Source organism: Channa argus, chromosome 17, assembly GCF_033026475.1.
Source record: "Channa argus isolate prfri chromosome 17, Channa argus male v1.0, whole genome shotgun sequence".
Taxonomy (NCBI): Eukaryota; Metazoa; Chordata; class Actinopteri; order Anabantiformes; family Channidae; genus Channa; species Channa argus.
Genome location: NC_090213.1, coordinates 2,849,710 through 2,987,110, shown reverse-complemented (window position 1 = coordinate 2,987,110; position 137,401 = coordinate 2,849,710). Strand labels below are relative to the sequence as shown.

The window sequence follows — 137,401 nt, the reverse complement described above, 5'->3', positions numbered from 1 at the left end:
AGTAGCATGTTCCTTAATTTGTTTCTCAGCATGTTTCTAATCTGTGTTGTCAAAAAGTTTTTTCATTTGCTTGTTTTGTCTATTTGCCTGTGTTTTCTCAAATTGCAGTGTTGTGAGCTTCCAGCATCAACAGAAAATACTGGTTACGGCAGAAAGTGATAAGTGAAAAAGTTTCTTTCATCTGTATCATATATTGTTATAATCTTGCTGACTTTCAGTTTTACTAATTTATCCAAAATATGTGTTTATGTAAATAAAAGTTATGTACTAATATTAAAACCTGTGCTGCAGATGTTTCAAATAATGTTACAAATGTTCATTTAGATCTAGAATCCTGTCATATGTGGCTTCTAAAACACCTGTGATTAGATGATATTTAAGAGCAGTGAGTGATTCCTGTGGTGAGTTGATGTTGAAGTAGTTGATCAGTGGAGTCTGACAGAAGCAGAAGAGTCTCCAACATTTTCACACTTCATCTTCATCATTACCAACCTGTGAAAAACAACACAACACACTTGAGATTCTGAGTTCAAACTGAGCTCAGTTTGTGGTTTTGTTGTGTTGAACTGTCTCATGTTGTCAGGATTTCCTTATAAAGTACTCGAATCAACTATCGTCTCAAAACCATTTGTGGGCTTGGTCTCATTGTCTTGCTAGAAATCAGATCTTCTGCTTTTCAGTTCTCTTGCACAGTGCATCAGGTTTGTCCTCAGGATTTGCTGCATTTCATGCTGCCACTGCCTTTTGCAGAGAAGCATCCCCACATCATGATGCTGCCAGCACCATGCCTCATGGTGAGCGTGTTGGGTTTGTGATGATACGCAGTTTTTATGGTTTCATCAAACACCACCTTCTTCTAGGTAACTTCAGTCTCCCACATGCCTTCTGGCAAACTGTATGTGATAGTTATTATGCCACTTTCCCATAAAGCTGTGACTGCTGAAGAACCTGGATTGTACAGTCTCAGCCATCACAGCAATGGAAGCTTCTAACTCCTCCGGAGGAGTCATCGGTGGCCTCTCTTACTAGCTTCTTGTTTGCCTGCCAGGTCTAAGCAGATTTATGCATTTGCCACATTCCTGTCATTTCATAATGAGTTATTTAATAACTAGGAAATGTTTATGTATCCATCCCGACTTGTTTTTCACAATCTTTATAGATTACAATTATAAAAGACCTCGTTTAGCAAATGCTTTCATCCAGAGCGACTTGATCCTCGACCAACTGAGCTACAGCAAGTTGTTCATTTGTCTTTATAGTGCAGATTTTGGCCAAGGTATTCATTCCCCAGCTTTATTTTCACTAAGCAAACACTGGTTTTTTAATGGTGCATTAAAATCCTCGGAACTCAGTCGTGTTTCAGAGCCACTGTTTTAACCTGTTCCAGTCCCTAAATGTACAGTGGCCCTAATTTCAGCCACAGCTGTGGAGAGATAGGCAGCTGAGCTGGGCCATTGTTCTGGCCTTGCCTTACAAAAGGGAGCCATCACTGGCCCAGTAACAGTTTGGTGGGTGATTGGTTATAACTGTATTTGATCATCCTGTGTTCAAACTCACAGTGTTTTCTTTCATCTGCGTTTTCTTCCCTAAAATGACAAAAGAGTCAAAATCACTTTCAGAAGAAAAATTCCAGGTTCATGAAAACGTCTTTATCAAAGTTTCATATGTGGATGTTCTCACCTTTAGTTCTTGTCCACATGTTGACTGAAACAACAGATATTATTAGTGCTGCTAAACCCACAGGCACAATGATGGATCTCAACAAATCTGAAAAGAGACAAAACATTGTGGTTTCAACTTTTGGTCTTTTCAAAATGCTGCAGCTTTTCCATGAGTTATTTCTATAGCAGCATGTTGCTGCTGTAATACATCTGCAAATACCAGGCCTGCATTGCAGGGAAATCTGGAACAGAACTTTCTCTCCATTTACTGAAACAGCAGTTTCTTCCTCTAAACTGGATCATTTCCAAACCGACCTCTGGAACATGTAAATCTAAGCTCAGCTTTGTAGTGTAGCACTTTACTAATCAATGTGGACAGAGTCCCAGTCAATACCTTGTTGTTCTATTGGATCTGTTGTCAGTGTGGTTCCTGCTGACAAGGGCGATTTGATTGTGGTTGATTTTGCTGTCATTGCATCATCACCTGATGAAATAGACGCACAAAACACAAACAAGTGTGTGGTGAGACTCCGTGTTTGTTTCTAAGACAGACGTTTGTTTTAGTGGCGACATCTATCACAAGTCTCATCACTTGAGTGACAAATGTTGTACATGTGAGTGGTTAAACAGGTGTTGTCCATATCTTTGTTTATGAACTTATTCTTTACTAATCTAAAGTTAATGATATATAAAGTGTATGCTACCAGGAAATACTTTAAATTCACATAAACCCTTTAACTGATACATTGTTTTGGCCAAAACTAAACTATTATCATGTTCATTCACTTTCAGAAGAAAATTATTCAACCTATTTTAGTCCCTTAAACAATATTTAATACAAAACAACATTAATGAACATATAACAGCAGGTTATGTATTATTTCATCTCATGTAGATTTATGTTGATAAAGAAACATTATACCAATACAATCCTATTAAAATTAAAATAAATTCACCTTTTGTTTTATTACAACAGTTGGTTTTAGAAAAAACACACATTTGGTCTCATCAGACTCATCAAACTCTCGTGCCCCCTGTTGACATGTCAGACTCTTTGAAATGCCTACAGGGGCTTAATATTAAAAATGTAATCTATTCCTAGGAGTTTTATATTTTTAAATAATCAAATTATTATGTAGCGATATGTTGTTTTGTGAAGCCTTGTCAAAAAGCCAAATCACATCATCAATGATTCATTTTAAGAACAAATAAAATCTAATAAATTCTTGGTTTGAGGGTGGGATTGAATTCACAACAAACACAAAACGTTTCCACGTCATTTTAAAATGATTTCAGCAGCTCATCGTGTTCTCACCTGAAAACTGAGGGCTGAACGTAGATGTTCTTCCTCTACCATCTGTCACTGCGCACTTCAGTAGGTCATCATACCTCTCAGTGAGGTGAGATGTTGTCACAATGGCAGAACAGGAAGATTGTGATGTCTTCACGTCTGTGAAATAGTCATTACGCTGATGCTGCCATTTTACTGTGTGTCTACACTGTCTGTATGTCGACACAGAGCAGCTCAGTGTCACCTTATTGTCTGCCTCATCTTGAGTCACTGGCAAAGATATTATGAGAGGGAGAAATCAAGCATAACATTTACTTTATCACTAGAATTCTCTGTAAATTAGCCTCAGCAGAGGCAGAGCTCTGAGCTTGATCAGTGTCTGTATGACATTCATTGCATTGCTTTAAGGTTGAACATCAAGTTCCCACAGACTCACTTTTGTCTTATGGTCGAACAGTAACCACACTTGAATGACATCTTAGAATAACTTGTCACAGCAAAGCTGCTCGCTGCAACCGTTTATATGTGCATTCACTATCTGAACAATGTCTGAGCGGCTTGTATTTTCCATTTTTATAGACAAATATCACACACTGTATTTTTGTCAAGGACTATGTTGTTAAGTTTAGACAGTCATTTTAAACTTATGATATCATGTATTAAATATACTCACTGGTAACAACAGACAGATCCACCAGAGAGTCTCCACCTTGTTGTCTGCAGGTGTAACGTCCAACATCTTCAACTGTGACCTTCTTTATAACCAGAGAACAGTTCTCTGTAACACTCAGTCTGTCTGATTTAGAGTTGGATTCTGTTGTAATCTTCCCAAACTCAAACAGTGAAACTTGTGCTCGGTTTTCTGAATCAACAAAGATCCAATCAGTTTTGCCACATTTCTCTTGATCATCTCCCACATTTACACAAGGTAAAGTGACGTCATCTCCACGTCTGACAGTAAAGGAGTAAAACTGTCCAGTTACCACTGTCGTGAAAATGAGAGAAGTGTGTGAAAAAAATGATAATATGAAATTCATGTTGACAGTAGAAGATTAATTAAGTTCCAAATGCTAATACAGTTTAATGAAGACTCTTTTTCCTTACCTGAACACTGAAGCATCAGTATAAGAAATAAGAAGGACATTTTAATCCATCTGAATTCAGATATCTATCTTCTTTGTTCATTTCTCATACTCAAATGACTAAAGTTGTTTCTATTTGAAGATGATTACTTAGCCTTTATTTCCTGTGATCACTGATGAGTCACTTCCTCTTTATAACTTCTTTCTTTTCTTACTTGTTAAATTCTTGTCGGATAAAAGCCTTTAATTACTTTAAATCTACTGTAGCTATGAAAAGAAGTTGTGGGAAAGAGTAGTGGAAGCTCGGCTAAGGGCAGAGGTGAACATTTGAAGGTCAGAGGGAGTTGCATTGTGTCTTCGTAGATTTAGAGAAACTGTATGACAGGGTGCAGAGAGAGGAACTGTGGTATTGTATGAGGAAGTCTGCAGTGGAAGAGAAGTATGTTAGAGTGATGCAGGACATGTATGAGAGCTGTAAGACCGTGGTGAGGTGCTGTAGGTGTGACAGAGGAGTTCAAGGTGGAGGTGGGTCTGCATCAAGGATCAGCTCTGAGCCCCTTCTTGTTTGCTCTGGTGATGGACAGGCTGACAGATGAGGTTAGACAGGAGTCTCCATGGACTACGATGTTTGCAGATGACATTGTGATTTATAGTAAGAGCAGAGAGCAGGTGGAGGAAAATCTAGAGAGGTGGAGGTCTGCTCTGGAAAACAGAGGAATGAAGCTTAGCTGCAGTAAGACAGAATACATGTGTGTCAATGAGAGGGACCCAGGTGGAACAGTGAGGTTACAGGGAGCAGATGTGAAGAAGGTGCAGGACTTTAAGTACTTAGGGTCAACGGGTCAGAGCAATGGAGAGTGTGGAAAAGAGGTGAACAGACGAGTGCAGGCAGGTTGGAACAGGTGGAGAAAAGTGTCAGGTGTGTTGTGTGATAAAAGAGTATCAGTGAGAATGAGGCAGGAGGTTTAGAGGAAAACCAAAGAGGAGATTTATGGATCTAGTGAGAGAGGACATGAAGTTAGTTCGTGTGAGAGAAGAGGATGCAGAGGACAGGGTTAGATGGAGGCACATGATTCGCTGTGGAGACACCTGAAAGGGAAACAGCCCAAAGGAAAAGAAGAAGCTATGAAATAGTGTTTTCGACAGTTTAACTCTTGCATTTTACTGATTGTCTAAGTGTGTGACATAGACTGAGGGCAACAGTGGAAATCTTCTTAATCCGCAACAGAAAAGAGGAAGCTAAATGTGTGAAGATTGTTAAGATAAACATTTACATGCAAAGAGCTCTTCTTTTCTTTGCATAACATTCTCCTGATGCACCAGGATTTTAGTTGATGTTTGTGACTGTTTTTCCATCCATCCATCAGCGATATCACATCGTCTAAGTGTGGAGCCTGGAGCCAGTCACACTAGGCTCACCACCATTCTACCGCCAGGCTTCTGCTTGTGCTGTTGTTAAATAGTTTGTTGCATCGGCCTAAAACACAAGTGCAATATTATGTACGTTTGTTTGAACCACTTCTGCATGATACACACTCCTCAGACAATCACATTTTGAATTAAGTCTGAGACCAACTGTGACACTACAGCTGCAGAATAAGGTCGTGTGCATTCATTATTTCAACACAGCAGAAAGAACGGGAAGTTGTGAGCTAAGCAAAGGGAAGCTTGTAGTTTAGTTTAGTGTAATAGTTGAGGCCATTTTAGTTTGTGTGTGTGTTTAACAGGGACACAGAGAATTCCAAACCACTTTGAATGTTGGTTAATTGCATCACTGCCCATAGTTACAATCCATAGTAATCACATGTTTAAACTCACTGAGAATTTGCTGCAAAGGGACATTTCTTAATGTTAACACTCTAATAAACATAGGAGTGGACCATGGTACTGACTTGATGAAGCTAATAAACCCACATTTGAGAGATGCTCTGTCCTCTCTCTGATGTGATTCACTGGTGAGCAGGTACAGCCGGTAGAGGGAGGGGCTTCCCCGTCACAGTTTACCGATGGTTGCAATCCCCAAACCCACCACTCAATTTTACACCCTGCATCTTTGCAGCTACAGTAACTTTATAGAAATGTGTTTTCCAAACCTTAAATGCCAAGATGTTGAACCAACTGAACATGTACTTGGAAAAATTTTACATTTATATTTTTAATGTTTTATCAAAGTAACAGTTTTAATAATATAAAGTGATTCTTCTTTCATTTCTTTCCTTTCTCCAATCACTTGTCTGGTCTTTTGCTTCTTCATTTGCTATGAAAACAAACATTTGCTCAAAAATGAAGATGTCCAAGCTCAGGATCCATGCATTAGTAATATAGCAACATAGTGCTGACTTCATCAGAAAACAGTTCAAATTATCCGTCCACCCCTGAGGAATTGTTTGGGTGTCTGCATAGTCAGAGCGACAGCCCTGCTTGTTGTTCAGCTGTCCCTGCACCACCCACTGATCACTGACTGATCACACCTGACCCAGGTAATCAGCAGTGGGTGGTGCAGGGATAGTTTAGTGTAGTTTAGACCTGGTTTCAGCACCACATATTGTGGTTGATGTCTAGCGCCACTCTGTGGTGAGACGTATAAAAGCTTAGAGATTAAGATGTCGACCATGAACCACAAATGTATGTCTCCAGTTAACATCACAGCTGTGTGTCCTCATTTCCTGTTGTTTACAAGAAACAATATAAAGCCTAAATGGTGTAAAACATTCACAAAAACAAAACAAAACATGGATTATTAGCATCTGCATAACTGTTAGCATAACTGCTTTTATTTTATTATGTTTGAATAAATTAAACCTGTCAGCATCTAATGAACTAATGTCCTTCTCCTCCCACTGAGGCTTTATGTGTTGGTTGTGATGGTTTGAAAGCAACATGCAGAAAGCATACATTTATTAATACACATGAGAGTGAAATATGTCAACTTATTCTACACTGTGTAAGTTAATTGTTTCGGTGATAGCATCAGGACATGTGTGTCAGTGGTTAGTGTGGTGTTTTTATTTGCAGTTTTACTCTGAATGAGTCGTGTCAGTGAGGTTTGAATGTGAACAAAGTTGCAGCGCTTTGTTCTTCGCATGGTTAAAACAGCAACATCTGGAAAACATACAGAGCTGAACAACCACAAGCAAAGATAAATTCAATTTATTGAAAATGTTTATGAACAAAAGAATTTCCAACTAGATGTTTCTTGAAAACAAACTTGAAAAAGTGTGAGCTGAGTTTGTTGAAGCATGACATTGTGAAACTGAAGATGAAGACGATGATTAAGAATAAACAAAACTTTGATTTCACACATGGAGATGGCGTTAAAAGAACAATATAAACTCTCCAAGCGCAATATTAGATACAGCTGAAAAACTGAATTCAACAGTTCTGCCCACATCACACCCAGACGAGTGGGCAGCACGGTGGTGGAGTGGGTAGAGCTGCAAATGGACGTCAGACTAATATCAGATCGACTCCATGTACATTCAAACACACACTGTTTTCTTCCATCTTTGTTTGTTTCCCTAAAATGACAAAAAAGTCAAATTCAGTTTCAGCAGTGAAATTCCAGGTTCATCAAATGTGGATGTTCTCACCTTTAGTTCTTGTCCACATGTTGACGGAAACAACAGACATTATTAGTGCTGCTAAACCCACAGGCACCATGATGCTTCTCAGCAAATCTGGAAAATCTGAAAGTATTGAAAACATTAAGTATTAAGTACACAAAGGCAGGATTGGGCCAGATGCCCAAAACTGGTATCGGCATTGGGACATCCCCAGTTTATGCTGATAAATATAATAAAAATATGGATATAACATATGTTCATTACTATGAGCTGCTTTCCATGTCGTCCATAGCACACAGTACACTGGACACAGAACCTTTAGTGCAATGGCTGCCACTGCCAAAGCTCCACCCACTACATCCCAAAACAGTAAAGAATTAATCCAAAATGACTCTTAGTGCCCTGAATACAAAGCCCAGCGCTTCAATATTTCAGTATTTTGATATTTGTTTGCATGTTGTCCCTTCAGGTTACTCCTATATTCTAAAGTCATGTATGTTAGATTCATTGGTTGGAATTTCCCAAAGCTGTGATTTGGACTGGTTGTCAGTCTGTGAATGTCTCTCTTTGTAGGCACTGAGATGCATTGGAGACTTGTCCAGGGTGGACCCTGCCTCTCGCCCATAGACAGCTGGGAAAGGTTCCAGCCCCCACACTGATAGTGTCAGTGTGCTACTCTTCTCTGACATCTGCAAAAGTACATTTTTGTTCTCAAGATTGCAGCTTTCAGGCTCTTTCACTGTCCCCCAAACTAAAATGTGGATTGAGGGAAGGATCTAGAATTTAAATTTATTTTTGAGGGGGTGGGGGTGGACGGAGTGGCCAAACCGGGGCACACACTCAAAATAAGCTGGGTGTTGAACTGAATTTTAGCACAAAGAGAACTGACCAATTTTCAGCTTCAGATATGTTCAGTTGTCTTTGTGCTGAAAGTTCTGAGGGAGGGACAGAGCCCAATTCCGAACTGGCAGAGCGTCTGTAACATCTTCATTAGTCATTTCTGGTGTTTTAAATAGATTTTAGTTTAGCCTCATTTAGGCAATAATATATGTAGTAGTGGCATCACTGCAAGAACGGGGGCAACAAGAGGTGGCCCCTAGATAAATAGGTTTTAATTTGACTGAGCACAATGTCTGAACTTCACTTGCATGGACTGACGCTGCTGTGTGAGCACAGATAATTGTGAATGTGTTTAAAACACGTTCTGTGTTTAATGATGTTTCATTTAGATACTTAAAGGTCGAGGGCTCCGAATCTACACCCAAACATTGTGAAAGATCTAATGCAGCCAACTGAAAAAACACAACTAAACATACATAAGAACAGAAAACACCTGAGACAAAGCGATTCAGTCAATACCTTGTTGTTTTATTACATCTCTGCTGTTCGTCCTTCCTGATGTGCTCACATTTACAGCTGTTGTCAGTTTACTTGTCACTGACAGTGGGGATTTTATTGTGGTTGATTTTGTTGTTGTTGCTGTTATTATTGTTGTTGTTGTTGTTGTTGTGGTTGAGGTGAGTGTGGCTGCTGCTGTTGTTGTTGTGGATGTTGCTCTTGTTATATCCTCACCTAAATATAGAAAAAATAATAAAATGGACTGTGACAAACTACTTCGTTTACCATCTGCAACGTGATGAATGAGCAGTGTAACATTGAAACTTCAAATGAACAACTTTGTGTGATCATGTTCTCACCTGAAGGCTGAGGTCTGAAGGTAAACTGCTGGGCTTTACGGTTGGCATCTGTCACTTCACACTTCAGTGACTCATAATGTTTTTGGTGAGATTCTATAAATGTTACACTGGCAGAACAGGAACTGTCTGTGAAATCATTATTTCTACCCTCATTCAGCCACTTCACTGTGTGTCCACAGTGTCCACGTGTCCACACAGAGCAGGTTAATGTCACTTTATCATCAACCTTATGTTCAGTCACTGAAGATGGAGACATGGAGAGAGAAAGAGAACAAGAGTAAAAATAACTTCACTGTAAACAGGATTATTGTAATGTTTCAGTTTATTGATCTAAAAATAATATGATGTAAATACTCACAGTTAACAACATACAGATAAACGAGAGCATCTTCACCTTCTTGTCTTGAACCAAAATTCTTGCAGTTGTACTGACCAACATCTTCACCTGTGACCTTCTTTATAACTAGAGAACAGTTCTCTGTGACACTCAGTCTGTGTGATTTAGAGTTGGATTCTGTTTTTATCTTCCCAAGTTCAAACAGTGCTACTGCTGTGTTTTCTGAACAACTTAAGATCCAGGTGATTTTGTTACATCTATCCTGATGATTTATCACATGTTTACAAGGTAAAGTGACTTCATCTCCATGTCTGACAGTGAAGGAGGAAAATAGTGCTGTTGGTGCTGCTGAGAAAATGAAAGAAATATATTAAAGTATTAGTTTTGACAGTTTCAAATAAATCCATGTTATGGTCCCATCCTGCCATTGGATTCAAGCTAGGGACCTTTAAGCTGTGAGGCAGCAGTGCTAAACGCTTTACCACCGTGTTTCCAAGACTATTAAACCAGATAATATTAAAAAACAATACACAAAATAAGGTGCATCATTATTCATTTCTGGTGTTTTAAATAGATTTTAGTTTAGCCTCATATAGGCAATAATATATGTCGTAGTGGCATCACTGCAAGAATGGGGGCAACAAGAGGTGGCCCCTAGATAAATAGGTTTTAATTTGACAGAGCGCAATGTCTGAACTTCACTTGCATGGACTGACCCTGCTGTGTGAGCACAGAGACGTCACAGTGAAACCAGACGATGTCATTGACATTTCAACAAGAAAAACAGGCAACTGGACTGTCAATAAAACGCATGCATCATAAACATGATCATGGTCTATGTACTGAATAAGAACATATTTCATTAATGTAATTTCAATTTAAATGTTCTAACGAAACGGTTTGATCTGAAAAATGATGTAAATACTCACTGGTAACAACAGACACAACAACCACAGAGTCTGAAACTTGTTGTTGTCCTGATTTGTCAAACTGTCTGCAGGTGTAAAGACCAACATCTTCATATGTGACCTTCTTTATAACCAGAGAACATTTCTCTGTAACACTCAGTCTGTGTGATTTAGAGTTGGATTCTGGTTTAATCTTCCCAACATTAACCAGCTCCACTGCTGCTGTGTTTCCTGAACCACTGAATAACCAGGTAGTTCTATCACATTTCTCCGGATCATCTCTCACATTTCCACAAGGTAAAGTGACGTCATCTCCATCTCTGACAGTGAAGGAGGAAAACTGTCCAGTTACTGTTGATGAGAAACAGAGACATCATTTTTAAAATCCTTTGAATGACTAATAAATCTTAGTTTGGTGTCTACATCAGTTGATCTGCTAACAACTCTCCATAAATACTAGATACCATTTGTAATTCAATTATATGTCCTTACCTGTGAACTGATGCATCCGTATCAGAAATAATAAAATGTAAATCCATCGTAAATCTACCATCATGCGTCTTTGTCTCTCTTCTCTGATGATAGCTTGCTCTCAACTGAAAACAATTTGCTTCTTCTTAAATGCACATACACCCTTTGCTTCCTGTTACCAATGAGGTGTCACTTCCTTTAATAACATCACACTGTGTTTTCTCTGTGTTTTTTCTCTTTATTTAGGATATAAGTGTTTAATCCCTTTAAATGTTTTTTAAAAAGAGCGAACCAAGTTTTAAACATTACAACTTTGCATTTCACTGACTCACTTATGATAGAAATAGGTAGGTGGATGCTACAGGTGTGAAGATTCATGCATTAATGCAACATATTCTTTAGTGTTTATTAGAAAACAGGATGTAGAAAACAGGATATTCAGGATGATGTTTCAGTAGACACATGAACAAAGTGTCAAACTCCTCGTCCAAAAGAATTTGACTATCCACGTTCATGGTGCAACATGCAGTTGCACAGATCATAACGTGACAACTCTGATGAGGTCTATCATGGTGTCTCTAAATATTTTTTTTTTCTCAGAACTGAGGAGGAGGTGTTTGGCTGAAGATGTAGCAACAGCAGCTGAGCTCTGAAGGTGTTAACCACAAACAATGACCAAACTCTGGCCTAAACACGACAAATACAAGTAGTGAACACACAGATCAGTATCATCAACACCTGCAACTGCAGGTCTGTTCATGTTGTTTTAAAATGGTGTGTTAGCTTTGCACTCATGTATATTTTTGTCTATGCAATGCACTAAAAAAGCAGCATGTGTGATGTGACCACATCGCATGACAGCTATGGAAAAATGCAAAGTATTGTCTTCTGAATGATGCCTGAGATGCTGAAATTTCCTTTAAAACAATTTAAAACAGTAAACAGCTGGATGTTATCAGCAACAACAGCATCAGAGATTGAGAACACAAATAGGTTTCATCCAAATAAAAATCATCCATCGTGCTTCTCTGTTTCCCTTCTCCATCGATCTGTAGGTCTCAACTGACAAAGTCTGACAAATATACCCTTTACTTCCTGTGACCAGGGAGGTGTCACTTCCTTGTCATGACTTCATACTGTATTTTCTTTCCTTTACGTATTTGTTACATTTATTTTAGATGATTAGATAAAGTTAAGTCTTCTTTTCTATTTTCTTTAAATGTGTTTTAATTGGAAAAATATTGGAAGCAGCTGTAGTTCAGTTGGTAAAGCAGCTGTGGGTAGATATGAAGTAACATTGTAAAAGGCAACTCATTCATCAGACGTGATTCATGGTAATGTTTGTCAGAACAAACGTGAAGAGTCAAACTCAAAGTCCAGAATTTTAAATCTTAACGTTCATGGTGCAACACACAGACACTGAAGGTAAAGAACTCAGAGAGCTGGTTTACAGATATGAGATCAGTTTGTTCTGTTCTCTGATGTTCTCTTTTTTATTCTGAGAACAGCAGCACAGCTCTGCAGGTTGTAATGACAAACAATGTGCAAATAGACATGTGGTTGTCACACATTGATCAGTGATGGACTGAGCTGCCCCTCATTTCCTGGAGGTTCAACTTCCCAGAGCTTCATTTTAGAAGACATGTAGCAGCAGGTCTGTTGATGTTGTTTTGACGAAGGTTTTCAAATTACACTTTTTGGTTTTTGGCCAAAATTAAAACTTTAGGGTTTTTCATATTGTGTCCACTGGAGAAATTAATATTTTGATGATGTCTGTATTAGAGAATGACAGACTCTGTCTCCTTGTCTTCTTTTGTTAAATGTATCAGTTTACTGAAAGAAATTAAGTAAAACCGTATTTTATTCTTATATATTTTATTGTAATATACAGATGTAATGTCAAAACAGGTCTGAGCAACTAGGTTTTAAGATCTGATATGATCTAGATGCTTGTGTCAGTGGTTAGTGGGGGGTTTATTTTCGCAGCTTCACTCTCTGTTGAATGAGTCATAGCTAGATGTAAATGTGTTGTTCTCACACTTAAAACAGCAACATCCAAAAATGTACAGAGCGACAACACTGAACAATCTAATTCAAGATCATATATGTGAGCATGAGAATTCGAACAGAACATAATTTGTTCTGAAATGAAATCTGATGAGTTGAAGCTACTAAAACCATTTCATCTATGCCAAGCAGGTCGTGTCTGCAGTCACATGAGCTTGTGCTTTGATTTGCTTGTGTGTTGATCAAAGGGGACTGAAATACAGGCCAATGCTAAAACATTAACATACAAAAAAGCATTTCAATGAAAGCTGCTTCACTAAAAAAGGTACTATTTCATAATAGATTTCAGAAATGCTGGATATAACCAGAAAGCATCATTTAGTTAAATGGTGGATTGAGAGGTTAGTAAAAAATATTACATTTAAATGTAAAGAAAGCTAGAAATTAATAACATCATCATGCCTATAATAACTTGTCCAATTTAATCTCTCTGATCCTAAAAAAAAAAACATCTAGCAACTGTTGTACAATGTGGTAAATTCAATAAGAAACACCTTCTGTATTTGGGAAGTTGATGGTAGCGTAGGGGTTTGAGAGATCAGTCAAGTCTGATGAAGAGGAAACATTCAGTATTCTGTAGGGTCCAGATCCATTCACAGTTTCTTCCTGACCCTGAAAGAAAAAAGTACAACACGTCATGTACTTGCATTTACACTCGAGTTCCAACTGTTCTGATTGTGCTGAAAAAGACCACGTAAAATGTTTCCCCCAGCTCACTGAAGGTGGTGCAGCTGTGCTGGAAAAGCAACAATCTCACAGAAATAAAGACCATAGTTACCATAAAAACCAAAGCAAATATCAGTGATTGACAGGCTGACAAAATAATTTAGCAAATGAGTTGGAATTGATGATTTTCTTTTCTCGATTCATCACCATGACTTGTGTAACCTAGCAGTCATCTTACCGAGGCTTTACGCTTGCTTTTGATGGCGTAGCTGATGTGGTCATAGCAAACAGCATCTTCAGGCCCAGACTACAAACATAAGATCGTGACTGCTCAGAAAATGTGGATTTATACAACAATAATTTGTATTTGAAGAAAAAAAACTGCAGGAACATCTGAGAGAAAAGTACAAACATAACCATTAGAGTAACTGTAATGTAGTAGTGCAGGGTGTAAGCTCACCATCCTCTGACTGGTCTCTGACTGAGTCACTGCAGGGTTTAATTTCAGCACCTGGCAAAACCAGTTTTATGACATTTAGTCAGCTGGACCCAACACAAGCTACATATTTGCTGCAAAACACTGTTTGTAAGTAAATATAATGTGATGGATGTGTAGAGAAACAACTTGTTAAGCTAATTGTGCTAAGCTAATGTTAAGCTAACTGTGAAGGCTGATGTTTGTGGCGTTATTACATTTATGTCCTTATGTCCATTTATGTAAACGCAAAGATTGATAAAGTCAGAACTCACCGCATTCTCATAAATTAATAGTTTGGGGTCTGAAAAGAAAAAAGAGTCCAGTTTACTTCCAAATGAACACAAATTTTCATCAAAACTGTTTGTTTAATTCCTTCTCACCTTTAGTTTTCTTCCATCTGATGAGGACACCAACTATTATTAATATTATTAATAAGAGTGCTGCTAAAACTATGATCCACACAGGCCAAGCTGGAAAGAATTTAAACACGAAACACAACTTTATAAAATCTGGTTTGAAACAAACAAAAGTAAAACAGTTTTACCAAAAAACACAAAATACAAGCATATGTCCAAACAACCCAGTCTCCTAAAAATTCCATTTCCATACAACTAAACTGTTAACGTGATTATGATTTACATAACAAGTGAAGCGGTATGTTACCATACAACATATTTTATGAATAAAGCAAAGTCTTCTTCTTTTCCTTTGGGCTGTTTCCTTTCAGGTGTCTCCACAGCAAATCATGTGCCTCCATCTAACCCTGTCCTCTGCATCCTCTTCTCTCACACCAACTAACTTCATGTCCTCTCTCACTACATCCATCAATCTCCTCTTTGCTCTTCCTCTAGACCTCCTGCCTGGCAGCTCCAACCTCAGCATCCTTCTACTGATATATTCACAGTTTCTCTTCTGAACATGTCCAAACCACCTCAATCTGATTTTATCTCCAACACATCTAACAAGAGCTGTCCCTCTGATGTCCTCATTCCTGATCCTGTCCATCCTCGTCACTCCCAAAGAGAACCTCAACATCTTAAGCTCTGCTACCTCCAGCTCTGCCTCCAGTCTTTTCTTCAGTGCTACTGTCTCTAAGCCGAACAAAATCTCTGGTCTCACCACCGTCTTGAACACCTTTCCTTTAATTAATCACACAACACACCTGACACTTTTTTCCACCCGTTCCAACCTGCCTGCACTCGCCTCTTCACCTCTTTTCCACACTCTCCGTTGCTCTGAACCGTTGACCCTAAGTACTTAAAGTACTGCACCTTCTTCACCTCTGCTCCCTGTAACAGGTTTGTCATCAGGACCAACTGCCTTTCCACTCTTCATCCTCTTCAACGCCCTCCTCACTTCACTCTTACTAATCTTTGCTACTTCCTGCTCCACACCAGTCACCTCTTCTACTCTTCGTTCCCTTTCATTTTCCTCGTTCATTAACTCTTCAAAGTTCTCCTTCCATCTTCCCATCACACTCCTGGCACCTGTCAATACATTTCCATCCTTATCTTTAATCACACTAACCTGCTGCACATCCTTCCCATCTCTATCTGTTTGTCTCACCAACCTGTACAAATCTACCTCTCCCTCTTTAGTGTCCAACCTAACATACAAGTCCTCATATGCTCTTTGTTTGGCCTTTGCCACCTCTACCTTCACCTTACGCTGTATCTCCCTGTACTCCTGTCTACTCTCTTCAGTCCTCAGTGTCCCACTTCTTCTTAGCTAACCTCTTTCCCTGTATACACTCCTGAACTTCCTCGTTCCACCACCAAGTCTCCTTGTCCACTTTCCTCTTTCCAGATGACACACCGAGTACCCTCCTACCTGTCTCCCTGATCACATTAGCTGTATTGGTCCAGTCACCTGAAAGCATCTCCTGACCACCCAGAGTCTGTCTCAGGTCCTCCCTGAAAACTACACAACAATCTTCCTTTTTCAACTTCCACCACTTCGTCCTCTGCTCTGCCTTAGTCCTCTTCATCTTCCTCACCACCAACATAATTTTACAGACCACCATCCTGTGTTGTCTGGCTTACACTCTCCCCTACCAATGCTTTACAGTCACTGATCTCTTTCAGATTACAGCGTCTACACAAGATGTTGTCCACGTGAGTGCTTCTACCTCCACTCTTGTACGTCACCCTATGTTCCTGCCTCTTCTGGAAGAAATTGTTCACTACAGCCATTTCCATCCTCTTTGCAAAGTCTACCACCATCTGTCCTTCTGTGTTCCTGTCCTGAAGAAAAAACCTGCCCATCACATTTTCATCACCTCTGTTCCCTTCACCTACATGTCCATTGAAATCTGCACCAATCACCACTCTCTCACCTGTGGGGATGCTCTGCATCACTTCATCTAACTCACATCCTACCTGTGGGGCATAACCACTCACAACATTGAACATCACACCTTCAATTTCCAGCTTCAGACTCATTAACCTGTCTGATACTCACTTCTAGAACATTCCTCACCAACTCCTCTTTCAGGATAACTTCTACTCCATTTCTCCTATCTGACCCATGGTAGAACAACTTGAACCCTGCTCCTAAGCTTCTAGCCTTGCTACCTTTCCACCTGGTCTCCTGGACACACAGTATATCCACCTTCCTTCTCTGCATCATGTCAATCAACTCTCTATCCTTCCCTGTGATAGCCCCAACATTCAAAGTCCTTACTGTCAGTCCTACATTCTTAGCTTTCCTCTTCTCTCTCTGCCTATGAACACACCTTCCTCCTCTCCTTCTTCCACCTTCTTCGACCATTAAAGATAACTGTAGTTTTATCAAGAAAAGTGAGATGCGAAGAGATGGTTGAGGAGGGTGTGGGTCAAGCGAAAGACCTGAGATCGATTCCAGAGTCCTGTGTCTGGTTTGGTTCAGGCAAGAAAACTACTAATGTTAGAGTTAGAGAAAGATTGTGAAAGATGTGTATAATGATGAAACACATTCTGTGTTTAATGATGTTTCATTTAGATACTTAAAGCTCGAGGGCTCCGAATCTACACCCAAACATTGTGAAAGATCTAATGCAGCCAACTGAAAAAACACAACTAAACATACATAAGAACAGAAAACACCTGAGACAAAGCGATTCAGTCAATACCTTGTTGTTTTATTACATCTCTGCTGTTCGTCCTTCCTGATGTGCTCAAATTTACAGCTGTTGTCGGTTTACTTGTCACTGACAGTGGGGATTTTATTGTGGTTGATTTTGTTGTTGTTGCTGTTATTATTGTTGTTGTTGTTGTTGTTGTTGTTGTGGTTGAGGTGAGTGTGGCTGCTGCTGTTGTTGTTGTGGATGTTGCTCTTGTTATATCCTCACCTAAATATAGAAAAAATAATAAAATGGACTGTGACAAACTACTTCGTTTACCATCTGCAACGTGATGAATGAGCAGTGTAACATTGAAACTTCAAATGAACAACTTTGTGTGATCATGTTCTCACCTGAAGGCTGAGGTCTGAAGGTAAACTGCTGGGCTTTACGGTTGGCATCTGTCACTTCACACTTCAGTGACTCATAATGTTTTTGGTGAGATTCTATAAATGTTACACTGGCAGAACAGGAACTGTCTGTGAAATCATTATTTCTACCCTCATTCAGCCACTTCACTGTGTGTCCACAGTGTCCACGTGTCCACACAGAGCAGGTTAATGTCACTTTATCATCAACCTTATGTTCAGTCACTGATGATGGAGACATGGAGAGAGAAAGAGAACAAGAGTAAAAATAACTTCACTGTAAACAGGATTATTGTAATGTTTCAGTTTATTGATCTAAAAATAATATGATGTAAATACTCACAGTTAACAACATACAGATAAACGAGAGCATCTTCACCTTCTTGTCTTGAACCAAAATTCTTGCAGTTGTACTGACCAACATCTTCACCTGTGACCTTCTTTATAACTAGAGAACAGTTCTCTGTGACACTCAGTCTGTGTGATTTAGAGTTGGATTCTGTTTTTATCTTCCCAAGTTCAAACAGTGCTACTGCTGTGTTTTCTGAACCACTTAAGATCCAGGTGATTTTGTTACATCTATCCTGATGATTTATCACATGTTTACAAGGTAAAGTGACTTCATCTCCATGTCTGACAGTGAAGGAGGAAAATAGTGCTGTTGGTGCTGCTGAGAAAATGAAAGAAATATATTAAAGTATTAGTTTTGACAGTTTCAAATAAATCCATGTTATGGTCCCATCTGGCCATTGGATTCAAGCTAGGGACCTTTAAGCTGTGAGGCAGCAGTGCTAAACGCTTTACCACCGTGTTGCCAAGACTATTAAATAGATTTTAAATAGATTTTAGTTTAGCCTCATTTAGGCAATAATATATGTCGTAGTGGCATCACTGCAAGAACGGGGGCAACAAAAGGTGGCCACTAGATAAATAGGTTTTAATTTGACAGAGCGCAATGTCTGAACTTCACTTGCATGGACTGACCCTGCTGTGTGAGCACAGAAGTCACAGTGAAACCAGACGATGTCATTGACATTTCAACAAGAAAAACAGGCAACTGGACTGTCAATAAAACGCATGCATCATAAACATGATCATGGTCTATGTACTGAATAAGAACATATTTCATTAATGTAATTTCAATTTAAATGTTCTAACGAAACGGTTTGATCTGAAAAATGATGTAAATACTCACTGGTAACAACAGACACAACAACCACAGAGTCTGAAACTTGTTGTTGTCCTGATTTGTCAAACTGTCTGCAGGTGTAAAGACCAACATCTTCATATGTGACCTTCTTTATAACCAGAGAACATTTCTCTGTAACACTCAGTCTGTGTGATTTAGAGTTGGATTCTGGTTTAATCTTCCCAAGATTAACCAGCTCCACTGCTGCTGTGTTTCCTGAACCACTGAATAACCAGGTAGTTCTATCACATTTCTCCGGATCATCTCTCACATTTCCACAAGGTAAAGTGACGTCATCTCCATCTCTGACAGTGAAGGAGGAAAACTGTCCAGTTACTGTTGATGAGAAACAGAGACATCATTTTTAAAATCCTTTGAATGACTAATAAATCTTAGTTTGGTGTCTACATCAGTTGATCTGCTAACAACTCTCCATAAATACTAGATACCATTTGTAATTCAATTATATGTCCTTACCTGTGAACTGATGCATCCGTATCAGAAATAATAAAATGTAAATCCATCGTAAATCTACCATCATGCGTCTTTGTCTCTCTTCTCTGATGATAGCTTGCTCTCAACTGAAAACAATTTGCTTCTTCTTAAATGCACATACACCCTTTGCTTCCTGTTACCAATGAGGTGTCACTTCCTTTAATAACATCACACTGTGTTTTCTCTGTGTTTTTTCTCTTTATTTAGGATATAAGTGTTTAATCCCTTTAAATGTTTTTTAAAAAGAGCGAACCAAGTTTTAAACATTACAACTTTGCATTTCACTGACTCACTTATGATAGAAATAGGTAGGTGGATGCTACAGGTGTGAAGATTCATGCATTAATGCAACATATTCTTTAGTGTTTATTAGAAAACAGGATGTAGAAAACAGGATATTCAGGATGATGTTTCAGTAGACACATGAACAAAGTGTCAAACTCCTCGTCCAAAAGAATTTGACTATCCACGTTCATGGTGCAACATGCAGTTGCACGAACAGATCATAACGTGACAACTCTGATGAGGTCTATCATGGTGTCTCTAAATATTTTTTTTTTCTCAGAACTGAGGAGGAGGTGTTTGGCTGAAGATGTAGCAACAGCAGCTGAGCTCTGAAGGTGTTAACCACAAACAATGACCAAACTCTGGCCTAAACACGACAAATACAAGTAGTGAACACACAGATCAGTATCATCAACACCTGCAACTGCAGGTCTGTTCATGTTGTTTTAAAATGGTGTGTTAGCTTTGCACTCATGTATATTTTTGTCTATGCAATGCACTAAAAAAGCAGCATGTGTGATGTGACCACATCGCATGACAGCTATGGAAAAATGCAAAGTATTGTCTTCTGAATGATGCCTGAGATGCTGAAATTTCCTTTAAAACAATTTAAAACAGTAAACAGCTGGATGTTATCAGCAACAACAGCATCAGAGATTGAGAACACAAATAGGTTTCATCCAAATAAAAATCATCGGTGTCGTAATAAATCATAATTCACCACATGGAAGCAAAGCAGTTCAGATCATTCATCTTCCTGTGAGACCTGTGACCAGTTTTCTCTGCTTTAACCCAGGATCATCTAAGCTGTGGTTGTCTACACCAGCTCTATCAGGCCAACCAGCAGTCTCTGGAGTCCCTGCATGTACTGGAGGGGTACATTGTCCCCACTTCCATTTAAGAGCCCCAGCTAGCTGGATGCTGCATCAAGTCATTGAGCCACTGTTTCCTAGTGGCCACTCATGGTATTACAATGTAAATGTCCCCTAAAGCCCAAAATGCATCGTCCCCAAAGACAATAGCAAAATAGATTCTGTGAAATGTTTGACAGAGCACCTCAACCAACCAGATCAATTATGACTGTTTGCTTTTGTTTCCCCCAAATATAGAAAAGTATATGTTTGCATCATGTCTGCTGGTCACTGTCAGAGGTGTATTTTCAAATGCTTCATCCTCTTTAAAACTGTCCAGTTACTGTTGTTAAAAGACAGAAATTTGTAGGCAACGTAAAATGACGGGGTCAGCGGATGCTGAGGCGCATAGTGCGCAGAGGTCGCCAACTTTCTGCAGAGTCAATCGCTACAGACCTCCAAAGTTCATGTGGCCTTCAGATTAGCTCAAGAACAGTGCGTAGCTTCATGGAATGGGTTTCCATGCATCCAAGCCATACATCACCAAGTGCAATGCAAGCACACCGCCACTGGACTCTAGAGCAGTGGAGACGCGTTCTCTGGAGTGATGAATCACACTTCACCATCTGGCAATCTGATGGACGACTCTGGGTTTGGCGGTTGCCAGGAGAACAGCACATGTCTGACTCCATTGTGCCAACTGTGAAGTTTGGTGGAGGGGGGATTATGGTGTGGGGTTGTTTTTCAGAAGCTGGGCGTGGCCCCTTAGTTCCAGTGAGAGGAACTCTGAATGCTTCAGTATACCAAGAGATTTTGGACAATTCCATGCTGCCAACTTTGTGGGAACAGTTGGCCCATTCCTGTTCCAACATGACTGCACACTAGTGCACAAAGCAAAGTCCATAAAGACATGGATGAGTAAGTTTCATGTGGAAGAACTTGACTGGCCTCCACAGAGTCCTGACCCAATAAACCCAATAAAACACCTTTGGGATGAATTAGAGCGAAGACTGCGAGCACTGTGCATTATGTATTTCATAAACTCACTCCTGAACCTCGTGGAAAACCTTCCCAGAAGAGTTGAAGCTGTTGTGGCTGCAAAGGGTGGACCGACGTCATAATAACCCCTATGGATTAAGAATGGGATGTCACTAAAGTTCATATGGGTCTAAAGGCACGTGAGCAAATACTTTTGGCATTATAGTGTATCAATGAATACATTTTTCAGTAAAAAGTGAACTGAACTTATCATTTTACAGCTAAAGACCATGAATGTGAGCGTCGTTCACACTCAGCGTAACCGTAAGCAGCAAAGGCTTGTTCACTTTCTGTGTCCTTACACTCCTTCCTCATTCACAGCAATCAACATGCATGTTACGCATTCAGGGATCGAACAAAGTATAGGACAGTTGCTTTCTGACAGAACCAATAAGCTATTTGAAACACAGAAGCCCCCACACCACCACCCACCTCATCCTGCCACCAATCCAGGAACAGTTTTCTAAGGTCTGAACTCACAATGCAGCTCATAGTGTGATGTTAGTTTAGTTACAACCCAAATTGTGTTTGTCCAACTTTGATTCCTGTGTCAACTACATTCTCACACTTACAAACAAACCACTGCTGTGTCATTTAAAGAAAAGCACATTTCCCAATATAATGTGTGTTATATATGTGTCCTTACCTGTAAACTGAAGCATTATCACAAATAAAGACATTTGAATCCATCTGAAAACACTCATCGTGGTTCTGTGTCTCTCTTTTCTTTGTCATACTCCTGTTCTCACGCTCTCAACTGACAAAATGTGTTGAGTGGTTTCTTTTTAAAGGTGACTACAGCCAGTACTTCCTGTGACCACTGAGGCATCGCCTTCTAATGATGTCACTTTCTGCTTTCTTTACTATGTAAATTGTTACATTTGAAAAAAATGAGATTCAACAAAAGTGAAACACTTTTTACACGTTTTAATATTTATGTTTGATGCATTTTGCTGACTTTTTCTCAGGTATTTAAAGTGAAGGAGACACTGTTTTCAAAACAAAATAGAGGAAGTTGAGTGTGTGAAGATTGTTAGTTAAGATAAATGCATAGCTGCTCGGAGCTTGTGCAGCCACAGGGGAAATTACATCATGAGAATAAAAATTAGTCAGAATGAAGAGCAGAAATACAAGTGGTTAACATGAAGTGAGTGTTTCACTGAACTGTCTCTAGTTTCCTGGAGGTGAAGTTAAACATGTGCAGCAGCAGGTCTGTTCATGTTTTTTACAGTACATCTGCAAAACTTTATTTGTGCCAAACAGGTAAGAATGAAGTGTGTGTGTGTGTGTGTGTGTGTGTGTGTGTGTGTGTGTGTGTGTGTGTGTGTGTGTGTGTGTGTGTGTGTGTGTGTCAGAGAGAGATGTAATCCCTTTGGGATTTTTCGTATTGTACACCCCTCAGATGTAAGCAGGTTTACTGCTTTACTCGAGGTAAGAGAGCAGGAAGCGGAGAGTTGAACAGAGGTGGGTTTGTGGCGTGGTCTCCAGGGCCACACCCTGAATTTGTTCAAACACTCAGCCACTTTCACCTTAAGTGTACTTTGTTTGCTACAATTAGTTTTCATACTATTAGAAGGCGACTCATTTGATGTATTTCTCGTCATGTAAAGCCAATGAACCATTCACATGAATAAAGTTTGCATAGTGAATGTTTGTATCGACGTTGTATAGATATTATTTCTTGTTGTCTTGGTTGGCTATTTTTAATTTTTATTTTTTGCTTGGGGGTGGGGGTGTCTGTGTGTGTTGGCCCTGAGAGACTGGCAGCCTGTCCAGAGTATACCTCTCCTCTTGAACAATGACTGGAAGATCTCCTGGAAGGCAAGGCGACTCAGTGTCTTTGCAGGACAGACGGGAGATTGCCTCATTAGAAGTGGCTCCCTCATCCACAGAAGAAGCTTCTATACTTCTGTCACCATCACCACACGTAAACGCTTTCTTTTTACCGACATTCTCTTGCTCCTTCTTTCCCAGCACTTCTTATTCTTTCACTGCTGCAACGGTTGTGATGTTGCACTGCCAACACGATCCTGTGTGGTGCTGTTCAGCCTCTCAATGACTCCACAAACCTGGTTCCTGTTGCAGTCAAGTCTCCAGCACATACAGGCCATCCACTTAATCTCTGACACATTGTCTCGTCAGTACACAATTTTCAGTGTCCTTTTTCTGGCAGTCATCAGTTTTTCGCTTTGTTTGCTACAGACTATTGGTTTTTGCTTATAGCTCATGTCTGGTCATTTTGTCATTTTTATCCAATCTCAGCGTCTCTAGTTTCCCCTTCTTATTCACCTGTTTGAATTCTATCCTGTGTTGATAGATTATATTATGTGTTGTGTACAAGAACGGACCCAAGAATAAACAGTGAGAGTGATGTAGTATGTAAGTGAACTATATTCTGGAATAACAAATTCACTCAACTAAACGTAGACTAGGCTGACAGGCAGTAGATTCAGAACACAAACAAGACATGAACCCAGGAACTAAACAAAACTAGGACTGAGGACCTAGTTTCAGTGATCAGTGATAAAAGAATCCAAGCACAACATATGAAACAGAGGCAGGATACGGGTGTGGGCACAAACACAAAAACTAGAAAATGCTGTGGGCAAGGCTGGAAAGCCACATAAGGGACTATGAGCTATAAGCAGCCTATTAAGGAGCTCAGATATCAAGAAAGGCAAACTAAAAGTCACTCAAACGAGGAGGACAAACGCTGGCTGATGTGAAACAAATCAGGGAAGAAATTAACACATCACAGGTTCAGAATGCCTGAGGAAGCTAAACTTGAATCAGGGCTGGAACAACTAAGGAACAGACATAGGTAAAAGGGAAGTAGAGCACAAACAAAACAACAGGTGTGAAAGTGGTTAAAACGAAAATTAAAAGTGGAAACTAGGAACTGAAATGTGCACACAAACCGAACAGGTCAGAAATCGATATGAAAAATAAACCAGGTGACATCCAGGAGAGCTCAAGAACGGCTGACAATAACAAATAAAATGCGCACAACAGGACTAAACCTTGGACCAAAAGCAACAGCGTTCAAACAACAAGATTCAGACAAGTCAGGAAGCGACGTGTTCCATCCGAAAAAAAAGACAAAGATCTGGCAAGGAACTGTCTAAATAGGCAGAGGAACAGGTGTAAACAATTATGACCGGTGATGAGCGTGGAATGAACTGGGAACAGGAAGTGGGGAAAGGGGCTACACAATAAAAGTCCAGAACAGAAAGTGAAGCTTAAGGGCCAGATTGTGACAGTTTCAGCTCTGTAGCTCAGGTTTAGCCACTTTAGCAAACTCTTTGTTATGGTCATGTTTAGACGCTCTACTCTTGAGTTTGCTTCCGTAGGTTCTGACCTCATTTCTTTGTTGTTTGGTGTCTGAGTTATCAATTAAACCCTTTGATGCATTACACCTCGTATCCCTGTCCCTTGTCTTGTCCCTTGTCGCTCTTGGGTCCACCATTGAAACGAAACTGATTTGATCATCATGGACCCAGCAAACACAGCAAGAGAGGCTGACCTGATAAGACACATGTTGAAATGTGGAATAGTTCCCCAAACCCAGAAAAATAAAAATGGCCCTTGGGCAAGTATGTAGAAAACTGCTTTCTTGGTCCCGAGTAATGAATAGTCCTGGTACGTCAGAGTTGAAAGCAGACACAGACACCTAAACACTATTTAGTCCAAACCAGTTCCACACTTTAATGACAAAGCTGTTTAAAAGGCTTCACAGGCCTGACACGTACTAGAGCCAAGACTTCTAAGGTTAAAAATCAACATAATATCAGAAGGTGGATAGTATCCTGACGGTCCAATATTTTTTCTGTTCTTTTTATAATTAGATTAACATTTTGTGATCGATGCAACTGAAAATGTGTCTGTCCCTGAACTCCTCACTAGAGCTGGGGAGGGGAGCTTGCTAACACTAGGTGGTGTTGCTTTCCTAAAGTTTACCCTCAACATCACAAATTCCTGAAGGGACCAATTATTTTCCGAGTTGCATTTAATCAGTGGTCGTCGATGGCAGTGCAGAGGTTGTTGGGATTGTGGAGGCTTCAGTAGAAGAGGAAAGTTTCACAGTGCAGTAGGTCACTGTATCACTGTCATCCTTATCTTCATTATTCTGAACCTACAAACAGTGCACACAACTTATTTGGACTGTCCAGATATTGCTGCCATTTGACTTTTTAAATGAAAATATACAGATTCTATTTTCTTTTGTGAAACTCTTGTGAAACAACGTTAGTATTCCAAGACATGCAGCTTACCTTGGCTTTATCGTTGGGTTTCTGGATGATGTTGATGGAGGCGTATGGAACAACATCATCAGGCTCAACCTACACAACGAAGGCAACCAAATGACTTTAAGGTGTATTTGTCTATTTCTATTATCACTTTACAAGGTTACACAGACATTTGATTCTTCAGTTCGAAAAACTCACCATGTTTTCAATGATCTGTTTTTGGTTCCCTGAAAAGAAAGGTGAGTTTCAGGGTGAAGACGTAGTTCATTACAACTTTGGGTTTAAAATGTTTCATCTGTGAATGATCTCACCTTTTCTTTTCTTCCAAACGATGAATGCAACAAGTAAAACAATTACTAAGACTGCTGCTGATACTATACCACCGATCAGCCAACCTGGAAAGTGAATTTAAGCATGTTCAACAATCACTGGGGCTGCAATGATGAACTGGATGTTTTAAGTGACAAGGTTTAAGACCAAGACTAAGACTGAATAATACTGGATTTAATGACGAAAAAGAGCAAGAGAGGCCGCATCACTTTCTGTTGCTACACTGATTCTTGTTTGTGCTGTTGTTGAAGCAGTTAAGGAAGGTGTTGTTTCCCACTGTGTTGAATTTGCAGCTGAACAAATAATAGGGAAGAGCTGAAAATGCAGTAGTTGATGTTTACCACCAGAAGAATAAAGATAGAGAAGGATGTCACATTTACGCCGTCAGCTACAAAATGAAGAAAAGAAATGATCTAAATTTCAAATGATTAAAAGTAAAAGTGATTGAAGTAAAAAGTGTCTGTATTGGACTTTACTAATAACTGGTGAACAGACTCACTCAGTAACATGCAGTGGCCCCGCAAGCTCACAGCAAAGCCAATAGACAAAACACGAACAAATTTAAAAAAACTATTTCATCAACTGGACAACACAGGTGCAGCATTAAGAAACAAAAAGTCACAAAAAGTCACTGTGCTGTGAGCTTTCAAGGCCACCGTACATTAATACTGATTCTAAAATATAACACCTCCGAGTCTTTTATCTACTAACTCATCACTGAGTCAAGGCTGAGTTATTCAGAATCCACCCCTGAACTATCACTTCACTTCACTTCACTTCACTTCATGTTACCATTATTAGCAGCCATCGATTTTGGGGTGTTGTCCAGGTCTCTCTCGGTTTCCTGACTATTAGCTGTAAAACACCAACATCATCATCATCATCACTGTTACAGTCTTTCTTGAATTACTACAAATCTAAATAGTACCGATACATTTTTCTGGATTAGTAATTAAAGTACCATTAGTGATATTTTGGATGTTTTTTTTCTTCTTCTCCTCATGTAAAGTGTTGCATGTGTCTTTACCTGTAAATTGAAGAATCAGAAATAAAAACCATTTAATCCATCTGAATTTAGACATAAATTTTCTTTGTCTCTCCTCTGATTTGATCGTCTCTTCTTCTCACGGTCTCAACTGGCCGAGTAAATGTTTTGTAGAGGTGAATTTAGAATGTTCTTCCTGTGATCAATGTTTGACTTCCTCAAAAAAAACAAATGAGTCTTCAATCTGTGCTTTCTGTGTTCTGTCTGTCACCTGATGAGTTTTAGGATGTTGGCATTTACCATCTATCATTTGTAAAAATCAAAGCATTAGAAAACTTTCAGTAACTTTTTTAAAAATTGCAATTTTAATTTTAAAATCTATTGTTGTATGAAAAGCCACATAACCTTTTTTTTCTCACTGTGTGACATTAAATGAATGTGGTACCTTATGTCTCTCTCATTATTCAGATATTTAGCAATTAGATATAATGTTGGTTATAGTAACTGACCTAAAACAGGACAAGTTTAGTCTGATTTAATGTGAGACGGGGAGAAAAAAAACATTATGTGTCTTTTTATATAGTGTAAACTTCTGGTTTTAACTGCATATTTCTTGCATTTAGCTGATTATCTGAATCTGATCATTATTGATCATGATTGTGAGAAACTCCTCATCCTCCAGAATTTGAGTCATGTTACAACATGATGATACTGTAGCAGCTGGTAAAGAGCTGATACATATTAGTGGTCTACCCCCATTTGTTCCTCATTGTATCTGTACAATTAGTTCTGAAAACCGAGGAGGAAGTTTCTATTCACGTTGAGCTGACCACACACTACAACCATTGAAACTTCAAACAAGTTCCCACAATCGCACTGATTAACATATTGAGCGGCAGGTGTGTACATGTTGTTTTCACACTGTATTTTTTTTTGTTTTTTTTTCAAAATGAATCTTTTATTGGTCTGATGCAGCCACAGTGAGGACAGGCTGCTTTTCTGGTTATTTCAGATGCATCTGTATGTTATTTAGTGTGATGACCCTCTGTCACAGTCCCTGGTTTTGGTCTAGTTTTGTTTAAATTGATTCCTGTTTTGTGCTTTTATTTTGTTGATCCTCCTGTGTCCCTTCCTTTGCCCAGTTTATTTATACCCAGCTTTCCCCACTGCTTACTGCCAGCTCCTTATGAATTACCGCTTTGGACTTTGGCTTCACCTGCACACCTGCACACCTGCACACCTGCGGATTACCCCCTTTGGACTTTGCCCTCTTGTGCCCGCCTGTTCCTTGAGTTTTGGTCTGAGGTTTGGTTTTCCGTTTATTCCTGCGTAGTTTTGTTGTTTAGGTTTTCTGTGTTATTCTCTCTAGTTTCTTAGTTCCCTTGTCTTCCCAGTGTGGTTATAATTTAGTTAATCCTCTCTCCCCAGCCGTTTAAGTTCTTGGTCTGTTTTACTTAGTTTATGTTGTGAGTATTAGCGTGAGTTTTCCCGTCCTCCTCACGCAGTGATTTTCTGTTTCCTTTTGTTTAAATAAACTTTAATTATAACCCCTTCCCTTGCCGTCTCCTCCTTTTCGGGTCCTGCAAAAATTATAACACACAATAGAAAGTGTGACACTCTCTGCCTCATCAAATTATTTTGTGTTCTATTTACAGGTAGCTGGAGGTGGAGCTAATTAGGGTGGTTGAGTGTCTTAGACCTACTTAGACCTACAAATCCCCAGCCATCCCCAGACATTGGACATCTTTTATATTTTACTCATCATTGATTTTTTTTACCTTCTGTCATGTTATGTTTTTGTAGTGGAGACTTTAGTGACACCCTGTGGCCACATTTTGTTACTTCATGCTGATTATGTAGTGAGACACTGAGGGCAGAAGCTTGCAAGCATGATGCCGAAGTACACGTTACGTTCAGCCATTTAACCTGTGTGAAGTGTATTCGGGTGTAGCTCTCTCATTCTTCCTACCTGTGTGGTGCCTTCGAGAGGTTATGCTTGTAAGTAATCTTGTTGGTTGTATTAAGTAACCTTTGTTTGTTATGTTTCAATGTAGGCAGCCGACAAGTGCTACTTAGCCGATAAGCTAACCTTACTTTGTTGTACTTAAGTCTATGTTGTACTTAATGCTCATATATAGCATAACTATGTTCAGAAGGTTATGCATTATGTATGTCATGTTTTCCTTTTATTCTTGTTTCAGTTTCACACGATAAACAGTACTGGATGGTGACAACTCAAAACCACAGTAAAGCAGAGTGACTTTATCTGAGACCGACTGAGTATCGTTATTCTAGTACTGGGTGTTTAGCTATCTGTTGAGACGTGCACTAAGGAACGTGCGTCAGAGAACAGAATACCTTCACTCTGCATCCTACTGTCTTTTGTCATGGCTGTGGAGCCTGGAAGGGACATTAGGTAAATGTTATAGGAGTTTAAGCCAACAGAGGGAAGGTTTACTACTACAGGTGAGGGAATAGGAAGTGGAGAGCTGAGCACAAGCTGGCTTGTATTGGACACCAGCACTGATACAGAAGCTCGTCTGCCTGATGCATTTGTCTAAACTCATGACTGTGAGCAATTCTCTGTGGTTTTTGACCATGTCATTCAACATTTAATCTGAGCTACCAACTGATGCTACCGGATCGTTCAGGGCTCTACATGTCCACCAGAATTGCCCTGGGTCCACCTTCCTGCAAAATCCCTGTGAGCTTTGGTTTTTAAGGGAAAACAAAAAGCCAAAGCCTCTTTTTGGCCCTCCTCATGATCATGTTCCTTCACTGGCTCATTTTTTATCTAGAATCTATAACTACCTGACCTCCTGACCTTCAACCTCCTCTTGTGCAAGGAATATTCATCATCAAGCAAAACAAAAATGAATGCAATACCTATTATGCCTGCATCCTGCTTTGATGCAGGTCGAGCAATAGGTCCATCCATCTCATCATACTGTGTTCATTCACACTGTCACAAATGATGTCAGATGAGTTTTATTTTTATTTTTTTTATTTGCATGTGTTATCTCGATGTGCAGTGCTGTGAGGTCTCAGGGCCACTGTGGTTTTCTATTCTGAAATTTGTGATGCACTATTTACAATGAGGCATAGAAAACTGTGGATATTATTAAAATCAAAGCAACATTCAGTAAAATGGCAAATGATGAGAGTGAGACCCATCAAACAAACACATAATCAATAAAATCACAATCAAATCACAATAAAATGCTTGAAAATACGCACAATACTTTCCAACTCTTTCCCACCTCGAGTCGTTACTCTCTCGGTGGCTTCGTGGGGAAAAAGCCTTTTTTTTTTTCTTGCCATGAATTTGTCTCCTTCAGACCTTTATCCATAAAGACAGACGTTTATTGTTGGTCAGTTCCTCTGTGTTCTTATATGTTTTAACCGCATTCGTATTTTAAGCCTGAATAATTAAGGTTATAGAAAAGACCAACATGATGCAACATGCTTTTTATAAACTCTACGATCTAAATCATTGCGATATCGTTGCCTTTAATCAGTAGCATTGTGTTGTTTTGGTTTGTTAACGGTGAATTAGAGGATGTTGGGATCAGTGGAGGCTCCAGCAGGAGAGGAGGAGGTAAAAATAACAGTGGTGTAGGTCACTTTGTCGTCTTCACCATCATCTTCATCTTTACTCTGAACCTGGAAACAGCACAACACATAATTTACACATAGAATTCCGATATTGATGTTATTCAACTAAAATGTTCACTTTGCTGCAGCTTCTAATGCACATTACATGCAGTTTACTGAAACTGTTGACTCTTTTAACAACCCCGGGGAACCAAGCAGACATCTTACCAGGACTTTATCGTTGGTCTTCTTATTGAAGCTGATGGAGGTATAAGGAAGCCCCTCATCAGAATCAGTCTACACAGGGACGACAACATAACAGCTGCTCAGTAATATGTGGATTAATTCTTACTCATCATTATAACATAATTATATGCCACTATTTTACCAATTTGTCTCAATTCTTGTTGCATCACAGCTTCTTTGTCCTTCTTTGAATGTAACTTTGTTCAGGGTGTAGAGTGTGATCTCACTTTATCAATTGTAATTCAAGTCTGTAACAATTCTGTAATTTTGAGGACTGATGTTCTTTGCATTGATCTTTTTATTTTTTCTGTTGATGTTTTCCAAAGTGAACTAATCTATTTGCTCTGTGATCGTCAGTGAATAATCTTAATAATTCTTAATATTTCCTGTACATAGAGATGTCATAATTCACTTTTAAAAACTCACCGTGTTTCTTTTAATCTCTCTTTTGTTCCCTGAAAAGACAAAAGAGGGTCCAGTTTAGCTTCTACAGTAAAAAAATCATCTTTACCAAAACTAAGTAAAGTTTTATTTGAGAGCATTCTCACCTTTAGTGTTTTTCCAGATGATGAAGATTACAGCTGCTAAGTATGCTGTTAAGCCCAAACAAAAGAGGAAGGCCAGAACTGGAAAGAGAATAAAAACTGTTAAATACAGTAACAGGTGTAGTGACAATAAGCTGGCTCCAAAAAAAAGGCTGACTAGAAAAGAAGAATATTTGCAATCAGCTGAGTGGCACCATTATATGATACTATGTTAGACGTAGGGTTTGGTCCTTTTGATTTTGTGATTGACAGCCCAGATTATATACATTCGATAGAAACTTTTTTTTAAATCTTTGTTCCATTTTAGAAAGTAATAGCAAAAACAAAGACACCGACTGAGGCTGAATGAGAGAGTCTCAATCAGACCTTTAAGGAGGAAGAGGAGAGGCCACAGGTCAGTCCAGGTTTCTCTAACTTTACTGGAATCTGTGGTTTTCCTCATTGCTGGCAGTGATATGGTGGTTGGGGTTGTGATTGTTGAAGCTTCTGCTTCATCACCTGAACAAAAAACAAAAAAAAGTTGAAAAGAGAAATCGTACTTAAAAAGTGATACAAATGATGTATGTGTGACACCTAAACTCCCTGGGGATAAACCACAACATCTGGGTTCCACTTGGTGGGTGGGGGATCATGTGATGCATGTCACATGTCTCTTTCTATTTCCCGTCTCTCTCTTCGCTGTTGGCTGCGAAATGCCAAGAATAAAAGCAGAGATAAAACTTCAAAACCCTGGGATCTTCTTGCTTTTGGTTTCCTTGTCCATTTGTTCGAGGTCAAAAATCTTCTTAAGATACGGTGCACAATGACAAGTTTAGCTGCTTCATCTGCCACATTTCTACAGACATTGCGATCTATTCTAAATAAAACCTAACATTTTGTCTAGTTCTTGCCGTTGACACTATGATTAATATGAAAAGTAACGGATATAAGAAAATGACTTCATGTGAGGTCAGTTTTACACGTCTTATCACTGGTTACCAACAGTTCACGAAACTTTGCAAAAACAGTGGCTAAGTCAACAGAATACAACAAATAAAGCTGATTTCTTTACGTTAAGTGTCTGGTTTGTAACCTTACCTGTAACCTGGAGCATCAGTATCACAACTAAAGACAGTTTAATCCATATGAACTCAACCATCGCGCTTCTTTGTCTCTCTTCTATTTTGATTGTCTCCTCTTATCACTCTGTCGACCGACAGAGAGTTTTGTAGAGGTGAAAATAGAATCTTCTTCCTGTGAGCAATGACGCATGACTTACAAACCAAATTAGTCTCCAGTCTGTGGTTTCTCTGTTCTCTCAGACCCTTTGTGAACGTTAGGATGTCAGCTTTTGATCTCTATGAATTGAAGAAATCAACAACAGTCGAAACGTTTAAGATTTTAACATCATCATTTATATTTATTGCATACTTATGTTTGTTGCTGATTCTCGATGTTCGTGACGCAACACGATGACACTGTAGCGGGTGGTAAAGGACTGTAGGTGATATACATCAGTGGTCTGAAACCTGTTGGTTCCTTATCTCATGTCTAAAGTCATTATTTGTGAAACTGGGGAGGGACTTTTTGTATCAGCAGAGCCGACCACAAACCTCAAGGTGTGTTCGTGTTGGCTTAAAAGGGTTTGTTCCTGTGAGAGTGGAAAGAAAGAGAATGATGACGTCTCCAGGACACAGTCAGTGGAGATGTAATCAGTGCCATCTGTTTCCTCATTAAGGTGTGGGGTAATTCCCCTGCTCTACTCTCTAGGTTAGCTGCTTCTACCCTCTGTCTCACTGCCAGATCAGTGTTGCTGCTATGCAGAACTCTCCACATGATTCTTGATATTGTCACTACTATTTCCTGCTACGGGTTTTGTCTCCCTCTCAGCAGTTTAGACACCAAATGTGTGACCAACGCTGTCCTACCACCACAAGGCCACGGGCATCTTGACTCACTCAACTTACCACTTGGTGACACGTACTGGTTGTAATGTGTGATACAACGGTTACTGCTGTTGAAAGAGTCACATCATAGTGGTTAGTGGGTCATGTTAAGAGGTGTTTCTAAAGTTTTGGCAACTCTTTGGCAAATATTTGAACCATCTCTTAACATAAATTAGAACGTTAGAAGTAAAAATTATACAGCTGCTGTATTGGATCGTACTAGATACACGTGTACCTAATAAAGTGGCTGAGCAGTGTAAATAATGAAACCTTCTTTTTAAAAGATATTTCTAACAATTATTTATTCACAACACAGAATTAGTTAGAGCTCAGCGCCCAGACATACAGTTGTTTAACCCAACACAGAGGTTTACTACCGGAGCTAAGCACAAGCAGACTTTCATTCAACACTAACAATGATATGAAAACTGTTCTTCTGTCATCACTGCCTGACTGCATTTGCCTCCCCAACTTAATTGCTCCCGGTGAGCGGTGGCCAGCTGCATAGCAGCCCCCCCATCGGTGCATGAGTGCGAATGGGTGAATAAGAAGCAGTGTAAAGTGCCAATAGGTTGAAAAGTGCTATATAAGTGCAGAGCATTTACCATTTCACTCTCGCCACTTGTCGAACTACCTGACACTATGATTCCACTGCCCACAAGCCCAGAAAACCTCCAGCAGGAAGCAAGTAGATCCCAACACAACACCTTGGACACTGCCGACCTGCCCAGGGCCTTCAAATGTTTTTTATCTGGTGGGGGGAGATCTGTAATCAGATCTGTGCAAATGTCTGGATGTCTCAGATCCTAATAGTCGTATCACATCGGTTCATTTTCTTTTTTCCATTGGTGAAATGATAATCAAGTTGCAGCATGACTGACACACAGCTGAAAACAATGAATGAATATGTTCATTTGTCTGTTTTCTACATACCACTAAGAAGAATAAATCATCAATTATGTTCCCCCAAATCTCCATGTTCTGCATCCTATTACATAACATGCTCCCTGTCCAGTTCTGTAGGACATCTGTCTCTTGTGTTGATCGATGGTTTGGTAAATAGTTCGCTTAGATAGCGCTTTGTTCTCATTGACCCACCCACTCACACAGTCACACAATGATGGCGGTTGCTGCCATGCAAGATGCTCATCCGATCCACCCAGAGCAACTTGGGATTCCAGGTTTTGCCCAAAGACACTTCAAGCAGCAGGGACCAGCAGCCAGCAGGGACTGGGAGTTGAACCACTGACCCTGTGGCAACTGAGCAACAGTCATGCTCACTAAACTTAAGCGCAATTTAGAGTCAACATGCAGAAAGGCCTTGGTCAGTCAGGAGAGACCTGGTAACTGTTCGGCAGAAGGGCCAACCACTTCATCACTCTGCTGCCATGGCCCTTAACTCTCTTTGGCTTCAAGTTTTATGGAATTAATAACACAGTTTTCCACTCTTCTGACCTCATGTCCATTATGACAGACCAGTGATATGTGACAGTTATGTGGTGTTGTGATGTTTAACTTTGCCACATTTACACCAAACAAAGAGGAACAAGGCTACCAACTAAAAATATATGCTATGCAAATATATGTAAACTCTGTAATCCAAAAATCTAAATATGTGGCGTTTGATCAGTGTTTTTATGGTATGGTTGCGTAGAGGTTGCTTTGATCAGTGGAGGCTTCAGCAGCAGAGGAGGAAATACCAACATTGCTGTAGATCCCTGTAGAAGCATTATCACCTTCACTTTGAATCTGAAACTGGAGGGAAACAATAACTCACATTAATTAAACACATGTACATTTGAAATAATCTAACCTTCCTGAGTTGTGACTGTTGTTAAATTAATAGTATTTAACAATAGAATAATCAGCTTACCTGGACTTTAGGGTTCTTGTTGAAGCGGATGGAGGCATAAGAAACTTTTTCTTCAAGATCAGTCTACGCAGTGAAAACAAAATATCAGCTCAGTAAATGTTGAATCATTTGTATTTAGTTCCTAATAATTCTAGGTGCATCAAAGTTCCTGATTTGTCTCGTATAATAGCGAGTTTGAACCGGCCGCAGTGTGTCCTGACTGGTTTCAGGACCACAGTGACTCTGCAGGGTTTAAATTAAGTTCCAGTTACTTCTGAAAGCACCTCACAGCCGCAGACTTATGTAAAGATGAGTTTATAATTTTGTGGTGGTTTGGCCTCAATATTTAAATAGTTCAACTGATAAAAACAATCTCTATACAGTAGCTTATCAGCTACCACAAACTTAATTTCTCAAATCACTGTTACATAAGTATTTGTTTTGAAACTCACCGTGTTGTTAGTATTCTGAGTTTCGTTTCCTAAAAAAAGTCAAGTTTAGCTTCATCAGTGAGAAATTCTGGTCTATGAAAACTTCTCTTTACAAGGATTCATCTTTGAATGTTGTCTCACCTTTAGTTTTCTTCCAGTTAATGAACACTACAGCTAGCATTACCAATGCTCCTACACCCAAACCGGCGAAGATGGCGAGACTAACTGGAAAGACAATTTGAAATGATTAAACACATATTTTAACTTGTCAAACTGTGATGTTTCTGCATTGAAACAAACCATATTGAAATGTATGAATTAACCGCTTTCCTAATTTTAAAATGACAGAGACTGACTTAGTGAAAATCTCCATCCAAACTGCCATTGGCTGCAGGGAGGCTTCAAAAGGAGAGCGAGGCTCCATCTTGGTTACACAACTTCACTGCAGCCTACCGTTTCTTAGTTGTAGCTTTGGGTTCGGTGCTGTGGAATTCGGTGCTGTGGAATTCGGTGCTGTGGAATTCGGTGCTGTAGGGTTCGGTGCTGTGGAATTCGGTGCTGTGGAATTCGGTGCTGTGGAATTCGGTGCTGGTCTTGGGTTTTGAGTTGAGTTTGTTGCTTCTCCTAAATTTCCCCCTGGGGACAAATAAAGAGTTTTTAAAGTTGAGTTTGTTGTTTAAAAAAAAAGTTGAGAAAATACAATAAGTTGTGTTTACAACCTGCAAATTACAGATAACAAACCACAAACTGATGTGTCAGTCTGTAAGGGAACTTCTATGGTGTCAGCTTAGATTAAACGGTCCATAAGCGGAGAGGAGCAAAGGGGCAGAAAACAATGTAGTACACACATTTTGTAAACCTTGAACGACAATGTGTTAACAGAAAGTGGTTGAATTCAATCACCATGACCTCACTGCTCACGCCAAATGTATTAAAGCCATAACAGTGGAAATGAGTGATGACATTTTATTATTTCGCAAATGGACAAATATAGCAGGGTAGCAGAGATCATTTCCGCTGCAAACTTCCCATCCGCAGAAAAACAAACCTTTTCTAACGAGCGGGGGTGGAGGGGTGGGGTGGGGGGGTTTAAGGTCAAGCTCTGGTGATCACACGAAGTATAACGGCACTATCACAGTTTCACTGGATTCTCCGTGTTGTGACCCAGACTTCCTGGTGTTGTGGGTCTAAAACTCACATCATCACACCAGGGAGCTATTTTTCTCAAGTGCAAAAGTAACCAGCAGGTTAAAAAGGCTCATGGAACTGACCACCTCCCACACAGGCGTCTTTTTAAATTTCAAAGATTAGGTAGAATCTTAACTTTCGTCATTGAGCACATATACATATTGCATCAACATTCTGAGCTTTGGCTGACTTTGACCAGAGAACAGTCCTCGGTAAGACTCTAAAATTGTTGCTGTTTCTCAAACCACTGAAGGCCCAGGAAGTAATGACACATCCTGACCATTTGCTGATGCTAAGAATGTGACGCATATGAAGAAAAATACTTTGTGTGAGATTAAAACTAAAATGTACAAATGTATCCGCGTTTCCAATTGACTAATAAACTCACTCACAAATATACAGTAGCTTCTTTAACAGAATATTACAAATAAAGTACCATCAGTAATTTTAATACAGCGTTGTACTGATACATTTTTAATCTTTGAGTAACATTACCTGGAAACCGAAGCATCATTACCACCAATAAAGGCAAAGTAATCCATGTGAGCTGAGCCATTGTGCTTCTCTCTTCTACTGTTCTACTGTTCTACTGTTCACTCTTAACCAACTCTCATCTCAGAGATTAATATAGACTCTTCTTCCTGTGATTGACGTGTCACTTTGTCTAAGCAACTTCAGTGTGTGGTTTTTCTGTGTCATTTTAAGTTCCCTCTAGGTCCAAGACCCTCGCCTCACCGCCAGGGAGCTTCAAGTGTTAGTGGCCCACTGCTCTAACCCTCCATTTATGGCTGATTGTCTCCTTCACAGCGAGAATAGGGTGCGACGGTGTATTTTACAACAGTAGAAAAGAGGAATTTAAACATGCTGTTTAATGCAACTTATTTTTATGATTCACGATGACGTTTGACAAAACACAGGGGACAGAGATGGAGTGATAACAGTGTTGCTTATCAGTGAGAAAATGTTTCTAAGAAGTGTGGCGGATGTGTATCATTAACCACAAACAATGAGCAAAACTAAGAAACACACACACACTTTTAAACAATGAGTCTAAAATGTCTTCAATTTCCTGCAGAGACTACACTCAGCCCGGACAGTCTCACTAAGACAAATGAAAATGGAGCAAGTGCTTATTGTTTTGAAATGGTTTGTACATGAGGCTTATAAACATTTGTAGATTTTGTATTCTGCAATAAAAATTTCTTCCTTTATGCACTTTGGTCCTTCAGGGATGTCTGACAATAAGAGGTCACTGTGCTTTTCTGGTCATTTGACATGTATCTGTGCACCATTTAGATCAATGTCAGCGCATGGAGAGCGGTTTCAGCCACCACACATAGGGTTTAGTACTAGAGTGGAGAGGAAAGGAAGTGGGGAGGTGAGCACAAGCAGGTTTCCAGTGTGGTCTGAGGTACAGTGTCATGGTGTGTGTGTCTGTGTGCGTGCTAGAGTGCAAGCTACACTCACATGACTGACAAATATATGAATGAAACCACAGTGTAGTTCAGTGTAGCAACACCACAATCTGCAGCTTAATACCACACAGTCTACAGGCCTTTGTTAATGCAGGATAATACTTCATGCACAGCGCTTTAAGTGACCGTCTCAAAGAGAAGACGGTCACAGATTATTATTAAAACCTAATTTGCAGCTGGAATCTCATTTAGAGAAGTTAAATAATATATAAAGGATTAAAACTGAGTGCAGATTAGATCAGATTTAACCTGTGACTCATTTCTGCAGAAGTGGTGGTTCAGTGGAATTTGACAGACATGCATCACTGTACCTTCATCAACACACGAGCTTCAGAGCAAATGCAGTCAGTGACTCTCTAGTGGTCTGGCTTTGAAATGCAGAGCTGAAGTAGTTTCCGTTCCATAAAATGATTTGACACAGTCTGGTGGAAAAGGGCACATGTCACATTGGTTTTTCCCCAACCATTAAAATAAAAAAGGTCAGATCAGAATTTTGTGAAGATAATGTCTCGAAGTATGAAAACCACTGAGGGCTTGAAGATATTTGGCTTAAACTCTTTACAGTATGTGCGCTGAACAATTCTGTTGCTGTGCATGTCCCCTTATGCAGAAAGAAAGCAGGCAACAACATGATGCAATACAAGAGAGTTTAACCGAAATCTAACAAATACAAAAAGCAAACTTAATTTTGAAAAACTAATAAAAAATAAATAAATAAAAAAAAGTACATATACACACATGCACAATAAGTTTGAATTTAAACTGGAAGGACGACAGGTTTCAGCTCCCATAATTCTGGTTCACTAGGTGACCTTCTACCTGCTGCTACTTTCAGGTTTACCACAGGCTCAGTAGATTTTTATCGTGCACAAAATCTTATTAGCTTTAGGCACGAAAGCCATCAGGGATGGGATTCATACACATCACCTCTTCGTCACATGTCTGGAAGGTAGGCGGTTACCTACGGAACCATAATTATGGGCTGATAAGTTCTTAATGAAACCTCACTTAATGCTGTACCAACTGTCAAATCAGCTGATTTAAATACATCAGTACATCTTCAACACATCTAAATCCTTTTCCCACCTCTCTGGATATTCTTTCCTCTCTGCCCATGATTACAGTAACTGTTAGTTATAATGTGTTATCTAACATTTAACTCAACATCTAAGCCAACTCAAGCTAACAAGGCTAACCAACGCGGTCATGATTATTATACTGCTGCATATTTAAAGTATTACATGTAATCACTGTCTTTTGGGTTTGTTGACAGTAGCGTAGAGGTTGTTGGGATCAGTGGAGGCTTCAGGAGCAGAGGGAGAAAATTTCACAGTGCTGTAGGTCATTTCAGCAACTTCACCATCAACTTCATCTGTAGTCTGAACCTGGAGGGAAACCGTACCACACATCATCATCATCACACACCTTTAAAAAAAATAAAAAATAACCTGACATGAGTTCTGAATCAGAGCCTGATATTGCTGCCATTTAACGACTGAAATCTTCACTTTAGCTGCAGCTTTTATTGCAGATTTAAAGAGAAGAGCTTGTGTGCGTTTACATCAGAAATCGTCACGATGCTGTTTGTTGGTTGCTAAAACACTAGTGGCAGACGGTTTACTGTACCTTAGCTGTACTGCCGGTCTTCTTTGTGAAGCAGACAGTGGCGTAGTAAGCAGCGTCGTCGGGTTCAGTCTGCACAGTGAGAACATCATAACAGGTGACTCACTCTAATGCAGATTCAATTCATTTAAATCCTAGTTGCATCCCACTTTTTGCTTCCTCTGCTGTGTGTGAGGGTTAACTTTGAACTGGGTGTAGTGTGGTATCTCACCTTGTCCCGACAGGCTTCCGGACCGGACTGAGGCTGTGCAGGGTTTGAAGCCAGTGGCTGCAGGAATAAGATGCGGTAACATTTAGTTCACGTTGTTCCCGAAAACATCTCACAGTGAACACAACACGAGCGGCAGGTCTCAAATATAATGAAACATATGCAGCTATACAGGTCATTTTAAAGATAATGGGTCAGACACGTGTTATCCTGTGACTTATATCCTCCAAATACAAACCCACTTAACTTCTCTACTGCAAACATTCATTTCTGTAAAATAAAGTTAGAGCAGTTACTCTTATTTCTAGAGATTTTCTAAACCAAAGACTCACCATGTTTTCATTAATCCGAGTTTCGTTTCCTAGAAGCAAACAAGAGAAAAAGAAATTTTAACTTACACACTGAAAATTACAGTTTATCTAAACTTCTTGGCTTTGATGGAAATGATCTCACCTTTGTTTCTCATCCACATGGTGACAGTAACCACAAATATGAGCAGCGCTGCTAAACTCCCAAACACAATGAGCCACCTCAACAAATCTGGAAGTCCTGGAAACATGTTCGGAATATTGCAAAGAGTAGGTCATTACAGATTTTTCTAACTTGTGGACACATCAATTTTTTGATTTACAGTCCCTATAAAAAGATTTCCAACCAAACGGGAAAAAGAAATTAACACTGTTAAGCACAGAATCCGGTGCAATGACGATGAACTTGGGCTGACTGAAGAGTAAACTACTCACCAAACTCATCACCTGGTGTTTTCGTCGAGAGAATTGATGAATTTGACTCACTCTGGGATGAGGCTGTAAAAAGTTCAGCGCTGTGAGTACGATATGATGCATCTATTGCTATCATATTTTGGCTTCAGATTTTTGTTCTCTTTAAAATCCTGCAGATAAATGTGAAGAAACGTACATCTGCACAAGTGGTGAACATGAGTTGAGCTAATAACTGACGTTTGTGCATGTTCCCACAGAAACTGTCACATTATAAAAAGCCTGCAAATCTGCAAAATATATTTCAAAAGGATCTTCTGAAATACTCAAATCTTATATTTTCAACAAATCATTTTCCATTTTGAATCTAAAGGAGCAAACAAACGTACTGACTGGTAAAATATCCCACCCCCACCTCCCACACACAGACAGACAAAGAGCTCCGGCTTGGTTTGTCTCCTTTCAGCGACGCCTACCGTTTGTTGTTGGGGATGTTAAGCTTGTTCTTGATGGTGTTGTTGACTTTGCTGCTCCATTACCTGAACAAATAAATAGGAAAAAAATAAATAAATAAATAACTGTATATAATGTTTACTACCTACACATATCAAAGACATGAACATCTGATCCGAGTTTTAACCACAACATCCTGGTTCAGTTGATAAGTTGGGTACATGCGTTACTTGACACACCCCTCTCTACTTCCTGTGCCTCTTAACTGTCAGCTGCAGAAGGCAAAGCAAATAATCCATCTATGCATTAATCCATCATCCTAACCACTTTTCATGTTCAGGGTCAAGGTGTGGGAGGGGGGGGCAAGTGTCTATCCCAGCTGTCATAGGGCGAGAGGCGGGGGGACACCCTGGACAGGTCTCCAGTCCATCTCAAGACATACACAGAAAGTCAGCCATTCACACTTAAGGGCATCTTAGTGTCACCAATTAACCTAACATGTCTTTGGACTATGGTAGTAAACTGGAGGAAACCCACGCAGGCACAGGAAGAACATGCAAACGCCACACAGAAAGGCCGCAGCCGAGCATGGACTCAAACCCACAACCTTCTAGCTGTGAGGCGGCAGCGCTAACCACTCCGCTACGGCACTGCCAAGAAAACAATCTTAAAGCTTCAAATTCCTAAGATAAAAAGTAAGCAACATCGTCAGCTTTGAGCGTCTTTGGGCTCAGTGGTTTGGCTACAGTTCTCTGTAACACTTGAATCACTGAATAAAGTACAGTTTGGATTTCCAAGAGGCCAATAACCAATTATCGTACCAGTTATCGTACTCAACAGAACATTTCAAATAAAGCACCGTTGGAATATTAAAGTTTCTCTGTATTTACCCGTTCGCTGAAGCATCAGCACCAGAAATAAAGACCATTTAATCCATGTGAGCAGAGCCATTGTGCTTCACCCTTCTGCTTTGTACACTCTCAACTCTGAGTCTGTGGCTGATGTCTTTTCACAGATTAATTTAAACGCTTCTTCCTGTGATAGGTGGCGTATCACTTCCTCTAAACAGCGTCAGCTGGCGTTTTCTCTGCAATCTTAAAGATCCACTTTATATCAAAGAGAGACTTTGACATGTTTAATGCAGTGATTTGCAGCTGGAGACTGATAATAGTCTGTTTTTAAGAAAACACACTGCATTTATTATAATTATTGACAGAACACAAAAGGACAGATCTCATCATCCACCAGAATTTGACTCTTCATAGTCACAGAGCTACGTGTTAATACTGCAGCAGCTGGTTAACAGCTCATTGCACTTCATGGCCTTGTCACTTAAGTCATCGTCTTTCTGAGAACCGAGTTCTCAGAGCGTTTTTTTTGTTTAGCAGAGCACAGGAGGTTTCACCCACAAGCAGTGACCAAATAAGCATCAGTAGTACAAGTGGTTACCACACTGATTAATTCATGCCAAAACTTCAGTGACCTGCATCGAGTCTCCAAATGTGGCAGCAGGTCTGTTCATGTTGATTTTGCTACTAGTTTGCAAAATATCCAAACTTGACCCTCTAATAACGTCTGAGGATAATCTGGAATCACATCACAGCTACAGTACGATGGTTAAAGCTCAGTGCTTAGAGAGCAGTTTTATCCAGCACAGAAAGGGTTTGCTACTAGAGGTGAGAACAGGAAGTACAAAACTAAGCACAAGCAGGCTCACAGTGTAGTCTGTGTTTGGGGGGGGGGGGGGTGAATAAGAGAAATATGAAACCCAAGGAGAAAGTATATGAACTACACTGTTTTAGTTCAATTTAACACCACTGCAGTTTAATTCAATCACAGGCCTGTTCTCATTTCTGCCCAGTGATCACAGATACTCTAAATTAGCACTTTATATTAGATCACTTCCTCTGGACACTGACTGCGTTTACATGCACTCAGAGAAATCAGCCGTCACTGGTAACAGAGACATCAACCACAGAGTCTGAAACTTGTTGTCGTCCTGGATTTGTGAAAATGTCTGCAGGTGCAATGAGCAACATGACCTTTATAACCAGAGAACAGTTCTCTGTAACACTTAGTCAGATCATGATAAGCTAAAACGGGTCCTTCAATCTTAATCCTAAAAAATGTTTGAGTCTTCTCTCTGGCACCATTTCATCATAATATATCAAGCTAACCAACCAGTGCACAGTTTTGCACGTGGCAAGTTAGACCACATGAGAAAACACGTTGTTTGTGTGGAGACTAGTCCTTAGTACAAAGCAAAGAATGCACGATGATGCATGACAACACACGTAACAGGCCAAGAGTCAAACTCCTCATCCACCACAATTTAAATCTAACTCTTTTTAATTTTAAGCTATAAATTAAGATCTAAAGCCGAACACACAAAACATGCAAAGCAGGATGTTGATGTAGTAAGTCATCCAACTCACTAGGTGGTGCTGTACTCCAGTCTACGGGAGGACACACAGATGAGTACCTTAGTAATGACTTTTAGGCTATGGAGTCTAAGCATGAAACAAGACTTACTAGTGTGAGTGGGGAGACGAGCGGGGTCCGGAGGAGAGGTAGGGTTTTATGGGGGAAGAGTAGAGTATGGTTCTGGCAGTTTAGGTGGAGCGGGAAATGGGAGGAGTGTCCACTGGTGAAGATGTAGTCGTCTGGATCCGTAACACAGAGGCAGGCCTGGCGGTGAGTGCGTGGAACGTAGCCGTGGTGCATCTCCAATCCCTGACGTGAAAAGAACTCCAAATTCCTGTCAGTGACACAAGATCAAAACTCCACACACCACAAGGTGCACTAGGCCAAGAACGGTCCCTTAGCTCTGGGCTCCATAATTTCCTTTCACGACTTTCTAACTCTCCCATGCATGAGAATCCTTTGGTGATTATTTACTTGGCATTACTGGGGAAGTCCTTGATACAGGTAACCATAGAATACTTGAACACGTGGTGGACACTAGTCTGAGCTCCGTATAAAGTAGTAGGCAGATAATCACATGGTTTGGTAAGAACATGTTCATGGCATCATCAAAGCAGAGACACTTCTCCTTATAATGATGTGGTTACGAGAGTTCATGATAATCTTGACTCCTCATGGACAGATACCAGTACTCATAATCCTTAGTCATTCATGGGGTCAGCAACAGAGAGTCAATAGGAAGTGGTTACGACAAAACCAGAGCAGGCAGAGTCAGGTCGATAAACGCAGCGTGGGCTGAACCGTAGACGGAAACGATAAAGTCCCAGTGAGACAATCTGGCAGCTTGGTGACGGAGCTGAGGAGGTAAATATACAGAGTGGTAAGAGCAGGTGAAACTGATTACCAGTGATTAGTAAAGCGACTGAATGTGAAAGGACCAGAAAGTGTCTCCAAAATAAAAGCTTGAAGGAGGAAGTGAAATTAGCGATCCTGAAAGGTGCTCTGGACTTCTGAGAGACAATAGTCGAGTATGTCTTATTATTAGGGCCTAAGTAAAAGATACAAAAAAATATAGTAAGTTTAGCTTAAAGGCTTTATTACAACAACTAAGGTAACAAAAAAAAAAACACTGTATAGATCATCAGAGACGATGGGCAGCCCTGCCACCTCACAACTGGAAGGTCTCCAGTTTGAATCCCTGACTTGACTGTGTTGAGTTTGTGCTCATGTGGGTTTCACTGGGTACTCCGGTGTCCTCCCACAAGTCCAAAGGCTTGCGTGTTAGGGTATTTGGTGACTCTAAACTGACCCTAGGTGTGAATGTGAGTGTTAATGTTTGTCTGTGAATGTCCCTCTGTGTCTCCCCTGAGACAGACTGGAGACCTGTCTATGGTGGACCCCACCTCTCACTGATGGAGTCTTTGACAGGACAAGAAAACACTGATGAGCTGCTGAAGCTGAAGATCCAGAGGCAGTGTTCATGGTAAGATTTGTTACATTAGCGCCCTCTGCTGTGCACAATTAACTTTACATATGCTTTCCCATTTATTATGATGGACTATGGACTATTTCCCATAGGACCTACACTTTCCTAACTTTTTAAATATCCAAACACAATTTAGCTTCTGGCTGCTGTTGACTGTGACTCTCAAATGCTTGTAAGACTTACAATAAATGCTGCTTTAAATGAGGTTTAATATATATCACTTTCTATATTCATTGAATGAGAAAATTGAAGCAAGTGCTTACACAAATATAACCAAACAGCTAAAATACAAAATTTTAAGACTAGAAGCAAATTCAAAACCTTTTCTAAAGTCAGAACCAAAAGGGAAAATGAGAGTCAGTCAGAAAGAGGCTGGGTGGTTTTAAGCATTGACCAATTACGCTTCACTTTTTGACCCCTCAGCAATGACATAGTGACATATTACCTGAAAACGTTTCACAGAGAGGTGGACTTTCTCACACTAGACCTGGGTTCGACTCTAGTGGAAGACGTTGTGCGCTTTATAGATGATCATTACACAACATTAAGCATGTGGTTACTACAATAAGGTGTTTTGCTTGTCTTCTAACTTAAATCACGGTAAAGTTGTTTTCCCTAAAACGGTCGCACTGGAGCGTCCAATAGTGACACGAAAGTCTACCTGTGGGGTCACTATCATACGCCAGAGAATGTGAAAAAACTCACAACTTGACACCTTGAGAGTCATTATCTGATGCTATGATACGAGAACATGATGTGGGTCTAGTGTCTTGCCCAAGAGGACAGGAGGAGTCCACATGTCCATGGGCCTGCAGAGGCAAAGTGTAACTGTCCAATTACCAACAATACTTTTGTGTTTCTTCTGAGAGAGTCTTTCATATGTAACATCTTCTTTGTTAGCTGATGGTAGCGTACAGGCTGCTGGGATCAGTGGAGGCTGCAGCAGCAGCAGAGGAGGAAGCTTTCACGGTGCTGTAAGTCACTGCTTCACCCTCATCATCATCATCCCCCTGTCGTTGAAAGGATACAGAATTACATATAATTACACACAAATAAATGTAGTTTTGACTTCGCTGCAAACTCTTCGCCTTTTTTTTTTCCTAAATAATAAACATGTCACTGATAACAGTGACAGCTTACCTGGACTTTCCTGTCCGTCTTCTTGGTGAAGTTAATGGTGATGTAACAAACTCCTTCTTCAGGATCGGTCTGCACAGTGAAGACAATCAAGTTGTGTTATGATGCAAATTTAAGGTGGTTTCATATGTTTTGTCACAATAGAATTTGCAGAAGCTGCGTCCAGATGTTTCCTGCAAAGAAAACTGTTGTTTTACTTCTCCCCAACTGTTTATTATTTTTGGTTTATGACAGTTTGAAGATGAAATTAGTGGATGAGTTACGCATCTCACATTTCTGACACTGAGCAACACTATTAGCCTATTAATACACAGTTTATTATTTCCAAATAAAATTTTACATTTGAGTTTAAAACTCTTGAAATCATTTTCCAAATGTGCCAGTATATTTTGAGTCTGTGTCCCCAATAAAACATTTCTGGATCCACCCCTGCACTCCTCCTTACTCCTGTTTATTTTAATTCATGCTACTTCCTCTCTTTTACATGGATGATCACTAACTTTGTACAGTGTGTAGTGTGTAATCTCACCGTGCCATTAGTTTCTGGCCCACACTGAGTCTCTGCAGGGTTTATGCTCAGTCCCTGCACAAATACAGTTTATGACAAGCAATTGTTCAGTTGCATTCATGTTTTTCTTGAATGCACCTTACAATGGCTACAACACAAGCAGAAAATTCAACATATGCAACATCTGTGCAGGTTTTCTTTCATTCACCACTATGTAACCTTTGAGCTTTTCTGCTCAAACCATGTACTGTACTCTCTACACACTACTGTTAAGAGGTACACATTAAATAAAAAACAAAATGAATTTTTTAGGTTTAAAACTCACCATGTTTCCATCCATTTGTCTTTCTTTCCCTGATAAAACAAACAAATCCACACTGAATATCACAAATTTTATAAAAAAACAATTCATACATGTAAATTTTAATGCAACAACAATGGGACACAAGCCAGTGCCAGTCCCAGAATGCATGTGGTAGGCAGAGAGAGAAAGAGGAAAGCTAAGAATGTAGGACTGACAGTAGGGACTTTAAATCTTGGGACTACAACAGGGAAGGATAGAGAGTTGATCGACATGATGCAGAGAAGGAAGGTGGATAAACTGTGTGTCCAGGAGACCAGGTGGAAAGGTAGCAAGACTAGAAGCTTAGGAGCAGGGTTCAAGTTTTTCTACCATGGGTCAGATAGGAAGAGAAATGGAGTAGAAGTTATCCTGAAAGAGGAGTTGGTGAGGAATGTTCTAGAGGTGAAAAGAGTATCAGACAGGTTGATGAGTCTGAAGCTGGAAATTGAAGGAGTGATGTTCAATGTTGTGAGTGGTTATGACCCACAGGTAGGATGTGAGTTAGAAGAGAAGGAGAAATTCTGGAGTGAGTTAGATGAAGTGATGCAGAGCATCCCCAGAGGTGAGAGAGTTGTCATTGGTGCAGATTTCAATGGGCATGTAGGTGAAGGGAACAGAGGTGATGAGACTGTGATGGGCAGGTTTGGTCTTCAGGACAGGAACGCAGAAGGTCAGATGGTGGTAGACTTTGCAAAGAGAATGGAAATGGCTGTAGTGAACACTTTCTTCCATAATAGGGAAGGAACATAGGGTGACATATAAGAGCGGAGGTAGAAGCACTCAGGTGGACGACATCTTGTGCAGACGTTGTAATATGAAAGAGATCAGTGACTGCAAAGTTTTTGTAGGGGATAGTGTAGCCAGACAACACAGGATGGTGGTGTGTAAAGAAACTTTGGTGGTGAAGAAGAGGACTAAGGTAGGTAGGAAAGTATTTGGTGTTTCATAGGAAAAAAGGAAAGTGGACAAAAAGACTTAGCGGAACTAAGAAGTTCAGGAGTGTATGAAGCTTAGCTGCAGCAAGACAGAATACATGTGTGTTAATGAGAGGGACCCAGGTGGAACAGTGAGGTTACAGGGAGCAGAGGTGAAGAAGGTGCAGGACTTTAAGTACTTAGGGTCAAAGAGGTGAAGAGGCGAGTGCAGGCAGGTTGGAACAGGTGGAGAAAAGTGTCAGGTGTGTTGTGTGATAAAAGAGTATCAGCGAGAATGAAAGGAAAGATGTTCAAGACGGTGGTGAGACCAGAGATGTTGTTCGGCTTAGAGACAGTGGCACTGAAGAAAAGACAGGAGGATTTATGGATGTAGTGAGAGAGGACATGAAGTTAGTTGGTGTGAGAGAAGAGGATGCAGAGGACAGAGTTAGATGGAGGCACATGATTCACTGTGGAGACACCTGAAAGGGAAACAGCCCAAAGGAAAAGAAGAAGAAGAAGGTCATAAATGTAAATGTTCTCACCTTTAGTTTTTGTAAGTCTCATGATCACAAAGACACTGGCTAAAAGTGTTGTTAAAACCACAGCTACAATGATGTAGACCCACCAAAAACCTGAAATGACATTTTAGAAACGTGAAATAAAGTCACTACTGTTGTGTCCTCACCTGAACAAGATGCAACAAAATGTGTTATATTTACAAAAACAAATAAAATTGTGTGTTTGTGTGTGACATTCTAATTTAAAAATAATAAATAATACATTTTCACATCAGTCTGAAATTAATATAAACAGCTCATCATGTTCTCACCTGATGGACGTCTGAAGGTGAACTGATGAACTTTTCTGCTGAAACCATCTGTCACTTCACACTTCAATAAGTCAGAATATTTCTGATTAAGGTCAGATGTTGTTAATGTCACAGTGACAGAACAGGAACTCTGTGGTGTCTCTGTGTCTGTAAATTCATTCTTATTATGATCATACAACCACTTCACTGTGTGTCCACAGTGTCCATGTGTCAACACAGAGCAGTTTAATGTCACTTTATCATCGTCCTTATGTTCAGTCACTGAGGATGGAGAAAGAAAGATAACAAGAATAAAATTAACTTCATCACTGTGAACAGAATTATTGTAATGTTTCAGTTTCTGGATCTGACAAACGGTTTGGTCTGAAATCATTAGGATGTAAATACTCACTGGTAACAACAGACACAACAACCACAGAGTCTGAACCTTGTTGTTGTCCTGATTTGTTAAACTGTCTGCAGGTGTAACGACCAACATCTTCATCTGTGACCTTCTTTATAACCAGAGAACAGTTCTCTGTAACACTCAGTCTGTCTGATTTAGATTTGGATTCTGTTTTAATCTTCCCAAGTTCAACCAGTGAAACTGCTGCTGTGTTTCCTGAACCACTGAATAACCAGGTAGTTTTGTTACATTTCTCCTGATCATCTCTCACATTTCCACAAGGTAAAGTGACATCATCTTCATCTCTGACAGTGAACGCTGAAGAATCTTGCCCTGTTGCTGCTGTTGAAAAAATGAGGGAGAAATATTAAAAATATTCGGAATCATGAAGGTGAGATACATTTTTAGGAAGACAAAAGTTTGAATATGCCTTCGGTTTGATCTTTAATGTCTGCTGAACTCAGGTAAGAACAAACCTAATTTATACACTGGAACAAATAAACAAGATTAATAAATAATCATTATAAATGTTTATAAAAAATACTTTAAATTAAATTTAAATTTAAATTATTTTGTTTTATTTGAGATGTTCGACAGTGAATATAATATGTGTGAAAAATTTAGATGAGATATCTTTGCTGGTGATACAGTATAACACAGTGTATAACAACAGCCTTATTGTGCAGCACCAACAGCAGTGCAGAGATTTACAGATGTTCTGCATTTTGGAGCATTATCATTTGTCATAAACTATTTTATGACCATCTAAATTGCTGGTCAGAGCATATCAGAGCAGGGAGAGGAAAGACTGGGTGGGGCAAAGTTAAGTGAAATCAAAACACGACATTCAGCCATTTACTACGCAGAGGGCATCAGGTTGTCTGTGTTAACACATACATATTTTATTAGCATACATGATGCCAGAGGTGCAGAGGAACATCTAACATCGCTCGTGTCAAGAAGTCTATTCGATAGAAGCACCAATGCTACACTTGTTTCACTTCTGTTTACCAACGTAACTTAAAAGGAAGAATGTTTGTCATCTGCAAATAGCTTTACATTACCAACCATTTCTTTTTAAATCAATTCAATTCATTATTTGCATAGTGCCAATTCACAACATGGTCGTCTCAATGCATTTAACATAATAAAGTCAAGGCTATACAGATATGTAGAGGAAACCCCCCAAAAAACCCTTGAGCAGCCATTGTAAACAGTGGAGAGGAAGCATATGACACATTAAGAGTGAGAGAGAGAGAGACACTGCAGTGAGTGACAGGAAGTAAGTGGATCGTTCAAGTGTTCTTGAGACTATATACTTCTATTGTTACAGTGAGATTAAGGAGCTAAATTGTGCTAAATTGCTCCAAATCGGTTCTTCATTGCCTCTTTATTATTTTGTTACTTTGGTAAAATTCGATAAAGCCAAGCACAACCACACTGTTGCAAATCAGTACCCACAGTGCTGAATTCTTCAGTTTACTTACCTTTAAATTGAAGCATTAGGATCAGAAACAGAGATACTTTAATCAGTCTGAGTTCAACCATCGTGTTTCTGTCAATCCACTCATCTGACATTTGTGAAGTCTTTACATAGTTTCTTCCTGTGACTAGTTACAGTATGTCTCACTTCCTCTTTTTGACGGCCTACGCACTCACTGAACATATGTACATATGAAGACAAAATTAAATACTTGGTAAGATTTAAACAATTTGTGGGTAACAGTTAGGAAAACACACAACTAACAAACAGGTTTAGTCAGATATTCTGACAATGCCTGACAAATATTATGTGAAACTAGAATCAACATGTGGAGTGGACAAGTGTGGGGGTGGGGGGAGGTGCTGCTGCTGAAAATGACATGCTTTAAGGGGAAGAGGACTAAAGATGCTGAAGCTGTGAGAACTGTTCATTACCATAAATGTTTGCATCAGTTCTTTTTCTTATTTCCTGGAGATAGCGCATCTGCTCACTGCAGAGAAGTTAATGATGTCTGATTATAATAAATATTAATAAACATTACAGCTACAGTAAGAGATTATGTCCATCCACCATTATTATTTATGAAGATAGTCTGACCTATAACATTTCTGTGTATTTTTGTCATTTTATTTATATTCTTTAGAGAAACACTAGGGGCACTAGTAGTACTACTTTTACTACTGTTACTAATTGTTGAGGTGTGAGAAGAAGAGGGAAGGCTTTGGTGTGTGTGCCTGTGTGTGTTTGGGAGAGAGAAATATGGTACACATTGTTTTAAAAAGTATTATCATCAGCTATTACAAACACATATCTGACTCACAGCAGTACAAAGAGGGCAGAAGTTAACCAAAGCTTCTGCAACCTACAGGAGAACCTGCTAATTTTAAGCTCTAGTGAAATTTTGAGTCTGATACAGCAAAGCCAATGTCCACAATCCTCTGCTATGCAACCAAAGACTTCTCAACAGCATGTAACGTCTCAACCTTTTCCCACAGATGCTGCGTCAGTATGGTTTCTCGCCTGTGTGAATTCTCTTTCCCACAGTGTGTGCATTCTCATGTGGCCCACATTTCTCTTCCATCCAAACCTTTTTGTCACACAGTCCCACAGGAATATGGTTTTTCACCCGTGTGGACTCTCGTTTAAGTCTTTTCGACAAATGTCACATTTAAAAGACTAGTATTGTCTCCAGCTTCAAAACAAGTCGCTCTCTGTCTTGACTTTTGAAGTGCTCCTCCTTATTGCAGACATGCTGTGGGATCTCTGGATGGATCATAATCAATCATTATAATAATCTGTCCATGCTTGTTGCACCTTAGAGGTGCCCCCTCATACTCAATTACTTAAAAACCCAGATAGCCTAACATCTGTCCATTGTCTGTGACCACTTACCCTGGTAAGAGTGGCAGGAGCTAAAGCCCATTCCAGCTGCCATTGGGCAGCAGGTGAGGTAGACCCTGGACAGGTCGCCAATGTATCTCAGAATTCCATATCAGACCATTCGAGGTCGGGTGGCAACGACCACCAATGATGCTGTTAATCAGCAGAGTACCAGCGGCAAAAACGCTTCTGTTGAGCAAAGCCAGAGAAAAAGAAATGGAAGCCATGTCCAGAGGTAGCAGGAGGAGGACTGTGGAGGTGAGAGTACAAACCTTGATTGTTGGCAGTATGGAAGGTAAAGGGAAAGGTGGCTGATTTGATGGAAAGGAGAAAGGTGGATGTCCTGTGTACAAAAAATCTCTCTTTATTTCCGGTTGGCTTTACACTACACAGTTCCGACAGTAGAAGGGGCCCAACATTTAGTTTCGTCTCCCTATAAATCAAATTTTTGTCAAATATTTTGTCACAGCTGGTTAAGTTGGAGCAATTTCATGTTTCTAACTAAATCACATTTGAACAGTTTAGCAAAGCATAATTTTTCTCACCATGAGAGTAAAATTTTACTCAGCAAAAGTAACTAAAGCTGTCAAGTATTTACTGCCTAACCTGTCCAGGGACTTGAGGGGCTGAACACTTGGGGGAGAGGTGGGATACACCTCAGACCCCAGGTACTCAGGGCCCTGTCAATTAAATGTACACTAAAAACTAGATTTACCAAATGTAGTAAATCAGACTCATATTTTACATAACTTGTAAATATTTAATATTTGGACAAGCCACAGTTTCATTTTTAAGTGAATCTAGTTTTTAAACATATGTATTTCATACAAATTCTCACGTGTTTATATTGGTGCAATTACAAGGCCCCTCACGACTGTGGGGTCTTTGTCCACGAATCACTACAAATGAAAATGATCTTACATAGTTGGTTAATACAAGGCTACCTTCCTATAGGGCATCATGCATAATTTCCTAGATGATGTACATTCTCAAGTGTAACAGTTATGATTACTTAGATCCCCATTAGTAAGTTCAGTAGCTATTTTTCCTGAGATCAAATCATTAATATTCATAAACGACAATACAAAAGTATTTCACTACATTACAGCCATAATATACAAATTATACAATATACTTAACATGGAACAATGTAATGAATAACTCCCTACACTTGATGATAAATATAATATCAAATAGTACTAGTAGTGTAGTATAACATAGGTAGTTCATATGGCTGATTCTGTGGGCCTATTGTCCATAAACATCTAGAAATTAAAATTCTCTTACATAATTAATACGCTACTTTTCTATAGGTTATCATACTTGCCTTCCCAAACAAAGCAACATATTTTGGTTTTTCAAGTGTTGCAGGGATGTTGGTTTGTTTAGAACTGCATTAGTTTCTTTTCATCCTAGTGACACTGAATAACTTATCATCTTCCATTTGAATAAAATCCTTTTATAATGTTACGATAAAGAAACAAATTTAAAGTCTGTGAACCAAGAATAACTGTTAATAACTGTTTTTTGAATACACTGTACATGTCCCCCCCCACTTGAGCCAGTGAAAAAATGATGAACTTGGCTTTCAAGTTCATCCTTTTTTCACTGGCTCTAACCTTATTCAACTCGTCAGTCGTGGTTGATGTTGTGTAATAGTTATATGCTGCCATTTATGATAACATGTTCCTAAAAGTTGGTCTTTTTAAGATGAGCATTCAAGATCATATATAACGTTTCTTCCCCTCACAGATATTGTGAGACTATGACTTCTTAGCAGTGTGTCTTTTCATGTGTTCTTTCAATGTTGGCCTGGCCTTAAATCTTTTCCCACAGATGTCGCAACAGTACGGTCTCTCATCCGTGTGAGTTTTTTTGTGAACTTTCAAAGCATAGTTTGTGATGAACCTTTTCCCACATGTTTCACAGGAATATGGCTTCTCATCTGTGTGAGTTTTCATGTGAAGCTTCAAAACAGTGTTTCTTACAAAATTCTTCCCACATGTTTTGCAAGAATACGGCTTCTCTCCTGTGTGTGTTCTTAAGTGAGCGATCAATATTGAGCTGGCATTGAATCTTCTCCCACAGATGTGGCACAGGTAAGGCGTCTCGCCTGTGTGGGTTCGGATGTGGTCCAACAAGCTTCGTTTACTTTTGAGACTTTTCCCACATGTTTTGCATAAATATGGATTCTCACCTCTGTGGGTTCCGATGTGAATCAATAAGGTTTTTCTACTTCTAAGTCTCTTCCCACAGGTTTTGCACAAATATTGATTCTCAATTGTGTGGGCTGTCATGTGGACCAATAAGGTTTTTCTACTTCTTAGATTTTTTCCACATATTGTGCACAAATATGGATTCTCACCTGTGTGGATTCTCATGTGATCCAAACACTCACTTCTACACCTGAAACCTTTTCCACAGGTTTTGCAAGAATGTGGCTTCTTACCTGTGTGCGTTATCATATGGGTCAACAGGGTACTTTTTAATCTGAACCTTTTATCACATTTATCACAAGCGTATGGCTTTTCACCTGTGTGGATTCTGAGATGTCTATTCAATTCCGACCTATAGTTAAAAGCTTTCCCACAACTGTCACATTTGAAAGACTTGCCATCGCTTTCCTTTGATGTTGGTTCTGCATTCCCAGATGACCCTGAATCTATTTGGTTGCATCCTTTCTGAAATGGTTCTTTTTCACTGTGGTCACTTTCCTCACAAGAAGAAGTCAACACAATGGCTTTGGTCTCCTGTTGCAGTAAAAACTGTTCTCCCTCCTGACCGGTGCAGTGTTCCTCTTGTTCTTCTCTAATCTGTAGTGGATCTGTGTTCTCTCGGTCCAGACTGGTGTTCTTATCCTGGTTACAGAACTGCTGGTCAATGAGAACCTCCTCCTCCTCCTTACAGACATAATGCTGCAGTTCCTGCTTCACTCCAAGCTGCTGTTCCTCCAGTCTGCTGCAGTGTTCCTCCTGTTCCTCTTTAACCTGTTGTGGCACAGGATCCTTTTGGTCCAGCCTGAGCTTCTGGTCTTGGTTACGAAACCGCTGGTCAGCAAGAACCCCCTGTTCCTTACAGACATATTGCCGCGGGAGCTCTGGGGCAACACAGAGAAGCAAATAAATGGTCTGCACTGATGTAGCAATTTTCTAGTCCAAAGCACTTTACACTGCTTTTCATTCATTCATTCACACACACTCGCACACCCATTAAGGGGCTGCTTTGCAGTTGACCTTCTCTTCAGTGCCCTGCACAAGGACACTTCGACGCGTGACAGGAGGAGTCGTTTTCTGAATTAAAAAACCCTGGGATTGGTAAACGACTGCTCTAACTGCTGAGCTACAGTTAGCAGTCTTGTTAGTGAAACTACATCCTGGGTCCCATCATTTGTGGTCTAACCGACACACCAAGGCAAATGCCAGTATTATGGAGTCGATGTTAAAGTCCGTCTTTCTACCTGGATATAATGAAGAGGAAGATGGGGAAGGAAGAAAAAACCTGCCAGCCATCTATTACACCCTGTATTTTCTGATTGCATAAGCTTAAACTCCAATTCTTTATTCCGAATCTTTTAGAATCTGAAATGCCAAAACTCTTGCTGGTTATGTTTGAAAATGTAGCTTATAGTACTTGTCATACAAAAAACAAAATAAAAACATTTAAATAAATTTGAATGAAGGAGAATTTCAATCACCTTTTCACAGTTAAGAAAACTACAAATGTACATTTACACGAGTAGGGTACCTCGGTGATTCCATTTTACATACTTCTATTTCACTCCAACAAAGAATAATTATTACAAAAATGAAGTAAAACCACATTCACTAGCTGCACCATTGGTGACGCACGTAAAATGCATCAATAAATATCAATGTGAGATGGTTTTCTACGCTAATACGCGAGTAGTTTTTTAATTTAAAATGGACAATTTTCGCGTCAGCTTCCTTTAAACGCTCGGAATAAACCCATGGTCGTTCACATACGGATCCTGTGTAGGTTTCTTTCGGGTTTCCAAACCATGTCCAGCAGCCGGCGCTGACGATGGATCTCTTCTTCGTACTCGGCGATAGTTTTTTGAAAAACTCCGCACGTTTCTTCGGCAGCAGCAGTTAGTCGCTTGGTGAACAAATCCCTCAAACACTTCGCCGAAGACATGTTCGCTCACTCAACCCTGAGCCAAACCACCGGGGGCCGGCTTCTACCACAGAAAACGCTATTTTTTAAGTCTTTCCGGTAGGTGTTACATCATAACGTTCCGACAGTGGAAGGAACGTCGCTTTTTGTTCCGTAAAAAACATTATTTTGTAGCAGCTAGTTGAGTTGGAACAATTTTATGTTTCTACCCACGTCAAATATTTACGACCATCATTTGTGAGGCATAATGTTTCTAAACCCACCATGAGAGTAAAATCTAAAGCTGTCAAGTAAATGTAGTAAACTAATAACTATACTTACAAAATGTAGTAAGCTAATAATTAATTAGCGCCTTATTAATAAATAACTATTATTTCTGGTTTCAAATTATCAATAAAAAGTAGTAGATACTATATAAAATTATTCATCTCAATACAGTAAATTCTACATTTATACAATCCAGTTACAACAGACATTGTAACAATGTAAAATATACAAATATTATTAATGTTTAAGGGAGTACAAACTGCCGAATAATAGTAAACATGGATTTTGTCCCACATCTCAGAAAATATGCAGTGTAAACCTTTGGAATTAAATCCAAGCAACAATGTAAAGCACGACACCTGATTTTAAACTGAAAATAAGAAACAAATCAACTTTGCAATATTTTTTTTATTTCCAATGATTCACAGTGATATTTGACCCGACCAGATTACTGATCAATCATATAGACATGACAACAATCATATTGCCCATCACAATTGATAATACCTATAACCATAACTTCAATGGAATAAACACTTTATTAATATAAGCATCTTAGTTTATCATCATTTGGTTGCTCTATTCACAGTGGTGTTGGTTTTGACACATTTAAACCTTTTTCCATTCCAACAGTGGATTTTACTCTGGATTAAAACAATTAAATTCACTCGTCAGTTGTAGAACCTCATGTATATAAAGTTGAGTCATCTGCGTATGTCACAATATTTAACACTTTATAATAAAAGCTATTCATTTATTGAAAATGTATGCAGATGTGAACCTAATGTTCTCCCAGTGCCCCATACCTCAAATATTTCCTTTCTGATGAACGTTTGTTGAACTCCATGTGATATCTCACCAGTGTGGGGGCAATTCACATGTCGTCTATAAATAAACACTTTGGCCGAAAGCTCTAATACTTTTACACACAAACAACTTTTAAATGGTAAATGGTCTGCACTTATATAGCGCTTTTCTACCTATTGGCACTTAAAGCGCTTTACACTGCATCTTATTCACCCATTCACACTCACGAAAGCTCTAATACTTTTACACACAAACAACTTTTAACATGTATGAATGCTTGAAGTACGTGTTTTTTCCATTTGCTTCTTACAGGTGTTAAGAGGCTATGACTTCTCAGCAGTGTGTATTTTCATGTGCTTTAGTGATGCCGTCTTCCCCCTAAAGCTTTTCCCACAGGTGTGGCAGGAGTATGGCTTCTCACCTGTGTGAGTTTTAATGTGAACTTTCAAAGCGCAGCTTCGTACAAAACTTTTGCCACATGTTTCACAGGAATACGGCTTCTCACCTGTGTGAGTTCTCTTGTGGATTTTTAGCTCACCGCTAAATGTATAGCTTTTTCCACATATTTCACAAGAATACGGCTTCTCACCTGTGTGAGTTTTAATGTGAAGCTTCAACACGGTGTTTCTCACAAAACTTTTCCCACATATTTCACAAGAATACGGCTTCTCACCTGTGTGACTTCTCTTGTGGATTTTTAGCTCACCGCTAATTGTAAAGCTTTTTCCACATATTTCACAAGAATATGGCTTCTCACCTGTGTGAGTTCTCATGTGATTGCTCAGTATTGAGCTGTCATTAAATCTTCTCCCACAGATTTTGCAGAGGTAAGGGGTCTCACCTGTGTGGGTTCTGATGTGGACCAATAAGCCTGATCTGGATTTGAGAGTTTTACCACATATTGTGCACAAATATGAATTCTCGCCTGTGTGGGCTCTTTTATGCATCAAAAACCCTTTTCTACTTCTAAGGCTTTTGCCACAAGTCTCACACAAATACGGCTTCTCACCTGTGTGAATTCTCATGTGATCCAAACAAGCCTTTTTATATTTGAAACTTTTCTCACATGTTTCACAAGAATACGGCTTCTCACCTGTGTGAGTTTTCCTGTGGACTTTTAGATCACCGTTATTTGTAAAGCTTTTTCCACATGTTTTACAAGAACATGGCTTCTCACCTGTGTGAGTTCTCCTGTGGACCAATAAGCCTGATCTGGATTTGAAAGTTTGACCACATATTGTGCACAAATATGAATTCTCGCCTGTGTGGGCTCTTTTATGGATCAAAAACGTTTTTCTATTTCTAAGACTTTTGCCACAAGTCTCGCACAAATACGGCTTCTCACCTGTGTGAGTTCTCATGTGATCCAAACAATCCCTTTTATGAATGAAACCTTTTCCACATGTGTTGCAAGAATATGGCTTCTCACCTGTATGTATTCTCATATGGACCAACATGCTATTTCTATATCTGAAACGTTTCTCACATTTATCACAAGAATATGGCTTCTCACCTGTATGTGTTCTCATATGGTTCAACATGTTACGTCTATATCTGAAACGTTTCTCACATTTATCACAAGAATATGGCTTCTCACCTGTATGCGTTCTCATATGGGCCAACATGCTATTTCTATATGTGAAACGTTCCTCACATTTATCACAAGAATATGGCTTCTCATCTGTATGTATTCTCATATGGGCCAACATGCTCTTTCTATATCTGAAACGTTCCTCACATTTATCACAAGAATATGGCTTCTCATCTGTATGCGTTCGCATATGGGACAACATGTTACATCTATAACTGAAACATTTCTCACATTTCTCACAAGAATATGGCTTCTCACCTGTGTGGATTCTCATATGTATATTAAATTCAGATCTATATTTAAAAGCTTTTCCACAAGTGTCACATTTAAAGGACTTTTTACCTGATCTGTTAGAGTTGTGCACATTTCTCTCCTTTTTATTCCCAGCTGAGCTTGAGTCTACATGCTTCCTTCTTTTCTGATCTTGGGAGTTGTCAGAGAGGAACAGGGGGTCACTGAGTGGTAGTGGTTCACGGTGGTCAGTTTTTTCATGTGCAGGAATCAACATAAAGGCATCGGCCTTCTGCTTCACTACAAGCTGCTCTTTAACCTGACTGCTGCAGTGTTCCTCCTCTTCACCTTTAGTTTTTGCTGGATCTGGGTCCAGATGAGAGTTTTGATTCCGGTTATAGAGCTGCTGGTCCTGGACCTCCTCCTCCTCCTCCTCCTCCATACAGACATGTTGCGGCAGGAGCTGCTCTTGGCTCTCAGTTATAGGAGAGTTGTGAGAAAGCAGCAGTTGGTTATCATTTGATTCTGTTTCTCTGTCGTAAATTTCCACATCGCTAAGAGTCAAAATAAAGCTATCCGTCTCCTGCTTCACTACAAGCTCCTCTTCCTCCTGAGTTAGGCTGTGTTCCTCCTGGTCCTCTTTAACCTGTGTTGGCACTGAGTCCACTTGGTCTGCAATGGGGTTCCAGTGCTGGTTAGAGACTTGCTGGTCAGCGAGAACCTCCTCCTCCTTAACAACATGATGCTCTGGAGGGACAAGCAGAAGCATGATCACTACAGTGGTAGTGGTAGTGGTCTTGCCCACATTTTAGTAAAATACTCAATAAGAAATTATATTATATAATATTATATTCCCCATCACTTTAGTAGCGGGACTGCAATGCCTTCAATTGTCCACACCACAAAAAATGAATTAATTAAAGAATTTCAACCATCTTTACTTGGTGATGGAAACTTAGTATGAATTGTTAAAAGTGTGACACTTGAATACTTGCATTTGAAATTATGCTTTCAGTCTCACAAATTGGAGTTAAGCACTATTTCTTACCACACGAACACAAGGTTTAACACATTTAGTCTCTTTACTAATGAAGATTTTCATTACCAAACATAGCAAACCAATGAATTATGTGTGATCATGTCAGTGTATATTGTATCCTTGCGACATTTGTGATGTTTACACACAAAAACATCAATAAATATCAATGAGAAATAGGTGATTGGGCCAATTCTAACCTGACATTTTTACAGAGCACTTCCACAATGGAGGACATTACTTGAGTATATAAACTGAGTACTTCTCTTAGCATCACTTCCTAAAAAACACGTGGCGCTAAACACTTCCTCTTTACATGCTGCAAAAGAAGTTAACTTATATATTATTTGGATCATATGCGCGTCTCATCCACTCGATGTGAGTTTACATACCGATCCTGTGAAGCTTTATTTCGGGTTTCCAAACGATTTCCAGCAGTCTGATTTGCTCCTCGTACTCGACGATTGTTTTGTGAAACACTCCGAAAATTTCTTCTGCAGCAGCAGTTAGTCGCTCGTTAACAAACGTCCTCAAACACTGAACCGAAGACATCGCAGCTTCGCTATTACAAAAACACACACATCACATGAGGTAACACCACTATCTTCCACTAAACTAACGCTATTTATGCTTTACTTCCGGTAGATGATCCTCTGTAAAGCTCCGATGGTGATCGAAATGTAGTTTGTTGCTGCAAAAAAACAAAAAACTTACAGAACTTATACCACCGTCAACTTTTTAACGCTGCTTTCACTTCCTTTATTTACTTCAGCTGGACGTCACTTTGCTTTTTGTTCCGCTCTCTATTGTGATTGGACATCTGGACTGTAGGACTTCGTAGAAACATCCGGTAATTTTGTCTGTTTAGAAATATTTAAGTGCTAGAGAAAGAGCAAAAAAGATCCGTGTGAGGATTTTTACCTTTGGACTTGAGAGTGCACATAAACTTAAAAATGTGATTTTGTACAAATATTTTGATACAAGTACAAATTTAATTCACACTCCATTTACATTTTGTAAATCATACGATACACATACATACCTGTATTAATAATTATTCCATCATGTAATATTTCATACTTTCCCACACTGGTCTAGAGTCCATGAATGCAGATATCATGATCAACAAATATGTACATTTTATGAATTTGTACTTGTAAAACAAGATTTGTACTTGAATGACTTTGTGTACAAACATTTGCAAACATAATATTGCAAAAAGTTTCAAGTACAATGTTTATTAACACTGCAATTAAATCTGTAAATCATAAAATACACATAATACAAATAATTATTGCATCAAAGTAACTTCATCATATTCAACCCATTCAAGTAAAATGACATGTGGTTCTTCAAGTCTGTGGCCCTTTTATTCATGAACCATTAAGACTGAGAGTGAAAATTCCTCCACGTATTTCACAAGTACAAAGCACTTTTTGTAAATGGTAACTGGTCTGATTTTCTGAAGTGGCCCCATCGTTTCTTTTTTTTCCTCACGTGTGGTACTGAGACATCTTCTTGCCAGTGTGGCCTCTTCTCATGTGAACCGTCAATTAACCACCGAATCTGAAAAATCCCCCACGTTCTCAACCCATATGAATGTTTCCGCGCCTGGTAACATTTGTCATCCTAAGGAGTTTTTTTGTCAAAGGTGTTACAAGAACGAACCTTCTCATCCGTGTGAGTTTTCTTGTGGACACTCAAGACACTGCTACTTATGAACTTTTCCCCACATACTTTACAAGTGTAGGGCTTCTCTCCTGTGTGAGTTCTCCTGTGGGATTTCATGCCACTACTACTTTTAAAACTTTTCCCACACATTTCGCAAGAATACGGCTTCTCACCTGTGTGAGTTCTCTTGTGCTCCCTCAGGACTCTACTACTTTTAAAACTTTTCCCGCACGTTTCACAAGAATACGGCTTCTCGTCTGTGTGAGTTGTCATGTGGACCTTCAAGCCGCTACTACTTATGAAACATTTCCCACACGTCTCACAAGAATATGGCTTTTCACCTGTGTGAGTTCTCTGGTGTTCCTTCAGGACTCTACTACTTTTAAAACTTTTCCCGCATGTTTCACAAAAATAGGGCTTCTCACCCGTGTGAGTTCTTATGTGTTCTTTCAAGAAACTGTTTTTTATAAATCTTTTCCCACATGTCGTGCAAGAATATGGTTTCTCGCCCGTATGAGTTCTTTTGTGGACCTTCAAGGCACTTGTATTTATAAAACATTTCCCACACGTTTCACAAGAATATGGCTTTTCACCTGTGTGAGTTCTCTTGTGTTGTTTCAAAACACTATTACTTGTAAAACCTTTCCCACACGTGTCACAAGAGTACGGCTTCTCACCTGTGTGAGTTCTCATGTGTTCTTTTAAGACTGTATTACTCGTGTATCTTTTCCCACAGGTTTCACAGGCAAACGGCCTCTCACCTGTGTGAGTTCTCTTATGTTCTTTTAAGATACTAATGCTGGTAAAATGTTCCCCACATGTTTTACAAGCGTACGGTTTCTCACCTGTGTGAGTTCTTATGTGTTCTTTCAAGAAGCTGTTTGTTCTGTAACTTTTCCCACATGTCTTGCAAGAATATGACGTCTCACCTGTGTGAGTTCTCATATGTCTTTTTAAAATTGTTGTGGTAATAAACGTTTTTCCACAGGTGTTGCAGGAGTGAAGTTTCTCACCTGTATGGATTCTGTTGTGGATCAACAAGTACTGCTTGAAACTGAAACCTTTCCCACATGTTTTGCACACATGCAGCTTTTCAATTGTGTGTGTCTGCATGTGCCTTCTCAGCGGTGCCTTGTCCCGGAATTTTTTCCCACATGTTTTGCACAAATGTGGCTTCTCACCCGTGTGTATCTTCATGTGTCTTCTCAGTGTTGCCTTGTCACAAAATCTTTTCCCACATGCACTGAAGAGGCATTGCTTATCACGGAGTCGTTCTGCTTCGCCCTCCTCACTTTTCATACGAGTGTCAGTCAACGTGAAGGTTTCAGTCTCCTGCTTCACTACAAGCGTCTCTCTCTCCTGACTGCTGCCGTGCTGCCCCTGTTCCTTTTTAATCTGTAGTGGATCTGAATGGTCCTGATTAGAGTCCGGGTTCGGGTCACAGAGCTGTTGGTCAGCAAGAACCTCCTCCTCTTCCTCCTTACAGACATAATGCTGCTGGCGCTGATCTTGGCTCTCAGTTACAGCAGACTTGTGAGAAAACAGCTGTTGGTTATTGTTTAGTTCTGTTTGACTGCAGTAAATCTCATCAGTAAGAGTAAACATGAAGCTGTCAGTCTCCTGTTTCACTACAAGCTGCTCTTCCTCCTGACTGATGTACTGTTCTTCCTTTTCCTTTTTAATCTTTAGTGGATCTGAATCACGTTGGTCCAGATTAGAGTCCCGGTTCTGGTCACAGAGCTGTTGGTCAACAAGAACCTCCTCCTGTTCCTCCTTACAGACATAATGCTGCTGGTGCTGATCTTGGCTGTCAGTTACAGCAGAGTTGGGAGAAAGCAGCTCTTGGTTATCGTTTGGTTCTGTTTGACTGCAGAAAAACTCATCAGTAAGAGTAAACATGAAGCTGTCAGTCTCCTGCTTCACTACGAGCTGCTCGTGCTCCTGACTGATGTAGTGTTCCTCCTGTTCCTCTTTAATCTGTCGTGGATCTGAATCCCGTTGGTCCAGATTAGAGTCCCGGTTCTGGTCACAGAGCTGTTGGTCAGCAAGAACCTCCTCCTCTTCCTCCTTACATGCATAATGCTGCTGGCGCTGATCTTGGCTCTCAGTTACAGCAGAGTTGTGAGAAAGCAGCTCTTGGTTATTGTTTGGTTCTGTTTGACTGCAGAAAAACTCATCAGTAAGAGTAAACATGAAGCTGTCAGTCTCCCGCTTCACTACGAGCTGCTCTTCCTCCTGACTGATGTAGTGTTCCTCCTGTTCCTCTTTAACTTGTGGTAATGCTGGGTCCTCTTGGTCCAGACTGGAGTTCCTGTCCTGGTTACAGAGCTGCTGGTCAGTGAGAACCTCCTCATCCTTACAAACACGATGCTCCGAGAGATCTAGAGGGTCAAAGGTTCAAAATAAACAGGTCACAGCAAGATTCTGATGCTAAAATTTGCAGAGTTTGGTCCATCCATACAGCAATAAACCACATTAAAATTCATCAAACCAGGAATTTAACAAGTTGACTTCAATGAATAATAAAGAAAACATTATTTAATCTATGAATTAGAAGAATGTTTATTTCACAGCCAATGCAGACCACATCAGACCAGATGTGGCACAATGAGCCAAAGATAGGACCCTGAGAGGAGGAAGTGACACTATGTCTGTGCCTGGTTTAGTGAAAACTACAGATATTTGATATTAGATGTCATGGACAAAATCCTACATTCAAGCCAGTAACTTTTATAGCCCAAACTTACCCATCCTGTGTACGTTTACTCCAGGTTTCCACAAAATACCCAGCAGTCTGCACTGTCGATTAATCTCTTCCTCGTACTCGACAATAGTTTTTCTTTTTTAAATATTCCGAATATTTCTTCGGCCGCAAGGTGGTCGCACGGTAATAAAATCCCTCAAACGCTAAACTGAGGACAGTGTTGCTACATTACAAAATAATTACTCATCCGCAATGCGACGATTCCTCTGTCTTCTGTCTTTCCGCTCGATAGATTCGACCAAAGACCTTTCATCACGTTCTTTAGCTTCTACACTCTATTCTTGGTGGACGTCAGTATTTTTTTAGCTAGAATGTTGATATTAGCCTTTCTTCGTTTACTTCCGGCGAATGTCTCACTGAGAAGCTCCTACGGTGCACCGGGCTTCGCTTTTTGTTCCGCTTTTAGTTACGTTCGTAACATCTGGGTAGCGCGCTTCCACACAGACATTAGCTTATTTTCTCTGTACGGATGTGTTTAAATGATGTATATTCGATCTATTTTGTTAAATGTTATTCTGTATATTAAATATATAAAGTGGACTGTAGCACAGATTGGTAAAAGGTGCGAACTGTGATGCCCCCATGTAAGTAATCTGGATTTGCTGTTACGCAAAATAAATAAAAACCAGCTGACACAGGTTCAGCTTGATTCACCCAAACTGTTAGCAACACTTGTCTGTTAAACTGATGTCATAATTGCTTATACGCCAACAAATTCATATTAACACGTGCATATTGTACAGGCAAAATTATGGTCTGAATTATTTCAATTGTAAGACCCAATTAAATCAATAACGATTGTACCTAAGCAGAAAATGAGACGTTTACCTCTCTCTCTCTATATATATAACGGGCTAAAATGTATATTTCCATGTAAGATGTAGTAGCCTAAATAAAGACAAAATAAAATGTAAAAATAAAGTTAAATTAGCCTTATTGAAATATTAAAGGTAATTAAAGTAAGGTTCAAACAAACCTGGAGTCCAGTCAATAAAATAAGATAAAATATTTTGGTAATATGATTTTTTAGTGTAAGTTTCACATATTTTTGACTTTGCTATCCTAATAAAGCATCTGCTGATGTGAATTATGCTTCACAGAAGGGATTAGCCTACACAGTAAACTCAGGGTTTAGACATTCATCTGTCCACAGTTATCTCTATAAATGGAGATTATTTAATTCTGTGTTTTTTTTTTTCCTCCTACATCTGGGTGATCAGCTCCGATGACAAATAAGGAATGATGCAGAAAGTTGGCATAGATCAAGCGTTGACGGTCCAGCAACTGCTTTGGCTTAGACTCAGACATCACAACTACCATTAGCATGTTTTTTCAAATTTATTTTTAGGATCCTTGAACATTAAATTCTTTGTAGGCTACTCAATATTTTAACACATAAAAAAAAAAAGCTATTAGTCAGATGTGAGACAGAAGCTGCTTGGGAAAAGCAGCTTCTGTCTCCTATACCCCTGACTTCCAGCGATGGTCCATGTCTGTAATAAAAATACAGACATATTCATTATGGAACTGTTTATTTTAGGATTTGTGCATTCCCAGGCCCTAGTTGGCTTAAGACCAAGTGCACTAACTGTGAAAAAAGTGGACACTGTTTCCATCTTTGCTGAATCTGTTTATAGGTGTTTATCTTGTTGAAACTACATCGTGACCTTCGGCCAGAGAGAGCACACATTTTTTTCCTTGTACATCCTCCATTCGATGTCTCCTTCGTCTTTCAATCCTCTCGGTCTTGTCCGTACTCTTCATTGTTCCGTGAATAGCGGCAGTTGGCAGCATCGACATAACCACTTAATTCTCCAGTCAGGTACCATCTATCTTTGCAGAACAAGAGGACTTCAGAAGATGACGTAATGAAAAAAATTGTTGGAGATTGGACAATTTAAAAAAACCTTTTCCCTAGCTGCCCTACTGTGAAAAATAATTGAATGTTTCTTGCAGTTTTCGCCCTTGCATCTCATGAAAAAGAAACATTTCTTCTCTGTGCTTTAATGCCTTCTCCTTGATCCAGATTTTTTTCTGGCTTTCTGTCGTACTTGCAAGTCATTTTGGATAAAATCATCTGCCAACTGACTAAAGTTGATGTAAATGTAATTAAAATAGGGCCAATCAACTGAAAAAATTGCAAATTATGTGGGAAATGTCGTCGAAATATGACAGTAATAGTATTTGGAGGAAGGTTACAGTCTCCTCATTGCTTCATTGCTCCACTCAAATCCGATGTCTTCGTCTCTCTGGTGGACGATTTACGCGGATGCTCCAACAACTGGAGTCACTTATTTATGTTTGGCCTCAAGCAGTAAAAAAGGTTACATTTAAATTTTGATGTATTTTTATTCTTAATTACACACAGAAGGCCAACAAGTGTCAGCTCCCTTAGTATCTCGGTGCCAAGAATGTGGGGAGCATTATTCTCAGGAGCTGCAGAGCATTACTTAACATTCCCTGTGAAGAGCTGTGCTGCCTAACAACCGTACAAAGGAAACAAACAGAGCTGAAGTGCGACACTGATGAGTACAAGGAAGCCAGCATTGCTAGGATGTAGGATTAATCGTGTTTTCAAAATAGAGGCACCTGAAACACCTATTGGTAGAGGTTATTGCACATTCCTACATTTACATTTAGATCACAAATGTAAATGATGTGGGTTCTCTTTATTCTAAGCTAGTATATATGACCATTACACTGAATTAAAATGGTTGGAAAGGCACCAGGGCATTTGGCAGTTCTTTTCTTGGAACGAGGTCAACGTGCCATTTACAGTATATTACTAACTGCATCATACGCTGGATAAGCAGCATAGTGTATGTAGAGGCAGGGTTACTCATGTCGGGCGGTCCAGAATTTATCCACTCCAGAAATCGTTGTACGAGAAGCACTGAACATTTATTGAGTCCCATGTTCCAATTGGGCGAATAACAAAGTAATTTCACAGAAAGCGCTTCTAAAATAATTGAACAGAACAAGTTTCACAAATTAACCCACAGAAGATGTTTCGAAAATAATTCCGCCAAAAATTGCATTCCTTCCTCGCCCAAAGTGTCAACAAAACCTCATTTCCTCAACAACTGCTTAACTCAAAGGTGAACTTCAATGGCAAACACACAATGGATCTCTTTACTATCAGCAACTTTAGTCAGAGCATTTTGTGTTTTTGGTTGTTTGTATGTTGTCTGAAAGAGAATTCATTGTGCTCAGGGGTGAACTGATTAGACTTTGGAAGTCAAAGGTCACTATGACCTCACGTTGTTCTTATTCATACTAAGACAATATCTCACAAAACCTGGAGACGATTTCATAACATTTGGCACAAAGGTCCACTCGGAGTCACGGATGAACTGATTAGAACATGAGTGTGGGCAGACACGCACATTAATGTGGCGGACTACAGAGTGGGTATGTAGATGTTGTTCAGAGTAGTGTCAAAAAATTGGAAAAAATAGATCAGAACTACAACATAAAGTACCATATGGTTTAATAATATAACTACTTATAAGTAAAGTATTTTTAGCTTTTTCTTCACCAAAGACTCAGTTTAAATGTTGATAATATTGGAGATTCCTGTGATTAAAAAAAAAATTAAGAAAATACTAATCGATCATTTATTGCTTTCTATAGTCATAAAATCACCAGACAGCTGATAAAAATGTCGTTACGTCACGTCGGGGGCGGGGCTATGCAAATCAAGAGGAAGAACCAAGCGGGGGATGTTCGCGTCAGCCTCTCCCATCATCACCATCCCCGCCACCATCCTCTGAGGTGTGTCTACACCGCTGGACCGACTGAAATCGAGCCCTTCTCTCCAGTCCATCGGAACATGGCGTCCAAATGTCCAAAATGCGACAAGACCGTGTATTTCGGTAAGTGCACGTTTTCTGCAGAGGCCGCACAGCATCGTTATTGTTACCGGAGGCGGTGGCTTGGAATCAGTGTGAGGATGATAATCCACTAATGAAATGATCGTCTCAGCTGTAATTGTTCATTTTATTTCAACTAGTACGTGCGTTTTTAGTGTGGTGCTTCAGATTTACCCAGACTGAGATGTAATAATTAGGCTTTTTTGTTGGATACATTTTAGCCCCACAGAAAACACCAGGAACATTACAATATAATATAAATTCAATTATTTGTTATAATAATTACTAAGGTAATGTTTAAAAACAAAAAAAATTCGTAGTAAATGAAATCTAAAAAATCCAGAATCCAGTTCATAGAGATGATAAATCCTCATACCAATGCTACAGCTACTCAGAAAATGATTATTGAGTCAAGTAGATGATACGTTTATTAGGTTTGACAGTTTCACTGTGAACTTGTATTTGAGAGACAGTCTTGGCCATTTCCAGAGTTTTTTTATAGACTAAATTATGAACTTACATTAATCAAGTCACGCACAGATTAATCCATAATTCAAATTACTCTTAACTACAAATGTGCTGCTGAACAGGGCTAAATATAACAACAAAGCCAATACCTGAACTTTACAGCCTCTTCGTCTTTTCTGACAGGACTTTGCTTTGATGTTTTCTCCTTGACTTACATTTTTTATGCCTTGTACCTCACGTGTAAGTCGCTTTGGATAAATGTAATGTAAATGTAAATATTTGCTCTGTGTCACCGTTTCCTTATTTTATTTTATTTATTTTTTTCAAAATGCAAAATTAACTAACTGGTGGTGAAAAGGACGTTGTGGCTCCTCTCTAAAAATAATCTTTAAAAGTCAGATTGTGAGTCCCTGCTGTGCACCACTGCAGCCCAGTCTGGGGTATAATGGGTTCACTATCTTTGGATAAGATTACAGTGAGCAATTTATGGGCCCGTTCATGCATGGACGTATGTTATCTGACAGCTTTTGTCAGAAAAGATCATCTTTGCGTCTATGTTTGCCTTTAAATGCCTGTGAAACGTGTTTTGGTGCTTTTATTTCGGGTTGCTGACAAGACCAAACGTCACTTTCTGGTCCCTGGCTGAAGCATTGTTGTTGAATATTCCTTTGTAGGATAGAAAATGGGGAGTGTCCTCTTGCTGAGGAGTGAGTTCATAACCATAGATCAGTTTTCAGCTTCTTTTTATTTCGGGGGCCACACCACATGGGACGGTAAATAATTTATCGATTGCACAGACGTTATATAGATTGATTTCCTTTTTGTTGTTTCCCCTTCATTTCTCAGGAGAACCCCACCCTGTAGGTTCTACCAAACACTCTGCAGGAAATCTAACGCTCAAATATCCCAAAGAAATATGTCCCCCGTCCCCAGGCACTGTGAGTTGCCTCCTTGCATCTGCATAGTAAACGTATTTTGTACATTTTGAGCCTATAGTCTTTGAATCTACTTGTCCACTAGAGTTTCCACGTGTCCATTAGAGTGCTACAAGTCTTGCAAGGTTGTCTTTGCACTCAACTCGTTTCACATGGACACGTCCTTCGCCGTCACTGCAAAGTTCTTGGCATGTGTCAAGGTGACTTGCTGTTACATATCACAGTGACAGGCTGGCCACTCAGTGAGTCCAAACAGGAAGCGTCACGTTGTAGCAGGACCTTGGTCTATCTGTTGGGATATTTTGGGAGGAGGACAAACAGATAATGAAGCTGTATCTCACCCTCTGTCCATCCTTCTGCCTTTTTACCAACACAGGCTGCAGAATCATTGGAAGGTAGTAACTAACAGTTGCATTAAAAGAAAAGCATCAGGCTCTAATGTCGTGTTTTTGTTTCTTATATAGGAGGTTTCAGATGTTTTATGTCTTCAGTATAACTGAAGAATACAGTGTCAGTGTATTTTTATACTATATTTGGTTGATTGCACATGTAGCTCAAATAGATATAATTTTGCTGTTTTAATATTTGTCCCACATCATTTCTAGTCCATTTGCAGTAATCCACCCTCAGCTAAATGTGAAACAGCATGGATTCTTTTGGTGGCTGCTTCGTGTCCCATAAGCATGTCACACTTTTGGTTTTAAGGGTCTTGTCTGTGTCTTCATCCACAGCGGAGAAGGTGTCCTCTTTAGGAAAGGACTGGCACAAGTTCTGCCTGAAGTGTGAGCGCTGCAGCAAGACGTTGAATCCAGGAGGACACGCTGAGGTAAGATGGGCAGAACAAAAGGAAGCATCACACAGAGGCGACGGCGTATATTTTTCATTAGGCATTAAGCTAAAGCAATTTAGGAAGTGTGTTTGTACAAACACACGCAGACGAGGATTTTCATTGTAAAGATTTCTTTCTGTACTTTCCTTGACTTTGGATTGTAAATCTTCTCTGATAAAATAGATTAAAATGGATGACTGAGAACTAAACCGCTTGCTATTGACAGTTTCAATATGAGCTAAAACATTAACTAAAACCAAGGCTGTCTGGCATTTGACAAAAGAGAATCTATTCTAACCTCAACAGGAAGCGCTTGGTTTCATTGTGGGCGAATATAGTTACCAGTGAACAAGGGAACCCTGTACAAAAGTCAGTACAATAATGGCACCAGCTGGACCACAAAGAAACCACATGCACTTCCTGCTGCGGTTAAAGAAAGGTCATAAAAGTGCATAAAGAACAATTTAGTGATCTTTTGAAGCCATGTTTCTATGATAAAGTTTGTCCAAGTAAAATCCTCATTGTCATTTAAAACCAAGTGGCACCAAGACGATAGAGAACGATACATATCCATAAAATAAAACATTAGCTAAACGTTTAGAAGCAAGGAGCCGTACCATGTAAGGTGTTGGGAGTAGAAATAAAGAGATTTATGTGGATATTTGAGACCCGGCAGATTCTTTCTGGCTCCTGTAACCATGCGTCTGTGTAATGTCCACTCATATATGAACATTACAACAGCAGTAAATGCAGTAAATACTGTCATTCTATACTTTGGCACCGGGACACTACAACATGTTAAGCAAACCTCTGTGTGATAAATGACAAAATTGATGGGAAATTGAATTGAAAAAGACGATATCATGATTGTAGTAATTCATTAATCAGAAACTCACCAGCATCACAATCTCATGAGCCAAATGCAGTAGTTTGAAAAGTTTTGATTATTCAGAGTTATTATTATTAAGATAATCGGATGTTTGTTTTGTAAATTATTTACCCCCCAGTGTTAATTGTTAGGCAGATTACTGAATTGTAGTGGAATGGAGTGATATGCATAATAAATACTTAAGTATCAGAAGTATCATAAAATTGTAATCAAGTAGAATATTACTAGGAAGTAACTACAATGTACCTTAATACTTTCCAGCATTGGTGAAATTATATTTCAGTTCTGGTCCTAGCAGAGCCACTTGTTCATCTCATCATCTTTAAATATCGCACATCATTTTGGCTTTTATGTTTTCAGTCCACGTTATTAACGCGTATGTAACGTACGCCTGTGTCTGAATGACAGATAAACAAGAGACAGTTAAAGCAAGTGAAGCCTCGGACGCTGACCTGCAGAGTCATCAGTTTTAAACAGTGCAGACTGGTGTTTGTTTCTTCTTGGCTTTCACAGAGAATAATGAAAAGCAGTGTAGACAGACCCCAGCATGCTCTGACATTCATATTTAGCCTTTTAGTCATGCATTATAAATAAATGTGAACACAGTAAAGAACATAGAGGCGACAAATCCTGTCAACTCCTGCGAATAGATCCTCGTAATCTAAACAGACCAAGAACAAAAATGTATTTTCTAAATCTTTCCACTGTGCAGAAGCATGAAAAACACGATTGGTTCAACTTTGATTCACACATAGACTGAGCACTGGATGCCTCCCTTTTATATTTTGCAGCATGATGGGAAACCTTATTGCCATAAACCCTGCTACGCTGCCCTCTTTGGACCAAAAGGTGCTGTCTCCTTATTTTTTAAGATTTTACACTTATCTTTTTAATGGCAGACAGCACATTTATGTTCATAATTGTGCTGTTTGTCTATGATTCAGGCGTGAACATTGGCGGAGCTGGTTCCTACGTGTACGACAATCCTGTCAATGAAGCCCCTGCAGCCGTTTCCATGGAAACAGATGCCAAACCACAAGAGGAGAAAAAAGCTCCCGCACGGGGACCAGTGAAGGGTGAGAAATGTGTGGGGCAAAAATAGAAAAACCATCATGTGTTTGGAATAGAAATTCAAAGTCTGCTGAAGGCTGCTCTCATCGTTTAGGAGGATTAAGAGGAAATAGCTTTAATTTAAATGACTAGTTGAATAAATAATTGCTGCTTTCTGAAGACAGGATGGAAATGTCAAATGATGCTGAATAGAGAAACTTAAAAATGAAAGAAATGTATTCAACTATCAGCAAAAACAGAGAATAAGAACACTGGAAAGGCTTGATGCAGATAAAAGTGTTTTAGTCAGTGATACTGTCAAGAAAACAGGAAGAACAATAGTAAAAACACATTGCACATGAGACGGTTCCTCTAACATCCTGTGAAAAAAACCCAACGGATTATTACAATTCAATGTGACTTTTTCAGCTGCAAGTTTCTCCTCTTTCTCTGGAGGACCCAACATCTGCCCCAGATGCAACAAGACAGTATATTTTGGTGAGTTTCATCCCTACATCGCTCTACTCTCGTGTTAAAAGTCTGTTGGAATGTGTCTCAGTGACTAAGTGGGCAGGTTGCCATAGTGACAATCTCCATGGTGCTCCTCGTTTGTGTGAAGCCGAAAAGGTGTCGTCTCTTGGAAAGAATTGGCACCGGCCCTGTCTGCGCTGTGAGAGATGCAGTAAGACTCTGGCCCCTGGGAGCCATGCAGAGGTGAGATATATGTGTGTGTGTGTGTGTGTGTGTGTGTGTGTGAGACCAGCTCCAGAAATATTAGTTTATTTTATACCCAAACTCTTCATTTACTTTGTTTTCTGAACTTGTTTCGATACTAAACAAAAACTGAAATAGAGGAAATGTTTCACGACTGTACAGCTGAGAGCTCATAGCACTGCAATTTGAGAAAACATACGAAAATAGACAAAACAAACAACGTAATCAATTTGACAACACAGGCGCAGCATTAGGAAAAACACACCAGAAAAGTCTGTTTGCAGTGCGATGAGCTGTCAGGGACAATCATATTCATTATTATTAATAATTAATTTGAATATTTTTGGCTATGAAAAACACCTTTTTTGTTTTTCCCTGTGTATTTTTAAATATGATTGGACTGTTTCTCATGTTACCATCTCTTATTAAGTGCACAACCACAGGACCTATTTAAAGGTTCAATAATTTATTTAAACATTTAATAATTTATTAAACTATGAGCTCTCAGAGGCACCATATGCGTTTCCTTATCTTCATCTTCAGATTTAAATAGTTTTTGAATAATTAAATATGAATTCTTAATAATTAATAAGTAATATTGATATTTTTCCTTATCAAAACATTTTTACATGTCTACAATTTAGTACATTTTTTGTTTTTCCCAGTGTGTTTTTCAGTATGATTATACTGCTTCTCTCGTCACCACCTCTTATTAAGCCACAAGAACACATATTTCTCCAGGAGCTAATTAACATATGGAGTCCAGAGCTCTTGCTGATATGCTGGATAACAAACAGCATCATAAATGCTGATGAATCTGATTGTAGTCATTTTAAAAAGTAAAGCACTTACGGCAACAAAAAGCAGCTCAGAAAATTGAACTAAACTCCAATTTAAAGGTTCAATAATTTATTTGAGTAATTAATACTTTATCAAACCATGAGCTGCAGTCATTTAATTAGTGGAATGAGTAATTAGGGGACCACTAATGGACATTATTGTCAAAAGGCAAAGGCAGGCATCATGAGCAGGGGTCATAACCACAGAGGTCAGTAGGAGTAAAGAGCAGGCAACATGGACAGCATGTGGTCTAATAAAGCTCAGGTGGGAAGGGGAAGTCCGCAACTACCAGGGTTCAAAAAACACCTGGGTGATAATTTGCTCTCTCTGCTGACTTAACTACACAGCTGAGGAGATGATGTCCAACTGCTAAATATGGTGAGTCAGGTGAGTGCAGTGGTGGGAAAGGAGGGTGAGTAGGTGCACATCGTTCGGCCGTGCCCGGGTGCTGCTTATTAAGTAGCGATAAATAAAAACCGTGCCCGCCCGGCACAAAGGGGTTTGGATTGCATGTAAAGCAGGGGGAGCGGTAGGATCTGCAGTGGGAAGGACTATGAGATGCAGCCTCTGGCAGGTGAACATTCCCACTGACATTTGCCTGCTGTACAAGGGAATCAGCAATGTTAAAATTCACCTTTTATGATTTAAAAATAAGCTTCATTTGCATCGTCAAATGTCTCTGGGATATTTTGAGGATGGATTTTTGATCAGACATTTCAAAAATGTCTGTCGTATTTGAATGTGCCCTCACGAATAGGAATCATTTGTTGACAGTATAACCTCACAAACAGAAGAGTCCTGTCGAAGTGTAATTGTTTTCCTTTCCGTTGCAGCACGACGGCCAGCCGTACTGTCACAAACCGTGCTACGCTGTGCTGTTTGGGCCCAAAGGTATGAATCACTTTACGTGCAGTACACAGGAACGTGCAGCAGGTGGGAGGCTGGTGCTTAGGGAGACGCTCTCATCAGTCTGTCAACGGTCCTTTTTTAGTTTATGAGAAGCAGAGGAATCTTTACGTAGATGACTGACAAGTTCTTCGTAAAGTTCCACGTTATACTGTGTAGCACAACTTTAGGAAACTAGTCTTCATTTTCTTTAAAGTGCTTTTAATCAACTGATAGATATGGTTTGTCTTGTTGAGATCCTCACTTATTCCATTTTTTTGCTCCTTTTTTGCTTGATTTCTGCAGCTATTGATGTGTTTTTTGTTTTGTCTCCTGGCTTTTGTACCAGAAAGTGATCAGGACTGTTGGTGGTTTTGCTTTGTTTGAAAGGATCCGTTCATGTAAATTACTCGGCTTCTCTCACTCATTTAACTTTAAATGTAAATTATTTCATTTTATTCAAGGCTTTTTGTTTCTACTCCACGAGAGTAAAGGTGAGTTAAATGTTATTTCTGCTCCCCAGGGTGTTAAACAATCCAAGCCGGAATTATGCGCGGAACAATACACAGAACAAACTTTTATACTCTCATTATTTATTGGTATTTTTTTTACCAGTCCACTGAAAACGAGGAGCTTTCCCACATTTAGCTATTTGAAATGTTACCCCAGAAGAAGCTCTCTTAATTGAATAGTGCAAAGACTCTAAGCTCACTGCACGGCACAGTTTTGTTGGTTTTGGGGAGAACTGACCCTTTGTGCTCTGCTCTCTCCCAGGTGTAAACACTGGAGGTGTTGGCAGCTACATCTATGACGATCCTGAAGCTGAAGAGGAGCCGTAAACCCTGCTGCTGCCTCTGACCCCCAGACAAAGTACCACCAACAGGACCCTCAGTGTCTCCTTTATTTGCCTTCCAAAATCATGGTGACAGATGACGTGTACTTCTCTCACAGAGGTGGATGGTTAGATGTTCATGTTGTATTTGTATTTGTTTATATATCTATATTTTGTACTGATACAAACCTTTAATACGTTCTCTGATGTGAGTTTCTTGGTTATCTTTGCCAAATAATTATTAGCCTAATGATGTACTGCAGTGGACAAAAGCGCCTGTGTTTTTTCACTAATGATTAATAGTTTTTTTAGACTTTTGTGCACTTAGAACATGTATTGTATGGAAAAAGTACCAGTCCACCCGTTTACTGTCAGTGTTTCTAAAGTGAACGATAAGTATAGCTACACACAGACGTACATTTTACTGAATGTCATGAATGCGGGTCTGGAGTGTGATCACACCGCTCATCACATTTTCTACAATAAAACAATGTGATACCAAACCAGTGTTTTTCTTTTTTTGCCCCACAACAAGATATTTCATACACAAAACAAAAAGGGCAGCAACGTTATTTAAATTGGTATCCAACTAATCATTTAGTGGAATCTTTAAAATGTCGCTCACAACACTGTTCTGGTTTTGGTTGAACACAGAATAATAACAGGCAACACACTCTCTGGATTATTAACACAGCAGCCCTGCCCACTGCAGTTAAGCTGGATTTTCTGCTGTTGTGGTCCAAGTCTTGACAGGTGCAGCCACGTTCGAGGGAAAAACGTCACTCACCGGATGACGCTGGCCCCGCCCCTTACAGGAAACCGATGTGTCAAATTGAAGAGAGTGAAGCCGGAAGTCAGGAGAACTTGTCCTAAAAGTAATAGCGTCGGAACTGAGATGACGCTTTCCATATGTTGCAGGGAAGTTATAAAATAACACTGACAATTTTGATCAATAGTAAAACAGTAGTAGTTTGCATGAGAGGGAGAGAGGCAGAGCAGCAGATCCATGTTTCTACAGAAGTTAGACGAAGTTAAACAGAAGAAGAAGTTAAATATTTTTTTTAATCGTGCATGTGCCATTCGATGCAAATAAATACTAAAGCGCATTACTTGTTTCAGCCTGTTTAGTTACGTCCTCCAGGTGGCACCTGTTCAGAATGATTCGATGTTCTGCAGAAGCTACAGCACGCAACGCGCCTCCGTCTTATTTTGAAAATGCATCAGCAGAAGTCACGTGCTTTGTTGCGGCTAACTTTCTGTTGGAGCCACTTCTGCTTTGACAGGCTCCATACTAGAGATGCAGCATCGCGGAACAAGTCGCCCTTCGATTTTTTTTAACAGCAGAAATCCTTCAAATATCACACGTTTTCACACAGAAACTTCGGCAGCTACAGTCTAACGCTATATTCGCCGAGCAGTTCTTTCTGCGTGAGCATAACTCGGGTAATACAGCGTATCATCCACTTAGCTAATTGTTAGCTAACTCTTAGCGTTAGCGTGTGACGTTGTTAGCTAAAACAACTTAGCTGGAGAGGAAATTCACAGCCCGTTTATGTTTTCGACACTTCGGAGAGATGTTGGACGGTTCTCCGGTTCACAGCGATGAAGCCAACGTCGGCAACGTCGAAAACAACAACCCGGCAATGGTGATTTCCAGCGAGGATGGAGTAAACACGGGGAGCAAACCGCGGCAGGCGCTGCTGAAGAAAGGCGGGGGGAAGCTGCGCTCGGCTACGCCGCTGCATCATCAGAAACCCCCGAGAAACAGTCCCGTGATCTGCCTGTCGGACCACAACAACAACACCGTGGCACCTTCATCGGCTAACAAAGCCGCGACACAGCCCGGTACCGAGCTCTCTGCGGGTACACAGACCGTCCTGACCCTCCATCATCTAAAACATGGCGTTAAGAAAGAGGTAGGTGCTCGGATTCGCCTGTTACTCTTGTTATTGGCGGTGCTGCAGCCGTGTGTCAGTGACCCACAAGTAGCTGTTTGTGTCTTTATTAGGAAAGTGAGAAAGATTCTTTTCTGTAAATAAGTCGGATCCCCTCAATTTTTACCTGAAGTGAAGTTTCTATTGACTCGCGAACATAATTGTACCAACACCGAACTGTAAAACAATCTATTATAAACAAGTACTGTTTAAAAAAGGTTTTTAAATTAAAAGTAAAACCAGAGTGTAGCTTAAGTTTAAAAATGTGTGTAATTAGTTTTAAACCAAAAAGTTCTAGCCTCTGTGTATATCTCTTCATTTAACAAAAGTAAAAAAGACTAAAAGATAAGTTTAAAAACTTTTTTTTTAAAAGAAACTACAACTTATTAAATGCTTAAAATGTCTGTATGTTTAAATTAAATTCAATTGAGTTATGATTCCAACTCTTGTAGAGCCTGAGGCTTTTTTAAGTGACGCAGTTACTAATCTGTGTGGTGATGAATTGGAACCAGACCAAGTGATGAACAAGTTTTTCTTCCTCTTTTCAAAAGGGTTTTTTTTCTTTTAATAAAGAAATGAATTCCCCAGGCAGTGTATTGCTGACAGGCAGGTTTCGCAAGAGTTGAGTGATTGAAAAAGTTGATTAAACTTTGTCACGTAACAGTGTTTTTGTTTTTTTAAAGCTTGCAGTTATTAAGCAGATAATGACGTCTGTGATACATGTGCGATAGCTTGATATCAAAAGTAATGGAAAAATGTTAGGTTTAGTGTAGAAGATTAAAAAAAAAGAGGCTATGAGCCTTTTAAAGTAGGTTTGAAAGTATGATTATGTTTTGAGGTTTGGCCAAACCTTTTTTTTAAGCACTCACTTTGTGTCAGAAGAGTGGCAGCATGTTGATTAATGAGCTTCAGTTATGTTGCTAGGCACATATTTGAACTTTGCACATACCTGGTTTCCTCCTGCTGCCAGTCTCCAATAGAGCTGAAGAGCTTAAAGTGCTGATTAATTTACGGATTTTGTTTCTCAGACTCTGGAAATGGAATTTTTGTGTCTTCCCATTTGAATAAATACTCATCTTCTCCCTCTATCTTGATATTTAGTTAGCGAATGCTCTATGACAACGCAGTGCTTTCTAACAGAAACTTGTTTTGCCCCCTCGGGTATTAGTCTGTCAAGTCCTCCAGTGTGTCACTCTGCTTTTCAGTAATAGTGGCGTCAGCGTGTCTCACCGCGTCACACTCTGACTTTGGACCGAAAGTTGCCACGCAGTGAGGTGGTACATAACCATCAACCACGGCCAGGAGGCAGCAAAACATATTGTCACAGTTTCGCAGTTTTTTTCTGTCACAATATTGGAAATTGTCAATTTGAGCTGCACAAGTTTGTGTTTCTCAGATCTCTCAATTAATCACTCACTGTTTTTGTTTGCAGCTGCTAAAGTCAAAAGGGGCTGCACAGCCCGGAGGCCAAACTGCCCGCAACTTGCCGAGACACGATCAGGTCAACCAGAATGTAAACGCCCGAAACCACAAACCCAAGCATGGCCAAAGTCCCGCTGCCTCTCACCCGACAAAGAGAGATAGCAGCAGCCCAAATAAGCCCCCCTCCCTTCACCATCCTCCACTCCGTGAGAAGAAAAAGCCTCTCCATGCCTCCAACAAGATGAAGATCCTGCGTATATCACCTGTTGAAACTTCTCCTGAATACCTCAAAGATGGTGAGAAGGTCTATGCTGGAGCTAAGTTCAGTGAGCCACCCTCACCAAGTGTCTTACCCAAACCGCCCAGTCACTGGGTCGGAGAAAAAACCAAGCCTCAGCAGACCAACCAAAGCCGAGAGCAAATGACTGTTCACTTGAAGTCGCTGCTGAAGGTTCAAGATACATCGTGACCACAGTCTGGAATTTCTGACTTGGAGCAAATCTTTCAGATATCTGATTATTGATGAGCGGCAACAATTGGAAAATTTATATTGAGGAAAATAGAGTATAACTTGTACCGCACTGCAAAGCGATGTAGGGAGTTTTTATTAACTACTACAATTTCCCATAAGCCAACGTGCTGCCTGTGTTTGGAACATTTTGGAGATCTTGTGTTGCTGCTGGAGACCCGACTGACAGCCTCTCTATGTCAGGGGACTTTTAAATCCTTTAGGATATGTTCTGGCAGAAAAAAGAGAAAACGATATGTTGTTTTGACTGCGCAAACTTGTTATTTTCAAGGATGGAACACGAGAAAGTGTGCAGGAAGAGTTTGAGGTCGTCTCCAGCAGCAACATAATCCGTATCGAATGTTTACATTGTGCACAGCGATGATGGCACTTCTCTTGTGAACACTTTTGACGAGGCCTTGTGTTGATTTTTAAAGAGCTGGTATAAATGTACAGAATATATTGTAAACATATATTTGTGTATATTTTTCCGTGATATTTTAACTGAGATTCTAGTTTTGTTACTGAGGTATTTTTGTTTTGTTTTTTTTGTCAAACAAAAAAAAAAGGCCCCCTGCAAACTGAGGCACTTTGTTACAGCTCCTGCAGTGTGATGCACAGTGGATGTAAGAGACTTTTCTTACTGATTTGCACTGAAAATAAAAAATCAGAAAGGGCAGGAAACCTGAATTTTGATGTTCCAAAGCTTGACCAGCCACTTTGATGAGCTCAGACGCCAGCTTAGAGCAAAGGAGTGGACCTCCACATCCTGGCTGGCTGCCTTTTTAAAATGGCTGTAAAACAGAGCCATGTTAAACACAGAGTTCTTCCCTTTCCTTAAACGTGGGGCCAGTAGGTGGAAAACTTCGAGTCAGTACAGGGGCTGTGCAGTTGACGAGGCTGCTGTAGCATGGGCAAAGCTGAAAATGTGAAAAGTCTCATGACCAGATGCTGCAGAGAGCCAGTATCCAGCGTTTTTCCAGAGTTATTTTTCTTTTTCGTTTTTATCAGCACTTACCGTCCACATTAAGCCAGATCAGTTCAAAATCCCTTGTTTTGTTTCTTTTTCTCTGTCCACACCAAGCAGGATGTTCTCACCGAAGACGACTACTTAAAAAACTTTAGTAAAACATTAGCATAATGTTTCAGACAACGATCTGAGGCTCCGTGGCATTAAGGCGAGAAAGACGGCCTTTATTTTCCTCCAGTTTTCTCAGTGATCTCTCATTTTAAAAGGCAGTATGGTTGTTAGTAAACTGCATTAGCATTAATTGACGAGGTCAGTCGATGCAAAAATAATCTGCAGCTCGTCCTCCAACAGAAATGCTCATTTAAGTTTTAAAAATGTGAGAGAAGATTTTTGTTACTGTAAACTGATCATGTTTAGACTTTGTGTTGCGCAGACAAAATCATTTCAGTATTTTACTTTTAGGTGTTGGAAATGATTATTATGAACTAACTCCGACCTCTGTTTCGACTCCGCAGTGTATCTTTCGCTTACAGCCAGATGTCAGGTGGTAGACAGAGATAAAAAAAAAAAACAAAACCACAAAGAAGTAGAAGAGAAAAAGCTGCTTTCCTGTTTTTCCCCTGTCTCGGTGTGGACTGAGATCTTTATGAAACGCTAGATGTTTTTTAAAAATCGTGTGGCTTCATGTGGACTCAGTCTAACTTTGTCTGTATTTTTTGCTTTTAAGGGGACAGATTTCACAGACGCACACTTTGTTCTCGTACCTTTTTGTTACCCTTTTCTTTCTCTGTGATTCTTTGAAGCATGTTAATGTTACCATGAGAGCATTTAACAAAGGTGATCATGATTATGCACTGTTTTTTTTTTTTATGGTTTCTTTGGATGCAGGCAGCCGCTGGATCTTGTATCTTGACCTCTGTGATGTCACGTGAGTGGAAAATTGTATTACTTTAGCAAAAACTGCCCATTTCATTGCAGTGTTTTTAAAGTGCTTTCATTCCAGGCATAAGAATATGCTTAACACCCCCCCAATGCCACAATTTGGGACAAAATTTGTATTTTATGAAGCTTTTCATATCTAAATTAAAAATATATTAAAAGATTGGTTACCCCTATTATGTTGGCAGTGTGTTTATTTCAGGCCCAGACAAGTTAACGTAGATATGTCTTCTGTCTTCTAAATATGTCTTCTGTCCTCCAGAGTGAATATTGTGTTTTCACATTTAATATTGAGAAGCGAAGATTCATGTAGATGATCCCCAAAACACGTACCAGCCCAATATGAGAAAATCATTTTAGTGTAATTTGTTTGGAGTTCAGTGAGTCATGTCGAGACTTGAGGTTTGATTGGAAAGTTATAAAAATGGTGTTTAACACAAGGACATGTTTGAAAGACACTCGTACGCTGTCACTCTGCTTTACTGTTAATGTTATTCTGCTTTACAGAACTAAATAATGACCAGCAAGATTTGAATCTAATGAGCAACTGATTAAGAAAATGCGGTTAGGTTTTATTGCAAATAGCATATTTGACAAACCATGAGCACTAAAATGTTTTTTATTTGGAAAATCACGTGTTTGTGAAGCTTTCAGTAACCAAATGCATGATGTTACAGTACAAAGATCCAAAAATGACATTTTCTTTCCTTTTTCTGTAAAACACACTGTCGGTGAACAGCAGCACGTGCACATGTTGATGTGCAGTAACTCCTGTTTCAGTAGCTTTGGTGCGTGTAACCAGCAGTAATTTATTTCTTACTGTTAGTTCATGTGTCAAACGTCGTGTGTCTTCTGAAGAACATTAATGGAAACATCTTAACAATCTCCACACAATCAACTTTCTCGGTCTCCGTCTTCGTCCTTTGCGGGTGTCAAACACATCATTGACACAAATGCACTGGTGGACCAGTTACTGTGGTAATATGGTTTTCTTGGTGCAGCCCTGCATTGTCTCAGGTCCAAAAGTTCTGGACGCAGAAACATTTTCTTTGTAATAAACTGTTCCTGCATGTTCATCGCAGTTTTGACAGCATCAGGCTGCTGTGGCCTCTGACCTCTTCACTAATTTGGTTCCATTTATTATTGCTGATCATTCTGTTTCGCTGTTGATCAGAGAGAACTAAAAGACAAAAATGGAGAATATCAGGGAGCAACAGAGCGAAGAGAACAGTGCTGCATTTGTGTGAAATTGGCTAACAAGAAAAAAAAAAAAAAGGCAGTCGCCACACGGATGTGACGTGATGTTAATCTGAGCTTCATCTCTCCACAAGATGCACTATTTTAGAAACCGTGGCTGCTGAGTGTAAGAGCAGAAGATAAAAAAGCGTTAAACAGGCACGATGTGTGAATTCAGATGGATTAATATGTTTTCATTTGTGGTGACGATTCAGCTTACAGGTAAGGACACGGGCACACATTATGTTAATATGACTAACTATTTTACTCGTTATTAATTATTATGTAAAAGTACTTTAGGATGTCTGTTGAGAAACCTAATGCCAGGTACTTGTCTTATTTTTATCTTCTCAGAAGCAGCATTTGGACAACAATCCTTCATCTCAGTCGGCCTTGGAGATGATGCTGCGTTACCTTGTGCAGATCTGAGAAATAATCAGGGCCAGTGTCAGTATATGACCTGGATCTTCAGTAACACAATGAAAAAAAAAGTTACATTTTTTAAAAATGGGAACTTCAAGAACGCTCGATCAGGCCGACTGAGTGTCACAGAGAACTGTTCTCTGGTTATAAAGAAGGTCACGGTCGAAGACGGAGGCGTCTACACCTGCAGGCTGTCGGACAAATCGAGACCACGACAAGGTCCAGGGGAGCAGTTCGTTCTGTCCGTGATTACCGGTGAGTATTTGTCCTCCGGTTTCAGTGAACTGATTCTAGCTCTGAGAAATGTGCAGCCGTTTCTCTTCGCGCCCCAGTCGTCAGGTGATTGCATTGTGTTATTTCATGTGTCCAGCAACAACAGCAGCAGCAGAAGCAACAACGTCAGCAGTAGCTACAGAACTTGCTACAACCACAAAGGCAAGCAATACTTCTTCAAAATTACAAGGTAGTGATTTCTCTTTGCTTTGCGTCTCTTGAATCTCTCCACATATTTATCTATATTCATTCATTCAGTTTTTATTTATTTCAGTAGCTTTAATACAGGAAGAACAAAGCAGGTCATTTAGCACAGAAAAAAGAACAGGATGAAGACATGATTTAGCTATTTTGAACTTCTGTAATAAAACTCAGTTCATCATTTGATGGGCACCTCTTTCTGCCGCGGCGGCAAACGGAAAGTGTGATTTGCCATTATCTGGCTTTTGCTGTCTCTATGTGAGTGCTGGTGAATATACAGTATTTTCAGCCTGATACACATCCGGTTCTCACACTCAGTCGCTGCAGCCTTATCTCTGCATTACTGTGGTTAACAAAAAAAAAAGTTTGAGAACATATGTCTGACGTGACTCTTCCGCCAAAGTGGACGCGCTCTTCTAAAATAAATGTAAGATCTCTGTAAGAACTGAACAGTGTTTTTTTCATCTTGTGCTTCTCTTTTAGCTTTGGCGTTGTTCTTCCTTCTGATTGTGTTTATAGTTGCACTTGTTATAACTGTGGTTGTGCTCAGAAGATACAAGAAGAGAAAAGGTGAGAACGCTCACGGATGAAACCTTCTGTGGAGACAAACTGTTTTCAAAAACCTTTTGACATTTTTCTGTGTGGTGTTTTCAGGAAATAAAACACAAATGAATGAAAACGATGTGAGTTTAAATTCATATAATTATTTTTATTTAAAAAAAATACACCAGTCAGTCAGTAACAATACTGAGCATAGTAGTCGTAGAGGTGAAGTTCCACTAAATGTGTGTTTTCAGGCTCTGAGTTTGAACCCTTCACAGCCTCAGTCTGGTCCAGAAACCAGTCAGGACACGGTGAGATCCACACTACACACTGTCCACTGGGACTAATGAGTCCATGTTGTTCTGTGTTGTGCTGCCTGCTGGATCAATGGTTCTAGCAGGAACCAGAAACCCACAATCCACATGTTACTGAGCAGCTGTTGTGTTGTCTTCACTGTGTAGACTGATCCTGAAGATGGAGTTTCCTACGCCTCCATCAGCTTCACCAAGAAGACCAACAGTAAAGTCCAGGTGAGCTGTCTGCTTGGTTCTACATGGGGAACTTCTTAGCTTTCCTCTAGCGCCACCTTCAGACCAACATGTGTCATGATGTTCATCATCTAATGAGCAGAGAAAAGCTGCAGCAGCAACATCAGGCTTTTTCACAGCTGCTGTCAGGTTATGTTGACTCACAGTCTGTTGGTTTACGTGTTACGTGCTGCTGTTGCCTTCCAGGTTCAGAATCAAGTGGAGGAAGATGAAGCAGTGATGTACAGCACTGTGAAGGTTTCCTCTGCTTCTACTAGAGCCTCCATTGATCTCAGCAGCCTCTATGCTGCCATCAACAAGCGACAGAAATAAGAAAAACCAGATCACAGTACAGTTACGTCTTATTGAAGGTAAAATATTTCTGATGAAAAAAACCAAATTGTTTTTTAAACAGCGAGGATGAGCAGGACTTTATGAGAAACTACTAAATAACTGTAATTAATTTGTCATTTGGGCAAGAAATCGCCATGGTACAGGACTGAGAGTAAGATTTGCCCCAGACTTTGATAATTGTTAATCTAGCAAAAACTGATCCGAAAATGTATATAGTTAAAATAGTGTGCAGATCCTGTTTAGCAGGATCATAAATCATTGTGTGTCTCGCACCTTCAGACAACTTACATTACACCCGACTCTGTACGCACTGGGTAGGAGAATATCTACATGTTATTTTCTAGATATTATATATATTGAAGTATTTTATCTTATATTGTATCTTAGGTAACTCGTTTCTCATATTTATGGAAATTTCGAAATTTGTGTTTGTATGAAACTTTATGTACAGAGCATTGAACAGGTTTTATAGTATATGAGTAAAGTTATGTAACATTAATGTACAAAGTCATTAAAGCATTAGTCACCAGAAAAAAACTAATGGTGGTGTGTAATTGGTGCTCAGCACCTGTGCTGGGGCTGCAGTGGCTCAAACATCATGCAGCAAAAGAATAAATATGACAATATATTTGCGGCTGATAGCAAAGATGTTTGAAAATAAATTGAAGGTCTTATTCAAAGTTGGGACAGGTGGAAATTATTCGACAAAGTAAAAAAAATGTCAATTTTAAGATAAGAAAATAAACAGTCTGAATGATGAATATTAAATACATATACTTTATTTCTGCATTTGGAAGAATGTGATGATGCCCCTTTTGACATTTAGAGGCTTCATGTGGTAATTTAGGAAAATAATAATCAGCATCAGCAGCACGTGAACTCAAATGTTGATCTCACTTTGAAAAGTTAATCCCAACTTTATAGTTGAATTAGTTTTGGTTGATGTGGGTTGACAGGTGCAGGTGAAGAAGACTCTGTCTCCCCAGGTGTGGTGCTTCATTTAGATTAGTTTACCTAACAAGGCCAGTGCACATCTGTATGACAGCTGTAGCACATCTGTAGCCCCTGCACTGATGTTACAGAGTGGCCGCTGAAATCATAGTAAGGATTTTAGCTTAGGATTCAGAAGTGTTTAAAGATGGTTCCTCTTCTGCTGCACAGGGTGATACGTTTCTCCATGATGAAGGAAGCAGGAGCTGTCTTGTTTTAACTAAAGCAGCAGTGAACAGGAGGTTGAGATGACCAGAGTCAGAACGAGCACAGCTAATTTGGCGTGTCGGGACACTTGCACGTGTTTTGTGGATTTAGTTGAGTTAATTCAAACCTTTTAAAGCCTTTTAAATTTGAACACATTTTTTTTGAACATGGGTAATGTGTTGTTGCTCAGGAGCCAAACACTTCAAATTTATTATGTATATTTTCCAACGTAGGGATTTTAAAATGGTAAATGGAAAAACTAAGGACTGAACAGAAGTGTTATTGCTTAAGACTTAAAGGGCGACTTCACCCATTTTCAACTTTAGTTTAGGCTTTTAAACTTCACTCTGACTTCCCTATGCCATTCATTTACACGTAGTATTCGAAACAAAAGACGGAAGTTTAATATCAGTGAAGGCGTCCTTTAATCTTTTGAACAATCTCTAAAGCTTCAACAAGGAACTTCCCCAAACACAGCAGTGACACACCAAAACATGTTCACCCCACATCTGTGTGTCATCTGCAAGGTTCAAGGCGGTCACTTCTGTTTTCACGATAATTTCAAAAATAGACTTTTATTTTGCTCCCCCCATAATGACAAACAAAAATCCCCATCTAAACGCAACTTAGAGAAAGTGATATGTGCCGGTTAACACAGTGAAGACGTCTTTCTTCCTGAGGAGAGAGCAGTTCATCAGACACCGATAGAGTGAGAGCACAATGTGTGGTTTCAGATGGAGCAGAGTGACCGTCTGCCTCATGCTTCTGCTTCATGTCACAGGTAGGACAATAATTCTATGATGAACTTTTGTTATAGAGCGTTGCACAATAACTACAAAACAATGTGCTGCTGAACAAAAGCCTCGTGCACGAGGGTCTCAAATTTCGTGAAAGTTCGCATAGAATTAAAAGATGTAGGTTAAAGCCAGGTCATGAAAAGCTTTACAGGTCATACTTTTTACATGCAGCTGTTGCAATAATCAGGACGGTAAAAGTCCAGAGGGCAGCACATGGTTAACTTTCATGTAACAAAAAGCCAAATAACTGTATGTACTTGTTTTTTTTAATGGCAAATGCTGCACATCCAAACTTTTCTACAGGTTATAATGTGACATGCACATTATCTGTTTCTATTATCTTTCTCTTTCACTGTCATGTCGTGTTTGTATTTAACTTGTACTATCTGCACAGCGGAAAAAGGAGAAGCTTCCTCAGTTGTCGTCAGAGACGGAGGTGACGTCACTTTACCTTGTGAAAAAGTGATAAATGACCAGGATAAATGTTACGGTACAACCTGGTTATTCAGTCGTTCAGGAAACAAAGCAGCAGTGGCACTGTTTGAATATGGGAAGATTAAAACAGGATCCAAATCTAAATCACACAGACTGAATGTTACAGAGAACTGTTCTCTGGTTATAAAGAAGGTCACAGATGAAGATGTTGGACGTTACACCTGCAGACAGTTTGACAAATCGGGACGACAACAAGGTTCAGACTCTGTGGTTGATGTGTCTGTTGTTACCAGTGAGTATTTACATCCTAATGTTTTCACATCAAACTGTTTGTCAGATCCAGAAACTGAAACATTACAATAATTATGACTGATAAGGTTAATTTTACTCTTGTTGTCTTTCTTTTACAATATCTCCATCATCACCAGTGAATAAACAGAGGAACAATGATAAGATGACACTAACCTGCTCAGTGTCAACAAACGGACATTGCAGCCACACAGTGAAGTGGCTGTATGACGACAAACGAGTGGACAAGGACAACACGGACATGAAGACGTCGCAGTCTGAGTGTTCGGCCGCTGTGACCTTTGTGCATTCCCCTTTTAATGTCTCCTCAAAGAATCCTGAGTTATTCAAGTGTGAAGTGACTGATCTTGATGCACAAGTGCAGCAGTTTCCCTTCAAACTTCAGTCCTCAGGTGAGAATATGTTCATTAGCACTGTTCCTTATAGTCTCTGCAGTTTGTACATTTGAGGTGTTTTCTCATTTGCTTGTAATGAGAAAACACTCAAATGTTGATCTCACTTTGAAAATTTAATCCCAACTTTATAGTTGAATTAGTTTTGGTTGATGTGGGTTGACAGGTGCAGGTGAAGAAGACTCTGTCTCCCCAGGTGTGGTGCTTCATTTAGATTAGTTTACCTAACAAGGCCAGTGCACATCTGTATGACAGCTGTAGCACATCTGTAGCCCCTGCACTGATGTTACAGAGTGGCCGCTGAAAGCATAGTAAGGATTTTAGCTTAGGATTCAGAAGTGTTTAAAGATGGTTCCTCTTCTGCTGCACAGGGTGATACGTTTCTCCATGATGAAGGAAGCAGGAGCTGTCTTGTTTTAACTAAAGCAGCAGTGAACAGGAGGTTGAGATGACCAGAGTCAGAACGAGCACAGCTAATTTGGCGTGTCGGGACACTTGCACGTGTTTTGTGGATTTAGTTGAGTTAATTCAAACCTTTTAAAGCCTTTTAAATTTGAACACATTTTTTTTGAACATGGGTAATGTGTTGTTGCTCAGGAGCCAAACACTTCAAATATATGTCTGTTTGTTGGATGTATATTTGCCAACGTAGGGATTTTAAAATGGTAAATGGAAAAACTAAGGACTGAACAGAAGTGTTATTGCTTAAGACTTAAAGGACGACTTCACCCATTTTCAACTTTAGTTTAGGATGTAAATGTACATCAGTGCTTTTAAACTTCCCTCTGACTTCCCTATGCCATTCACTTACACGTAGTACTCGAACCAAAAGACGGAAGTTTAATATCAGTGAAGGCGTCCTTTAATCTTTTGAACAATCTCTAAAGCTTCAACAAGGAACTTCCCCAAACACAGCAGTGACACACCAAAACATGTTCACCCCACATCTGTGTGTCATCTGCAAGCTTCAAGGCTGTCACTTCTTTTATTTTGCTCCCCCCATAATGACAAACAAAAATCCCCATCTAAACGCTACTTAGAGAAAGTGATATGTGCCGGTTAACACAGTGAAGACGTCTTTCTTCCTGAGGAGAGAGCAGTTCATCAGACACCGATAGAGTGAGAGCACAATGTGTGGTTTCAGATGGAGCAGAGTGACCGTCTGCCTCATGCTTCTGCTTCATGTCACAGGCAGGACAATAATTCTATGATGAACTTTAGTTATAGAGCGTTGCACAATAACTACAAAACAATGTGCTGCTGAACAAAAGCCTCGTGCACGAGGGTCTCAAATTTCGTGAAAGTTCGCATAGAATTAAAAGATGTAGGTTAAAGCCAGGTCATGAAAAGCTTTACAGGTCATACTTTTTACATGCAGCTGTTGCAATAATCAGGACGGTAAAAGTCCAGAGGGCAGCACATGGTTAACTTTCATGTAACAAAAAGCCAAATAACTGTATGTACTTGTTTTTTTTAATGGAAAATGCTGCACATCCAAACTTTTCTACAGGTTATAATGTGACATGCACATTATCTGTTTCTATTATCTTTCTCTTTCACTGTCATGTCGTGTTTGTATTTAACTTGTACTATCTGCACAGCGGAAAAAGGAGAAGCTTCCTCAGTTGTCGTCAGAGATGGAGGTGACGTCACTTTACCTTGTGAAAAAGTGATAAATGACCAGGATAAATGTTACGGTACAACCTGGTTATTCAGTCGTTCAGGAAACAAAGCAGCAGTGGCACTGTTTGAATATGGGAAGATTAAAACAGGATCCAAATCTAAATCACACAGACTGAATGTTACAGAGAACTGTTCTCTGGTTATAAAGAAGGTCACAGATGAAGATGTTGGACGTTACACCTGCAGACAGTTTGACAAATCGGGACGACAACAAGGTTCAGACTCTGTGGTTGATGTGTCTGTTGTTACCAGTGAGTATTTACATCCTAATGTTTTCACATCAAACTGTTTGTCAGATCCAGAAACTGAAACATTACAATAATTATGACTGATAAGGTTAATTTTACTCTTGTTGTCTTTCTTTTACAATATCTCCATCGTCACCAGTGAATAAACAGAGGAACAATGATAAGATGACACTAACCTGCTCAGTGTCAACAAACGGACATTGCAGCCACACAGTGAAGTGGCTGTATGACGACAAACGAGTGGACAAGGACAACACGGACATGAAGACGTCGCAGTCTGAGTGTTCGGCCGCTGTGACCTTTGTGCATTCCCCTTTTAATGTCTCCTCAAAGAATCCTGAGTTATTCAAGTGTGAAGTGACTGATCGTGGTGCACAAGTGCAGCAGTTTCCCTTCAAACCTCAGTCCTCAGGTGAGAATATGTTTATTAGCACTGTTCCTTATAGTCTCTGCAGTTAGTACATTTGAGGTGTTTTCTCATTTGCTTGTTACTGTTTTTGGTTTTATAGGAAATGATGCAGCAACATCACCGACTAATGTGTGGGAAACATCGCTGATGACAACAATGAACCGAACAGAACAAAAGAGTGAGACACACATTCCACCACACAAATGTAGTTGATGGATGTTTTATTTTAAGGAAACACAATAAGTAGATTGATTCATTTCCAAAAGTATAATGAACTTTTTAGTCTAATTTGAATGAGTTCAGAAATGGTGCTGATGAATTTTACAGTGCTTTGTTTGAAAGCTTAGGCCTCATGATTGATGTAAACCATTTTAAGATCCCAACAAAATTAGTTTCTTATTATAAACAAGGACGCACACACAGTGAAATGTTAATGTGGGATGTTTTCTTGTCATTTTCTGTCATCTGTGGAGGATCGGAGGTGCGTGCAGGGCTCTTTGTCACACTTCCTACAGACAAAGTGCCCCCAGTGTGTCACCACCAAGTCATTAGCTTGTAAAGAATTCAATTCCTTCACTTCAGTAATGGAAACAAACAAATGTGTTACGTTTAGGTTTTATTTAATGCAAATATAATTTTGAAATAAAACACTTCACATTTATATTTTTTCTCTCGAAACACATTTTCATTTTATTCATCTTCTGTTTACAGGACTTGGGTTTTATTGGCAGTTACTTACTGTATGCTGTATTTTAACCACAGGATAAACAGTTACAGACAATGGATGGATGGAGCCTTGTGTTTACTGACATGTTCCTTTGTCACAGTTTGTGCAGACTCCTCTCTTCTGAACTACATCATGTTGGCCGTTCGTGTGGCTGAAATCCCACTGATTGCTGTGATTATTATTCTTCTCATCAAAGCTCAGAGTGAGATAAATGCAGCATTTGTTGAGACTAACTGACACAAACTGTGAATTTAGTGCTGAACTGTGGTTTGTTTTCCAGGGAACAGCAAACCGCCTGATGACAACACTGGGAGTGGAAAATAAAAACTGTTGTGTAAAAAAGTGAAACGTGTGTAATAAGTGACTGCAATTAGTTACCTGTGTTACTGGACTATGATGTGTTCAGTTGATGTCAAAATCTGTAAAAATGAGTTTAAATATGTCTAGATTAAGGTGTAATTGTGATGTCACAGGTGCATAAAGATTCAGGTGCAGTGTGAAAACTTTCTCTGATCAGTTTCCACTGATCTACAACATTTACATTAGTTTAAAAACATCACCTTTGCTTCCTTTGAATTTTATACACAATTTTACAACCAGAAGTGACTTTTTTTTTTTTTTTTTTTACAAAAATGTTTAAAGCATCAGTTGTTAATATTAAAACATATCTATACAAAGATTTGATGGTGGTTTTTTTCCCCATATTCATGTTTCACTTTTCATAAAAAACTAAATTTACCTTGCAACCCTACTTCCACTTCACAGCTCTTCTAATACTGTAAGCCAACTGTCAGTCATTCGCTCACTGCTACACAGGAGCAAAATACGGGGAAAAGATGGACGTAGGATAGTTTATGTGAACACACACGGAGTGGGATTGTGTGTAATGGGTTGTGGGACATAAAACTGTTCATATTGTGGGTCTGAAAGCTCGTTAAAAACGTATAGAGAGCACGGCTGTTGTACGACCTCATCACAGGTGCTGATATTCACTACAACACTCCCGCTCGTGTTGCATTAGAGGGGTTATCTCTTTCTAATTATTATTATTATTATGTAACGGCAGCTGGCATAAAGGTGCATTACTGCCACCTACTATCTCATTACTGATTATTTAAAAAAATGTTAATCCTGTTTCTCTCAAGAATTCTAGCAACTTATTATAGTTCCCCAGATGATCAAGTATATGCGTGAAGTAAATTCCTCCGTTCCCTGTACTGTAATCTGTCTATTTAGTCTCTCTCTCCCTCTCTGATGAATATTTTGGACATTGACATAGAATGTGGTTTACCGACTCTTCCATGTGGCAAAGGTCACACGCTCCTTAGTGTCTCTTCCCATCGACCTCATATTTCCCACTTCCTCCTTGTCGGCCTCTTTTTGCTAAAGAATCAGCCATTTCATTTCCATAAAATTCCCCTGTGTGGTGGAACCAGCATAAATATATTGTATATTCTGTTGATTATGTCCCGTCTACTCTGGGATGAAAATCATGTGATAGAGACTCAATTTGACTCTAAGCATAGAGGAACCAATCTAATTTTATCTGTTCAACTTATTGTGTTGCAGCTGTGATTGAGGTGCATGTCTCCATCTCCCTCACGCTTGGCACTAAGATGTTAACACGAGTGACACAAGTCAAAGAGTTTACAGTTCATGTCTTTTTTTCCCCAGCGCATCAGTGTTTTGCACCTGTTTCGATCATCGCGTTTTACATCACCGGCTGCCGTTCATGAACCCAGGTGTGAAAGGCAGCCGGTTTATGAAGGTGCAGATGTGCTGGGTCGAGGCTGCTGACTGCTGTCCCAGGCCGTTCCGAACAGCTACGAACTTCATTGGTCGGTTTACCGCGATTTACAAATGAGATTAGCTGCTATCTGTTAATTTCCGCTGCAGTTCTCAAGAAAACCACAGATACAAAGAGGAACTGACAGGACACGGAGCAGTAAAACATTATTGTGTGTTTAGCAGCTGCTACAGTATCACCTCTGTCAGTCCTCTGAGCTCAGCTTTCCCACAGGGATGAACCTCCGACCCTTTGGTCAGTGGGCGGCCACTCTACCAACCGTGCCACTGACTGATAAATAAAGAACTATCGGTCTGCAGAGCCAGTCTTGCGCAATTCAATTCAAATTTATTTCTATAGTTCAACTTCCTCAGTTGTCTTCCTCTTCTTTCTTTGTCGCAGTCACACCTTCTTTGTCGCTGACAATAATGTGCTCGAATGCATATTTTGTTTGTGATAAAGTCTTTATCCTACATGTTTATTTTGGTTTTACAGGGACAGGTCAGACTGCTGTGACCTCTGACCTTTTCCCTGTTGGCTGGTTTTAATATTTATAAAGAAATCATGGAATCACTTTTGGTCAGAGCGGGTGTGAATGTGAAAGCAGACACTTTACAGAAAGAAAAAAGAAGAAGACCTGTAGACAGCCAGACTGTTTGGGGATGTGGTATGGTGGTAACCAGAAGAAGAAGTTACTTTAAATGTCTACAGCACGTGCTGTGCAGTGAGAAACAGTTCAAAGAGTACGAACAGCAGATAGGAAAAGCGGCGACACAAGTGGGATGACTGGCTTTGGACGGATTAAAATGTTTTTATTTGCGGTGATGATGATTCAGTTTACAGGTAGGAGACATGACTTAGCTTTAATTCACGCTGTAGTGGCATTGATTGTGTATTAGCAGCCAAGCTGGCTGCTTCCGTTCGAGATGGTGAGTTTATTTGAATTTTATGAGGCAAAGACGAGACACATTAACAAACCCAGCTCTGAAATCGTCGATTCTCAGCTTCACCAACACTAACAATCGGTTTTGTGCTGCTTTATTCGAATAAACCTCCCACCTTTTTACCTGAGAGCTAGAGCTTTTGACAGGGGGTCTGATGACTCTCAGTGAAACTGGGAGGCTTGATTGCATGAGATGAGCTGCAGCTGGTCAACAAAACCATCAGAGGGCCCACAAGATATCTGATGGGAAGCTCGATGTCCGCCCTGACTTAATAAGAGGTTGAAAAATGACATACGTTTTAAACAGGGGGGCCAAAACATTGGAACCACCAATCACTATAATGCACAATACCTTGAAGATTCATCACCAAACAGACAGTTTGACTGACAAATTATTACCCTGTAAAGCAGAACTCATGGCAGAGCTGCTGTGTTTGATTCAATTAGAATACGCACATGGACCTAATAAAGTGGCCAGTGTATGCTACTAACAGTTACAGGTGGTTTCCACCCTTTATGTCCAGGAGGGGGCGTAGTAGTAAAATGTACAAAGGGAAAACTGACAGCTCAACATTCACGTGGCTTCCTGCCTTAAATAGTGACTATAATACACTGTGTAATGTATTTTTGTTTTCATTGTGAAGAGGTGCTGTCAAAGGTTTGCATGGTTTCCAATCAGATGAACAACCAAACGCCATTTGTGTCTCTCGTCTCTCCAATATGACATGTGTCTGCCGACAGTCCGAGAACCCAGTGTTTCCTGTTTCGTGTGGTTATTTTTGTTCAGCAGCAGCGCAGTGGTTAGTGTTACTTAAGGTTTGTGGTTTGGGTCAAACCGAAATGTTCTCGTCTCCTAATTCAGCACTCACATGTACACTGAGACATAATTGTGCTTACTTGTGTTAAGTAAGTATCTACGTGATTACAGTAAAGCCACTTTATTTAGACACATTTCCACATCCAATTCGTGCTTCAAACTGAGAACTTAAAGTTTTTTTCAACGTAGATATGAGCGTTATGTCTAGAACCTCCATGTTTTCTCACACCTCAGGTCTTTTTTTTCTACTGGGGGCTTTTAGTGATGCCATGTTGAATACTTTTAGTGGTTCAGCTCTAGCTGAAGACATTTTTTTTCATCTGTTCTTTTCTTCTAAACAAGAGGCTTCACCCATCACACCTGCTACAGATGCATCATGGGAACACACACAGTGAAATAAGCTCAGTGAAAAGGATGTTTGTTGTGGTTTTGGTGGCGATGAAGAAGTTTACCTGTGACAACTCATTTCACTCATCACCTAAACGCTGTGAGTGATGTTTGCATTTGCACCCGAAGTTTCTCTCGTTTGACTCTGACTGAAGGTTTTTGTTTGTATGTCCAGTCAGATTCTGAACACATCATCTTGTGTTTTCATCTTTATCTTCACAGCTTTTTGTAGATGGTCATTTCTCTGATACTGATCTGAAACTGAGGGCCTTGACCTGAATCAAGGAAACGTGACAAATATTCAAAGTAATCAGCAGAAAAACACTTTGTTGTGCCAAAGTAAACTGTACAGGTGTCATTGGACACTCTGGACATGTCTCCAGTCTATCTCAGAGAGACATACACAGACAGACAACCATTCACACTCACACCTACAGGGAACTGAGAGTCACCGATTAACCTAACATGCATGTCTTTGGACTGTGGGAGGAAACCCACACAAGCATGGGGAGAACATGCAAACGTCACACAGAAAGGCCATGGCCGTCCGGGGATTCGAACCGGGGACCTTCTAGCCGTGAGGCAGCAGTATTACCCCCTTTTAAATTAGCAGTTAGCAGCTGCACCTTGTGTCAGGTTGAAATGGGCATCGTGAGTCCAACCACAAACTGGATTGAGGTCTGACTTGTCTTTAAGACTTGTTTTCTAGCTTTGCCTCACTGTCGTGCTGGGAAACAAATCTGCTTCCAAGTCGTCTCGAGCAGACTGCATCAGGCTTTCACAGGCCTTCCTCCCCACAGCACGATGCTGCTGGCACCACCGTGCTTCGCTCTGTTGATGCATTCTTAAAGCTGAATGCACTCAACAATGTTTAAATGTATGAAATGTAAATGGTGTAAACTCCTCAGGGGGGTGGATACTTGTTGTAGGCAGTGCAAGTCGTACCAACAACCGAGTGAACAGACTGAAAAACAAGAAGCTGTGAGGAAGTCACACCTTAGAAATCACAGGAAGTTTAGATGCACAACATTTACAGACAAAACAGAATGTGAGTGTGAGAAAGTTAAAAAGAGAGCATGAGACAGAAGAGCGATGCTTTCATTGGGATCTTTAAAATGTTTTTATCGGTGATGGTCCCTCAATTAACAGGTAAGAAAACAAATTTACTTAACTTTTACTTAACGGCACGTGGTGGAATTTTGTAAGCAAACAGTGAGGAACATGTTTCTGATCTTTCCACCTCATCTTGTCCTCAACAGTTACTGCTCAAAATACAATTTTGTGTTCTTTCATGGTTGGAGTCGGCATCAATCTGCCTTGTAAAAATCTGCCGGACGATCAGCAGAACTGTGACAGTATCAGGTGGATCTACAGTAACACAAATGAAGAAGTGATCCTGTTTGAACGTGGACAGATTCATAACGAGGCTGCAGTTACAGACGGATGGATTTTTAGAACACTCGGCACCAACTGCTCTCTTAACATACAATCAGTTAAATATCAACAGGCTGGTCGATACACCTGCAGGATCAACACACCAGGACATGGTGAAGACACAGTGTATGATGTGTCTGTAGTTAACAGTGAGTATTTTATTTATTTATGACCTTTTAGTCAGAAATCAAATAGTGTCGATGCTAAAATCTATATATTTACTTTTTTATTCAGGTGTCACAAAACAGGCTACAACTAAACCAACGACGGTTAAACCAGTAACAACTAAATCACCAGCATCTTCATGTATCACAGTGACAACCTCTACACCCAGTCAGCTGCCTAAAGAAGGTGACAACACTTCACACGCCACAATATTTGGCAGTTATTAGTGTGAAAACTACATATTTATCGGATGTTTTATTTTTTATTTATTTTATTGTTTTGCAGTTTGGTGGACACTCGTCATTCTTCCTGTGGTTTTAGCCGCTTTAACTGTTGTGGCTTTCATCAACTTGAAGAGGACCAAAGGTGAAAATGTTCAGGTTAAACCTCCATAAATGATGGTTTGATGGACCCGTGGAAGCTAAAGTTGACTTTTGTCCTTTCAGGAACCAGAACACAAATGGACGACAACATGGTGGCTGATGTCGTAAGAATTCTGTTTAAGTAGTTCTGTGTATTGTAAAGTCAAGTGCAGGGACAGAAGCTAAAGTCAAAGGCAAAGAAAAATCCTCAATACACAATATGAGACCAAACACTGCCTCCTTTGACACTTTGACTTTTTTTCTGTGTCAGTAATACAGTTACAATGACACCATCACCACAACCATTTGTACTAAGCTTTGCACAAAACCCACAGACTTGTAACAATGGTTGAAGTGTTGAGCCAGCCTGAGTTTCCTGTTACATGGCATGTGACAAACAGCCGAAAACCAATCGGAACAAAGTGTTTTCTTGACACCCACATCCATGGCCGTAGGTGTAAAACTGTAAACTGTAACTGTTATTTTTCCCAGGGTCTGAACTCAAACTCTGGTCCTGATACCAGCCGCTGCTTGGTAAAATCACACATTACAAAGCTCCACTCAGTGTCTGAGTTGCAGAAATATGACCTAAAGTGCGGCTCCTGAATCTCAGTTGATCCTGCAGAAGAGAAGTGAAGAATTGTGAGGCCGTTAGATTTGTGAATGAAGGGAATTGAGATTGTGTAAATCTGCTGTCTTACCTGTGTAGGCTGATCCAGAAGAAGGCGTGTCCTACGCCTCCGTCACCTACACCAAGAAGACCAAACATAAAGCCCAGGTAAACTGTCTGCTACGTGATATTAATGAATCTAAATCGTTTTTTTATTTGTCCTCTCATCTTTCCTGTAGCACCACCATGAGACCAACCTTTCCTGTCATACGGTTGGATGCAAAATCTTGAATCCTCTTAATTTTAAATAGCAAGAAACAACAAATATGTATTTTTCATCAACTATATCTTATTTAATGCACATTTAGCAGTGTAGCATTAGCAACCTTTGCAAATACAAATGTGGTTTCTTTTCAAAACAAATTTATTTTAGCATTATTTTCCTGCAACTTTATTTTTCTTTACTATTGATGTTACTTCTGATGTGGAGAGAAGATTTCTACCACCTGAATTTGTTACTGTGTTGGGTTCATGTGTCAGGGGAAACCGTGCAGATTTGTTCAGCACTGACTTAATGTGTCTATGTGTCCCAGACTAAAGATGAAGGTGATGATGAAGTGACCTACAGCAGTGTCAAAGCTCTGTCCTCCTCCTCCTCCTCCTCCTCTGCTGCTGCAGCCTTCACTGATTCCAGCATCGTCTACGCTGCCATCAACAAGCAAAAGACATAAATCAGTGTAGCGTGTTTGACATCGTGGCAGATTAATCATAGTTATCGATGTTTGTAAGTTGAAAATGTTGCATCTTTTATTAGCCTTGTGGGGACACTTCAGGACAGATGAGGGCAGGACGCTGATCAACTTGTGTGTGAGATGTGATTTAATCCAGGAGAGGGCAGCACAGATGATGAGGGAGGTTTTAAAGACAGAGGACAGTGGTGAGGTTGTGTCAGAGGCAGTGAGGATGATGTCAACATGAACAGTGAGGAGAGGAAGACTCCACCTTTCTGCCTTTAATTATGTCTAATGTCCCACTGGACAGCTGTGCAAATGAAAAAGGAAATTGTGCAGAGTCAGATGTACAGTATTCACCTAATAATAAAAAAATTATTAGAATCATCAAACAAATGTCTTTGTCTCATGTCTGTCAACAGAAAATACGTAGAGATCATCAGATCTCTGCTGCTGCATGTTTCACCACAATGTAAAGTCATTTACTTCCTCATTCAGTGACCAGAAAAGCAACAACAGAAAAGTGATGTTTTGAATATATATATATATATATTAGAAACTATTAGGAAAGAATGTTTGTGGTGAAATAAAGACAGTATTTAATAAGTAAAACACACAATTTCATTAATGTCACAAATCACCTGCAAATGTAAAATAACTGATGCTACATTTTATGTGTCTGTGTTAATACAAAACACATTTTAGGTGTGTTGTGTGTATTTCAATGTAAAAACTGCAGATATATTGGTCACAAACGCCTTCAGATGATTTAGGTCTTAAGAGCAGCTTCCACCCACCAGAATGAGGAAGTACAGTAACATCACAGGAAGCTGATGCTTTAGCTTCACTGCTTCAGAGACTCGGACAGTCGAGTGAGGACTTAAGACAGATGAGAGACTTGATAGTTGAATTCTGATGGATTAAAATGTCTTGAGTTGTGATTCTGCTGCTTCACTTCACAGGTAAGAATCCACAACACTTCTAAAACCGAACTTTGCTATTTTAATGTATCACATCTTTGAAAAGGTCATAAGTTTAGAAGAGTAATGGGAAGTTATGACACATTCACAAACACCTTTTCTATATTTCCCTGTATAATTGTTATTAAAGATTAATCTTCACACGCTGAAGCTGCTCGACCTTCTTCTTCTTCTTCTTCTTCTTCTTCTTCTTCTTCTTCTTCTTCTTCTTCTTCTTCTTCTTCTTGTAATGTGTCTAAATGCCACATGTGGACAGTGAGTTGGTTTCCATGGTTCAGTACTGAACTCAAATACAGTTTCAGATTTTAGTGACTTCCCCACTTTAGCCCAAAGTTGATTTTATTGATGTGACGTTTCACTTATTTGACTTTTAGATTTTCATATGTGAATCTTTCATCAGAGACAAATGTCTGATCATTTTAACACAAAAAGACCAATCAAAAATAAAATGCAGAAGTTACAGTGAGGATGTGACGTCTCCTTCATGACAGGAAGTCAATGTCCATCCTGTTTAAGAAGCTGCAGCTCAGAGACTCTGACAGTTGAGACAAATGAGACAGAGAAGAACGATGGCTGAATTCAGACGGATTCTAATGGTTTTATTTCTCATCCTGATGATTCACGTCACAGGTGAGTGAACATCTAACATCTAAACCAAAGTTTTAATAATGATATTAATGCTAATTTGTTAATTAACATTTACAAAAACTGACATAAACAAATGTTTGTTTCATACATAATGTGTTTAATAAAGTTTCAGAAACTATTTATAATCTGCTGTTGCAACCCTGGATTATCATATATTTATATTCTGATGTTTTATCTTCTCACCAACAGTAACTGGACAGTTTTCCTTTTTCACTGTCAGAGATGGAGATGACGTCACTTTACCTTGTGGAAATGTGAGAGATGATCAGGAGAAATGTGACACAACAAACTGGATCTTCAATAGATTACGACACACAGTAGAGCTGGTTACATCTGGTCAAATTGATAAAAATAAAATTTCCAAATCTACATCAGACAGACTGAGTGTTACAGAGAACTGTTCTCTGGTTATAAAGAAGGTCACAGATGAAGATGTTGGTCAGTACAACTGCAGACAACAAGAACAATACTCTGTTGAACTGTCTGTTGTTGCCTGTGAGTATTTACATCCCAATGTTTGTAGCAAATTGTTGAGTTTTTGTTAACTGGAAACACAGTAATGATGAAAAGTAATGATTTTCTCTCAATGTCTCCATCTTCATCAGTGACTGAACATAAGGACAATAACCAGGTGACATTAACCTGCTCTGTGTGGACATATGATGCCTGCAGACACACAATAAAGTGGTTGTTTAAGGGTAAAGTGATGGAAAAAGAAAATAATAACTTGAAGACATCACAGTCTGACTGCTCAGCCAATCTGACTTTTAAAGATTCTCACTTCATTTACTCGACAAAGAAATATGACTTACTGCAGTGTGACGTGACTCATTCTATAACAAAAGAAGTGAAGCAGTTTATCTTCAGACCTCAGTCCTCAGGTGAGAAAACAGGTGAGAATATGATTAAACCTCTGTAATATTCCTTTATTATTTAGTTACAGCAGATGATGAACAGGAAGTGTGTTGTGACTGAACACTTTGTCATTCGTCCAGGTGAGGAAGCAACAACAGCAACAACTGAAATGACCCCAACATCAGCTACAATCACAACAACAGAACATCAAGGTAGTGACTTTCAGCATTTAAATGTTCTGTTATAAACTAATTTAAAATTGAAAATAACCGAAAGTATGAAATTAAAGTTGTATCATTAAAGGACACAAGTACTGATATTTAACTTCTTTGGTTCTACTTTGAGTAGTACGTGTAAGTAATACATTAAAACACATTAAAATCTCTCTACTTCTGGCTAAAAAAACACCTCCAGATGACATCACTTAGAGGAACCTTAAGTTTCGATTTTGTCATCTTGTTGCTCACACTATGGAGCTTGTAATCATGGTCAACCTGCTTTTCCAAAACTCCCCCAGACGACATCATCGTCGAAGTTTCCACAGACTGTTCTTCCACTAAAGTAGAAACTCAATCATTTAATTTTTTGCAGCACAGAATAACAAATATGATAAAGCTGCTTTTAGTTAGAGAATTTCAAACAGAGCAAAGTGCTACAACAAAAACAACAATGTTCAATTACGGTTAAACCAGTAACGACTAAATCACCAGCAACTTCATGTATCACAGGAACAATCACAACCTCTACACACAGTCTGCTGCCTAATGAAGGTGGTTGTCTCTGGTTCAGTGTGTGTGTTGGGACACATGTTGTTGCTTTCTCACATTTAAACTTTCTTTGTCTTTAGAAGTTTTTCCAGTTTGGGTGAGGGTCTCCATTGTTTCTGTGGCTTTAGCAGCTCTCATAACAACTGTGGTGGTGGTCAACATCTGGAAGAGAATTAAAGGTGAGATTGTTCACTGGTGAAATTCTCATAAATCAGGTCTTTTGATGATATGGAAGCTAAAGTGGTTTTTTGGTCTTTTCAGAAAACAAAACGCACATGGATGATAATGTTGTGAGTTTAAAATTCGATTTAAAACTACTTGCGTCTTAGCATGAGACTTGAAATCTATCCACTCTGCTCTGCTCCCCTGATCTGTTCTTCTCTGGTCTGCTACACTCTGCACAGCTCTTAATCATTATGAAATGATTATAGATCCTAAACGAGAAGCTAAGACTCAGTAGTCAAGCAGCAATTTGTAGGATTCTCTGTTTGGTTACGTGGACAAGTCAAAAATGGACATTTATTTAGTGTCATGGGAGGCTTTGACATCACCTCTCCACATGAAGAAGTTATGGAGCATATTTGTACTGAAAAACGCTTCATGCAGCGTTTCATTCAGTGATTTCATGCATTTTGCTTAATTCTGTTGTATCAGTAATGTAGTGATTGATGCATCAAGCAGTGGTGTAAAACGTTACTGCAGAACAAAGTTTTTAGTTCAGCAGTAATATGAAGCATTTCACTGCTCTGTGATCTACACAGTTAATGTGCCTGTGATTTGTGTCCCATGTTCAGGGTGAAGATGAAGGTGCTGAGGAAGGTGGTGCAGTGACCTACAGCTCTGTCTAAGCCCGTCTCCATGGATTCTAGCAACCTCTACACAACTATCAGCAAAGCAAATAACAGTCATATTTCCATGATTTCATGTGAGACTTGAGCAGCAATGAATTAGTGCCCGAGACCCACGCTGCACTTGCTAGGATGTTATATTTAAGATTTGATATAAAAACTATTTGCTTATAAAATAAAATCATTCAGAACCACTAAATTTGTATGTTGCAATCTTTTTAACTTGTCTGTTTGGAGGTTCAGCCTATATTCACTGTGGAACCAAAGCAAAATCAAATTTTACTACACAAACTCTGAGGATGAGGCGTTAGATGTGATCTACAAAAGCCAAGATGGTCATTTAAATTTTGTTAAATTATCTTTATCATATGTTGGCCTGGTGGCTTTTTGAATGTAACACATGTAGAAAACATCAGGGAGAATAATATTAACCTACTGATGGGAAGAAGGAACAAAGAAGACAAAGCACTGAACCTTGTGGGGACACTTCACGACAGATGAGGGCAGGACACTGATCAACTTGTGTGTGAGATGTGATTTAAACCAGGAGAGGGCAGCACAGATGATGAGGGAGGTTTTAAAGACAGAGGACAGTGGTGAGGTTGTGTCAGAGGCAGTGAGGATGATGTCAACATGAACAGTGAGGAGAGGAAGACTCCACCTTTCTACCTTTAATTATGTCTAATGTCCCACTGGACAGCTGTGCAAATGAAAAAGGAAATTGTGCAGAGTCAGATGTACAGTTTTCACCTAATAATAAAGAAATTATTAGAATCATCAAACAAATGTCTTTGTCTCATGTCTGTCAACAGAAAATACGTAGAGATCATCAGATCTCTGCTGCTGCATGTTTCAACATAATGTAAAGTCATTTATTTCCTCATTCTGTGTGTGTGTGTAAATGAAGAAATTCCTGTTTGTAACAAATCACCTGCAAATGTAAAATAACTGATGCTACATTTTATGTGTCTGTGTTAATACAAAACACATTTTAGGTGTGTTGTGTGTATTTCAATGTAAAAACTGCAGATATATTGGTCACAAACGCCTTCAGATGATTTAGGTCTTAAGAGCAGCTTCCACCCACCAGGATGAGGAAGTACAGTAACATCACAGGAAGCTGATGCTTTAGCTTCACTGCTTCAGAGACTCGGACAGTCGAGTGAGGACTTAAGACAGATGAGAGACTTGATAGTTGAATTCTGATGGATTAAAATGTCTTGAATTGTGATTCTGCTGCTTCACTTCACAGGTAAGAATCCACAACACTTCTAAAACCGAACTTTGCTATTTTAATGTATCACATCTTTGAAAAGGTCATAAGTTTAGAAGAGTAATGGGAAGTTATGACACATTCACAAACACCTTTTCTATATTTCCCTGTATAATTGTTATTAAAGATTAATCTTCACACGCTGAAGCTGCTCGACCTTCTTCTTATTCTTCTTCTTCTTCTTCTTCTTCTTCTTGTAATGTGTCTAAATGCCACAAGTGGACAGTGAGTTGGTTTCCATGGTTCAGTACTGAACTCAAATACAGTTTCAGATTTTAGTGACTTCCCCACTTTAGCCCAAAGTTGATTTTATTGATGTGAAGTTTCACTTATTTGACTTTTAGATTTTCATATGCGAATCTTTCATCAGAGACAAATGTCTGATCATTTTAACACAAAAACACCCAAACAAAAATAAAATGCAGAAGTTACAGTGAGGATGTGACGTGTCCTCCATGACAGGAAGTCAATGTCCATCCTGTTTAAGAAGCTGCAGCTCAGAGACTCTGACAGTTGAGACAAATGAGACAGAGAAGAACGATGGCTGAATTCAGACGGATTCTAATGGTTTTATTTCTCATCCTGATGATTCACGTCACAGGTGAGTGAACATCTAACATCTAAACCAAAGTTTTAATAATGATATTAATGCTAATTTGTTAATTAACATTTACAAAAACTGACATAAACAAATGTTTGTTTCATACATAATGTGTTTAATAAAGTTTCAGAAACTATTTATAATCTGTTGTTGTAACCCTGGATTATCATATATTTATATTCTGATGTTTTATCTTCTCACCAACAGTAACTGGACAGTTTTCCTTTTTCACTGTCAGAGATGGAGATGACGTCACTTTACCTTGTGGAAATGTGAGAGATGATCAGGAGAAATGTGACACAACAAACTGGTTCTTCAATAGATTACGACACACAGTTGAGCTGGTTACATCTGGTCAAATTGATAAAACTAAAATTTCCAAATCTAAATCACACAGACTGAGTGTTACAGAGAACTGTTCTCTGGTTATAAAGAAGGTCACAAATGAAGATGTTGGTCAGTACAACTGCAGACGACAAGAACAATACTTTGCTGTTGAACTGTCTGTTGTTGCCTGTGAGTATTTACATCCTAATGTTTTTAGCAAATTGTTGAGTTTTGTTAACTGGAAACACAGTAATGATGAAAAGTAATGATTCTCTCTCAATGTCTCCATCTTCACCAGTGACTGAACGTAGGGACAATAACCAGGTGACATTAACCTGCTCTGTGTGGACATATGATGCCTGCAGACACACAATAAAGTGGTTTTTAAAAGGTAAAGTGGTGGAAAAAGAAAACAATGACTTGAAGACATCACAGTCTGACTGCTCAGCCAATCTGACTTTTAAAGATTCTCACTTCATTTACTCGACAAAGAAATATGACTTACTGCAGTGTGACGTGACTCATTCTATAACAAAAGAAGTGAAGCAGTTTATCTTCAGACCTCAGTCCTCAGGTGAGAAAACAGGTGAGAATATGATTAAACCTCTGTAATATTCCTTTATTATTTAGTTACAGCAGATGATGAACAGGAAGTGAGTTGTGACTGAACACTTTGTCATTCGTCCAGGTGAGGAAGCAACAACAGCAACAACTGAAAAGACCCCAACATCAGCTACAATCACAGCAACAGAATATCAAGGTAGTGACTTTCAGCATTTAAATGTTCTGTTATAAACTAATTTAATATTGAAAATAACCGAAAGTATGAAATTAAAGTTGTATCATTAAAGGACACAAGTACTGATATTTAACTTCTTTGGTTCTACTTTGAGTAGTACGTGTAAGTAATACATTAAAACACATTAAAATCTCTACTTCTGGCTAAAAAACACCTCCAGATGACATCACTTAGAGGAACCTTCAGTTCAAATTATGTCATCTTGTTGCTGACACTATGAAGTTTGTAATCATGGTCGACCTGCTTTTCCAAAACTCCCCCAGATGACATCATCTAAACTACTAATGATTGTTAAACTCCTCTGGGTGATGTCATCTGGAGAAGTTTTGTTAATCGGGAAGTTTAAAAGCATCAATGTACTTTTCTCTTTCCACAGACTGTTGTTCCAGTAAAGTAGAAACTCAATCATTTAGATTTTTGCAGCACAGAATAACAAATATGATAAAGCTGCTTTTAGTTAGAGAATTTCAAACAGAACAAAGTGCTACAACAAAAACAACAATGTTCAATTACGGTTAAACCAGTAACGACTAAATCACCAGCAACTGCAAGTATCACAATACCAGGAACAATCACAACCTCTACACACAGTCTGCTGCCTAATGAAGGTGGTTGTCTCTGGTTCAGTGTGTGTGTTGGGACACATGTTGTTGCTTTCTCACGTTTAAACTTTCTTTGTCTTTAGAAGTTTTTCCAGTTTGGGTGAGGGTCTCCATTGTTTCTGTGGCTTTAGCAGCTCTCATAACAACTGTGGTGGTGGTCAACATCTGGAAGAGAATTAAAGGTGAGAATGTTCACTGGTGAAATTCTCATAAATCAGGTCTTTTGATGATATGGAAGCTAAAGTGGTTTTATGTCTTTTCAGAAAACAAAACGCACATGGATGATAATGTTGTGAGTTTATAATTCCATTTAAAACTACTTGCGTCTTAGCATGAGACTTGAAATCTATCCACTCTGCTCTGCTCCCCTGATCTGTTCTTCTCTGGTCTGCTACACTCTGCACAGCTCTTAATCATTATGAAATGATCATAGATCCTAAACGAGAAGCTAAGACTCAGTAGTCAAGCAGCAATTTGTAGGATTCTCTGTTTGGTTAAGTGGACAAGTCAAAAATGGACATTTATTCAGTGTCATGGGAGGCTTTGACATCACCTCTCCACATGAAGAAGTTATGGAGCATATTTGTACTGAAAAACGCTTCACGCAGCGTTTCATTCACTGATTTCATGCATTTTGCTTAATTCTGTTGTATCAGTAATGTAGTGATTGATGCATCAAGCAGTGGTGTAAAACGTTACTGCAGAACAACGTTTTTAGTTCAGCAGTAATATGAAGCATTTCACTGCTCTGTGATCTACACAGTTAATGTGCCTGTGATTTGTGTCCCATGTTCAGGGTGAAGATGAAGGTGCTGAGGAAGGTGGTGCAGTGACCTACAGCTCTGTCTAAGCCCGTCTCCATGGATTCTAGCATCTACACAACTATCAGCAAAGCAAATAACAGTCATATTTCCATGATTTCATGTGAGACGTGAGCAGAGCGATGAATTAGTGCCCGAGACCCACGCTGCACTTGTTAGGATGTTAGATTTACAATAAGGGCCACTTTGCTGCCAGTCCCCAGCTGTTATCACGAGAAAACACACTTTATCTAAAATATCATCTCGTTAGCTCAAGAAAACACTGTTATCTCGGGGTAACAAGATAATTATCCTGTTATTACAACTGAATGAACTCAACATGAACCTTTGCAACCTATTGGTGCCACATCGACAAACTGTACATTAGGAAACATTTAATCCAGCTACAAAAAAATGCTTCTCACACACTGATACAGCAGAAGTAACAATGTGATAATGAAACTTTTTAAACTGCATTTACTTTGGATACTTAAGTATTTTGAATGCAACGCATGTAGAAAACAAGAGGGAGAATAATATTAACCTACTGATGGGAAGAAGGAACAAAAGAAGACAAAGCAGTGAACCTTGTGGGGACACTTCAGGACAGATGAGGGCAGGACGCTGATCAACTTGTGTGTGAGATGTGATTTAAACCAGGAGAGGGCAGCACAGATGATGAGGGAGGTTTTAAAGACAGAGGAAAGTGGTGAAGTTGTCTCTGCTGCTGCATGTTTCAACACAATGTAAAGTATTTAAATGTTCTGTTATAAACTAATTTAAGATTGAAAATAACCTAAAGTATGAAATTAAAGTTGTATAATTAACGGACGCAAGTACCAATATCAATGATCATGGTCGACCTGCTTTTACTTTTCTCTACCCACAGACAGACTTTCTGTTCTTCCACTAAAGTAGAAACTTAATAATTTAGTTTTTTGCAGCACAGAATAACAAATATGATGAAGCTGCTTTTAGTTAGAGAATTTCAAACAGAACAAAGTGCTACAACAACAACAACAACAAAAATGTAATTATTTCTTTCTCTTTCTAAAATGTTTAGGTAGTGAGGTACTATGAGGTCTTTGATGTATGATGGAGCTTGACCGTTACCAGCTTTGTTTGTAAGAAAATGATCAATTCTATTCCAGATTTTATGGGAAGCTAATGTAGCAGAGATCGTCATGGTCACTAGCCTTATTTCCTGTTCCCAGCTTTTATTTTGTAGGCCCTCAGCCCCACTTCCTACTCATTTTGCCACTTTACTACACTTCATCAGCCCTCATTACTCTCACCTGTGCCCCTCTCACTGCTTATTTAGCGCCTGTGTTCACAGTAGGGATTTGCTCGATTGTGTCCTGTTACTGGTGCTGAGATACTTCCCAGCATGATTGTTTGTTGGACGGATGTCCCAGTATTTTGACCTGAGTTTTCTCCCTTTGGTTTGCTGACTCTGCCTGCCACTTAAAACTGTTAGTCATTCTGTCTTTCTGGATGCAGTGAGAGGATTAGAATTATTACTAGAAGATTTGATGGCAGCATTTTGGAATGTGGACTTTAAAATGAACATTGGATCATTTGGATTTGATAAGGATACTGGACTGTATGTTGGACATTAAATGTTGGACTAAATTGTCCCAATGTATTGGATTCACCTGCAATTATACCCTCACCCAACTCCCCATCCCTGTTTCCCCCAGACTCCTCTACCTGTCCCTTGTAATTACTTCTGCCCTGTCTCACTGTCTCACTGTACTTCCCCCTGAGGCCTCCACGTGCTCAACCTGGGCGCCGCCATCTTGCCTATCAACACTTCTCTCCAGATGTCACGTCATCCACCATTACTCTCATCGCTGGTATCAACTTCAACCCACCGTCGCTTATCAAACAGCTAAAGTTCCTCTTTATTAGGCTGTTTCTCAGAACTAAGACATTTTCTCGTGTCCCCAACAGCAGCATCTATAGTTCCCTTAGTTGGGCCACGTCACGGATGACCCACTTAACAAAGTCTGCAGCCACTTTATTTTTTATACTTTTATTATACAACAAATGAAGTGATTCATTACAGTATAAGGAGATGATAAAACTTAATATTTGATTAATCTATAGAAAAAGAGCTGCACTAATGCAACATGCATCTTAACACCTCAACTGTGTTCACACATTCAACTTCCTCTAAACTATTTTTCATTGAAGTGTGTAAAACATTGAAGAGTGTCAAACATTGAAGGGTGTCAAACAAGGCTCTCAGATGTGGATAATAGTTGGACGAATGGACACGAGTAAACCTGCCTCTACAATCTCAGTGTCACAAATGCAGTTGAGAATGAGACACAATGTGCATAATGTCTGTGAAGACAGGTAAAGCAGGGATGTAGCGTGACTTCTATTGGGACCAAAGTCCAAGTAAACGACGCCTTTGAACACATTTCTTTGTTATTTATGCAGATTTTCCTTGTTTCTGTGCATTTGTGAATAAAATGTGTTATATTCTGTTCACTTTGTGCTGCTTTATCTGACATCACCTATTTTATTTTACTCACTCTACTCGTGCACAAATGCACACATGCAAACCTTTTATCTAAATGATCGATTTTCTCACGTTCAACTTCCTCAGACGTATTTCTCTTCTCTTTCTGCGGGTGTTAAACATGAAGGTCTGGTCACTGTGCACGACAGTGCTGCAACGCCTCACATTCTGTTTTAATGCATAGTTTGTTTGTAATAAAACAGGTAGGATGAAGAATTAGGTTTTACAGGTTGAGGTCAGACTGCTGTGACCTCTGACCTCGTCGCTATTGGCTGGTTTTAATATTCCTTATTAAGAAGTCACTGAGAACTAAATGTGAAAATGGCCAATTTTAGAGAAAACAAAATGGAGACTTGTAGTCAGAGGCTGTGGCACAATGTTGACCAGAGGAAGAAGTGGCTTTATCTGTGTACAAGACTGTTCAGAGCGTGAGAACAGCAGTTAGAAGAAAAGACGAGACAGATGTGGTGATGATCTCTGGACGGATTAAAATGTTTTTATTTGCACTGATGGTGCTTCGGTTTACAGGTAAGGACACGTACAGATCATTGCAGCTCTTGGCTTTGTTTTGCACTGTAGCATAGTTGTGTTCTAGCAGCCGAGCTTGTTGTCGATCTGACTGACTTGCTGAGGTTGTGATGAATTTAAATTGTAGGCTAAAATTTGACAAATGGCTAAACTGTCAGTGAATAAAGTCAACATTAGCCCCATATCTCAATGGTTATATGCACTTTTGTTCTGTTTGCTTTTTGCAGAAACTTGATTAGGGTCTTTTAGCCCTGGAACTTTGAAATAACAAACAGGAAATTCACTAATAGACTTTACTTACTGTCCACTGCCTCCAGCTAACGTTAGCTATTGTTGACGAACTCTATTTGTCAAAACTAGTGTTAGTTTATACATGTACTAGTTATTTAAACACCGTACTGAAAACTGAACTCTTCCGCATCTTCCTATGCACTTAAATCTTTAATAAAAAAAAAAAAAAAAAACCTTTCTGCTCTCTTGCACTTGTATCTCGTGAACTGTGAACACTTTTCTGATAGGACCTTGCTTTGATGTTTTCTCCTTGACTTAGATTTTTGCTGTCTTGTACCTCACTTGTAAGTCGCTTTGGATAAAAGCGTCTGCTAAATGACTAAATGTAAATGTAAATGTAAATGTAAAGTTGTTTCACTGCATATTGAAAAGTGTGTGTTATGTTCTGACCCACTTCCTGTTCTGGACCTTTGCTTTGTAGCCTTTTTCTTCACTTCCTGTTCCCTGTTCACTTCTTCCAGCTTTACCACTCATCACCACTCCCTATGGTTTACACCTGCTCCAATCACTATTTAAGTCCAGACTTACACACAGTGTCTTACTCCTGGACGGTGCACTGTGCTCCCTGGTTTACCTGACATCTGTTTTGGGTTCTGACTTTCATATCTTCCTCTTATGAGTGATTTCATGTTAGTTCTTGAGCTGATTACCATTGTAGATCTTTGTAAGCGAGTAACACTTGAAGTAATTTACTGAAATTAATGTTTCTGATCTTTCCACCTCATCTTGTCCTCAACAGTTACTGCTCAAAATACAATTTTGTGTATTTTCGAGCTTGGAGTCGGCATCATTCTGCCTTGTAAAAATCTGCCGGACGATCAGCAGAACTGTAACAATATCAGCTGGATCTACAGTAACACAAATGGAGACGTGATCCTGTTTGAACGTGGACAGATTCATAACAAGGCTGCAGTTACAGACGGATGGATTGTTAAAACACTCGGCACCAACTGCTCTCTTAACATAAAATCAGCTCAATATCACCAGGCTGGTCGATACACCTGCAGGATCAACAAACCAGGACATGGTGAAGACACAGTGTATAATGTGTCTGTTGTTAACGGTGAGTATTTTATTTATTTATGACCTTTTAGTCAGAAATCATTTAGTGTCGATGCTAAAATCTATATATTTACTTTTTTATTCAGGTTTCACAAAACAGGCTACAACTAAACCAACGACTTCATGTATCACAGGAACAATCACAACCTCTACACACAGTCTGCTGCCTAATGAAGGTGGTTGTCTCTGGTTCAGTGTTCAGTCTGGTTCATGTTGTTGCTTTGTCACGTTTAAATTTTCTTTGTCTTTTTACATTTTTACGTTTTTCCAGTTTGGGTGAGGGTCTCCATTGTTTCTGAGGCTTTAGCAGCTCTCATAACAACTGTGGTGGTGGTCAACATCTGGAAGAGAATTAAAGGTGAGAATGTTCACTGGTGAAATTCTCATAAATCAGGTCTTTTGATGATATGGAAGCTAAAGTGGTTTTATGTCTTTTCAGAAAACAAAACGCACATGGATGATAATGTTGTGAGTTTATAATTCCATTTAAAACTACTTGCGTCTTAGCATGAGACTTGAAATCTATCCACTCTGCTCTGCTCCCCTGATCTGTTCTTCTCTGGTCTGCTACACTCTGCACAGCTCTTAATCATTATGAAATGATCATAGATCCTAAACGAGAAGCTAAGACTCAGTAGTCAAGCAGCAATTTGTAGGATTCTCTGTTTGGTTACGTGGACAAGTCAAAAATGGACATTTATTCAGTGTCATGGGAGGCTTTGACATCACCTCTCCACATGAAGAAGTTATGGAGCATATTTGTACTGGAAAACGCTTCACGCAGCGTTTCATTCACTGATTTCATGCATTTTGCTTAATTCTGTTGTATCAGTAATGTAGTGATTGATGCATCAAGCAGTGGTGTAAAACGTTACTGCAGAACAACGTTTTTAGTTCAGCAGTAATATGAAGCATTTCACTGCTCTGTGATCTACACAGTTAATGTGCCTGTGATTTGTGTCCCATGTTCAGGGTGAAGATGAAGGTGCTGAGGAAGGTGGTGCAGTGACCTACAGCTCTGTCTAAGCCCGTCTCCATGGATTCTAGCATCTACACAACTATCAGCAAAGCAAATAACAGTCATATTTCCATGATTTCATGTGAGACGTGAGCAGAGCGATGAATTAGTGCCCGAGACCCACGCTGCACTTGTTAGGATGTTAGATTTAAGATTTGATATAAAAACTATTTGCTCATAAAATAAAATCATTCAGAACCACTAAAGCTGTATGTTGCAATTTTTTTAACTTGTCTGTTTGGAGGCTCAGCCTATATTCACTGTGGAACCAAAGCAAAATCAAATTTTACTACACAAACTCTGAGGATGAGGCGTTAGATGTGATCTACAAAAGCCAAGATGGTCATTTAAATTTTGTTAAATTATCTTGATATCATATGGAGGCCTGGTGGCTTTTTGAATGTAACACATGTAGAAAACATCAGGGAGAATAATATTAACCTACTGATGGGAAGAAGGAACTTGTGGGGACACTTCAGGACAGATGAGGGCAGGACGCTGATCAACTTGTGTGTGAGATGTGATTTAAACCAGGAGAGGGCAGCACAGATGATGAGGGAGGTTTTAAAGACAGAGGACAGTGGTGAGGTTGTGTCAGAGGCAGTGAGGATGATGTCAACATGAACAGTGAGGAGAGGAAGACTCCACCTTTCTGCCTTTAATTATGTCTAATGTCCCACTGGACAGCTGTGCAAATGAAAAAGGAAATTTTGAAGAGTCAGATGTACAGTTTTCACCTAATAATAAAGAAATTATTAGAATCATCAAACAAATGTCTTTGTCTCATGTCTGTCAACAGAAAATACGTAGAGATCATCAGATCTCTGCTGCTGCATGTTTCAACACAATGTAAAGTCATTTACTTCCTCATTCAGTGACCAGAAAAGCAACAACAGGGAAGTGATGTTTTGAATATATATATATATTAGAAAGCATTAAGAAAGAATGTTTGTGGTGAACTGAAGACAGTATTTAATAAGTAAAACACACAATTTCATTAATGTAACAAATCACCTGCAAATGTAAAATAACTGATGCTACATTTTATGTGTCTGTGTTAATACAAAACACATTTTAGGTGTGTTGTGTGTATTTCAATGTAAAAACTGCAGATATATTGGTCACAAACGCCTTCAGATGATTTATGTCTTAAGAGCAGCTTCCACCCACCAGAATGAGGAAGTACAGTAACATCACAGGAAGCTGATGCTTTAGCTTCACTGCTTCAGAGACTCGGACAGTCGAGTGAGGACTTAAGACAAATGAGAGACTTGATAGTTGAATTCTGATGGATTAAAATGTCTTGAGTTGTGATTCTGCTGCTTCACTTCACAGGTAAGAATCTACAACACTTCTAAAACCGAACTTTGCTATTTTAATGTATCACATCTTTGAAAAGGTCATAAGTTTAGAAGAGTAATGGGAAGTTATGACACATTCACAAACACCTTTTCTATATTTCTCTGTATATTGTTATTCAAACATTGGTATTAAGGATTAATCTTCACACGCTGAAGCTGCTCGACCTTCTTCTTCTTCTTCTTCTTCTTCTTCTTCTTCTTCTTCTTCTTCTTGTTCTTCTTGTAATGTGTCTAAATGCCACAAGTGGACAGTGAGTTGGTTTCCATGGTTCAGTACTGAACTCAAATACAGTTTCAGATTTTAGTGACTTCCCCACTTTAGCCCAAAGTTGATTTTATTGATGTGAAGTTTCACTTATTTGACTTTTAGATTTTCATATGTGAATCTTTCATCAGAGACAAATGTCTGATCATTTTAACACAAAAAGACCCAAACAAAAATAAAATGCAGAAGTTACAGTGAGGATGTGACGTGTCCTTCATGACAGGAAGTCAATGTCCATCCTGTTTAAGAAGCTGCAGCTCAGAGACAGTTGAGAGTGAGAACAAGAGACAAATGAGACAGAGAAGAACGATGGCTGAATTCAGACGGATTCTAATGGTTTTATTTCTCATCCTGATGATTCACGTCACAGGTGAGTGAACATCTAACATCTAAACCAAAGTTTTAATAATGATTTTAATGCTAATTTGTTAATTAACATTTACAAAAACTGACATAAACAAATGTGTTTACACATTACACATTTACACATAATGTGTTTAATAAAGTTTCAGAAACTATTTATAATCTGCTGTTGTAACCCTGGATTATCATCTATTTATATTCTGATGTTTTATCTTCTCACCAACAGTAACTGGACAATATCTCTACTTCACTGTCAGAGATGGAGATGACGTCACTTTACCTTGTGGAAATGTGAGAGATGATCAGGAGAAATGTGACACAACTGACTGGTTATTCAATAGTTTAGGACACACAGTTGAGCTGGTTACATCTGGTAAAATTGATAAAACTAAATTTTCCAAATCTAAATCAGACAGACTGAGTGTTACAGAGAACTGTGCTCTGGTTATAAAGAAGGTCACAGATGAAGATGCTGGTCACTACACCTGCAGACAACAAGAACAATACTCTGTTGAACTGTCTGTTGTTGCCTGTGAGTATTTACATCCTAATGTTTTTAGCAAATTGTTGAGTTTTTGTTAGCTGGAAACACAGTAATGATGAAAAGTAATGATTCTCTCTCAATGTCTCCATCTTCATCAGTGACTGAACATAAGGACAATAACCAGGTGACATTAACCTGCTCTGTGTGGATATATGATAACTGCAGACACACAATAAAGTGGTTGTATAAAGGTAAAGTGGTGGAAAAAGATCACAAGGACTTGAAGACATCACAGTCTGACTGCTCAGCCAATATGACTTTTAAAGATTCTCACTTCATTTACTCGACAAAGAAATATGACGTACTGAAGTGTGAAGTGACTCATTCTATAACAAAAGAAGTGAAGCAGTTTATCTTCAGACTTCAGTCCTCAGGTGAGAAAACAGGTGAGAATATGACTAAACCTCTGTAATATTCCTTTATTATTTAGTTACAGCAGATGATGAACAGGAAGTGTGTTGTGTCTGAACACTTTGTCATTCGTCCAGGTGAGGAAGCAACAACAGCAACAACTGAAAAGACCCCAACATCAGCTACAATCACAACAACAGAATATCAAGGTAGTGACTTTCAGCATTTAAATGTCGTTAAAGTTCCCCCTGACTTCCCCTCATTTAAATATGAAGAGTCTTCATTAAAAAAGAAGGAAAGTGTGAAGCAACGTGGTTTTAACATGTAACACAACTTTGATTCAAAAACTCAAAGTAGCCTTTTAAATTAAATACAGCACCTGCAAATACATGAAAAATGTACTTCAATACAAAGTACTTGTACCACAGACAGCCTTTCTGTTCTTCCACTAAAGTAGAAAATCAGTCATTTAGAATAACAAATATGATGAAGCTGCTTTTACAGAACAAAATGCTACAACAAAATATAAATGTAATTATTTCTTTCTCTTTCTAGATTGGTGGAAGTGGCTCATCGTTCCTATTGTGGCTTTAGTTGCACTGCTAATAATCATTGTGATGGTGAAAAGACGTAAGAGAAGAAGAAAAGGTGAGAACGTTCTCTGGGTTGACGTGTATAAACAGAGGTTTGGTGAAGCTGCATAATCACGTCTGAGTCCACAGTCGACCTTCTTATTTTATCTTTTCAGCAAATGAAGCACAGATGGATGAAAAGGTTGTGAGTTTAAACTTTAATCATCACTTTTAGATCATTATGATATTGTTGAGGTGATGTTCTCTCTAATAGAACAACTGTTAATGTGACGACAAAGCACAGAGGAACAAAACTAGAAGAAACACCAGCAAACATCTAGATGATGGACGTGTTTGTGTTTTCCAGGCTCTGAGTTTGAACCCTGCTCAGCCTCGGTCTGGTCCAGAAACCAGTCAGGACACGGTGAGATCCACACTACACACTGTCCACTGGGACTAATGAGTCCATGTTGTTCTGTGTTGTGCTGCCTGCTGGATCAGTGGTTCTAGCAGGAACCAGAAACCCACAGTCCACATGTTACTGAGCAGCTGTTGTGTTGTCTTCTCTGTGTAGACTGATCCTGAAGAGGGAGTTTCCTACGCCTCCATCAGCTTCACCAGGAAGACAGTAAATACTTTTGATTAATTATATTTCAGTAATAAAAAGAAAACTATTATTTAGAAATAATAGGTTGATAAATTATAAAAAATAGTCGCTTTCTCTCCTCTCGCTTTCTCCCCTTAAAAAGTGCAGCAGTTCAGCTGTGACACAAACACGTCTTTAGTTTAGGCTCATATTCTGTTGTATAACGTTGATAATGTGATGATGTATGTTTGCTGCTGTTTCCTTCCAGGTTCCCAGTAGAGATGAAGGTGATACAGTGACCTACAGCTCCGTGAAAGCTTCATCATCTGCTGGAGCCTCCACTGATCCCAGCAGCCTCTACGCTGCCATCAACTAACCAACCAAGCAAACAACAGACCACATTTAGTTTAAATTAATAACTGGTTAATGCTTTTTGTCGCGTTTTTGACTGTGACCCGAGCAACCTGCTCAATTTGAATTTCAATGTTATTGCAACATATTTAGAAAGAGTAGAATGTTGCAAATGTCCCTGAGTGATGCAGCATTACTCCACAATTCTTTGCAGAAGTTTTTTTTTTTTTTTGGTTTTGTTCTTTCAGGTTATCTGGTGGTGAGTTCCGTTTTTAGAGGAGGTTCTCATTTTCAGTAAAGGAAGTTTACATGTGTTTCTTAGATATGTAAGAGTGTCCACAGCACGTTTTTCAAATAGCAAAGGGTTTGTTAAATGGTTGAATATGTGGAGGCTACTGTGCATCACAATCCTAAGTCTTTCAGCCTGTAGAGTGAATGTGGTAAATTCTTCTGCTATTGATATTATGGTTAAAATGTGCATCATGAACAAAGCACTGAATGGTAACGTTGATGTTTAATGTTTGACTCAATGGTAAATCGGTGTTAATGCTACAATGACCATAGTATAAATTTAGTATAAATTTTCAATTACAGTTCATGAAATTTAAGCCTCTGGTCGACTTTAAAAAATGCTTCCAGAGAATAGGAAAAAAATGGATTCCGAGAGAGAGAGAAAGTCCTTGTAATCTTAAAGAAGCCTTTATTTTTAAGAAAATCGGAGCCAGAACAAATTAGAGAAGCAGATGTGTTTCAGTCAGAGGGTGAATTTATGGAACAAACTTGAGGAAGAACTGGAAATGAGTAAAACTCTCACTAACATTTGGAATCCACAGCCGGGGCAACACGTGGTTCAGTGAACAGCTGTCTTCCATCTTGTGGTTTATGCTTGAGAACTACTAGATGTTATTTATTGTCTTATTTATAACGGGAATTAAAACGGCAAATGTGTAGGCGATTGCAAAGGAGTAGGATTCTTAATACGCTTGAGCTTTGTCTGCTCCGTTTCATTTGGGGGGACACGTACTTGAAGCATCGTACAGTACAGAGTGTAAAGTGTACAGAGATGTGATGATATGCATGAGGACTGTTCATTCAAATGTCGACTGGAAATAAAAATCAATGAAATGAAGGAAGATGAAAGTGGTCATCTGTGTGGTGTGACTAAGAAAAACTCCCCAAACACGCTTCAAGTGAATCGAGCATCTTACCAAACACTTCCCCTTTGATTCTTAACTGGAACTCTAAAAATACAACGAGGAAACAACTGTCCCCAGACCAGCAACGTGCAGTATTCTTCACCAGCCGCTGGCTTTGCCACCATGTTGCATCACCTTCACTCTTTCAAGCATTTATTCTAATAATCTTATTGCTTTTTAACGTCAGTGGGTCAAACATGTCACTAGGAGAAATTCACGGTGGAACAGGACACGGTGTGATGTTGTGCATCTTGATAGAAATCTGACCTTACAGCATATTGGTCGTCACTCTTTCCTCAGGCTGCTTCTGCTTTTCCCGTGGTGTAATTTACCACCTATCATAGATGCAGCCACAAGGTGCTGGACCCACCTTTGTGACGTCTCACCAAGCTCGAATTTATTCATTTGAAAAAAGTCTTTTTGGTATAAAATTCCCCCTTTGCATTTTTCTGCTGAGTTACACTTGAACCAACAACAGGAGTAAGACCTGTCTCAGTGTCCATGAGACACACTTGAAAAAATGGGAACTTGTCCTTTAATAGTTAGATTCTGTATGTGAGGACAGGAGCTATGCTCATGTCAAAAACAGTTTTATGTGATGATCTATAGTATTGTTGGACTGTCCGCAACAAAAACCCAAATGAGCCACGCTGCTGTGTAAACACCATGAAAGACTTTGGAGCAACGAGAGGACGATGTGCTGAAGCCAACACTGACAAAAGAGGCAAAGGAAAATGCAGAAGCTACGGTGACGGGAAGTGAAATGTCCCCCTTCGCAGGAAATCATCATCATCATCATCATCCTTGGAGACTCCAGATGAAGCCTGACGGTGGAGAGAACACGTTGAATTCGGATTCGAATTAAAATGTTTTTGTTTCTGATTTCGATGCTTCAGCTTACAGGTGAGCCAACGTGTAACATCTGAATGCCGCTGAATCCAAAATGATCCCGTCACATTCTGACTGATGTTTCATGTCCGTGTCTCGTCCCTCCAGCAGCAGTCACGGGACAGTTTTCCTTCGTGAGTGTCGGCGATGGAGGTGACGTCACTTTACCTTGTAAAAACGCGAAGCGAAAATGTGACTCCACGTTCTGGCTCTTCAGCAATTCGGCACGGAACGAAACAGTCCCACTGGTTCTATCTGGACGCGTGGACGAGACGCAGATTTCTGAACGGAGAGACAGACTGAGCCTTACAGAGACGTGTTCTCTGCTCATTGCCGGGGTCACGGTGGAGGATGTCGGCGTGTATGGCTGCAGACAGATCCGAGCGGGAAAACAAGCCGGTGGAGACGTCTACGTCCATCTGTCTGTCCTGACCGGTGAGTAGTAGCTGTCCTCGTGGAAAGACGTCACTTACTGTTGTTTCCTTGTCTTTTTACACCACCTCTCCACCATCACCAGTGAGCCAACGTACTGAAGGGGAGACTGTGACTTTAAACTGCTCTCTGTCCACATATGGACACTGCAGACACACAGTCAAGTGGCTGTATGACGGTAAAGAGGTGGACGAAGACGACAGCTTGAAGACATCACAGACCGACTGCTCCGACACCGTAACTTTGAGGAAGTTTCCCGACAATCGCACGCGGCGGGCGGACACGCTGAAGTGTGTGGTGACCGATGATTCCACGGGGAAAGTGCAGCGGTTTCCCTTCACACCTCAGTCCTCAGGTGAGACATCGAGACCCCGCGTCTAAAACAGCAATTCCCTCCGACTTTGTGCTTATAGTGCGCTTTTGTCCTTCTGACCAGGGGACACAAAAGCAACATCAGTGAGAAGTGTTGGAAGTGGCACAAACACAGGTACAGAACTACGCCGATCACTCAAAAACATTTCCAAAAATGTTCCAACATTAGATCAAAATGTTTTTAATGTATTTTTTTTTTCTACAACACATTTTTATTTCATTGAATGTTGAGACCACAACAGACATGATTTGGAACAAAACACTAACCTGCTACAAAACATTGTTGATGTTTTTCCAGCTTTGCTGAGGCTCATTATTGTCTCTGTGGGTTTGACAACACTCATAATTATTGTTGTTGTAGTCGACGTATGGACCAGAACAAAAGGTGAGAAGATTTACCTGATGAACATTTTATGACAAGTTTCAATAATGTAAAGATTTCTTTTATTGTTAAACCCAAAGTTGCCTCATTTTTCTTCCCAGGAAACAAAAGACCGATGGACAAAAACACAGTGAGTAAAAAAACGGAGTAATTACACATTTATTATTTGAAAAAGCAAATCAGTGTTTGCAATGTTTGTTAATATTTACTTCATGTAGTATTTCCTGCTGCTAACTGTGGTAAAATTCGGTTTGTGTTTCTCCACTGATTAGTTTAAACTCACAATCTCAAGTGTGCTGTGTTGTTTTCCACAGGTTGATAGTGACGAAGATGAAGTTGAAGGAACAGTGAAGTATGAAAATGTTGGAGACTCTTCTGCTTCTGTCAGACTCCACTGATCAACTACTTCAACATCAACTCACCACAGGAATCACTCACTGCTGCTGGTTCATCACTGTTTACTTTACACGAGTTCACTGGTTTTATAAAAACACATTTTAAAATAAATTTCCATCTTATCTGTGCTTAGCTTTAATCAGCTTTGGCTCACAATGAAATCATCTTCCCTCTATCATGTCTGACCACAAAATCAGCAACAGTAAAACATGTTTTTATTGCATTTGATGATGATCCCTAATGCTCAGTAAGAAGAACAAACTTTACCTGCACTCAGAGTTTGAAAACATCTGATACAACCTCCAATACTGCGGGAAACAGTGTTTTGTTTACAGCACGTCAGAAGCCCGTGAGTTCGAATGCCACCCCACCAGGTGTGGCCCCCGGATTAAAAAAAGGGGAGGGTTGTGACGGGAAGGGCATCGGTGTAAAAACTCGGGCCAAATCAGCATGTGGAACGTGTCCCGCTGTGGTGACCCCTGAAGGGACAAGCTCCTGCCGAAGACACAGCTAAGCTTCTGGGTACACAGGGGCCATGGCCTCAAACATCATGGGACAGCTCCCTCCTCTGGATGTGTGTCATAGTAAACGGATTATATTTACTTTACAATTTGGCCCTTGTTCACCTTCTCACACAAACACTGAACTAAACATCAAACTAATTACACTGCAATTCATGCACCAGCCAATGCTGGAAAATAAAGTACAAGTACAGTTTCCACATATATGTGTCACAGTCCCTGGTTTTGGTCTAGTTTTGTTTAAATTGATTTCCTGTTTTGTGCTTTTATTTTGTTGATCCTCCTGTGTCCCTTCCTTAGAGTCTTTTCAGTATCTTTACCTTCCTCATTTTGTTCTAATTGGTTTCACCTGTTCCCCAGTTTATTTATACCCAGCTTTCCCCACTGCTCACTGCCAGATCGTCTCCCCTGCTTCCCTAGAGATCTCTTGTTGTGAACTACCTCTTTGGACTTTGTCTTCTCCTGCTTCCCCTGTACACCTGTGGATTACCCCTTTGGACTTTGCCCTCTTGTGCCCACTTGTTCCTTGAGTTTTGGTCTGAGGTTTGGTTTTCAGTTTATTCCGGCGTAGTTTTGTTGTTTAGGTTTTCTGTATTATTCTAGTTTCTTAGTTCGCTTGTCTTCCCGGTGTGGTTATTATTTAGTTAATCCTCTCTCCCCAGCCTTTTAAGTTCTTGGTCTGTTTTACTTAGTTTTTGTTGTGAGTATTAGTGTGAGTTTTCCCGTCCTCCTCACGGAGTGATGTTCTGTTTCCTTTTGTTTAAATAAACTTTAATTATAACCCCTTCCCTTGCCGTCTCCTCCTTTTCGGGTCCTGCAAAAATTAAAATACACTATAGAAAGTGTGACAATATGTACTTTACTTGAGTAGATTGAATTACAGTTTTAATCCTCTTAATTTCTAATCAAAGTTGCGTTACATGTTGCAGTCCCAATGATTTTTCCACGTCTCAGTCTTCCGTGAGACAAAAGCTGTGTTATAATTTTCCTTTTATGTGCATTATTTTGAAAGTCAGAGCTTTGCAGTCGACTAACGATGAAATGAAAGTAGGTCTCTGTCTAAAAAAAACTCTGCGGGCAACAAGCATTTCTCATATTTATCTGCTGATCTTTAGCCATTAAAAACTCCACCCTCGTCACCCTTCACACCCTCGGTCCCCGGAGACAGAAAGAGGAACCGTGTCACTCTGTCGCTCTGTGTTTTGATGCACATGATTCGGCTTGAGGTGGTGGAGTTTGATTCCCTGTGGACGCTGTCTGTTTTCTAATGAGCACCACGTAAAGAAAAACCCAAGAGCAGCAATGCACAGTTTCACCGTCACAAATGCATCACAGAGCTGTGGACGTGATGTGCACTGTGTAGTACTAACCGAGCAGATGTGCTCCACCTGAATCTTTTTTTTTTTAAATGCAGAAGTTACAGTAGGAAAGTGAAGCTTCTCTGATCACAGGAAGTACAAATATACATTACATTTAAGAAGACTGCGTTGAAGATCGATGGCTGAACCCGGACGGATTCAAATGTGTCTATTTCTGAGCCTGGTGCTTCAGATTACAGGTAAGATTGTTAAAATAATAGCTTTATGAATAATATTCTTGCTATTTACTTCACTAAATGTGACTTTAAGTAAAGAAGGCAGCCGAGCACGTTGTTAGTGTTGCACATTCTGAGCTCAGTGGTTCTGGGAAAGATTCACATACAGGGTGGGACGTAGCTGTCTTCTACTTTATTGCTCCAACTTCTTCATCTTTTCAGCAGCAGCAGATGAACATAAAACCTCCTATGTATTTGTCAGAGTTGGACATGAAGTCACGTTGCCTTGTCCAGTTGCGAACGGGGATCAGGGTAAATGTAGCAACATCATCTGGAACCTCAGTGTTTCAAGAAAAAATAAAGCAGTAGAGCAGTTTGGAGCTGAGAGGGTTGGTGAAAAAGCCAACTCTGAATCAGACGGACTGAGTGTCACAGGGAACTGTTCTCTGGTTATAAAGAAGGTCAAACTGGAGGATGTTGGTCTCTACGGCTGCAAAGAGCTTATTCTACATCAAGTTGCTCTGTTTGATCTTTTTGTTGTAACCAGTGAGTATTTACATGCTTTCAGTGAACTCCAACAATTATTATTAAAAAGAAAAAGACAATGTTACTCCTTTTGTCTTTAACAATGTCTCCATCTTCACCAGTAACTGAACATAAGGACGATAACAAGGTGACGTTAAACTGCTCTGTGTGGACACACAAACAATGCAAACTCACAGTGAAGTGGTTGTATGAGGGCAAACATGTGGATGAAAATAACAAAGACTTAAACACATCACAATTCAGCTGCTACAAGACGGTGTCGTTTATGGAATCTCACTCGATTTACACATCACGAAAGAATGAGTTACTGCATTGTGAAATAATACATACTTTCAGTGGAAAAGAGCAGCAGTTTCCCTTCAGATCGCAGTTTTTGGGTGAGTAAAGCATGATGATGAGCTGAGTGACAAAAAATATTTTTACAGGACATATTTAAAGAGCAACTTCACCAATTTTCAACGCGCTTTCTTTGGCTTTAGTTTAGAGTGTAAATGTACATTAGTGCTTTTAAACTTCCCACTGACCTCTATTAAAATATTTCCCTGCTTCTGGCTGAAAAACTCCTCCAGATGACATCACCCAGAGGAGTTTCTCATCATTGGGAGTTCAGATGATGTCATGGGGAGGAGGTCTGGAAAAGCAGGTCGACCATGATCACAACCTTGATAGTATGAACAACAACATGATTATATCGATATATACATTTTTTTTCAGGTAGTAGAAGAGAGATATGTTAAAACAGGGAAGTGAGAGAAGCAAGCAGAAAAAAAAAGCCGATACAGTGAAGGCGTCCTTTGATCTGTCGATGCACAGTCGGGTCCAAACATTTGCATCCTCTTGTTTTAAAATAGCAAAAAAAATTACATGTAATTAACATATTTAATGCACCATTAGCTATAGTACTGATGTCCTTCCTCAGAAAATAGTTTTGAAACACGTCCATTACTATTGTGTCAGGTTTCAGGTACAGTGCATCCCCCGTGATATTTTACTAAATAATAACTGTAATTCATTTCTAATGAAGAAACATTTGTACTACTTTGACCTTAAATTCTTTCTTTTACTCTTTTTTGCCATTTCAAAATAAAAGGATGCAAACTTTTGCACCCAACTTTGATTCATATTAGCAGACAAGCGCATGGGGAGTAATTCTACTGGAACAGTTTCTCGAGTTGTGTTGATTTTTTTGTCTGAAACAGCAACAGGAACAACTGAAAGCCCCATCAAATCAGCCACAGCAGCTGGAGAGCTCAGCGATGCTTCAACAAACCTGCCAGGTGGGTCCATCGGTCTGTCGGTCCTCTCCGTCCATGTTTCTGATTTCGGGGGAAATGTCTCAACAATAAATTCATTTTGATTCAAGGATGCACTGACTTTTTATTTCCATGCATGGAAAAAGATTCAGATCACCAGCAAAAGGAACAACTTTGACCTCGTTGAGGCTCATTTTCATCCATGTTATTTTAAAAAGCTGCTTACATTTCAATTCCATTAACTTCATGTTGGACATAACTGGAAAAAGAAATGTCTACGGATGAGCACACTATTTCTTTGAACCCACAGAATAACACACAGTATAGCGAAAGGGATGTTTTTTTAGCACAAAATAAACCAAAAGACACAATTTAGTCCTGGTTAGCTGCAGCATTTTAAAGGAAACAAACGATGGCAAGAAAACAGTTTTTGTGTGGTTTATGTTTGCATTAGTTTGGTGGTGGCTCATTGTTGTGGCTGTGGGTTTGGCTGGACTCATCATAAGTGCTGCTGTGGTCCAAAGACACAAGAAAATAAGAGGTGAGACTCATAACATAACCTACATTTGTAGTAGTGTAGCGTCACAGTCATTTCTTTCTTTTGTCTTTTCAGGAAGGAAAACACAGATGAGTGGAAACGTGAGTTTAATGTTCTATTGTTAATCACTTCTTCAGCTGTTCTGAAGCTGAAGGAATAAAAATCACTGACTGTAAAAACAACATTCATTTTTGTGTGTTTGTGTTTTTCAGAGTCTGAGTTTGAACCCCGCAGAGCCTCAGTCTGGTCCGGAAACCGGCCAGGACACAGTAAGAACCCAAACCACAGACTGTCCACAGTGACACTCGCTGTTTGAAACTGAATGATGCAAAGTCCAGTTACGCCATTAAACCCCAGCGCAAGTGTGACTGTGCACTCAAAGAGACGCACTGTCGAGTAGGAGAGAAACTCCTGGCAGGTCAATACTTGATGCCTAAAGCAATGACTCAGTACAAAAGCAACAGATACAGAACTTAACAGGAAGGAAGTTTGTGTGTAACATTTTATTTTAACTTTTATTTTTTTTAACCTGTACTTTGGGTTCACACCACCTAGTGCTGAACAACACCACCCAGTTGGGTTTGTGCTTAAAAGTCAAGGGTGTGTGAGACACACTGTGATTCCTGAGACAAATGTTGTCCTGTGAGATGTTGGTTAAAATGTGAATCCGTTGCTGTGTTGTCTTCACTGTGTAGACTGATCCTGAAGATGGAGTTTCCTACGCCTCCATCAGCTTCACCAAGAAGACCAACAGTAAAGTCCAGGTGAGCTGTCTGCTTGGTTCTACATGGGGAACTTCTTAGCTTTCCTCTAGCGCCACCTTCAGACCAACATGTGTCATGATGTTCATCATCTAATGAGCAGAGAAAAGCTGCAGGTCAGGTTATGTTGACTCACAGTCTGTTGGTTTACGTGCTGCTGTTTCCTTCCAGGTTCAGAATCAGGGTGAAGAAGACGACGATGATGAAGGGTATGCGGTGACCTACAGCTCTGTGAATCCCAGGAGCATCTAGTCTACTATCAAAACTGCATTTCTGTCCATACATTAAGTTGTCTTTTCCATCCAAGTGTCCTCCAGCTGTCTTCATCTCGTTACATGTTATACAGTGAAAAACCTGTTTTTTCTATTCTAATCACGTGGATCCTGGTGACCCACTGCACTTGGGCCCTCAGCCTGAATCATGCGGCTGCTTGTACTAAAACATTAAAGCGATTCCCATTTTGAACAATACCAGAAATAAAAGCAAACGATTTAAAGGAGTTTTACCTCTTTGAGAGTTTGTCGAATAACTCTGGACTCAACTCGTACATTCATGTTGTCAACAGCATCAAATCAAGTGATTTTAAAATACTTAGCTTTTGTATCGCTTATTCCTTACTTCCTTATTTTTGTACTTTAATTCCTTTTTTCAAGCATTAACTTTTGTACTTCAGTTTAAGTACTTACAGTAGGTAAATATGTTCACTTTTACCTACAGTACCTACAGTAGCTGGAATATTGAAAAAGTGTCACTTATATGTGAATATGACTCTAGCTGAAGTGTTGTAGTCAGTGTCTTCAGAGCTGATAAACTCCACCTCCGTAACGCGAGAGAAAGAATGAAAAAATGCAGAAGTTACAGGGAGGAAGTGGAATCCCAGCCGTAATAGGAAATAGGACTTTTCACAATCGTGAATATCTGTGTCAGAGAGAGAGCGGAGAGAGAAGAAAAATGGCTGAAATCGGACGGATTCAAACACTTTTGTTTGTGATTCCGATGCTTCAGTTCACAGGTGAGCAAACGGCAGTGTTACGATCTTTATTAATTCCATTATTTCAGTTCAATGAAATGCTGCAAACCAATTGAGGTTTGTATCTTTTTCACATTTCCCTCTCATCTCCTCAGACCCAGTATTTGGACAGTTCTCCTACTTCCTTGTGAACGGTGGACATGACATCACTTTGCCTTGTGAGACTGTGAAAGTTGCTCAGGACAAATGCAACAGTACTGACTGGCTGTATGAGGCTTTAGGATCTTCTAAAGAGGTGAAGCTGGTGAAACTTGGGACGATTTCTGAAGAAGCAAAATCCAAACCAGACAGACTGAGTGTTACAGAGAAGTGTTCTCTGCTTATAAAGAAGGTCACAGATGAAGATGTTGGTCTTTACACCTGCAAGCAGATTCTTCAAGTGGGAAAAAGGAGGGAAAGCACCCAGATTCATCTGTCTCTTGTCACCAGTGAGTATTTGCTGTACATCATGAATTCAGCTCAGACAGCTTTGTTAGAACAACTTTATTGTTACGTGACCACCGTGTTTCAGCCTGTAGTCTTCATCAGGGTGTGTTTGTATATATATATATATAGTCAGAAGCAAGGTGATAATCCTGTCTCCCTAAAAATACGTTACCACACAACTAAACTGCAAATGCAATTAAATTTTTGCGGCAAATGTAATGAATTGTCCATTATGTTCCAATGGGACGTATTGATTTAAAACATGAAACAGTACAAAGCACTGGACTCTCAAGCCAGAGACCTGAGTTCGGTTCCTGAGTCCTGTGTCTAGTTTGGTTCAGGCAAGGAAACCACTGATGTTACGTGAAAGGATGAAAACAGTTCATATTTTTGAAAAAAAAATTGAAAATTTAAAGTTTCAAATAACAAATATCTAATAAAAACTCTGTGGTGGAAAAATACAACAGAGCAACTCACTGACACTTCACATCTTCAGTTACAGAACGTATGGACGATAAGAATGTGACATTAAACTGCTCCGTGTCGTCGTTTGGAGGCCGCAGATACACAGTGAAGTGGTTGTGTCAGGGTACAGATGTGGAGACAGACAGCAAATACTTGGTGGTATCGTTGACTTACTGGTACACCACTGTGTCTCTTGTGGAATCTCGCGTCCCGTCTGGATCAGTGTTAAACTCGTTCACGTGTGAAGTGACTGATCGATTCACTGGGAAAGTGAATTGGTTTCCATCGAGACCTCAGCAAACAGGTGAGTATAGGATGAAGAGTTCACACACTGAGGGGGGGAGCTGGGCCAACGCTCACTGGGAGCAAATAAGTTGGGGTCAACAACTGTGAGATGCACGACCGCTCTACCTCCTGTGCCCTTTCCCTTGATTTTAAACTTTTTGTTTTTCCAGGTTTGCTGAGGCTCATTATTGTCTCTGTGGGTTTATTAACACTGATAATCATTGTTGTTGCAGTCGACATTTGGACCAGAACTAAAGGTGAGAACAGTCACTGATGAACATTTAACAAAGAGAAGTTTAAATAATGTCGGGTTTTCACTTTCACTTTTGAATGTTTTGCATTTAGGAAAGAAATCACAGATGGACAAAAACACCGTGAGTAAAAAACTCAGTGACCTTACAAAACAAAGCAGTATTTGCACTACTTTAATCAGTTTCTTCAGTGTTTCCTGGTTGGGACTGTGGTTCAGGTCAGTGTGTGGTTGGAACGTTGTGAGTGTGAATCCCTGCATTGTCTCTGACAAGTGGATGAGTGACGCTCTCATCTGCTCCAATCACCATCAGGGAAGTTCCCTTGAGCAAGGCACTGAACTCCAGCTGTTTTCCACAGCTTGATGAAGATAAAGATAAAGATGAAGGAACAGTGAAGTATGAAAATGCTGGAGACTCTTCTGCTTCTGTCAGATTCCACTGATCAGCTACTTCAACATCAACTCACCACAGGAATCACTCACTGATGCTGTGTCTCATTATCTTTTAAAATGAATCTGGAGACTAACTTGAGATTTTGACTGGTTGTTCTTCTTAAGTTGTGCAGCCTGGAAACAACTGCTGGACTTAACTTTTTAGTCTGACGGGGAAAGAAATGCTGTAAATTATTGTTTATTTATAAAATTGCAGCTCGTTCTGCTTCAGTGTCGTCACTCAGTGCACACGTTTATTTAATTTAATATTGTTACTAATGTATTTGCTGAAGTGTAGAATGTGTCTGGCTTTAATAATCTTTGAGAAATTGTAGAAACTTTGTGAATTGTATAATATTGCTAATTGTTATGGCTGATGAATTTAATAAGGAGCATTTAAAGTATTTGTAAATGGATACATGCAAAAGTATTCATACCCCTTGAACTTTGCCACATTTTGTGTGAAAATTTAAATGCATTTTATTGGGATTTTATGTGATAGTGGTGCATTAAATACCTGAAAAGTGTGGTTTGCATTTGTACTCAGCCCCCTTTACTCTGATACCACTAACTAAAATCCAGTGGAACCAGTTGTGTTCAGAAGTCACCTAATTAGTAATAGAGTCCACCTGTGTGTCATTTAGTCTCAGTATAAATCCAGCTGTTCTGTGAAGCCTTCAGAGGTTTGTTAGAGAACATTAGTGAACAAACAACCTTTTGTTTCTTCAACCCACAGCCAAATGTCAGCTCTTCACTTTTTTTCTTATTAAGGCTCAATAACTTGTCTTATTTTGTTGTTGAGTTTAATCCATGTTTCATCTTTGGTTTCATCTCATTTATTGGGTCTGTGGGTTTAAAATCAATCATATTTATTGTTGTTTTCGGCGAAACACGGACCAGAACGAAAGGTGAGACAATTCTTGTTTCCTGCCTTTCTGCGCAAATTGGTCATAAAATGTGATCTGATCGTCACCAAACTTAAGCATAACAACATTATTTCTAAGCTGCTAAAGCACAAACGTGATCTTTCATTGAGTGTTTTTGTTTAACCACCTTTAGCTGCAAAAGCCTCAAGCAAGCACTTCCTGTGGCTGTGCATCACACCCGGTGTTTGGCCAACTTCAGCTGTGCTGCAATGTCATTTTTTGCAAAGTGTCTGTCTTTGTGGTGTCCTGCCACGGAAACCATGACTGCTCATGGTTTTAACGTGTTTGAGCTGTTAAGCAACTGCAATGAATCCTTCACGTCTTCAGTTGTGAATGTAAGGTTCCTTTTTTCTCATTGAGCAACCTGCGCTCGATGAGCTCTGGGCCTTTGGAGGGATCCTGGCAGGGCGTCCACTTCCACGGATCCAAATCGTCTCTATTTCTAGACAATGTCTCCAGCCTGTTCTCATTTCCAAGGCATCAAAAACTGCCGCTTTGTCCAGTCCTTTGGAGGTAGATGCCGACACTACAGGGACCCCTTTTGTGTGGGTAATAGGTAAATGTTCTTTCCCACAGATGACCTGGCTTTGTTCGCTCGACTGTGAAATGTGTGTTTTAATGATGGTCACTGCAGAACATCACCCATGTGAGGAAGTATGTGTCTGTGTAACACTGTTTTTACGTCTGTTAGCTGAACCTTAGTCTGGGGCTATTGTGCCACACCCGAACGCAATTCATGGTGTGTTTTGCAGGATACATGGTCATATTGACAACGAATGTAACATGTTTCATACTTGATATCACAAAATGTTATTCAAAATGTTCAGGGTTTTTTTTTGGGGGGGGGGGCTGGGTCGACTAGTCACTGTTTTGATTTTACTGCCATTCAGGAAAGAAGAAATATTATAACAGGTCTGGTCCCTCAAACCTCCACTAGGGGGTTCTTACTTCCCTCTCTAAATACTGAGGGAGCAGCGTGCTGGTTTCTTCCTACTCTCTCCTCAATACTTCCCCGTATTCACTGTCAAACTGCTGTGGCCTCTGATCTCTGAACTGCTCGTTTTAAACGCAAACTCACTGTGATCCTCTATACTTTGTGTTTCCCTTTTTACCTTTTCCCAAAATTTGAGGCAGTCCCACAATACATGTGTAAAATCTCCCACCATCCCTCCGTGTTAGACTGTTTGTCAGTTGTTTCCTCCCACTCCTTGTGGGACAATGGTGACATTTGCATCCAACTAACTTTTTTCTTTGACCTCCATTTTATTGTCTGTATTTCTATTTAAGTTGTAGTGACTTGTAGATTTTGGTGATCATCACTTTCTTTTTCTCTTCCTCTGTGAATGACGTGAACATTTCCTCGAGCTTCATTGGTCCTCATGTGTCGTAAGATAATGCCTGAATCGCAGATATTCGTTGTTAAAAAAAAAAATCATGGTTAATTGGTAAATTGAATTCTCGTTTAAGTTGCTCAAATTGCTTTATAACTTGACCCTTGAAAATTTGAGCAATGAACATCAGGCTTCGCTTGTCCACTTCTCAAACTTTATGTCCTTAGTTAATGGCATAAAATCAGTTTATTTAATTTTTTTTGGGTATAATTTCATGGCCCCCTAATGCATTCATTGTTAATATTAAGACCCTTCAACACCGTTCCAGTCACAAAAGGCAGCAATTACAGCGGTATTTTATTTTTATCCATCTAAACTAAGTCCTTATCGTTAACAAAATGGTGGCTCTTATTTTGGCAGCCCAATAGTAGTTTCTTAGATTGGACAAGTTCAGCCCTCCCTTGTATTTTTCGGGTCAAAGTCGTGTGTTGAATTTAATTCTTGCCTTCTTATTTTGTTAAGCATTGTACAAGCTGAGCCAGGCGTCATAATGGACAATGACTGCAAAAGAAACAGATTATTAATTATATATAGAATATTAATTCCTATTGCTTGTTGTTACAGAGTAAAAAGCTCACCTTAACCAGTCTATCTAAACTTCATTTATCAATTTCCCATCATTTGCATCATATGGCTGATGAGTGTTAGGAGTTCGCACCCAGGTACCTAAAGCCTTTATCTGTACATTTAAAATTGAGTTCTTCCTTTAGTTCTGCTGGGCATCTGCCTGCAATCGTCATCGCTATTGATTTGCCATAATCATATAACCTGACAAGACTCCATACTTAGAGAAATTGTCTATTTCAGGTGGTATCAGCTGGGAGGGGTCACCCGCAAATACTAACACATCATCTGCAAATAATGATTTTTGTGATGTATCACCCCCATCGTCCATTAATCCTTTGATTTGTCCGTCGTGTCTTATTGAGTCAGCCTGAGGTTCTATGCTTAGAGCAAACAACAATGGACTTTAACAGTCTGTTACCTCTGATCCATTGCACCTTCTCAAGGTGTATTTTCATGCCTTCCAGCAGTTGCGGTGAAGACTTAATAAAGCTTGTTACCTACATTATGGCGCCATCTTTCTGTGCACCACTGTAATACCATGTATTTGTATATTGTTGCGTCTTTGTGCCAAGTTCAGGTCATCACACGTAATTAGTTTAGAGTTTTGTTGAAACAAAAAACCGCTCGAGTTGTGTCATCCTGTCGATTTCTTCATCAACTCTGCACGGCCACCTTTTGTGTTGTCGTCAACTCCATTTCTCCCAATGTTCCCCATATTGTCCATAAACCTTCTATATAAAATCATCTTAAGGTTCTGTTCTTTTTCTTCCTGTTTCTTTTATGTTAAGAGCTGGTTCATTTGGTTTCCCCAATCTGTTAGTCACCCTGTTTCCTACCACATGCTGCTTTTGTCTCTGGCTGGTTTGGGTAATGATGCCTCATGTGGTGTTGCACTGAGGTACAGCTCTGTGGAAGCTTCCTCTTCTTTAAAGTTGCACTGTCTCTTACACTAACTCCACCTAATATTTAAATAGTCAGTGGTGGTTATTTGGTCATCGTTTGTGGTTGGAGCCTTCAGAGTTCTGCTGCTGTAGCAGCTACATTGTCACCTAAACACCTCCCCCTCAGTTCACAGAGGGACAGTGACTTCGTGGACCCAAAGAGGAATCAGTAAACTATCATCTTATCTCTGTTTTTGCTGCCTGCTACAGTATCAACAGGAAGCATCGTGAGCAAAACTGACACATTCTGGTGAACGAGGACTTTCAGGACTGGACTCCAGGGTTGATGGTTTGATTCCCAGTTCTTAATAACCACATGTCGGTGTCCTTCTCGTGACTACATGAGATGGACGGATTTAAAAACCGACATGTTCTGTCTCCACATGAACAAGTGACACAAGAGAGAAATGAACGATAAAAAGTCAGTATGAGGTAACGCTTCACTAATTATAGGAAGTCGCGTAGATACAACATTTCTCTAGAAGAAGCTCGAGCGCGGACGCAAACAGAAGAGAGAAGAAAGTAACGATGGCTGAACACAGATGGATTCAAACCCTTTTCCTCCTCATACTAGAGTTTCAGTTTACAGGTAAGAAAACTGATCAGTAACAGACAGAAACAAACTAATGTATTAATATCAGTAATGTTACTTTTCCACCTACATTCAGGATTCATTACACATAGAAAACAGTTTGATTTCCGGCAAAGTGACTGTTGGGTTTGGACATGGTTACAACACTGTCTCCTACAAATAGTGAAATCAACTGCAACAGCAAATATGCTTGTTCTGCAGGAAAAGGAACTGCAGCTGGATTATGTTTGCTCATTGGTTCATTTATGATTCATGTTGTTAATATGTTGCTACTGAACACATCAGGAAGACTTTCACCTCCTGATGATTCTATTAAACATGTTATGATGATGTTCAGGAGGTCACAGCACAAAGGTTGTGGTTTGGTTTCAGCTGCAGAATCATTTCACAATAAGTTCATGTAGCTAAAACCACAAACTCCCTCTGACCTTAACTAAAGTGATTCTGTCCCCAAACCAACCACTGAGAGGACTCTGTGTGTAAACCATGGACTATACTGTCAAAGCTGTGGGTTTCATACACCCACCATCCACCCCCATCACCTCCTGGTGTCTCTGCTGCCATTTGTTCAGAAACAGAAACTAATCAAGTCATATATTTACTGCCAAATGTATTTGCTGTTTCAGTTTAGTTGTAAAAAATCTGACATTTCTGGAGATTTCTGTGGACTCATGGAAACCAAGCATGAGACAGACTGAGACATTATCTAGATTCCTAACATCTGTATTATCTCTGTTATCTGTTGTTTTGTCAGGAGCTTCCTACTTCATCAGAGGTGGAGGTGACATCACTCTGACTTCTGAAAATATGATAAATCATCAGAATAACTGTGACAGAACTACCTGGTTATTCAGTGGTTCAGGAAACACAGCAGCAGTGGAGCTGGTTAATCGTGGGAAGATTAAAACAGAATCCAAATCTAAATCACACAGACTGAGTGTTACAGAGAACTGTTCTCTGGTTATAAAGAAGGTCACAGATGAAGATGCTGGACGTTACAGCTGCAGACAGTTTGACAAACCAGGACGACAACAAGGTTCAGACTCTGAGGTTGATGTGTCTGTTGTTACCAGTGAGTATTTACATCCTAATGTTTTCACATCAAATAATGAACTGAAACAACACTTATGATCACACTGATAAAATACATGTTTCTCTGTCTTTCTCACATTATCTCCATCTTAACCAGTGACTCAACATAAGGACACTGATAAGGTGACGTTAAACTGTTCTGTGTGGACATATGGACACTGTAGTTACACAGTAAAGTGGCTGTATGATGGTAAAGATGTGAAAAACAACCACTCAAACTTACTGACGTCACAGTCTTCCTGCACCAACACTGTTCATTTTCTGACTTCACTGTATCAGTCAAACTCTTTTACATGTGAACTGACTGATGATGACACCAACCAACAGTTTACTTTCACCCTTTACCCTCCAACAGAGAAGCCAGGTAGGAAAACTATGAGCTGATGATCATTTAATAACTGCAGGTGATGAACATGTGTTTTCTTCTTAACCATCACTTTGGCCACATTTCTGGTGTTTGTTCATTTGTCCAGTTGACACCACAATAACAGCAACAACACCAAAATCTGAATTACCAGCTACAACAGCATCTACAAACACAGGAACAAAACCTGCAGGTAGTGACTGAAGTTGACAGATGTGTTTCTAAAGTGTCTCCCTTTGACAGCAGGATGTGGGTGGACAGAGTCTCTTATTCAGTCTCCCTCAGTAATAATAAACACTTTGTGTCTTTAGGTTGAATTTGATTGACCCTCATTAACAAATCAGCATTTGAACTTGTTCCTCACATTTGTTCAAACACAGCAACAGAAACACACAAACCTTTGTGGAACCAGAAGATCTCAGCCAAATGTCAGCTCTTCATTTATTGTTTCTTTCTCCTGATAAAGAACTTTGTGTTTACTGGTGTTTTAATGTTTTTCAGGTTTGTTGAGGCTCATTATTGTCCCTGTGGCTTTAGCAGCACTGATCATTGCTGTTGTTACAGTCAACATTTGGACCAGAACCAGAGGTGACAACATTCACTGAACATTTACATCCAACAAACTGTTAAAGCTCAAGTCGACTCTTTTGTCTTTTTAGTGAACAAAACATAGATGGATTTTATCAGAGAACAAATCGAAGTTTGTGATATCTGCTCTTTATTCTTAACTGTCTACAAACATCAGTTTCTTCAGTATTTCCTGGTTGGGACTGTGGTTCAGGTCAGTGTGTGGTTGGAACGTTGTGAGTGTGAATCCCTGCATTGTCTCTGACAGTGTGTGTTGGGAAAGTGGATGAGTGACGCTCTCATCTGCTCCAATCACCATCAGGGAAGTTCCCTTGAGCAAGGCACTGAACTCCACCTGTTCCTCTGCAGCTGCTATGTGTTTCTCCACTGATTAGTTCAAACTCACAATCTCAAGTGTGTTGTGCTGTTTTCCACAGAAGATGAAGATGAAGATAAAGATGAAGGAACAGTGAAGTTTGAAAATGTTGGAGACTCTTCTGCTTCTGTCAGACTCCACTGATCAACTACTTCAACATCAACTCACCACAGGAATCACTCACTGCTGCTGGTTCATCACTTCATCTAGTTTTACATAAAAACCTTTAAGTTATTATGATATTGTGGGATGTTATTGAAGTGCACAACAATTCAGAACATGCAGCGATATTCAAATTTAATCTTAAATTGAAGATCAGTGTTTTTCTTTACTTTCATTTGTATTATCATGTTTGCTGGAGTTTAGTTTTTATTCGACTCAATTTGATGGTGTGTTTAACAGAATCTATGTTTCTATTGAGAACTAATGTAACATGCTTCATATTTAATATCACAAAGTTATTCAAACTAATTAAGTTCTGATCACAGTTATCACCGTGTCCGACATTCAGCATTTTTTAGTCTTGTAGAGAAACTGGTCATTGTTGTAATTTTACTGTCAATAAAGAATAAACTAAAACAGATGATGCAGATTATCTCTGAGATAATCTTGTGTTGATGGTGCGTGGATCTGCTAGTGATGCCTAGTACCTCCGAGCTCCAGTAGAGGGCTCGTCCTACGCTCTCTAAAGCAGAGTGCTGGTCTCTTCATGCTCCCCTCTCTCTCTTTCCCTGTGTTTAAGGGTTCAACACTTCCTGCTACATGTGTGCAACACAACACAGGAAGATTTGATGCTCACACTCAGTTCATCTTCTTCCAGTTCATGATGAGCACAAAAACAGGTGCAAGTCAGTCTGAGGAAGTGACATTTGGTGCTCGACGCTCGTCCTTCACATATTTAAAGACAGTTCAGCCTGACGCTCAGTGACGTCTCAGCTATTTGTGTTTCTGATGTTTATCTCAATCACATTCTCACAAAATACATCAGAAAATTTTTTTCATAAACAAAATGAGGAACTAACAAGTGTCAGATCATTCAAATATCTTCTTATCATTCTTTTACATCACTGGCATCAAGAGTCAAACATTGGTGGATGAGGAGTTTGATTCTTTAGCTGCTGGTTCACATGTGCTGTCAAACGTCAGCTTGAATCCTGTGTGTTTTCTAATCAGCATCTCGTTATTTAACATGAATGAAAAATCACAAATATTTGTCTTAACTAAAAGTCTTCACACATTAAACTTTGTTTCCTTCTTGTTTTCTCAACATTTAACACGTCATTACCTCCAATGCACCGTTAAACTGTCACAGTTTGAACTTTTTTCATCCTGTATCATGAATGTGTTTATGTGCAAGACTGGACTCCAGGGTTGGTGGTTTGATTCCCAGTTCTGATTGACCACATGTCAGTGTCCTTCTCGGGACTACTGACTTAAAAAACGACATGTTCTGTCTCCACGTGAACAAGTGACACGCCGATGAAAAGTCATTATGAGGAAGTGACACTTCACTGATTATAGGAAGTCGCGTAGATACAACATTTCTCTAGAAGAAGCTCGAGTGCGGACGCAAACAGCAGAGAGAAGAAAGTCACGATGGCTGAACACAGATGGATTCAAACCCTTTTCCTCCTCATACTAGAGTTTCAGTTTACAGGTAAGAAAACTGATCAGTAACAGACAGAAACAAACTAATGTATTAATATCAGTAATGTTACT

General features: G+C 39.6%; 15 protein-coding genes and 1 long non-coding RNA gene across 57 annotated transcripts in view; 11 read left to right on the top strand and 5 right to left on the bottom strand.

Annotated features, from left to right (window-relative positions):
- LOC137102338 (craniofacial development protein 2-like) overlaps nt 1-4,393 on the bottom strand; it is a 16,211-nt gene extending 11,818 nt beyond the window's left edge. For 2 of the 4 annotated variants that reach the window (XM_067481765.1, XM_067481766.1), the window contains exons 1-3: nt 2,056-2,075; nt 1,681-1,767; nt 1-1,586 (exon numbers count right to left, since the gene is read on the bottom strand). The exon at nt 1-1,586 is cut by the window's left edge and continues 6,825 nt beyond it. Coding sequence is in view for 1 of the 4 variants with exons in the window: in XM_067481767.1 (XP_067337868.1) it covers nt 466-492; nt 1,558-1,586; nt 1,681-1,767; nt 2,056-2,145; nt 2,977-3,222; nt 3,626-3,937; nt 4,057-4,096 (831 nt within the window). In the remaining 3 variants the exon portion in view is untranslated. Of the gene's footprint in view, nt 1,587-1,680; nt 1,768-2,055; nt 2,146-2,976; nt 3,223-3,625; nt 3,938-4,056 lie in introns of those variants that run through there. The other 2 variants (XM_067481767.1, XM_067481764.1) reach the window with 2 other exon arrangements.
- A 2,761-nt stretch (nt 4,394-7,154) lies between these two features.
- Nucleotides 7,155-12,427, bottom strand: LOC137102337 (uncharacterized). Of its 2 annotated transcripts, none has more exons than XM_067481763.1 (7): nt 11,032-12,427; nt 10,561-10,890; nt 9,653-9,976; nt 9,295-9,534; nt 8,957-9,169; nt 7,625-7,720; nt 7,155-7,552 (listed from the first exon to the last, which is right to left on the bottom strand). In XM_067481763.1, exons 1-7 carry the CDS (start codon nt 11,093-11,095, stop codon nt 7,482-7,484), a joined length of 1,338 nt encoding a protein of 445 aa, XP_067337864.1. In that variant the 5' UTR covers nt 11,096-12,427; the 3' UTR covers nt 7,155-7,481. The 2 variants fall into 2 exon arrangements, with proteins under 2 accessions (XP_067337864.1, XP_067337863.1); XM_067481762.1 differs by having other exon boundaries at nt 7,157-7,552; nt 9,653-9,979.
- A 478-nt stretch (nt 12,428-12,905) lies between these two features.
- LOC137102336 (uncharacterized) lies at nt 12,906-22,303 on the bottom strand. 3 transcript variants are annotated; one of them, XM_067481760.1, is made up of 11 exons: nt 22,194-22,303; nt 19,356-21,636; nt 18,885-19,214; nt 18,033-18,356; nt 17,675-17,914; nt 17,331-17,549; nt 14,602-14,691; nt 14,494-14,522; nt 14,204-14,254; nt 13,982-14,050; nt 12,906-13,689 (listed from the first exon to the last, which is right to left on the bottom strand). In XM_067481760.1, the coding sequence occupies exons 2-11, from the start codon at nt 19,417-19,419 to the stop codon at nt 13,558-13,560; spliced, it is 1,548 nt and encodes a 515-aa protein (XP_067337861.1). In that variant the 5' UTR covers nt 19,420-21,636; nt 22,194-22,303; the 3' UTR covers nt 12,906-13,557. The 3 variants fall into 3 exon arrangements, with proteins under 3 accessions (XP_067337861.1, XP_067337860.1, XP_067337862.1); XM_067481759.1 differs by having other exon boundaries at nt 12,907-13,689; nt 18,033-18,359; XM_067481761.1 differs by lacking the exon at nt 19,356-21,636 and having other exon boundaries at nt 12,907-13,689; nt 18,033-18,359; nt 22,194-22,300.
- A 5,912-nt stretch (nt 22,304-28,215) lies between these two features.
- On the top strand, nt 28,216-29,889 carry LOC137102335 (uncharacterized). The gene is made up of 3 exons (XR_010911221.1): nt 28,216-28,414; nt 28,765-29,107; nt 29,311-29,889. It is a non-coding gene; the product is annotated as an uncharacterized lncRNA (long non-coding RNA).
- Nucleotides 29,890-40,729: 10,840 nt separating this feature from the next.
- Nucleotides 40,730-56,487, bottom strand: LOC137102321 (zinc finger protein 70-like). 10 transcript variants are annotated; one of them, XM_067481722.1, is made up of 12 exons: nt 56,244-56,487; nt 49,404-49,739; nt 49,013-49,273; nt 48,726-48,815; nt 47,249-47,277; nt 46,945-46,998; nt 46,419-46,487; nt 46,119-46,288; nt 43,901-44,648; nt 41,392-41,454; nt 40,940-41,002; nt 40,730-40,745 (listed from the first exon to the last, which is right to left on the bottom strand). In XM_067481722.1, the coding sequence occupies exons 1-8, from the start codon at nt 56,413-56,415 to the stop codon at nt 46,175-46,177; spliced, it is 1,125 nt and encodes a 374-aa protein (XP_067337823.1). In that variant the 5' UTR covers nt 56,416-56,487; the 3' UTR covers nt 40,730-40,745; nt 40,940-41,002; nt 41,392-41,454; nt 43,901-44,648; nt 46,119-46,174. The 10 variants fall into 10 exon arrangements, with proteins under 10 accessions (XP_067337823.1, XP_067337822.1, XP_067337825.1 ...); XM_067481721.1 differs by having other exon boundaries at nt 43,901-46,288; XM_067481724.1 differs by lacking the exon at nt 56,244-56,487 and adding an exon at nt 50,885-54,023 and having other exon boundaries at nt 43,901-46,288.
- A 564-nt stretch (nt 56,488-57,051) lies between these two features.
- Nucleotides 57,052-65,126, bottom strand: LOC137102318 (oocyte zinc finger protein XlCOF6-like). Of its 4 annotated transcripts, none has more exons than XR_010911220.1 (3): nt 64,745-65,126; nt 61,369-64,378; nt 60,879-61,207 (listed from the first exon to the last, which is right to left on the bottom strand). XR_010911220.1 is itself a non-coding variant. In XM_067481710.1 (3 exons), the coding sequence occupies exons 1-3, from the start codon at nt 64,746-64,748 to the stop codon at nt 61,191-61,193; spliced, it is 1,389 nt and encodes a 462-aa protein (XP_067337811.1). In that variant the 5' UTR covers nt 64,749-65,126; the 3' UTR covers nt 60,879-61,190. The 4 variants fall into 4 exon arrangements, 3 of the variants coding, with proteins under 3 accessions (XP_067337810.1, XP_067337811.1, XP_067337809.1); XM_067481710.1 differs by having other exon boundaries at nt 63,011-64,378; XM_067481709.1 differs by lacking the exons at nt 61,369-64,378; nt 64,745-65,126 and adding an exon at nt 57,052-60,037 and having other exon boundaries at nt 60,719-61,207.
- Nucleotides 65,127-68,462: 3,336 nt separating this feature from the next.
- crip2l (cysteine-rich protein 2-like) lies at nt 68,463-76,578 on the top strand. Its single transcript, XM_067481758.1, has 8 exons — nt 68,463-68,636; nt 70,768-70,862; nt 72,546-72,603; nt 72,699-72,830; nt 73,234-73,302; nt 73,424-73,518; nt 75,192-75,249; nt 76,018-76,578. The coding sequence occupies exons 1-8, from the start codon at nt 68,594-68,596 to the stop codon at nt 76,080-76,082; spliced, it is 615 nt and encodes a 204-aa protein (XP_067337859.1). The 5' UTR covers nt 68,463-68,593; the 3' UTR covers nt 76,083-76,578.
- Nucleotides 76,579-77,253: 675 nt separating this feature from the next.
- On the top strand, nt 77,254-85,962 carry LOC137102324 (uncharacterized). Of its 5 annotated transcripts, XM_067481728.1 has the most exons (9): nt 77,265-77,991; nt 81,798-81,837; nt 83,439-83,762; nt 83,878-83,970; nt 84,465-84,551; nt 84,636-84,664; nt 84,779-84,835; nt 84,986-85,054; nt 85,259-85,884. In XM_067481728.1, exons 1-9 carry the CDS (start codon nt 77,650-77,652, stop codon nt 85,382-85,384), a joined length of 1,167 nt encoding a protein of 388 aa, XP_067337829.1. In that variant the 5' UTR covers nt 77,265-77,649; the 3' UTR covers nt 85,385-85,884. The 5 variants fall into 5 exon arrangements, with proteins under 5 accessions (XP_067337828.1, XP_067337829.1, XP_067337830.1 ...); XM_067481727.1 differs by having other exon boundaries at nt 77,254-77,991; nt 84,636-84,835; nt 85,259-85,893; XM_067481731.1 differs by having other exon boundaries at nt 77,967-77,991; nt 81,798-83,306; nt 84,636-84,835; nt 85,259-85,962.
- Nucleotides 85,963-86,145: 183 nt separating this feature from the next.
- Nucleotides 86,146-92,240, top strand: LOC137102323 (neuroglian-like). The gene is made up of 8 exons (XM_067481726.1): nt 86,146-87,383; nt 87,794-88,126; nt 88,263-88,535; nt 90,137-90,469; nt 90,606-90,878; nt 90,976-91,053; nt 91,703-91,804; nt 91,883-92,240. Exons 1-8 carry the CDS (start codon nt 87,323-87,325, stop codon nt 91,924-91,926), a joined length of 1,497 nt encoding a protein of 498 aa, XP_067337827.1. The 5' UTR covers nt 86,146-87,322; the 3' UTR covers nt 91,927-92,240.
- Nucleotides 92,241-93,865: 1,625 nt separating this feature from the next.
- Nucleotides 93,866-99,230, top strand: LOC137102332 (T-cell immunoglobulin and mucin domain-containing protein 4-like). Of its 3 annotated transcripts, none has more exons than XM_067481755.1 (8): nt 93,869-94,231; nt 95,493-96,684; nt 96,795-97,118; nt 97,204-97,320; nt 97,420-97,500; nt 97,581-97,621; nt 98,206-98,274; nt 98,700-99,230. In XM_067481755.1, exons 2-8 carry the CDS (start codon nt 96,612-96,614, stop codon nt 98,835-98,837), a joined length of 843 nt encoding a protein of 280 aa, XP_067337856.1. In that variant the 5' UTR covers nt 93,869-94,231; nt 95,493-96,611; the 3' UTR covers nt 98,838-99,230. The 3 variants fall into 3 exon arrangements, with proteins under 3 accessions (XP_067337858.1, XP_067337856.1, XP_067337857.1); XM_067481756.1 differs by lacking the exon at nt 93,869-94,231 and having other exon boundaries at nt 94,238-95,635; nt 95,758-96,684; XM_067481757.1 differs by lacking the exon at nt 95,493-96,684 and having other exon boundaries at nt 93,866-94,231.
- A 423-nt stretch (nt 99,231-99,653) lies between these two features.
- LOC137102330 (uncharacterized) lies at nt 99,654-103,700 on the top strand. 4 transcript variants are annotated; one of them, XM_067481747.1, is made up of 8 exons: nt 99,654-99,799; nt 100,309-100,447; nt 100,655-100,960; nt 101,071-101,358; nt 101,461-101,532; nt 102,168-102,266; nt 102,349-102,377; nt 102,882-103,700. In XM_067481747.1, the coding sequence occupies exons 2-8, from the start codon at nt 100,369-100,371 to the stop codon at nt 102,933-102,935; spliced, it is 927 nt and encodes a 308-aa protein (XP_067337848.1). In that variant the 5' UTR covers nt 99,654-99,799; nt 100,309-100,368; the 3' UTR covers nt 102,936-103,700. The 4 variants fall into 4 exon arrangements, with proteins under 4 accessions (XP_067337848.1, XP_067337849.1, XP_067337850.1 ...); XM_067481748.1 differs by having other exon boundaries at nt 101,071-101,346; nt 102,882-103,697; XM_067481749.1 differs by lacking the exon at nt 101,461-101,532.
- Nucleotides 103,701-103,931: 231 nt separating this feature from the next.
- On the top strand, nt 103,932-109,832 carry LOC137102328 (uncharacterized). 3 transcript variants are annotated; one of them, XM_067481745.1, is made up of 8 exons: nt 103,932-104,187; nt 104,671-104,809; nt 105,017-105,325; nt 105,435-105,710; nt 105,825-105,896; nt 106,621-106,719; nt 106,801-106,829; nt 107,334-109,832. In XM_067481745.1, exons 2-8 carry the CDS (start codon nt 104,731-104,733, stop codon nt 107,385-107,387), a joined length of 918 nt encoding a protein of 305 aa, XP_067337846.1. In that variant the 5' UTR covers nt 103,932-104,187; nt 104,671-104,730; the 3' UTR covers nt 107,388-109,832. The 3 variants fall into 3 exon arrangements, with proteins under 3 accessions (XP_067337846.1, XP_067337847.1, XP_067337845.1); XM_067481744.1 differs by having other exon boundaries at nt 103,953-104,187; nt 105,435-105,722; XM_067481746.1 differs by lacking the exon at nt 106,801-106,829 and having other exon boundaries at nt 103,946-104,187; nt 105,435-105,722.
- A 189-nt stretch (nt 109,833-110,021) lies between these two features.
- LOC137102480 (uncharacterized) lies at nt 110,022-113,512 on the top strand. 2 transcript variants are annotated; one of them, XM_067482056.1, is made up of 6 exons: nt 110,028-110,395; nt 111,426-111,749; nt 111,835-111,924; nt 112,020-112,106; nt 112,188-112,216; nt 112,721-113,512. In XM_067482056.1, the coding sequence occupies exons 1-6, from the start codon at nt 110,338-110,340 to the stop codon at nt 112,772-112,774; spliced, it is 642 nt and encodes a 213-aa protein (XP_067338157.1). In that variant the 5' UTR covers nt 110,028-110,337; the 3' UTR covers nt 112,775-113,512. The 2 variants fall into 2 exon arrangements, with proteins under 2 accessions (XP_067338158.1, XP_067338157.1); XM_067482057.1 differs by lacking the exon at nt 112,188-112,216 and having other exon boundaries at nt 110,022-110,395.
- A 1,081-nt stretch (nt 113,513-114,593) lies between these two features.
- Nucleotides 114,594-118,288, top strand: LOC137102327 (uncharacterized). The gene is made up of 9 exons (XM_067481743.1): nt 114,594-114,762; nt 114,982-115,287; nt 115,398-115,685; nt 115,788-115,859; nt 116,206-116,298; nt 116,399-116,424; nt 116,590-116,646; nt 116,797-116,850; nt 117,077-118,288. The coding sequence occupies exons 1-9, from the start codon at nt 114,609-114,611 to the stop codon at nt 117,182-117,184; spliced, it is 1,158 nt and encodes a 385-aa protein (XP_067337844.1). The 5' UTR covers nt 114,594-114,608; the 3' UTR covers nt 117,185-118,288.
- Nucleotides 118,289-119,118: 830 nt separating this feature from the next.
- LOC137102331 (uncharacterized) lies at nt 119,119-122,131 on the top strand. Of its 3 annotated transcripts, none has more exons than XM_067481754.1 (7): nt 119,119-119,258; nt 119,352-119,678; nt 119,761-120,030; nt 120,112-120,162; nt 120,346-120,432; nt 120,531-120,559; nt 120,744-122,131. In XM_067481754.1, exons 1-7 carry the CDS (start codon nt 119,222-119,224, stop codon nt 120,825-120,827), a joined length of 885 nt encoding a protein of 294 aa, XP_067337855.1. In that variant the 5' UTR covers nt 119,119-119,221; the 3' UTR covers nt 120,828-122,131. The 3 variants fall into 3 exon arrangements, with proteins under 3 accessions (XP_067337855.1, XP_067337853.1, XP_067337854.1); XM_067481752.1 differs by having other exon boundaries at nt 120,510-120,559; XM_067481753.1 differs by having other exon boundaries at nt 119,130-119,258; nt 119,355-119,678; nt 120,510-120,559.
- A 91-nt stretch (nt 122,132-122,222) lies between these two features.
- Nucleotides 122,223-129,393, top strand: LOC137102326 (uncharacterized). 10 transcript variants are annotated; one of them, XM_067481734.1, is made up of 11 exons: nt 122,223-122,904; nt 123,103-123,426; nt 123,528-123,803; nt 123,996-124,094; nt 124,626-124,703; nt 125,134-125,220; nt 125,293-125,318; nt 125,430-125,486; nt 125,913-125,981; nt 126,150-126,990; nt 127,104-127,241. In XM_067481734.1, exons 1-10 carry the CDS (start codon nt 122,844-122,846, stop codon nt 126,228-126,230), a joined length of 1,158 nt encoding a protein of 385 aa, XP_067337835.1. In that variant the 5' UTR covers nt 122,223-122,843; the 3' UTR covers nt 126,231-126,990; nt 127,104-127,241. The 10 variants fall into 10 exon arrangements, with proteins under 10 accessions (XP_067337835.1, XP_067337834.1, XP_067337840.1 ...); XM_067481733.1 differs by having other exon boundaries at nt 123,106-123,426; nt 125,134-125,318; XM_067481739.1 differs by lacking the exon at nt 125,134-125,220.
- Nucleotides 129,394-137,401: the final 8,008 nt, after the last annotated feature.

Coding starts and splice junctions, on each gene's coding strand:
- LOC137102324 (XM_067481727.1), top strand. CDS start 77,650: ATGTTGGACGGTTCTCCGGTTCACAGCGATGAAGCCAACGTCGGCAAC. Junction 83,763..83,877: donor CGTTCTGTCCGTGATTACCG/GTGAGTATTTGT, acceptor TCATGTGTCCAG/CAACAACAGCAGCAGCAGAA. Junction 84,552..84,635: donor AAGATACAAGAAGAGAAAAG/GTGAGAACGCTC, acceptor TGGTGTTTTCAG/GAAATAAAACACAAATGAAT.
- crip2l (XM_067481758.1), top strand. CDS start 68,594: ATGGCGTCCAAATGTCCAAAATGCGACAAGACCGTGTATTTCG. Junction 70,863..72,545: donor ATCCAGGAGGACACGCTGAG/GTAAGATGGGCA, acceptor TATATTTTGCAG/CATGATGGGAAACCTTATTG. Junction 72,831..73,233: donor CGCACGGGGACCAGTGAAGG/GTGAGAAATGTG, acceptor TGACTTTTTCAG/CTGCAAGTTTCTCCTCTTTC.
- LOC137102323 (XM_067481726.1), top strand. CDS start 87,323: ATGTGTGGTTTCAGATGGAGCAGAGTGACCGTCTGCCTCATGCTTCTG. Junction 90,879..90,975: donor CTTCAAACCTCAGTCCTCAG/GTGAGAATATGT, acceptor TTGGTTTTATAG/GAAATGATGCAGCAACATCA. Junction 91,054..91,702: donor GAACCGAACAGAACAAAAGA/GTGAGACACACA, acceptor CCTTTGTCACAG/TTTGTGCAGACTCCTCTCTT.
- LOC137102331 (XM_067481752.1), top strand. CDS start 119,222: ATGTTTTTGTTTCTGATTTCGATGCTTCAGCTTACAG. Junction 120,031..120,111: donor CTTCACACCTCAGTCCTCAG/GTGAGACATCGA, acceptor CCTTCTGACCAG/GGGACACAAAAGCAACATCA. Junction 120,433..120,509: donor CGTATGGACCAGAACAAAAG/GTGAGAAGATTT, acceptor TTAAACCCAAAG/TTGCCTCATTTTTCTTCCCA.
- LOC137102321 (XM_067481716.1), bottom strand. CDS start 56,415: ATGTCTTCGGCGAAGTGTTTGAGGGATTTGTTCACCAAGCGACTAACT. Junction 55,358..56,243: donor AAGAAACCTACACAGGATCC/GTATGTGAACGA, acceptor GTGTTGCCCCAG/AGCTCCCGCGGCAATATGTC.
- LOC137102330 (XM_067481747.1), top strand. CDS start 100,369: ATGAGACAGAGAAGAACGATGGCTGAATTCAGACGGATTCTAATGGTT. Junction 100,448..100,654: donor CCTGATGATTCACGTCACAG/GTGAGTGAACAT, acceptor TCTCACCAACAG/TAACTGGACAGTTTTCCTTT. Junction 101,533..102,167: donor CACAACAACAGAACATCAAG/GTAGTGACTTTC, acceptor CTTTGTCTTTAG/AAGTTTTTCCAGTTTGGGTG.
- LOC137102328 (XM_067481744.1), top strand. CDS start 104,731: ATGAGACAGAGAAGAACGATGGCTGAATTCAGACGGATTCTAATGGTT. Junction 105,326..105,434: donor TGAACTGTCTGTTGTTGCCT/GTGAGTATTTAC, acceptor CATCTTCACCAG/TGACTGAACGTAGGGACAAT. Junction 106,830..107,333: donor CGCACATGGATGATAATGTT/GTGAGTTTATAA, acceptor TCCCATGTTCAG/GGTGAAGATGAAGGTGCTGA.
- LOC137102326 (XM_067481732.1), top strand. CDS start 122,844: ATGGCTGAACCCGGACGGATTCAAATGTGTCTATTTCTGAGCCTGGTG. Junction 124,704..125,133: donor TGCTTCAACAAACCTGCCAG/GTGGGTCCATCG, acceptor TGTTTGCATTAG/TTTGGTGGTGGCTCATTGTT. Junction 125,487..125,912: donor CGGAAACCGGCCAGGACACA/GTAAGAACCCAA, acceptor TTCACTGTGTAG/ACTGATCCTGAAGATGGAGT.
- LOC137102480 (XM_067482056.1), top strand. CDS start 110,338: ATGATCTCTGGACGGATTAAAATGTTTTTATTTGCACTGATGGTGCTT. Junction 111,750..111,834: donor TAATGTGTCTGTTGTTAACG/GTGAGTATTTTA, acceptor TTTTTTATTCAG/GTTTCACAAAACAGGCTACA. Junction 112,107..112,187: donor CATCTGGAAGAGAATTAAAG/GTGAGAATGTTC, acceptor ATGTCTTTTCAG/AAAACAAAACGCACATGGAT.
- LOC137102336 (XM_067481759.1), bottom strand. CDS start 19,419: ATGATGGTAGATTTACGATGGATTTACATTTTATTATTTCTGATACGG. Junction 14,255..14,493: donor TATTAATTTATGAGAATGCG/GTGAGTTCTGAC, acceptor TGGTTTTGCCAG/GTGCTGAAATTAAACCCTGC. Junction 14,051..14,203: donor CAGAGACCAGTCAGAGGATG/GTGAGCTTACAC, acceptor TTATGTTTGTAG/TCTGGGCCTGAAGATGCTGT.
- LOC137102332 (XM_067481755.1), top strand. CDS start 96,612: ATGAGACAGAAGAGCGATGCTTTCATTGGGATCTTTAAAATGTTTTTA. Junction 96,685..96,794: donor GATGGTCCCTCAATTAACAG/GTAAGAAAACAA, acceptor TGTCCTCAACAG/TTACTGCTCAAAATACAATT. Junction 97,321..97,419: donor CAGTCAGCTGCCTAAAGAAG/GTGACAACACTT, acceptor ATTGTTTTGCAG/TTTGGTGGACACTCGTCATT.
- LOC137102327 (XM_067481743.1), top strand. CDS start 114,609: ATGACAGGAAGTCAATGTCCATCCTGTTTAAGAAGCTGCAGCTCAGAG. Junction 116,299..116,398: donor ACGTAAGAGAAGAAGAAAAG/GTGAGAACGTTC, acceptor TTATCTTTTCAG/CAAATGAAGCACAGATGGAT. Junction 116,425..116,589: donor AAGCACAGATGGATGAAAAG/GTTGTGAGTTTA, acceptor TGTGTTTTCCAG/GCTCTGAGTTTGAACCCTGC.
- LOC137102337 (XM_067481762.1), bottom strand. CDS start 11,095: ATGATGGTAGATTTACGATGGATTTACATTTTATTATTTCTGATACGG. Junction 9,535..9,652: donor TTATCTGTATGTTGTTAACT/GTGAGTATTTAC, acceptor CTCCATCTTCAG/TGACTGAACATAAGGTTGAT. Junction 7,721..8,956: donor AGATGTAATAAAACAACAAG/GTATTGACTGAA, acceptor CAATACTTTCAG/ATTTTCCAGATTTGCTGAGA.